Source organism: Anarhichas minor, unplaced genomic scaffold, assembly GCF_050575085.1.
Source record: "Anarhichas minor isolate MPS153535 unplaced genomic scaffold, ASM5057508v1 ptg000084l, whole genome shotgun sequence".
Classification (NCBI taxonomy): Eukaryota; Metazoa; Chordata; class Actinopteri; order Perciformes; family Anarhichadidae; genus Anarhichas; species Anarhichas minor.
The window spans coordinates 1-124,002 of NW_027466530.1; the positions used below are offsets into that span (position 1 = coordinate 1).

At 41.8% G+C, this 124,002-nt stretch overlaps 1 pseudogene; it reads left to right on the forward strand.

Annotated features, from left to right (window-relative positions):
- The first annotated feature begins 1,365 nt into the window (after window positions 1-1,365).
- On the forward strand, window positions 1,366-77,783 carry LOC142938351 (glutamate receptor ionotropic, delta-1-like; annotated as a pseudogene).
- Window positions 77,784-124,002: the final 46,219 nt, after the last annotated feature.

Here is a 124,002-nt window from a genome sequence, read left to right on the forward strand (position 1 = left end):
ATTTGGTGCTCTGGTGAGAGTTTGTGTGGTGATGAAGAAACAACAGTGAGGTGTGTTTGAATGATGTCAGGCTCCTTGTTTTAGTTCGAATGCTTCGTTGTATCGTGTTGATGCCTCCTTCTTCTTCTTGTTTTTCTACATCTGAGAACAGAAACTACTCAAGTTCACGTTGAGATGGTAAACATATTGCCTCTAGAAGCAGCTCATCACTGGACGTTGAGCGCTGACCCTGATCCGATCGATACCTCATCAGCACCCTGTGAGGTGGATGTGGTGCTGAGGAGAGAAAAGAAGAAGAAGTAGATATTCAAACATTATGGTGTTTCCTCTTCTTAAAGGCTGCAGTGGTTTCTGTTGTTGTTGTTGTTGTTCGACAGAATGTTGCCTCGAATGCAAAAGAGAGAAATCTGTCTTTATATATTTAATTCCACGTTGCATTTACAGCAAACATTATGTTTTAAGGTCTGAAGGTTCTTCGTGTGTGCAGAAAACTCTGCCTCAGAGGACGCTGATGTGACGCGTGACAACGTCCTGTAATTTGATGATACGATGTGTTTGGGGTTTGGAATAAATCGTGGAGTGAAAGAATGAAGAATATGTGAGCGAGGTTCTGAAGGAGGTTTGTGTGCAGCAGCGACTCTGCAGCTCTGACATGAGATGCTGTGAATATATTCAGCTGGAGAACTGCAGGATGTGTTGATTCACTCGTTTTCATCCGTCCTGTTTTTATCTGCTCATATTTTCCACTTTACTAGTTTTGACTGGATCTATTATGAATATGACAATATTCAGAATAGAATATGTTTTACGTAAACATCATATTCATCATCATATTAGTTCTGATTGTGAATGGATGATGTTGAGAGTAAAACCTGAGTGTTTGCTTCATGTAAACAGCTTATTATTAATACTAAAACCTGAGTGTTTGCTTCATGTAAACAGCTTATTATTAATACTAAAACCTGAGTGTTTGCTTCATGTAAACAGCTTATTATTAATACTAAAACCTGAGTGTTTGCTTCATGTAAAGATGCTCAGCTGACTGCAGCTCGGTCCTGATCTGACTAACTGACTGAGATGCGATGTGAAGCTCCTGCTGGTCCATCAAAGTGTTGAAGTGAGATCTAAGAGGAGCTCAGAGGAACTACAGATCTCCTGAACATGCATCAAACCTCTGGACGTCCACATCTCCACGTCAGTCCTTTAAAGCACTGAGCGATGTCTCCTGCAGCGACACGCGTCTCTCTCCTGCGGTCTGTCTCCATTCCTCAGACGGATGAAGCGATCATACGAGCCGTTCATGTTTCAGAGCGCGGAGGAAGGAAAGACTAACGCTGTGTTTACGGCCGTGTGTCTGCTCCTCAGGCCTGATGCGTTCTCTCTGTGTGTCGTCTGGATCTCTGCTCCCACTCCCGCCGAGCTGCTCGCGCATCTGTGTATCTGTCAGTCACGAGCGTCAGCCTTCATCATCGTCATCGTCATCCTCCCTGGCGGTCATGTGGCGACCCGGTCACAGGACGAGAGTGTGAGCAACCGGGCCGCGACTTCCTGCAACACCAGAAGGATGTTCGTGGTCCCCCAGAGGATCGGCCGATCCTTCAGCGGCTAAATATCGAGGATGATACACGTCATCGGATATCTGTTCTGATGTCGAGGATCGAGTCCTCGGTTCTTCAACGATGCGTGAATAGGTTCTCCTAAAACACCCACAATCCTTTGCACACGATGCATTTATATCTATATCTATATATATAGATATAGATATAGATATATAGATATATATATATATAAATACACATGTGTATTTATACACATATGGCCTGCAGGTTGATGCATTTCTATTCTCTTGTTGCGTTTGCTTCCTCTTCTTTCTGCCTCTTCTTCACACTGATCATTGTTAGCTTCACCACATGTTTGACACATAACTGTTCGATGTTAACGATTCAGTTCAGTTCACAGAAAATAAACCAGATTGAAACGTAACGTAGCTGTGAGACCGGCTGTGTTTTATTATGTTATTTAGAATAACAGGAAGTACAAGAGAAGTCTGTCTGCTGTGTGAGTCATCTTCAAGTCTGTGTGCGTGTGTGTGTGTGTGTGTGTGTGTGTGTGTGTGTGTGTGTGCGTGCGTGCGTGCGTGCGTGCGTGTCCGTGTGTGTGTGCGTGCGTGTGTGTGTGTGTCCGTGTGTGTGGTGCGTGTGTGAGAGAGAGATAATACCTACAGTCCATCTGGTCCAGTAAAGGTTATGTTGACAGGTGTAATATCTCCAAGTAGGAGATGTCATGTGAAGTGTGTTATGAGAGCAGGGCTGTGGCCTTAACTATAGGTTAACGTGATCGCTGACAACACACACACACACACACACACACACACACACTCAACCAACCAACCAAACTGCCTGATCATAGTTGTCCAGAGAGGTTTGGTGGTTGAGAGGTTTGTGTTGCCTCCAGGTTCTTACTGAGTCCTGTTTGAGTACTGTGTGAGTGTGTGTGAGTGTGTGTGTGTGTGTGTGTGTGTGTGTGTGTGTGTGCGTGTGTGAGTGTGTGTGTGTGTGTTCATGTTCAGTAATGACATGTTCTGATCTCAGCCACATCACGCTGCCTTTATCAAAGAGTAAAAGCTCATCGTATCAAGCAGCTAAATGGAATCAAGCCTTCGTAATAGAGTTCATTGTTCTCTTAACGTCGTCAGCTGTCAACATGTTTTCAGCTCACGCGTGTTGACTTTTCTGTCAGCGTGTTGTTCTTCATCACTTCCTGTTTTAAACACAACATCTGCATCCTGTACAAATAAAGTGTGAGAAGAAGAAGAAACATGAACATGAACAACCTTCCAGAAGAACATCAGGAGATCCAGTGTGTCAGTTAGCTAGTTAGTTAATAAGGTCATTAGTTCGTTGGTAAGTTAGTTAGGCAGGTAGCTAGTTAGTTAATTAGTAAGCAAGTTAGTTAGTTAGGCAGTTGGGTAGATAATGAGTTAGTTGTTTATTTCTTTAGGTAGTTAGATAGTTAGTTAGGTAATTGGGTAGGTAGTCAGTCAGTCAGTTAGTTGATCTGGTGATTGAGGATCTTCTGCACCTTGTTTTTAAACAGGAAGCTAAAGATATATAATCAATTAAGACAATAAAACAACATTTCTAGGGAAAAACAAAAGTCTAAATCATGATTCTAATTGTTGAACACAGACATATTAACACCATAGATTGTTCAGATACTTAAAGACAAACAATGGAACCCCCTCTGTGTCTACTCATAATGGTACGGTCCGAGTCCCCTCTGCTATAAAGCCCATTGGAAGCGCTCACTTCCTGTTTGGCAGTTTGGACTCATGAGCAGCAGGTAAAGTTGGAGATACACATCAACAACAAGTGTTGTGTCATAAACAACGTGAACAATGACAGTCAGCAGCTTAGCATTAGTGTTCATTTAGCTCTGAGCGAAGATACGTTTAGCTTCACAAGCTGAGGCTGAAATGTCCTAAAATGGCCACCGTACTGCTGAACCTCCTCCAGACAAACGCTCAGCTTCTTCTTCACGAGTGTGAAGGACGAAGAAGAGGAACGAAGTCTCCGCTTCTCTTCCATCACTCACTGAAGCACATTAGCTTGATTACAGTGGGATCAGTGTGTGTGTGTGTGTGTTAAATCATGCTTATCTTATCATATTCAATTGTTTTTACATTGTTAAGCTGCTGTTTATCTTCACCTGTCTCACACACACACACACACACCTATCATATGTTCACACACACACACACACACACACTCCTATCATATGTTCACACACACACACACACACACACTCCTATCATATGTTCACACACACACACACACACTCCTATCATATGTTCACACACACACACACACACACACACACACTCCTATCATATGTTCACACACACACACACTCCTATCATATGTTCACACACACACACACACACACACTCCTATCATATGTTCAAACACACACACACACACACACACACTCCTATCATATGTTCACACACACACACACACACACACTCCTATCATATGTTCACACACACACACACACACACACACCTATCATATGTTCACACACACACACACACACACTCCTATCATATGTTCACACACACACACACACACACCTATCATATGTTCACACACACACACACACACACTCCTATCATATGTTCACACACACACACACACACACACTCCTATCATATGTTCACACACACACACACACACACACTCCTATCATATGTTCACACACACACACACACACTCCTATCATATGTTCACACACACACACACACACACACTCCTATCATATGTTCACACACACACACACACACTCCTATCATATGTTCACACACACACACACACACACACTCCTATCATATGTTCACACACACACACACACACTCCTATCATATGTTCACACACACACACACACACTCCTATCATATGTTCACACACACACACACACACACACACACACTCCTATCATATGTTCACACACACACACACACACACACACACACTCCTATCATATGTTCACACACACACACACACACACACTCCTATCATATGTTCAAACACACACACACACACACACACACTCCTATCATATGTTCACACACACACACACACACACACACTCCTATCATATGTTCACACACACACACACACACACACACTCCTATCATATGTTCACACACACACACACACACACACCTATCATATGTTCACACACACACACACACACACTCCTATCATATGTTCACACACACACACACACACTCCTATCATATGTTCACACACACACACACACACACACACACACTCCTATCATATGTTCAAACACACACACACACACACACACACACTCCTATCATATGTTCACACACACACACACACACACACACTCCTATCATATGTTCAAACACACACACACACACACACACACTCCTATCATATGTTCACACACACACACACACACACACACACACACACACACACTCCTATCATATGTTCACACACACACGCACACACACACACTCCTATCATATGTTCACACACACACACACACACACACACACTCCTATCATATGTTCACACACACACACACACACACACACTCCTATCATATGTTCACACACACACACACACACACACACACTCCTATCATATGTTCACACACACACACACACACACACACACACACACACTCCTATCATATGTTCACACACACACACACACACACACACTCACACGTTTAATTGATGACATTAAACCTGATTCTTACTATAAATGAAGTGGGTTCAGTTATCAATAGATATTGAACACATAACTAACTCCGTCTCTCTCGTTTCATCTGAATTTAGAAACTCTGGACCAAATCTCAGTTTTTATAACTCGTGTGGTTTTAGAGTGTTCACATTATTGTGTCTCCTCCCTGAGACAATAGGAACCGGTCTCAGTGCACAGAACTGATCCAGGACCAATCAGGACCGCTATCAGCCCCATGCTGGGCCATCATCTGCCCGATGCTGCTTGTTATTATATTATATTATTGTATTATATTATATTATATTATGTTATATTATATTATATTATGTTATATTATATTATGTTATATTATATTATGTTATATTATATTATGTTATAGTATATTATATTATATTATATTATATTATGTTATATTATATTATGTTATATTATGTTATATTATATTATGTTATATTATGTTATACTATGCTATATCATATTATATTATGTTATATTATATTATATTATATTATGTTATATTATGTTATATTATATTATGTTATATTATATTATGCTATAGTATATTATATTATATCATATTATATTATGTTATATTATATTATATTATGTTATATTATGTTATATTATGTTATATTATATTATGCTATATTATGTTATACTATGCTATATCATATTATATTATGTTATATTATATTATATTATATTATGTTATATTATATTATGTTATATTATATTATGCTATAGTATATTATATTATATTATATTATATTATGTTATAGTATATTATATTATATTATATTATATTATGTTATATTATATTATGTTATATTATGTTATGTTATATTATATTATGCTATAGTATATTATATTATATTATATTATATTATGTTATATTATATTATGTTATATTATGTTATGTTATGTTATATTATATTATGTTATATAATATTATATAATATAATATTATGTTATGTTATCACAGAGGACCAGGAGAGCCCCTCCCCCATCAGGGCACTTTGATAAGCGTTCACTCCGCTCTCCCTGAAAAAAAGCTTTTTGTCGCTCTATGTTTTGGGACACGAGCCGTCATGGTGACATCAGAGGAGGTGAACTTTTCAAACAAACAAAGAAAAAGGACACAAGTGAGAAGAGAAGCAGAGCTGCTGCCTCGTCATCGAGGCCACAAACATACAAGGTGTGAATAAATTAGCTGCTGTCCTCGTTATTAACCTGTCTCTCTGTCTTCCTCTCTGTCTGTCCCTCTCTGTCTCTCTGTCTGTCTCTCTCTCTCTCTGTCTTCCTCTCTGTCTGTCCCTCTCTGTCTCTCTCTCTGTCTCGCTGTCTCCCTCTCTGTCTGTCCCTCTCTGTCTCTGTCTCTCTGTCTGTCTCTCTGTCTCCCTCTCTGTCTGTCCCTCTCTGTCTCTCTGTCTGTCTCTCTGTCTGTCCCTCTCTGTCTCTGTCTCTCTGTATGTCTCTCTGTCTGTCTCTCTGTCTCCCTCTCTGTCTGTCCCTCTCTGTCTCTCTCTCTCTCTGTTTCTCTGTCTGTCTCTCTGTCTGTCTCTCTGTCTGTCTCTCTCTCTCTCTGTTTCTCTGTCTCCCTCGCTCTCTCTGTTTCTCTGTCTGTCTCTCTGTCTGTCTCTCTCTCTCTGTTTCTCTGTCTGTCTCTCTGTCTGTCTCTCTGTCTGTCTCTCTGTCTCTCTCTCTCTCTCTGTTTCTCTGTCTCTCTCTCTCTGTCTGTTTCTCTGTCTCTCTCTCTCTGTCTGTCCCTCTCTGTCTCTCTGTCCCTCTCTCTCTCTCTCTCTCTCTGTTTCTCTGTCTCCCTCTCTCTCTGTCTCTCTGTCTGTCTCTCTGTCTGTCTCTCTGTCCCTCTCTGTGTCTCTCTCTGTTTCTCTGTCTCCCTCTCTCTCTCTCTGTCTCTCTGTCTGTCTCTCTGTCTGTCCCTCTCTCTCTCTCTCTGTCTCTCTGTCTGTCTCTCTGTCTGTCTCTCTGTCCCTCTCTGTGTCTCTCTCTGTTTCTCTGTCTCCCTCTCTCTCTCTCTGTCTCTCTGTCTGTCTCTCTGTCTGTCCCTCTCTCTCTCTCTCTGTCTCTCTGTCTGTCTCTCTGTCTCTCTGTCTGTCTCTCTGCAGGCGGTGGAAACCAACCTGGCGTCTAAAGACAGTCACTGGGTGTTTGTGAACGAGGTAAGAGCTTGACATCACGTGACACTGAACCGTCTAACACGCGTGTGATTGTGATGCTTACTACATGTGATGATTCAGCATAAAGACATAAGTAACATCAGCTGAGATGTCATGAAGTGTGAAGGACAGAAAGTTTGATCATATTTAATAACTGCTACTTCTGGAAACAAAAGGAAACAGATGATTTCAGCTTATTACAGCTGTGTGTCGAAAAGACTTCTGCAAAGGAAACACCGGTGTTTCCTCTCTCCTCCGACATGCCTCCTCTATCCTTATTCCTCAAAATGCATTCTAGGAATTTGGGAGATGGAGCGAGGAAACAAGGAAACAAGGAGGCAGGAGATGATGAAATGAGAGCGGTTGTAGCTCCTGAAGCTTCCTCACGTCCTGTTTTCAGCTGAGCACTTTGAATAAGAAGCATGAAAAGCATCTTCCTGCGTGTCCGTCGCTGCTGTCGGGAGATGACGACACAAGCTGAGTGTCTCTTTCTATTTCATGTCATGTTATTCCTCCCCCTCGGCCGTGGGCGACTCCCCCCTGCTGGGAGTAAAATAGAGATGAGTGAAGGGTGAGAGGAGACAATGACAGCGTTGAATATTAAAAACAACTGACATCTGTGACTTCAGCTGTTGTTCTTAACTCCTCTCTGATTCTCGTATCATCTCCAGCATCTCAGACAATTAACGGAGCCGTCGTTAACGGCATCATTCAGAGGGAGACGGGGGAGACGGGGGAGAAACTGTCATCTGCTGAACAGAAAGAGAAAAGAAATGTCTTTCTCTGCCAGATTTCTATTCTCCCAAACCTCCTAATCCACATTAAGTCTGTCTTTGTTTCAAAGTGAACCGTTAACTAATCACTCGTTCAGTCTCCAGAGTCACTGAAACGCTGCTGAGCTCAGCGTCACCGCGTGTTCCAACCATTCACAAGTATTCACAAGTATTCAACGGGATGATCTCCTCCTTCCTCCTAGTCTCCTCCTCCTTCCTTCCTTCCTTCCTTCCTCCTAGTCTCCTCCTCCTTCCTTCCTTCCTTCCTCCTAGTCTCCTCCTCCTTCCTTCCTTCCTTCCTTCCTTCCTCCTAGTCTCCTCCTCCTTCCTTCCTTCCTTCCTTCCTACCTTCCTCCTAGTCTCCTCCTCCTTCCTTCCTTCCTTCCTCCTAGTCTCCTCCTCCTTCCTTCCTTCCTTCCTTCCTTCCTTCCTCCTAGTTTCCTCCTCCTTCCTTCCTTCCTTCCTTCCTACCTTCCTCCTAGTCTCCTCCTCCTTCCTTCCTTCCTTCCTCCTAGTCTCCTCCTCCTTCCTTCCTTCCTTCCTCCTAGTCTCCTCCTCCTTCCTTCCTTCCTTCCTCCTAGTCTCCTCCTCCTTCCTTCCTTCCTTCCTTCCAACTCAATATTAATTTTCTCAACGAACACTGTGGGAAAATGTTTAATTACACAACAAACACCAGATAAAGACTTTATTAACAGCAGCTATCAGGAACAATAGAATAAGACCTTCAAGCTGAAGTAAATAAATATCGTATTTAACTTAAATCATAATCTTTGTATTTACATCACTGAACACCAAAAACAGCAGATTGTAAATTAAAGTTTATCTCACGATTGTCAAACAAAAGATATTAATTTTCTCTTCAACAAGTGAAAGCTGAATATTATTTAAATAAAACAGAGTTATGGACTAAACAACAATTAAAAAGAGATAAGAACCAACAAGACAGCTGAAAAACAACAACCGGTGTATAAGAAGGTGATGACGTCATTATTATCAGAGACCTTTGATGTTTCAGTAATAATCTTTAAATATATAAAACGTTTCAATCGTCATCGTCTCTCAGACGTTTCTTTAAAAGATCGTCGGCTGAAGAAACAAAACTATTTAAACAAATCATTAATATTAGTATTTCATTTGAGTAAATAATCAGTAAAAACTATCACATGTAAATATAATCATTGGTTACTGCTGCTTCCTCTCTGCTCCTCCTCCTCCTCCTCTTCTTCCTCCTCCTCCTCCTCTTCCTCATGAAAGGCATCATGTGACGTCCCGCTGGTAAAGCAGGCAGCTTGTCAACCTCCTCACATTCTACCTAAATACTCTCTCCCAGCCTCTCTCCCTCCTCCTCCTCCTCCTCCTCCCCCTCCCCCTCCTCCTCCTCCCCCTCCTCCTCCTCCTCCCCCTCCTCCTCCTCCTCCTCTGAGGGTTGAGCAGCAGTGTGTCATGTGTCACTGAGCTTGTTTCTTGTCCTCGATGGCGGAGTGTTTAGGTGTCTTGTCATCAGGTAGAGACAGCAGACAAAGCTTTCTTCTACTTCCTGTTTCTCCTCCCTCCATCTAGAGAGGACTAAATCACATTTCATTTCCTTCAAACTCTTCACAATAAAAGCACCCTGTTATTTTTGCTGCCTCTTTTCAGAATGAAGATTAGATTAGAAAACTTTATTAATCCCCAGTGGGGAAACTCATTTACCACCCAAAAACTCATACCGACGACACAACACAGTCCACAACACAGTACACAACACAGTACACAACACAGTCCACAGTCCACAACACAGTACACAACACAGTCCACAGTCCACAACACAGTCCACAACACAGTACACAACACAGTCCACAACACAGTACACAACACAGTACACAACACAGTACACAACACAGTCCACAGTCCACAACACAGTACACAACACAGTCCACAGTCCACAACACAGTCCACAACACAGTACACAACACAGTCCACAACACAGTCCACAACACAGTACACAACACAGTACACAACACAGTACACAACACAGTCCACAGTCCACAACACAGTCCACAACACAGTACACAACACAGTCCACAACACAGTACACAACACAGTCCACAACACAGTACACAACACAGTCCACAGTCCACAACACAGTCCACAACACAGTACACAACACAGTCCACAACACAGTACACAACACAGTACACAACACAGTCCACAACACAGTACACAACACAGTCCACAACACAGTCCACAACACAGTCCACAACACAGTACACAACACAGTACACAACACAGTCCACAACACAGTCCACAACACAGTCCACAACACAGTCCACAGTCCACAACACAGTACACAACACAGTCCACAGTCCACAACACAGTCCACAACACAGTCCACAACACAGTACACAACACAGTCCACAACACAGTACACAACACAGTCCACAACACAGTACACAACACAGTCCACAACACAGTCCACAACACAGTCCACAACACAGTCCACAACACAGTCCACAACACAGTACACAACACAGTCCACAACACAGTCCACAACACAGTACACAACACAGTACACAACACAGTCCACAACACAGTCCACAACACAGTCCACAACACAGTCCACAACACAGTCCACAGTCCACAACACAGTACACAACACAGTCCACAGTCCACAACACAGTCCACAACACAGTCCACAACACAGTACACAACACAGTACACAACACAGTCCACAACACAGTACACAACACAGTCCACAACACAGTACACAACACAGTACACAACACAGTACACAACACAGTCCACAACACAGTCCACAACACAGTCCACAACACAGTCCACAGTCCACAACACAGTACACAACACAGTCCACAGTCCACAACACAGTCCACAACACAGTCCACAACACAGTCCACAACACAGTCCACAGTCCACAACACAGTACACAACACAGTCCACAGTCCACAACACAGTCCACAACACAGTACACAACACAGTCCACAACACAGTACACAGCACAGTACACAACACAGTCCACAACACAGTCCACAACACAGTCCACAACACAGTCCACAACACAGTACACAGCACAGTACACAACACAGTCCACAACACAGTCCACAACACAGTACACAACACAGTCCACAACACAGTCCACAACACAGTCCACAACACAGTCCACAACACAGTCCACAACACAGTACACAACACAGTCCACAACACAGTCCACAACACAGTCCACAACACAGTCCACAACACAGTACACAGCACAGTCCACAACACAGTACACAACACAGTCCACAACACAGTACACAACACAGTCCACAACACAGTACACAACACAGTCCACAACACAGTACACAACACAGTCCACAACACAGTACACAGCACAGTACACAACACAGTCCACAACACAGTCCACAACACAGTCCACAACACAGTACACAACACAGTCCACAACACAGTCCACAACACAGTCCACAACACAGTCCACAGTCCACAACACAGTCCACAACACAGTCCACAACACAGTACACAACACAGTCCACAACACAGTACACAACACAGTACACAACACAGTCCACAACACAGTACACAACACAGTCCACAACACAGTACACAACACAGTACACAACACAGTACACAACACAGTACACAACACAGTCCACAACACAGTCCACAACACAGTCCACAACACAGTACACAACACAGTACACAACACAGTACACAACACAGTCCACAACACAGTCCACAACACAGTACACAACACAGTACACAACACAGTCCACAACACAGTACACAACACAGTCCACAACACAGTACACAACACAGTACACAACACAGTCCACAACACAGTCCACAACACAGTCCACAACACAGTCCACAACACAGTCCACAACACAGTACACAACACAGTCCACAACACAGTCCACAACACAGTCCACAACACAGTACACAACACAGTCCACAACACAGTCCACAACACAGTACACAACACAGTCCACAACACAGTCCACAACACAGTACACAACACAGTCCACAACACAGTACACAACACAGTACACAACACAGTACACAACACAGTACACAACACAGTCCACAACACAGTCCACAACACAGTCCACAACACAGTACACAACACAGTCCACAACACAGTCCACAACACAGTACACAACACAGTACACAACACAGTACACAACACAGTACACAACACAGTCCACAACACAGTCCACAACACAGTACACAACACAGTACACAACACAGTCCACAACACAGTACACAACACAGTCCACAACACAGTACACAACACAGTACACAACACAGTCCACAACACAGTACACAACACAGTCCACAACACAGTACACAACACAGTACACAACACAGTACACAACACAGTACACAACACAGTCCACAACACAGTCCACAACACAGTCCACAGTCCACAACACAGTCCACAACACAGTCCACAACACAGTCCACAGTCCACAACACAGTCCACAACACAGTCCACAGTCCACAACACAGTCCACAACACAGTCCACAACACAGTACACAACACAGTCCACAACACAGTCCACAACACAGTCCACAACACAGTACACAACACAGTCCACAGTCCACAACACAGTCCACAACACAGTACACAACACAGTCCACAGTCCACAACACAGTCCACAACACAGTACACAACACAGTCCACAGTCCACAACACAGTCCACAGTCCACAACACAGTCCACAACACAGTACACAAAAGGTGTTCTTAAAGAATCGGACTGCTGCTGGAACGAAAGACCTTCTGATTGGTTCAGTAGAACACTGAGGCGTCCTGAGTCTCTCACTAAATGAGCTTCGGAGTCCATTGAAGACACCGTGTAGTGGACGGCCTTCAAACAAGACAATTGTGTTTAACTTGGCCCTTGTTTGCTTTTCAACAGTGACTTCTAGTGAGTCTGGGGTTAGACCAATCACTGAGCCAGCCTTTCTGATCATCTTATTGATCCTGTTATTATCACCCACAGTGATGCCCCCCCCCCCCCCCCTCTTCAGTTGTCTGAAACAACTGAAGAGGAGGGGAGGAGAGGAGAGGAGGAGAGGAGGGGAGAGGAGAGGAGAAGATTAGGGGAGAGGAGGAGAGGAGAGGAGAGGAGGGGAGGAGAGGAGGGGAGGAGAGGAGGAGAGGAGAGGAGGAGAGGAGAGGAGGGGAGAGGAGGAGGGGAGGGGAGAGGAGGAGGGGAGGGGAGAGGAGGAGGGGAGGGGGGAGGAGAGGAGAGGAGGAGAGGAGGGGAGAGGAGAGGAGAGGAGAGGAGGAGGGGAGGGGAGAGGAGGAGGGGAGGGGAGAGGAGAGGCGGAGGGGAGGGGAGGGGGGAGGAGAGGAGAGGAGGAGAGGAGGGGGGAGGAGAGGAGAGGAGGAGAGGAGAGGAGGAGAGGAGAGGAGGGGAGAGGAGGAGGGGAGGGGAGAGGAGGAGGGGAGGGGAGAGGAGGAGGGGAGGGGGGAGGAGAGGAGAGGAGGAGAGGAGGGGAGAGGAGAGGAGAGGAGAGGAGGAGGGGAGGGGAGAGGAGGAGGGGAGGGGAGAGGAGAGGAGGAGGGGAGGGGAGGGGGGAGGAGAGGAGAGGAGGAGAGGAGGGGGGAGGAGAGGAGAGGAGGAGAGGAGGGGAGAGGAGAGGAGGAGGGGAGGGGAGAGGAGAGGAGAGGAGAGGAGGAGAGGAGGGGAGGGGAGAGGAGAGGAGGAGGGGAGGGGAGAGGAGAGGAGAGGAGGAGAGGAGGGGAGAGGAGAGGAGGAGGGGAGGGGAGAGGAGAGGAGAGGAGAGGAGGAGAGGAGGGGAGGGGAGAGGAGAGGAGGGGAGAGGAGGAGGGGAGGGGAGAGGAGGAGGGGAGGGGAGAGGAGAGGAGAGGAGAGGAGGAGAGGAGGGGAGAGGAGAGGAGGAGGGGAGGGGAGAGGAGAGGAGAGGAGAGGAGGGGAGGGGAGAGGAGAGGAGGGGAGAGGAGGAGGGGAGAGGAGAGGAGGAGAGGAGGGGAGAGGAGAGGATGAGGAGTCTGAAGTGGAGGATGTGAATAGTTTAATATTTAGAACATGTAGAGACTCATTCTTCTAACGTTGGCAACACTTGTGCACACTTGGAGAAATGTTGGATATTTAGATTCCATTGTTTTGCGACTTTTGTAAAACAACTTATCAAAACAATTTCAACTTGCGTTTCTTAATGATTAATAATAACTGTGTTATTCTGCACTAAAGACGTGTTCTAGTTCTCTGTACTTCTAGTCATGATGGTTCTGTTTCCATAGAGGAGCAGGACTTTTATTTTGAAAATCAATACCACAGAGAGAAAAATGTGACGTTAGCGAAAAACTGGTTCTGTGGGTTAAAGACACAAATGTTTTCAACAAAGAGTTGTTTTTAATCCTACGCCTGAGGCGAGTAAGTCAGAGTCCTACTCTGAATCACTTACATGTTTGTTGGAATCGAACACTAATAAAAGAATCATAAGGAGACGAGCAGCAGTCACAGGTGAGTGTAAATATCCAACAAGACTTCAGGCTGTAATCAGACACAAAGGAGCTTTGAGCCAGATACTAAAATGAGCTAATCAGCAGTAAACAGAGTACAGCTGAGGCTGATGGGAAAGTCACTGCAGGTATTCAGTCATAAATGAAAGTATTGGACAATGATGATGAAAAGTTAAGGTTCAACCAAAGTTGTTTGATTTCCTCCTGAGGGAGCGTGAATAAAGCTCTCCATCAGCAGTCTGAGAGACATTTCAGTGAGAGAAGAGTTGGAGAGCGTTTGTGTCACAAATCAACGGCTGGTAATCATCAACCTCTGACATTTTAAATGTGCTTTTTCTAATATTTACTGTATATATATATATTTACTCCCTCATTGCGTTTGTTTCTGACGAATCACAAATAATCGATGTTTCTAATTTAAAGTCTGTAGGTTTACGAGGTCGGGGGGGAAGATTGGATTCAAACACACAGGACTTAAACTCAGGAGGCCGCTGTACGCGTCCCGAGTGAAACCAGAAGTCAATGTTGACTTAGTTCAATTTACGTCTTTAAATAAAAATAATTTAAAAAAACAAACGTACGTATTTGAAGCCAAACCACATGTTTATTAAACCTAACAAGTAGTTTTATTGCCTTTTTTGTTTTGTTTGTATCAATTTACAACATTAACGTTTTTAAAAACTGTATGTTTCATTTAATTCCTCTTTTATTTTATTTATATATATATATATGCAGTATATATATATATGCATCGACACTTAGTTCTCTTCTATGTTCTTAATTCTTGACTACTAACTACGTTAAAACCTGGTGTTGCTGCTGTTTTGACCTGTAAATAATTTATGTGAGTGTATTTACATGCTAACTATTAGCATTAAGCTCAAACTCCGGTCTGACAGTGCTGAGCAGAGCCGGGTCTGAAGTGTCCTAAAATGGCGACATGGTCAGAGGATGAACCTTTTTGTTTTTAGGGAACCTCAGGACAACTTTCACATATTCTATCTCACTGCGGTGAAGATCTGAGAACAGCAGAGATGTTTCTGCGTCTTTAATCCGTCTCGTCCAACCGTGTTGTTTTCTGTAATGAGCCTCAAGCGAGTGGACGGACGTTTAGTGTCTAACAGCGTGTTTATGACAAACTCCTCCACATGCCATGTTTTCTATTATCTGAAGCCTCATTGCTTTCTGAATGAGCTGCAGTAAAATCCCCTCTCAGCGTCCTCGGGATCCCATCTTTCCCTACAACATTACTCCTTCCTGAAGGTTACATTGCACTCAGGAAATACCTGTTATCTGATTCCCATGAACCTCCGCTCACTTCTTCTTCCTGTGCCTGAGTGCAGGTCATTACCTGTAATATCACATCTATTTCAGCTCCTGCAGTTTGTGGTTGAGAGGTGGAAGCAGTTTGTATATTGATTGTCTCTCATTGAGTCCAGAAGCTGTGATGTAAAACACGGCGGAACAATGAAATGAAAAACTGTCTTCAGAGTTTTCGTCCAACCTGCATGTTGTCTCGTTTCCCTCAAATATCACATCGGAGATCAGAGGATGTTCAAACAAGTCCAACTGATATACCAACTTAATAAACAGCCTGTGGAGTTTATAACTTACAAAGCTCAATGTTTTTAGAAACTTGACGATTCCACATAGTTTCGTATTAAATCCAGCTCGATAAAGTTTGGTGTAAAGAACTAGTTCTGACCTCAACTTTGAGTTTTCTTCAGTCTACTTTGTGTCTCTTTACTCAAAAAAAACGGTTTCAACGAACTTCCTAAATCATGAAAATGATTTCCACACGATTAAACTGCTTTCTTCAAGCATTAAGCAATTATGTTGGTCCAACTTAATTTATTAGGGTTGGTTCAACTTATTTACTAGGGTTGAGTCCAACTTAACTTAATAGTGTTGGTTGAACTCATTTTACAGTAGTAAATCAAGTTGATCCAACCCTAGTACATGAAGTTCGACCAACAGAATCCGGCTCTTTAAAGGTTGGTGTGGAAGAACTTGACCGTCCTGACCTCGACTTTGAGTTTTCTTCAGTTTACTTCGTGTCTCTTGGAGCAGGAAGTGCATCGAATGTTGACAAAACAATCCCAGAACATGTTCCATTGAGTAGCTTTTCTGGAGTTTCTCAATAACACCACATGATGTTCCTCAGCAGAAAAGAAGGGAGGGTGCTTACGTTGGTGCCAAGCCGGTAGTCTTCTATAAGCATTTGATTGTAATAGAGACTATTTTTTCTCAATAACTAACACATTTTCAATCTGTTAGTGGTATTTAATAATATTCAGGAAGGCTAACGTTAACTAGTTTCCTTTTATTGTCAGGAGGTGGTGCTAATGTTCAAATGTTCTATAAATCTGGACCTTTATAGCCTCTCGTTACTTTGTTCTTCAATTAACTAAATTAGCATTTGCACTATGTTTTGCTAACGTTAGCTAGCAGAGCTCTGTTGAGACGTCCGACATTAACTGGAAGATAAAACCGTTAACGCTAGTAAGAAATAATCTTCGTAAAGGTTAAAAGAAACAAACAGGAAGCTGCAGTTTCTTTTAGTTAAACACTGTCATGACTTTTGTGTATGTGAGCTACTAATGAAGGCTGGATTTGTAGTATGAATGTAAAGCAGTGAGGCAAACTGCTACGCTCAAGTCTCTGACTGAGTGCAGTTATAATCAGAGCCATTCATATATTGATCTGGTCATAATCACAGTCTGGTCAGTGATAATAATCTGGTCATTTATCATGATAGGCAGCTTCTGACAGAGATTATCTATCTAGAGACCAATAGCAAGAAAAATATACACACTTAGATAAAAAACATCAGTCAACGTCACATAATGTGTTGTTTGTTTTTAAATTGTGTGGAAGCATTTTTCCATTAAAGGTGAAACAGCACAGATACGGTGGTTTAGTGGGACTTAACAGCCCCCATTAACTTCCATCCGTCGTCACTACTGCATTGCATTGTGGGATATTAAATGCCTGCGTTGTATCCAGTGTTTGCACACTGTAACGTTTCACCAGAAATAGGATGAAATTTATGTCCTATTGGTTTAATACTAAGGTTTTAGACGTACTATAATATCTCACATGTACTGTTTTATGCAAAGTAGCATGTTAGCATTAATCTTTGGTCTATTTCTTTCTGTTTTTTTTCATGGAATGAAAAGAAGACAAAGTAAAAACAGCTCCGCAAACACAGCCGACGGATTCTTAATGTCTTGACAGGCAATTACAGGACCTGGAACTTGCTTTTGACTTTAAACCCTTTAACCTGAGAGAATCCTCAGAACGTCTCCAGTGAATGAGCAGCAGATCCTTCTGACTGCTGTTTACGGGAACGGTGGTTTTTAATTGGACGGCAAAAAACTAAAATACAGAAAAATGCAACAAAGTGGACTTTCTTTCCTTCAAGCTGAAGAAAACAAACGGAGTCATTAGACGGGACTCTTGTTGCTTATGTTTGGTGTTATTAAGCTGAGCATAATAAAGCCAATATTATTCATAGATTATGTTTATACTTTAAATTAGATTGAGCTTATCTATAATTACACCTCACAGGAAGTAATTGGGTTTCTGAGCGTCAAATTAATTAAACATGTTCATCAATGAAGGAAGCTTCTATATGAATCGTCCAGCCTGCCGTTAGTGTGAAAACTGCCTGATCACTGCTCTTCAGTCACTTGCTGGAGGAAGTAAACATCATTTTAGTTCATCATTGTGTTGATGTTTCTCGCTGCTAAATACCGACTCATTTAAACACTTTAACGCACAGAACGAAACAAAGCTTCTGCCATTCAGGACGTTTGAATAAGTCGTCAGCAAGAACTTTACCGCAGTTAATTTGTACAAAAATACAACAACTGGCATGAGAAGGAGAGTAGAGAGTGCAAAGCTTATTTACGTTAAAACAGTGTTCAAAGTATTACCTGAGATATTTCTCTCGGTATCCTATTAAACACAAAATAGCTTAAACTTTGTACTTTCAGATCTTCAGAACTCACTTAAAGTGCACAAAACACGTTATACAGATAAAATAAATCAAATAGTACTACTAAATATTAATATCTGTGTACATGTGAATTCACAAAATGGCGGCAACCTCCGGTTCTGCCGAGTGAAGTCGATGCTTCATGTGTTAAAGCTGCATTCTCTCTAGTGACCAGCAGGGGGCGACTCCTCTGGTTGTATAGAAGTCTATGAGAAAATGACTCTACTTCTCTCTTGATTTATTACCTCAGTAAACATTGTAAACATGAGTTCATGGTCTCAATCTCTAGTTTCAAGTCTTCTTCAATACAGCATGATGTTCATTTAGTACATTATGGTCCATTTAGAGTCAAACAGACCATAAAGCAGGGGATGCTTTAGGGCGGGGCTACACGGTGATTGACAGGTCTCCACCAGAGACGTATACGGTAATCACAGTTTAACACTATTATATCTTAAATTATATAATAAAGAATGTAAGAAAAACACCATGTTGGTATTTTAATTACTTATTAACACTCTTTATGGTTTCAATAAATCCTCATTATGTTATTTATGGTTGATCTTTTTAACCACATCTCAGATTTTAAACATGAAGTTACCATTTTCTTTAACTTTTAAAGTGCATATTTTCTTGTCACACAGACGGCAGAAACATGACGTCTCCTTCACTTTGTCCCCCGCAGGAAATCAGCGACACGGAGATCCTGGAGCTTACCCACAGTGCACTGGGGCGCATGACGGTGATCCGGCAGATCTTCCCCATGTGGAGGGACAGCAGCTCGCGCTGTATGAGACACAACCACCGGATCTCGTCTCTGCTGTGTGACCCGCAGGAAGGATACCTGCAGAACCTGGAGGTAAGACAGACTGGTTCAGTGACTGGGGTCTAGTGGTTTACTGGGGGTCTACTGAGGGTCTACTAGTTTACTGAGAGTCTACTGGTTTACTGGGAGTCTACTGAGAGTCTATTGGTTTACTGAGAGTCTACTGAGAGTCTACTGGTTTACTGAGGGTCTACTGGTCTACTGAGAGTCTACTGGTCTACTGAGAGTCTACTGGTTTACTGAGAGTCTACTGAGAGTCTACTGGTTTACTGAGAGTCTACTGAGAGTCTACTGGTTTACTGAGAGTCTACTCGTCTACTGAGAGTCTACTGGTTTACTGAGGGTCTACTGGTTTACTGAGAGTCTACTGGTCTACTGAGAGTCTACTGGTTTACTGAGAGTCTACTGAGAGTCTACTGGTTTACTGAGGGTCTACTGAGAGTCTACTGGTCTACTGAGAGTCTACTGGTTTACTGAGAGTCTACTGAGGGTCTACTGGTCTACTGAGAGTCTAATGGTCTACTGAGAGTCTACTGGTTTACTGAGAGTCTACTGAGAGTCTACTGGTCTACTGAGAGTCTACTGGTTTACTGAGAGTCTACTGGTTTACTGGGAGTCTACTGAGAGTCTACTGGTTTACTGAGAGTCTACTGAGAGTCTACTGCTTTACTGAGAGTCTACTGAGGGTCTACTGGTTTACTGGGAGTCTACTGAGAGTCTACTGGTTTACTGAGAGTCTACTGAGAGTCTACTGCTTTACTGAGAGTCTACTGAGGGTCTACTGGTTTACTGGGAGTCTACTGAGAGTCTACTGGTTTACTGAGAGTCTAATGGTTTACTGGGAGTCTACTGGTTTACTGAGAGTCTACTGAGAGTCTACTGCTTTACTGAGAGTCTAATGGTTTACTGGAGTCTACTGGTTTACTGAGAGTCTACTGGTTCACTGGGAGTCTACTGAGAGTCTACTGGTTTACTGGGGTCTACTGGTTTACTGGGAGTCTACTGGTTTACTGGGGTCTACTGGTTTACTGGGAGTCTACTGGTTTACTGGGGTCTACTGGTTTACTGGGGGAACATGTCACACCAGTTCATGTTTCTGTAAGCGGAGCCGTTTTTATTTCTTTCACTGTGAAGTTCTCCAGGACTTAAAGCTGAAACATGGAAGTAAAGTATTATTATGAGCTGTAATGGGATGAGTTTCCGTCCCCATCGGCTACCTTTACTGAGTACACTCAAGGTGACGTCATCAACAAACCAGGCACTCTGATTGGTCGCCGTGTGGATTCCTGAGCTGATTTCAAACAGCAGTTAAAGTCTGGAATCAAACCGGTGATTTCTCTTCTAACATCACCGCTGACTCAGGCTCTGTTGAGTCCTGCACTGAGTCCTGCACTGAGTCCTGCACTGAGTCCTGCACTGAGTCCTGCACTGAGTCCTGCACTGAGTGTGTTAGGCTGCATTAGTTTGAAGAAGTTCTAGCAGAACCAGCTGAAGGTTGTGAAACTAGACGGTGATTTATTTAAATCTGCTCGTCAGGAGGAGAAGAGATGAGAACAGATGTTTAGTCATGTAGCTCTGGTGTCAAACACTCCTTCATTGAGCAGATTGTCTCCAACAACTATATCAGATGAATGTGACACATTTCAGGTCTTCTTTCCTTTATTTCCTGACGCGGTTTATTCAACATGTCAGTCTCTTTAGGACTCACAGCAGGTTCCACTTCTGCGTCTTCACATTTGAAACACAGCAGATTGCAGCTTTAAACACAAAGATGCAACAGATTCTCGTCTCTCTGTCCTATCAATTCGTTCTCTCTTCAGATTTCAGCCTTCTATGACAAAAGAGGATGAGGAAGGAATACATGCTTCATCTTTGTGTGTGTGTGTGTGTGTGTGTGTGTGTGTGTGTGTGTGTGTGTGTGTGTGTGTGTGTGTGTCTGTGTGCACGCGTGCGTGTGGGTGTGTGTACCTCAGGCAGCGTGCTGCATGGACTTCATGCCAGTCAGCTGGACTCATCTGGACAGAGTGATGCTCATTTGTCACCCTGCATTTGGTCTCTGCTCCCTGCTTTGACGTGTGTGTGTGTGTGTGTGTGTGTGTGTGTGTGTGTGTGTGTGAGAGAGAGAGTGACTGAGTGTGTGATTTGTCACAGTGTGTCCCCTCCACCCTCTGCAGCCCAGGGTGAGAGACGACATGATCACATGTGGGCAGGCTGGCTACGAGCTGACTGTCCTGTGTGTGTGTGTGTCTGTGTGTGTGGGTGTGTGTGTGTGGGTGTGTGTGTGTGTGTGGGTGTGTGTGTGTGGGTGTGGGTGTGTGTGTGTGTGTGTGTGTGTGTATGTGTGTGGGTGTGTGTGTGTGTGGGTGTGTGTGTGTATGTGTGTGTGGGTGTGGGTGTGTGTGTGTATGTGTGTGTGTGTGTGGGTGTGTGTGTGTGTGTGTGTATGTGTGTGTGGGTGGGTGTGTGTGTGTGTGTGTGGCTCTCTGAGCCAGCAGATGATGCAGCAGCCAGCTGTGTCACACATGTGGCCAGTTGAGAGTAAAAACACTTGATGGTTAGTGTTGGTAATGTTTTTCCCACAATGCAATGCAGGAACATCTTGGAAAACAAAACAAGTATTAAATCTCTGAGTTTAACCTTCATGACATCACTTCATGGATACAAACAGCAGAACGTTACGAGGATTCATATGAAGAACAAAGTTGATTAACAGTGTAAAAATGAAAGCAGAGATTAGTCACATGAGTTTATAAGGATCATATTTTAAGATTTAAGAATTAAGAGATTTTTGAACTCGTCTTCTTTCAGACGAGTGAAAAGAAAACATTTATTTTATTACTTTGTCTATTTGTCTTAAAAACCTTTGACTCTAATGTGTCAACAAAATGAAACAAGAGTTTTGAATCTGTCTTCATCCAATGTTCAGATTTATGTTCTGGAAATGAATGAAAATTAGCACATATTTGATACACTTGTGCATTTCATGGTGATATCTGTTACTTCATTATTTCACCCTGTTTATCTGTAGTGTCTTCTTTAAAGAGATGTTTGCTGGTGATCAGAGATCAGACCTACAGATGAAATATTAAAACCTGCTACAAACAGTATATTTGATACTCTGCACAGTCCTGTCCACAGTCCACAGGCCACGGTCCAATCCTTCAGCGTGTGTTTCACCTGACGCCGTGCTGCCGATATTCAACATTTGATGTAAACCTTCTCTCTCTCTGCAGGTGTCCAACCTCTACCTGTACGACAGCGTGCTGATGATGGCCAACGCCTTCTACAGGAAGCTGGAGGACAGGAAGTGGCACAGCATGGCCAGTCTCAACTGCATCAGGAAGTCCACCAAGCCGTGGAACGGAGGCTGGTCCATGCTGGAGACCATCCAGAAGGTACTGAGTCCTTCTGTTTATTAACACAGTGTCCCTGAAGTCTCACGATGCGTTCAGGGCCCTAAACAGTGCCCTCCAATGCTCTGCAGCTATTCCATTTGTCTGTTAACGTAAACACCTGATTTGTCTTTGGTGATACAAATATCACTTTTGCATTCAATAAATAAGTAGTTTTGTAACAAATGGGATTTTCCGCCAAAAATACGTTTGAAATTAAGCTGAAATACGTCAACATACTTCTTCTAACGAGCTCTTCAAGGCGGTCGAGCTGATTAACAGATTGTTAATTGCCTGTTGGCTTGTACATTGGCCTTGATGTCTTCTGTAACACTAGAGAATGCATTGCTTCTTTATTACAGATTTAATTGACAAAACCTTTTGAAAAGATCATTAAAGCGTGATTAGATTTACAACCTAAAATACAAGAATACACATCTTCTTTGTTAAGAGAAGTGAGATCAGACATGAAGACCTCATCCATCCTAAAACCCTGATGTGCATCAAACAACCTGGAGTCTCCGTTCTCACGGTCTAATTGGTGAAAGACTGAGCTGAAGAGTCCCTCAGAGCATGAAGAGCTCTGTTTTATTCTTTGTTTCTAACAACCAGCAGCTCGTTAGAGATCTTTCTCTACTTCCTGTCAGACCTCACACAGCTTTTAGAGAACACCTGAACATACCACTGTCTTATGTGTCCTCTGTGCTCATGTTACCAGAGGTGCTAGAAAGTTCCTACATTTACAGAAAATGGCAAAAATTGCTCAAAGTGAACCATTATAATTCATAATAACACCAAGATATGTAAAGCAATGGGTAATATCTAGATGTTCTCTGTTTACTAATATCAGCTTTTTATCGCTGTGATTTAATCTCTCACACATGTTGCTTTGTGTAACCTTCTTTTGTTGGAGACATAATTGCATCGTCGGCGTAGAGCGTGATACAACTATCTGTTACGCTGTCATCTAAATGAATCGGCTGACAGACGTTCTCGAGGTCGATGATAAATAATGCAATCAACAATAGTGACACATTTCCACTAACTCCACCCAGGCTTGCAGAAAGAACCTCATTTAATACCATTAACAAACACATGATTTGATGTCTCTGTCCTATTTAACTTTGAGCCTCTCTTGTTTTCTTCTTCTTGACTTTTCCCCACTTTGTCAGGGAGTCATTTTTACATTTCCCGTTACATCATCACGTCTCAGTGAGGGAGCAGCATGTCCTGTTGTTTCCCTGAACTTGAACAGCATTTGCACCAGCTGATGAGATGGAACATTACTTTGTGAGAGGATGGCAAACACAGAGTGGGCGGAGGACAGCTCTTTCACTGTCAACTTTGTTTTTCATTTTGCTTCCTGCAACTTTGATTCCTCTCCACCTGAGCGGTGTTACGACGTCTCCCACCAGCTACTAGTGAATGCAGGTCAACACGCTGTAGTTATGTGAACGTATCGGCCGTAGTTGGTTCCTTTCTCTTTACATCTACAGTAGAAGTCTGTAAAGGAGGTGGATGCTCTCCTACTTTTAACGACCACTTTTTAGGTCAATACGTGTTGATGTTGATGGTCAAGCTGTAGAATCACTTCAAGGCGAGACATATTTTTCATGCACTGGTCATATTTGAGATTTTGGGCTGTAAGTTATTTGACCATATTCAGCTGTAGGTCTCATGTCATTATCTCACTAGAACAGCTTAACAAGATAAAGTTGGAACATTGTATCGGTACAACTAGGCTCCATGAAGTCACACATTCACGTACTTTCATGAAATCTGACCTCTGCATTCCAACATGTGGTGAATGTCAATAAATACACACAAAACTATTTGGTTACTGTCAGTAAAACATCGTGGTTCGGCTTTAAATTCGTCCCTTTGTTACGTTATTTAATTAATTGACGTAAATTTAAATGAGTCAACGTTGACCTTTGGTTTCGCTCAGGACTCGTACCGCGTTCTCCTGAGTTCAAGTCCTGAGTTGGTTTGATCAACGTTTCCTCATGCGACGGTTTATATGAAATCTGACAAAAAAAGTTATTCCTCATTTTCAAGGCGTCCAGCAACACGTCAACTTCCTCCGTTAAATACTATATCATTGTTTTCCTGAGCTACAGCCTCTTTATTAATTGTTATTCAATGAGGAGAGCGCGTGGTTTTACTGAGTGTCCGCCTTTTTGCTTCAAGTTAAAAATGTGTGAACTCTTCAGAGAAGCACTGGTGATGTCACTGTGGAGACTGGAGGAGCTTGTTTTTCCGTGTCTGTCCTATCCTGAACGTTATATGTCAAACAAACACTTATCACAAAGAAAGGCCAAACACGTTGGATCAAATGTGCCGGGTGGAGACTGAATGTTGCTGGTGAGTGTTGGATAGTGCTCCGTTAACGAATCGGCTGTCAGATGGAGACGTGATATCCACACAAAGTATGAAGCAAGTCAAACACAGTCAAACAAATAGATTTCAGTCCAAATAGATGATACAAAGAAAAGGGGCAAGAACGCTGAGATGAAGCGCACCTCAGGGTGTCCACATAGTCCTGAGGGCCCTTTTTAAGTATTTCTATGACAACAATAATTTAATATCTCCGCTCGATCTACCGTTGCATGATAGAGTATCATCGCTCCTCTGCTTTTTGTCATCTATTTGAGCTTCCATCTATTTATTTTACATTGTTTTTTTCACCTTGAACACCAAACAGAGGATGCTCAATCTGACAGACTTTGGAGCAAGAACATGTCAAACTAAACAAGAACAGAAGCACATTCCTGCATTTTTTGAGTTTTCATCATCAGGAATGTAAACAGCAGCAACAGAAACAATTCTCTGGTCAGATAACATGGCCGACATCTTCACATTAATAATTAAACATGAGGAAAACATTGTCCATCATCTCTGACTGTGTTTGAGCACCAAGCATGATGATGTGAACACAGAGTCCTCGCTGGATGCAGCGACTTTTCTCTCTGCTAGTTGGGAACCATTGGATTTAAACCTCCTGGTTGATACTTACGTAGGTAACTGGAAGAGAGCCGCCTGGTTTACAGGACCTCTACCCACTGAGCCTCAGCTGCCTCAGTCCTGAATGGGTTTAGTCTTGATAATCTTTTCTAAAAACACTTTGAGTGAAGCTAACGGTTGAGCTCAGCAGCTCAGCAGCTCAGACCGTCTTCTTCAGGTTACTAAAGGTCACCAGCTCAATCTGTGGTTCTTTTGTTTTGAAGCCGTCACGTCCGTAACTCCATGTTTGATGGCGGCTCTCGTGACCTTGTCTCCTTCGCAACAAGCTTTTCCATCAGAGTTAAGACGCTCTGACAGACCTCAGATCAGAAGAACGCCGCCCTGCTGTACAAGGCAGCCACCCAGAAGGAGTCAGGTGATATTTCTTTATCGTGGGAGAGACAGATGGAGGACTGGAAGCATGGCTGACTTTGTAGCAAAACCAAAACAAACATTATCCGACGTCGACTCGCGACCTTTTGCAGCTGACAGACGAACGCTTAGCGGGCCGGCCTGCAGTGACGGCTGTCTTCAGTCTCGCTTTACATCCCACGTGAACCGATGGAATTCATGAAGCCACATTTCAAAACGTGGCCTTTTCAGTGCAAACAGCAGCCTCGGCGCCACCAGCTGCTCTCGGCTCTGACGATATCGTACGCGACAGGTCGTACGTCTCACGCTGTTCGTTCCACACGGAGGCAGGAAGCAGACGTCGCTGATCATGAATTCATGAAGCTGAGCATTAATTAATAAACTTCCTTCTTCTTGGTGGAGGTCTCCGTGGGGATTTCTGCGGTCGTCACTCTGACACCAATATTCTCGTTTGAGATGAGCTGCTTCTCGCCTGGAGAGTGGACGAGATCAGCAGGACAGTTACTTCCTGTTCGATCTGATCTGTAGGCTACTTGTAGTTTACAGACCTCGTTGGGATTTATTCATCTGTGTTTGTTAATATATATTTATGTTTAAATGTGCGTGGATCTGCATCGTATTCTATCCTTCATTACACAACATGCGACTAATATTCAACGGTCGAGCGTTAAATATTACAATTACACAGAAAAATAGGATTTTCTACAAAACGTGGTGTTTGTTGTCAAATCTAAGAGCCAATCAGCTCTTTGATCCGGCGACAGCCAGGCGTTTCCCATCATGCATTGGGTCTTGCAGACTCCTCGAAAAACTGCATCTCCGCCTCGCTCTCGTGAGGTCATTGATGACCACGTGTTCATGATGTCATCTTGCTCATCTCAAACGAGTCTACTATGACACATCTTAGCAGCTCACAAAGCATCATGGGATTGATCCTTAAAGGTACAGGAAGTAGAAGTTCATTCACCTAAATAACAAATAAAGAAATCTGCTGATTTACACCAAATGTAAGTCTGTGTAATTCCACCTTTTGGCCTCTACTCTTCCTGGAGGATTTTGTTCACCTCTCTCTTTTCCTCACCTCCCTCACTTCCCTCCTCCCTCCTTCCCCCCTCCTCTTAACCTATTTCCTCCTTCGTCGCTCCCTTTGACCTCTTTTTTAATATCGTCTCAGTGTCCTCTGTCTTTTCTGTCTCCGTCCCTCTCTCTCTGTCACTTCATTACATTTTATCTGCATGAACATTAAAGTTAACAATACTGACGAGGTCTCTTTTACAACGGGTACGAGATAAAACACGCTTTAATAAAAGTAGCCGGAGCAACGTCCTCCACACTGAACTAAATGAGTGGCCAAAAAACACACTGTAAAAGTAAGAGGTTAAGATAAATGAGACTCTGAAGTTTATTAGTTCATTAAAAAAGTAAATGTGTTCTCTTCTCTCTCTCTTCTCTCTTCAGGGAAACATCACAGGTCTGACGGGGACGATGGACTTCAAGGACGGCGGCTCAAACTCTCACGTCCAGTTCGAGATCCTGGGCTCCAGCTTCAGCGAGACCTTCGGCAAAGACATCAAGAGGGTGAGTTCACGCCGTCTTCACCGAGCCGGAAAGAGAGAGACGGTGGAGAGGAGGCGAGCGGCAGCCTCATACTCAAACCGAGGTGTTGCCGCTCCTACGCTTCTCTCTTCGTCGCCTTTTTTCTGTTTCATTTTTAGCAGAAACTCTCACAAGTGAAGAGGAGACACTGCAGGTGGATAGTCCCCACTGCACTACTCACATTAACACAGTGCTTGTTCGTTTTTCTAGTAAGAAATTCTTCCCTCTTTGTGGAGAAGCCAAGAGTGAATAGTGTAAAATAATTAGATATATAAGTTATCACCATGAAACTTCCCCAAGTTAATTGCTTACATTGAGACAATTAGTTCATTTTACAAGTTTTCTGAAAAATGAACGTTTAAATATGCATATGAGGCATTATCGTATCAAGTTCAGAACATAAATCTGAACATTGGATAAACCCAGGTTCAAAATTCCTGTTTCATGTTGTTGACATATTAGAGTCAAATGTTTTTTACATTCATGATGTCTCTTTGTTTCACTCCATAAATCAGAGAATACTGTCAACATTCTGGAAACAACACTATTCCCTCATGTTGTATAAATGAGTGTGTGAGTGGTGTGTGAACAAACCCCTCGGTGTGAACCTTCAGCACACAGAGAGGAATGAACGTGTGAAGTTTGGTGAATGTAAGAGCTGCTGAAGTGGAGATTTATCATCAGAGTCTGAGAACAAACTCATTTAGAGGAAACGTCCTTTAAAGAGACGTTTAGTTACATTACAGACATTTAGAGACTCTACAGGTGAACACATGAACTCACAGATATCACCATGAAACTTCACCACTTCATCACTCACATTAAGAGGAGTATTTATTTTATTACAAGTTTTCTGAAACGTTATGTTTAAATATTCAAATGAGGCATTATGTAATGATAACTTTTGGTGAATTTGAAAGACGACGTGTTATGGAGGAAAGAGAGACTTAAATATCTTAACTCTTAAATTGTATAATCCCGATAAACCCATAGATTTAAAACTTGTGTTTTGTTTTCCAAGATTTTCCTGCATTGCATTGTGGGACAATATGAAGATAAAAACAATTATTATATGTTAACACCAACACGTCTCATGTACAGCTGCCGATGCCTCATGGGAGTTGTAGTCATTGAGCAGGAACATGTACCGTCATCATTCAGACGACAACGAGCTGCAGCAGCTCTCACTTCAGTCGTTTCTCCAATTATTGAAAAAAGTTGTTTAACCGCGCTGCGTTTGTTCTTGATGGAACTACACGTTCCCTCATCACTAAACAATCAATATCTAACGGGATGACTGAGGTTTTAATTAACTCTCTCCAGAGTTTTAAGATGTGTGTGTGTGTGTGTGTGTGTGTGTGTGTGTGTGTGTGTGTGTGTGTGTGTGTGTGTGTGTGTGTGTGTGTTCTCAGTAGATGGATCAATACAGAAGAGGAACTTTATAACTTGAAAGTCAAAAGCATGTTATCTCTGCAGCTCATCACCTTTGAAGTGAAGTTGTGTTGCGGTTAAATCTAATAGTTCTATTTATATTCTCTTTTTTCACTGATTGAACTGCTTTTAATGTTACATTTTATATAATATTATAATATTTTGTAACATTGTGCTGCACTCTGAGGGAGTGTTATAGACTATAACAGTTAAATATATATATATATATTATGAGATCAATTTAAGACTTTAACAACTTCAAATAATTCTGACTGTAACTGAAATATAATCAAATAAAAGTCAAAGAAGGGAACCAAACAGAAATGATGATAGAGGACGAGGAAAGGAAAGGAAAGGGAGGATTGAAAAACAAACAACCTGATCCTCAAACTTAAAGAGAAGTGAAGGGAAAAGTAAGAATGATACAAAGAAGTAAGAGAAAAGAAGGAAGGAAGGAAAGAGAAAGAGACGAGGGATAAACGTAAAGAGATCAATGATGGAGAAATCGAATCAAATGTATTGAAATAATAAAACAATAACATCCACATTCATATACAATCAAAAGAAAACAAAAGCAAAGCGTTCCCAGATGGAGGGAGTGGATCTTGTCTGATCTCTTTAATCTCTGATCTGTTCTCACTGCTTCATCAGAAGGAAGATTATTTAAAGGATCTATTGTCAGACATATAATATGAATAAGTATAATTTCTTAGTGTGAGATCACCTGAAACTAAGAATCTTTAGCTCAGAGTGAGACGTTTGTATCCGTGTTCCTACCGTAGCCCAGAAAGGACAAACCAAGCTGCTTTGATAACACGGGGATGACATCATAGGAAACCTCTTTTTATTGTATTTATGCACAAACTGAAACTTCCTCTTTACGTCCTCTCTGATGAACCGACTCTCTTCTGTCCGGCTGCAACTCCCTTAATCACGCAAAATCGCCGCCATTCGAGTTTTCACGTTGCCGTGTCGGTTCTTTGTCCACTCTTAACTCGCCGTAGAAGTTACTGTTGATGTTCTCCATCCTCCTCTGATGAAGACGAGCTGGGCCTTTAAACAGAATACCAGCCGAACATACAGGTTTTTAATAACACATGCATGTGAATTATTTTTATTTATGCTCCGTTTAAAAGCATACATAACAATTCTGATGATTTCGCAGCTTCTAGGTGCGCGCACACACACACACACACACACACACACACACACACAGTGATGAAGATTTAATCATATGGCTTCTCATTCTGAGTTATGAGTCCACACGTGTTACATAATAGCTATTAGGAGAACACACACACTTAATGAACACCTCCCAGTTATTAACCCTCTCTCACACACACACACACACACACACGCAGTAGCGTGAAGGCGAGCTATTATAAACATACATCATTAAGCATGTTAGATCCTCCCGTGTGCTCTAAAGTGCCGACACACACAGTTTTCACCAACATCTATCTAAATGAAGACGATCCGATGTGAGCGGTCCGCTCCAGAGAGACAAGATGAAGAAGCTGTGAACACACAACAACGAGCAGCTGATTGTATCAGTGAGGACTAAACCACTGCCCTTAAAACAGGCTTTGTTCTACCAATGAAATGAAGTTCTGGGCTCCTCGTTCTTTCTACTAAAGTCCAGCAACACGTGAACATTTCTGCTCATTACATGAACACAGTCTTTTCAAAATAAAGTTCCGTCTTCACAGGAAATAACTTAGTTAGGTTTCAGATGTTGGTTTGGGTTAAAATAACTGAAGTACAGAAGTTTCGTGACAAAAACATCTCCGTTGACAAACATCGACCTCGTGGAGGACTCATCCCCCTCTCCTCCTGCTCTGTGTGGGCCTTTTCTGTCTTTATACTTCCTGTTTCATGATTACATGATAACGTGATTGGACTTCATGGAGTGTCTCTGGATTACAGTGCATTCCTTTTTGTAGGTGTAGCTACAACAGCATGAGAACAGTGTTTGACAAAGGACTCAAATCTCAGTGAAGTCATTGGTGTTAAAGTCTTAAAGTAAAGTCTTTTTTTGTCATTTTGTCAAGTTAAGTTTAAAGTCATCCAGTTGGTGATTTAAGTTCACACCAGGAGACAACTTCCAGTTCTTTAAAGTTCTTCAAAGCTTCATGTGTTAAAGCTGCATTCTATTACGTGTCCACCAGGGGGCGACTCCTCTGGTTGTATAGAAGTCTATGAGAAAAGGACTCTACTTCTCTCTTGATTTATTACCTCAGTAAACATTGTAAACATGAGTTTATGGTCTCAATCTCTAGTTTCAAGTCTTCTTCAATACAGCATGATGTTCATTTAGTACATTATGGTCCATTTAGAGTCAAACAGACCATAAAGCAGGGGATGCTTTAGGGCGGGGCTACACGGTGATTGACAGGTCGACACCAGAGACGTATATGGCGTCTCTACGTCACTCCTCCTCAGTCCAGATATGGTCACTTCCTGTTCTCTGGTTGTAAAAAAAACAAGATGGCGACCCCCGTGTGTCTGATTCTGGAGGAGTAACTGAGGCAGAAGACTTATTTCTTTAGGCAGTTTTTTAAATCTACGACTGCTGTAAAGGAAAGGTTTCACAGAGTTTTCTGATGATACAGGTAGATGTTGTCTGCCCGGCGGTGAGATATCAGACACACACACACACACAGTGTTGGTGTTATCAGAATCAAGATGAAACACTCCCCCCCCCCCCCCCTCCGCCTCCAGATCACACCTGATGGAGATTGAAATGTTATTTCCCTTCGTTCCCCCCCGGAAACTCGTGGCGCGAGTCTCTCTGGTCCTTCAGGCCCCCCCCCGTGTGTTGCTCCATCTATCCGTCGTCACTTTTTCTCATCTTATTGACTTTTGATGTCTCTTCGCAGCAATCTGTTGTCGGTGAATCGCCCTCCCACGATATAAAACTCCACTTTGTGTCAGAAGACATTACGCTCTCGCCAACAATCCTCAGAGGCAGAGAGTCGGAGAATCTCTTGTTTTTAATCAGACGGAGGACGGCAGACCGATTTAGCTCCTAGTGCTTTATCGAAACTGTGGTCTGAGGACTCTCGGGGGTCTGCAGGGACTCCTTAACGGGTCACTCAAACAAATGAGGAAAGTTAAGAACTGTGATAACGAACAAATGAGAGCTTTTCTGTTTCTATCGGTATTTAAACCTGCAATCAGCTCAGCAGTGGAGAGGAGATCTTAGACTGCTGGTATCTTCTTACTAGAACACACACCTTCTCTCTGTAGGAGGTACATCTGGATTATAACTGGATGTCGTCTGATCTGCTTCATTCCTGCATTAAGTTGTTCTTCGTCATTTAAACTCCTCATGCACACATCTGTATGTTTAGCTGCCAGTAAGATGATATGAGATCCGTTTATAAAACGATGAACTGAGTGTGAATGAAGCTCAGTGAAGGTTCAACGCTGTCGTTCCCAAACAACTCAACTCAACTCTTTTACGTTTACTAGAAAGCGTATTTTCTCCTGGATTAAAGTCGCACATGTTGAAAGTGTTTAGGTTCAGTTAGAAACGTCTTGGTTGTTTATATGAGAACATAAGTCATAACCTCCATCTATGTTGGTTTCTGAAGCTGGATGACGAGACATCGTCCCTCAGCCAATCTCCAGCTTAGCTCGTTAAACAACAAGTTAATAGAAACGTCAGTGGAGCAGAACAAGTTATCATCTCGTGTGTTTTTGCATAATGAAAATATGAAATATGGAATCTGTTTTTTAAATGTAGATCTATGAATAATATGACATTTCTTCACACATGCTTTGCATCGGATGCTCCTGATTGAACCTCTAATGTCTCCTGATGGACACACGTTTGCATCCTTCGTCTCTCATCAGCCGCTCATGTTCTCGTTCTCCTCTTGTCTCTCACAGAAGAAGCTAAAGAGGTTTGCAATTATTTCTTTGTTGAGGATAGAAATTAGCCGCCCTTTAGTCCGTGATGAGGACGCCGTTGTTACCGGCCCTTCTGAGATGAATCCATTAGAAATATCAGAGAACGAAAATGAGCCTCAGACGGCACTAATTTCAAATCCCCGATGTAATTTGGACTTGTTAACGGCAATTTGTGCCTTTTCTAAAAACTCGAAGCTTTTGCTAATTTGTGTGAATAATACACAGAACAAAACAGATATTGTTCTCTGCTTTACAAAGTCTTTTCTGGGTGTTTTGTTTCTATCAGACGTGGGCGGTAATGAATGACCGCGGAGCTCTTGGACGTCCCATAAAGAGACTCCAAATCAGGCTTTGTGACCATGACGGGACTGAGAATGCAGACGGTGATCAGAAGTAGTGTTTTCTTAGTGACACCCCCCCCCCCCCCCCCCCCCCTCCTGCCCGCCCAGTGCGTCAGTCGGTCTTCATGCGTCCTCGTTCAGGATAACTTTGGTAGCATAGAAAACATCGAGGGATATCTATGAATTACGCCGCAGTATTTTTTCGTAGGTTTAATTACTCTCTCTGGTAGAGACCTGTCAATCACCGTGTAGCCCCGCCCTAAAGCATCCCCTGCTTTATGGTCTGTGTGACTCTAAATGGACCATAATGTACTAAATGAACATCATGCTGTATTGAAGAAGACTTGAAACTAGAGATTGAGGCCATAAACTCATGTTTACAATGTTTACTGAGGTAATAAATCAAGAGAGAAGTCGAGTCATTTTCTCATAGACTTCTATACAACCAGAGGAGTCGCCCCCTGGTGGACACTAGAGAGAATGTAGCTTTAACACATGAAGCTTTGACTTCAGTCTCCTGGTAAATTCAGCAGGTCGTCTCATCTGATCTGAGGTCAGCTCAGTAAAATCTAATCCATCTTTTTAGATTCTGCTATTTTTTATTACATGTGGAAATGATGGTAATTGATTTGATTCATCCTCTGGGGATCAAGAAAATCCACAGAACATTTAAAGGGAATCCAGTCAGTAGCTGTTTAATATATTTACACCAATGAACTAAGTTCTGGAGGGAAAAACAACAAGAAATCATTTTAAAAAGCTTGTTTTTGTTTTCTGAAGCATTTGAAACTAATTCTTTCTCCTCTTTTGCTCCAAGCCACGATGTGTTCCCGTCCGCTCAGAGATTGTCTGAGTAAGAACTCGTGTGGTGACGCTGTTCGTGAGAGTTAACGCTGAATTAAAATAATGGAGAAAATGAGTTTTTGTAATCCAGTGAAGGTTGAATTTAAAGCCCCTGCAGCGCTGCTGCTTCTCCAACACCCACAGAGCGTCTTTGAGATGAACAGAGAAGGTAGAAATCAGAAGCTGGTGAACACACACACACACACACACACACACACACACACACACACACACACACACACACACACACGTACACTAATTGCTATTCATATTGCTGTGTTTTTCTTTGAAAAGGCCCCGGAGAGCGGAGCTTTGTGTAGATTAGAAACATCAAAGAGGTTCATAACAGAAAAATGCATCAGAGAATATGCTGAAGAAGAGCGTTAAACAGACGTGTGTGTGTGTGTGTGTGGTTTCACATGTGTGTTTATAAGACTTGACCTTACATTGTGTGTGTGTGTGTGTCCTTGGTATATATGTTTACCTCAGCAGAATCACTTCACATGGACTTGGCTTTTACATCACACTACATGTGCCGTGTGTGTGTGTGTGTGTGTGTGTGCGCGCTTGCATATCATTCATTTAATAATCATAGCAATAGAGGGTTAATATTTACTGCAGTATGTTAGAGTCATGTTACTCTGCAGACGCTAACAGCTCGTTCTACCGGTCCACACTGGGAGCGCTTGTTTTATGTCAGCGGGCCGTCCTGCTGTGAAAACTAAACAGAGAAAAGGTGGGAACGCTTTTATTGTGAAGGCAGGAAGGGAACAAAAAATCAACGTGTCCAACAACAACGTCCAGGAAGAGGAGAAACAATTTATAGTTCACACTTTGGATTCTTTTTATAAAACACAGTTGTGATGTTTGGATCATCGGACTCTTACAGACTGAAGGAATATGAATAACGGATAAATCAACACATTCACGCACTTTATTTATTAGTTCGGGGGTCGCTTCTCTTGTTTATCGATTGAATCATGTAGAAGCTCACCGACCTAACTGTCTAATGATTCCATCAACATTTATATCTTCCTGCACAGAACGAGTTTATTCACTCAGCTGCTGCGCTGTAGTACAGCTTTAAGGTACTTTTATTCCTATTAAATATCGCTTCATACTTCTATTACTGCAGTTTGTTTACTACCTCGTGTGTGCATGTGAATGAGAAGAGCTCGTAGAGAACATGAACTCTTCATCAGTTAATCCGTGTTTAGTTCCTCTCTGGACGCCGGTGAGTTCTCGACCTTTAGTCTTCTGCATCAGAACCCACAGAGACTCCATCACACACAGACCAGCTCATTACCGCCGCCGCCAACACGCTGCGACAGGCGACAGGTGATCTCTGAACACACGGCCTGCATTCTGAGCCACCAATCACAGGAAACGAGAAGGAAGAGGAGGTGAAGGAGGAGGTGAAGGAGTGCATAATAAAAGAAGAGAAGTGGGGGGGGGGGGGGGGGGAGAAACGGTGGCAAATGCTGGCATTTGGCTCTGCTGTCCACGGGAGAGTGAGTTACAGAAATACTGCCAGCAGAGCCTTTGGATGACAGGAAGGGGCGTGACATGACATTTGAGGAAAAAGGGGAAAGAAGCACGGAGGACAGGAATAATGCATGAGCAGAGCGATGTGAGTGAAGGAGGGATTCATCCGCCGTGTTTGAGGTCAGAGAGACTCGAGCTGGATGTGAAAGATGACTTCAGCATCAGACTTTATCACAATAACTTAATTTAAGCTCACAGTCAGGTGTGTCTCTTTCACAGTGAGACTGAAAACCGAACAAGTCATTTAGTGCAAACATCACAGAGATGCTGAACTGCAGCCTTGAACAGGATGAACCAGTTCCTCACATATCACCTTTAAATGCTGCCGATGGCGTTGAGAGTAAAGTCGTGCTGTTCAGATTGTCTGCAGGGATGCAGAATGTTCACGCTGGGCTCATCTGTTAGCAGCGTTAGCAGCATGGAGCCTAGAGATGGTGGAGTTGGTCCATTTAGAGTCAGACAGACCATAAAGTAGGGTATGCTTTAGGGGCGGGGCTACACGGTGATTGACAGGTCTCTAATAGACCATAAAGCAGGGTATGCTTTAGGGGCGGGGCTACACGGTGATTGACAGGTCGACACCAGAGACGTACACGGTGTTTCTCGGCAAAACTCACCTCAGAAGAACCCGAAAATGAAACAGCATTCTCATGAAACGTATGACATGTTAGCAGATTACCGACGTGTCAACAAAATCACATACCTGAAAACATGCGGAACAAAGTCCTGCTTTCCGTACACTCGTCCTGCACAACCTCCGCTATCAGCAGCAAACTAACACAAAGCAATTCACAACATGTTTCACCTCCTACAGAGAGCTCTACTCCCATTCAGCCTTCTGTGAGCTCCCGGCTGGAGGAACAGGACATCGTGAACCCTGAAGAGAGCGGGAGAAAGAGAAGAAACAGGCTTTCACATCCAGAGCACTCAGGAAAACCACTGCCTCTCAATGCAGCGCTGAGGAATTAGGTGAAGTGTGTTCACAGCCCTGTCGTCACACGTCCAGAGAGGAGGTTCAGAGGCTCCAGGTGAATGAAGAGCAGCCCATTCATCCCCTGAATGGAGCGACTGTACATTTCATCCCCGTGTCTGATGAGTTCCTGCAGAACTCTGACTCACATCCTATTCTCCTCTAAACCACCCGGAAGGTTCAGTGATCGCCGGTAACCTCTAAGTCAAGATGCACCGGTGCTACAAAATGCTAATTTAATTCTGTGATCATCACCGCCAGCGCTTCATTTAACTGCGTGATCGTATCTTCGTGCACTTTAATAAGAACGTGGAACATGGACACAGATTAATGGTGACGTGCAGATTGTGTCACATGTTGATCCTGTAATGAAAAACACCAAAAACGTCCCTCAGCATATTCTCGGAGCATCATATTTCATATATTTTTGTTGCCTCATTACCGGCTCAGAGCAACACGCCGGCCGTAAGTCAGCAGAACGAGCTGCAGTTAGAAAGAAGGGAAACTCCCCCGGGACCGTCTGGCATTCTGGAACATCTCTTCTTTCCTGCTATTAATAATCTGATAATTGTCAGGAGTCATAGGCCGGTCTGTTCACGCAGACGTGGAGCTCGGCCTCCTCCGGGGCAGAGCAACATCCTCTCTGTTTTATTTCTGTAAGTTCAGTTGTTGAAGTGAAGTTTTGATCCAAAACTCTTCACATCTGCCAACATCAGGACCTCACGTTCATGATTTCATCATCAATAAATTATCAGCACAAGAGTTCTGCAACATTAGTCCGAGTTCAGTTTGGGAATGAAATCTAATCCCACTGAGGACGCGTTGAGGTCTGATGGCTCGGACCACATCCTGGAGGCGGTCCGGGCCACATCCTGGAGACGGTCCGGGCCACATCCTGGAGGCGGTCCGGGCCACATCCTGGAGACGGTCCGGGCCACATCCTGGAGGCGGTCCGGGCCACATCCTGGAGGCGGTCCGGACCACATCCTGGAGGCGGTCCGGACCACATCCTGGAGGCGGTCCGGACCACATCCTGGAGGCGGTCCGGACCACATCCTGGAGGCGGTCCGGACCACATCCTGGAGGCGGTCCGGACCACATCCTGGAGGCGGTCTGGACCACATTGAGGCCACGTTCTTTCAGCCCGTAGATATCTATTGGAGTCTTTTTCATCCCAGCGCTTGCTTTAATGTTTGCATGACGACATATCTCCAGCTCTCACCACGGTTGTGTGTCGACCATCATCGCTCCTCTGACTTGTATTTTCTATCTGTCGTGCTTGAAGGCTCCACATGTGGTCGTGGTGCTGGATCGTGCACATTTTGAGTTTCTAACCAGGCGCTTGGAGCTCTTCAGATGTGAATGTCTAATAGTTCACTGTTCACGTGTCTGAGGATTTCACAGAGAAGGAGTGTTAAAAATCTCCATCTGAGTAAATATTTATCAGCCAAATCAAACAGTTTAATAGAAGATATTCAACCTTTGTTTCTTTATAATTCATTTAGTACTTGACTTCTTTCTTTACAGGGTTTATATAAAGGTAATAAATGAGTCCATGAATATGAGATATGAGTTTAATTTAGGTCTGTTTGACTCTTCATGGTTCATTTTGTTTGTACGTCTTCCGGTGTTTTGGAGATTAATGCAACAATCAGCGTGTTGATGGTGAACACATCTTTGCATGCTTTAGTCGGTCAAGGTAACGTCAAACACCCTCGTTTCCTCAACTAACTAAGTGGTTTTGTTGACGAGACGTAACTGCCTGGGAAGTCGGAGGTTTATTTTGAAAGGACACTTTGCGTGTAACGAGTAAAAGACATCGTCCACCAGTGACGCCAGAGGAACGTAGAGCAGCCCGATATTAATCAGTCGAGGCCAGACGATGGAAGGAACGCTGATGGAAAGATGACTTCCTTTCATATAGAAGGGCGGGTGTCAGAAAGCAACGAGGCTCATGGGAAATGTGTTCTCCAAATTTGGAGAAACATAAACCGTAACAATACCACTGGGAAAACATCTCCCTTTGGTTTCGTAACTCATGTTGCGTTCCCGTCTCCCTCCTGCAACAACTTGATTTAACTTCTTTAGTGTCGTTACGCCAGTTTAAAAGAAATGTAAAAAGTATGAAAGGTTTAAAGACGTGTTTGACAAGTGTTTCAGTGTTTAACATGACAGACAAACCCAAACATGCACCAGCCCTCCAGACACACTCAATGACCCAACAACAGGAAATACATCACTTGAAGATGTTGTTTTATTAAAATGCAGCCAAGCTACACTACACTCTAAAAAAAATACATTACAGTTTTTATTGTGCCGTTAAAAATGTAAAAACCTCCAAAGCCCCAAATATTCCACTCATAGGATATTAAAGGAACCACGAGTCGGACTGTAACGTCGTTACTGCATTTTATCTCTTCAACACCGGTGTAATCCGTGGGAGCCGTAAACAGACGCCGTTAACGCTTCGGTCGGGGACGTCGAAGGCGTCCAGAAGACGTAAACTCTCCAGGCAGCCTCACCGACACGTCACTCTGAATCCTCATTACAGATCCACAGGGAACCAAGGAGAGCAAAGGTCGCTCATCACCGGTGAGCAGGAACAGCTCGTTTTACACGATATTCTCCTTCGTCTCCTCCTGCTCCTGGTCAGTTCCGGCGGTCGTTCTTATGGTTCAACAGTTCAATGAGCCGGCGGTTAATTCATCTGCGTTAAGTGTTACTGAAGAACTCCCCCACCATCTCACACACGGACAGAAAGACGAGGGATTGAGATCACGTAGAGGACAGCGGGGCTGAGAATAGCTACCTGGTAGTTAAAAACAAGCGCTCCCTCTTTCCTGTTCCTGTCCTCCGCCTCCTTTCTCTCAGCTCCTTCTCTCGCTCTACGCCTCCTCCTTTACTCCTCTCGTCTTCATCCTCATGTTTGTTTGTTTGGAGGGCCTGAAGATGGAGGTCTATGTTGAACAGATCGTATCGGCCTCTGAGACACGTTTGTGTCTTTGTGCTTCATAAATGACTTCACTTGAATCCTTCCGAATATCTTCCAGTTCTGGCTTTAAAGGAGAACATACACACCAGCAACGTCTGGACGCAAAGTCGCCATGTCGAGATATCGCACCTTTCAGAAGTGAAAACAATTATTAGTTATTATATTCCCACTGTACATGACTCCATGTCTGGATCTCAGTTGTCAGATGGAGCTCTGTGACTCCAGTCTGAAGTCAAAGCTCTCAGCAACCACTGGAGGAATTACAACAGCGATGAGTTCAGATGTTCATGTTCCCCAGAGGATGAACCCGGATCACTTTGGTGACCCAGCTGACTTTTCTTCTAGCGCCATTAATGGTTTAAAGTATGTTGCCAACCTTTTGTTTTCGACTGGATACCTCTGAAAGTAGAGACGTGAGTTCAATGCTAACAAAGCTAAGATGCTACATGCTAAAGAATCAAATACAGCAGTAAGTCATCTGATGTGCAGCAAACTCATAAGATGAAAGAAAAGATCCTTAAAATTTGGTTTTCAGAGAATTGGAACCAAGATACAGTCCTCAGTTTAGTGGACTTCTCTAAATACTACAATACCCACATTTATGAGTTTTATTTTGTTTAGTTTTTTGTAAACGTACCACTTTAATCTCAAGACTTTTTGTCTCACAAATTTGTTTATTTGGAACATTACTCATTTTTTTTAAATGTTATATATTTTTTTAAACACAATTTAACAATCTATATAAAATGTGTTTTCTATGATGTGAAAGGAGAACCAGTAAATCGCTAGTATATTTAGTTTTGTGTGTATTAGTATTTATTCATTGGTATGTTTATTTGTATTTATTCATTGGTATGTTTATTTGTATTTATTCATTGGTATGTTTATTTGTATTTATTCATTGGTATGTGTATTAGTATTTATTCATTGGTATGTTTATTTGTATTTATTCATTGGTATGTGTATTAGTATTTATTCATTGGTATGTTTATTTGTATTTATTCATTGGTATGTTTATTTGTATTTATTCATTGGTATGTTTGTTTGTATTTATTCATTGGTATGTGTATTAGTATTTATTCATTGGTATGTTTGTTTGTATTTATTCATTGGTATGTGTATTAGTATTTATTCATTGGTATGTTTGTTTGTATTTATTCATTGGTATGTGTATTAGTATTTATTCATTGGTATGTTTATTTGTATTTATTCATTGGTATGTTTGTTTGTATTTATTCATTGGTATGTGTATTAGTATTTATTCATTGGTATGTTTGTTTGTATTTATTCATTGGTATGTGTATTAGTATTTATTCATTGGTATGTTTATTTGTATTTATTCATTGGTATGTGTATTAGTATTTATTCATTGGTATGTTTATTTGTATTTATTCATTGGTATGTTTATTTTAGTGCTGGGCAAGTTAACGCATTCATTAATTAACGCCGACAATTATTTTATAGCGCGTTAACGCATTTTTTTATTTTTATTTATTCTGAAAGTCCGTTGCTCACTGGCAGCGGTGGAGGAATGGAGACTACTGGACATCGCTGCGGTAAAGTCAGCAGACACTCAGATCTCCGTGGTCAACTCAGCAGACACTTACATGTTAGTGCACCTATATGCTGACATTCACCGTAAACACATTTAAACGGTACAGATCGGGAGCGAGCAAAGGATTTTGAAAGTTAGCGGAAAGATTACCGTGAGACAACATCCGGTTTCTTCAGACGAACATCCGGTTTTCAGAATAAGATGCCAACAAAGTATGAATTATATTCACATTAAGTATAAAACATGCTGCATCTCATGAGTTAAAGGGAAAATACACCTGAATTGTGGGTAAAGTGTCTTTATTCTTTGATCGCTGGGTCACCATCATCACCTCTGAGTTACAGCATTATATTGATGAACAGTAGAGCTGCATTCACATGCTCTGACTGTCATGAAGACACATTTTTGCTGAAACGTGCTGAAACATGTTATTCCTGTTGCACAGCAGTGGAACGTTTCACATACAGTCACACACTGAGCACAGATAGTGAAGAAATAGAACTGCTGCTGTGTAAAGGGAATACTGCTGCTAACAACAACCTGATGTGTTTAAAGTGTTTGCAAACCAAATGTTATTGACCTTTAGTTCATATAGCAGTACTTTAAAATAAAAGTGCACAATACACTACTTTTGAATTCATTATTGAACTTTGCCATAACAATGTGATTAATCGCGATTAAATATTTTAATCGTTGCCCAGCACTAGTTTATTTGTATTTATTCATTGGTATGTGTATTTGTATTTATTCATTGGTATGTTTATTTGTATTTATTCATTGGTATGTTTATTCGTATTTATTCATTGGTATGTGTATTTGTATTTATTCATTGGTATGTTTATTTGTATTTATTCATTGGTATGTTTATTTGTATTTGTTCATTGGTATGTTTATTTGTATTTATTCATTGATATGTTTATTCGTATTTATTCATTGGTATGTTTATTTGTATTTATTCATTGGTATGTTTATTTGTATTTATTCATTGATATGTTTATTCGTATTTATTCATTGGTATGTTTATTTGTATTTATTCATTGGTATGTTTATTCGTATTTATTCATTGGTATGTGTATTTGTATTTATTCATTGGTATGTTTATTTGTATTTATTCATTGGTATGTTTATTCGTATTTATTCATTGGTATGTTTATTTGTATTTGTTCATTGGTATGTTTATTTGCATTTATTCATTGGTATGTGTATTTGTATTTATTCATTGGTATGTGTATTTGTATTTATTCATTGGTATGTTTATTTGAATATTTATTCATTGGTATGTTTATTTGTGTTTATTTGTATTTATTCATTGGTATGTGTATTTGTATTCATTCATTGGTATGTTTATTTGTATTTATTCATTGGTATGTTTATTTGTATTTATTCATTGGTATGTTTATTTGTATTTATTCATTGGTATGTTTATTTGTATTTATTCATTGGTATGTTTATTTGTATTTGTTCATTGGTATGTTTATTTGAATATTTATTTATAGAGCTCCTGTATGTGGAGCTTAATGAGCTCACTGTGTTGTGTATCTAACAGTTGCATCATCATTAGCGGAGCAATTTGTTAGCCGTGTTAGCGATGTGTTACTGCATGACCTCGTCTGTTTACCGCTCTGAACGCTCACGACCAGAAACAAGCAGCGCGTTGAGCCGAACGGCGCTAATGAAGACGTTCCGTCAGAGATTACAGAGCGCGTTCACGCTAACTGTCAGACGACATGTTTCTCAGTGTTTTATTAGCCTCCTAATGTCAACGTGACCCACTTTTTATTGTATTGATATTTGTTCTCTTCTTTTTGCATTGATGCATGAAGCTGTTCATAAAGCGATCAGTTTAATTATTCAATAGGCGGCAGACACAAGAGACCTGGTGTGTGATTAAGCTCCGTTTCTCTCAGAAGGAATGAAGCGCTCGATGTGAAACAAACAATAAACCGACGCCCAACGGATTCATGGGGAAGTTGAGTCACGCACGAGTGTGAATCCTACTCCGCCATCAACATCCCGCCTGATCAATAACCCCAATGTGTTGGCTCTCCACGGTGACGGAAACAAAGCACACACACACACACACACAGCAAGCCGGGCAAGGACGCATTCACGGTGCTATTACGCGGACACACAAGCTCTTAATGGGGAGCAGCTGGTGACAAAAACAAGCAGCTGAGACTCAAAGTGTGACTGCAGCCTGTCATGACACCGGTTGGCTGATGAGCTGTTTCTGCAGCGCCACCGAGTGTCTCACACATAGAACGAGACCAAGGCCTTGAAGTAAAGGTAGAGCTCGGTATTGGTTCTCTGCTTGTGTATCATATCGACACACAAACTAAACTCAAAGTAAGAGAAATAAAACAAATGTATATTAGACGCATGGTTTTTATTGATTGACACTACGTCACAATGTGAAAACAGTTATGTAATAAAATCCAAAGCAGAGAATAACGAATAAATCAAGAACAAAAGACGAAGTACCTTGAAGGTGTTATCAGCTGTAACCGCTGTATGAGAGCAGTGCAGAGAGCTCACGTGCACTAAAAGGCACGCTCACGTGCACTTACAAGCACTGAGGTACACGGCCTGATAACACACAGACATTACTCCTCTCTATCTTCACATCGATGATAGTTATGTGATGAGGTGCTAATGATCTGTTTAATACGGCTCCTTTAAAGTTATGCACACTATATGACAGCAGATGGTTCGGGACATTCGGGATTAACAAGAAGTGCTTTGATTTTGCAGACTTCCTGCAACGATTTAAAAACACCCTTGAAGACTTGTTTTGGTATAATCACGCTCTAATCTTAATCACCCTGCAAGAATGATATGACTTGTAACAAGTTTCAACATGTTAATATTAACTGGATTTAATGTTTTATCAAAACGCCAAAACAGCCATGCTAGCAGCTGTGCTAGGCTATATGCTAACGGAAATGCTAACTTCTGATGTTCAGCAGGTATAACATTTAGCATCTTACGTTAGTATTTCAGCTAACATTGTAAATTACACAAAGCTGATGAGAATATCAGAACTTCTGCAGGTCTTTCGTGATAAACTGAAGTATGACGGCGCTAAATGAAAAGGATTAAAAGTTAAGAATGATTCAATTATAATATTTTTATGAGAACTTCTACAATAAGTGAAAAGCATGACTCAAAACTTCTACTTACTGAGTCAAAATGTAAAGTCAGACTTTTGACTCACCATGAGTCATATTATTTTTTTTATCAATTTATAGTTTCTTTTGTGTTCTTGGCTTCAGTATAGATTGAACAGGAAACATGTTCATGGATGTTTTCAGTACACGTTCTCTGCTTCCTGATGTCACTAATCGGTCATTACGTCTCTAACATGCGTACGATCCTTTCATATATGAAACGGGACATTATATATAGAATACATTCAGTGATGTCAGTGTGTGTATGAAGAGCTCATGTTTCCTGAGAGGCTTGTTTGTTGCTTTGAGAGGTTTGTTGGAGAACACAGTAGTTCTTTGTTTTTTTTGTTGTCCTAGTTAAGTCCGTTTCTCTTTGTGTGTGAATGAACATGCATTGAATGAAAACATGCTGGAGTGGGTTGTTAGCATGCTGCACAGATGTCTCTCAATTAAGTCCTGCCATACCCGCCGCGTCTTTGTCCAAGCAGAACCACATGAAGTCCAATTAGACCGGTGAAGAAATTGTTAGATTGCAGCCTGTGAGTCATTCTGCTAAAATTACAGCTGCTCTGCCTGTTGCATTCGCCTCTGAAGCCTCTGTACATCGCCCTGTACATCGCCCTGTACACCGCCCTGTACATCGCCCTGTACACCGCCCTGTACATCGCCCTGTACACCGCTCTGTACATCGCCCTGTACACCGCCCTGTACATCGCCCTGTACACCGCCCTGTACATCGCCCTGTACACCGCCCTGTACATCGCCCTGTACACCGCTCTGTACACCGCCCTGTACACCGCCCTGTACACCGCCCTGTACACCGCCCTGTACATCGCCCTGTACATCTCTCTGTACACCGCTCTGTCTCTTGTTTTTCTGCAGCTCGCTACGTGGGACTCAGTTCACGGTCTGAACGGCAGTCTGAAGGAGAGTCGCATAGAGAACGGCATGCAGGGAGTGACGGTCAAAGTGGTCACTTTACTGGTAGGTGACACGAGATATTCAACAGTTTATTTAATCACATTTCACTGCCATAACCATTCAGACCGCAACAGTAAAATTACTTACAGTACAAGTAATTAAAAGATACTTGTGTTTATGTGCATGTGTGGGAGATTAAAAATATCTTTCAGCCAATTAAAGAGTTTCACAAGTTACGCAATTTGAGCTGCAGTGTCAGTGAAGCTACAGAGGATGAGATAAGAGATAAAGTGAGATTAGACACAATACATCCCAAAGAATGACTTTGTGCTCAAGATAATCACTAAACATAGCAGAAATATACTACTACAATACTATGCATGTACTAGATGTACAAGGATGCATCTATGTATTTGTAATGAAATAAAACATGAACAAAAATATGGAGAAAATAATACATAAAGGGAAGTGCAGCGTACAAATGAGCAAAACATTAATGAAAGTGTGATGAGAGAGGTTACAGTGTTCAAAACTACAAGCGATGATTAAAGTGCACACAGAGTAACGACATGCACAATATAAATAAATATAAATAAACTAGGAACTGAAGGACAATATATATATTTACAGGCTAACATCCAGTAATTTACATTTTGTGTTGACTAACTGTAGGTTAACATTCAGTGTTACATACATTCTCCACTGATATTTAAAAAAACAATCACCAAAAACTACACAATGTTGAAGCTACATGTGAATAAAAAGTCTTTAAAATGGTCAGTCAGCCTCAGTGGAAGTCTTGAAACTCCATGAGAGAAAATAAAAAAACTCCGATGTTTGCTCCACTCTGTCAATTCAGTTCTTTAAATACAAGTTCAATTCTTGATATAACAAAAATAATCCCACACTCCAGAGCACAAAACACACTTCAATAACTCCAGAGGAAAGTCCTTCAGTCAATAAAGGAGAGAACGACTTTATAGCTCGTGTGCTTCTTTTTATTGTGGCTGGTGATTCGTCTCACTCTCTCATGTTCCTCCACCCAAAAGTTTCCCCGCAACACTTTTTTTGTTTGTTGAGAGGGCATCGATCCAGAACCAGCACCGGCCGGACTAACTAGTTCAAGAGATAGAGCAGCAGCCAGTGTGCTGTCGCAGCAGCACGGAGACGCTGCTTTAATCAAGCGAGACTAATACCTTCAGCCTGCAGCCGGGTCCTCTGCAGCTGCAACACTTCCAGCTCTGAGTGCTGCAGCACAGACACACACTACCAGCTACAGACACACTACCAGCTACAGACACACACTACCAGCTACAGACACACTACCAGCTACCGACACACACTACCAGCACAGACACACACTACCAGCACATACACACACTACCAGCTACCGAAACACACTACCAGCTACAGACACATAGTACCAGCTACCGACACAAACTACCAGCACAGACACACACTACCAGCTACAGACACACACTACCAGCACAGACACACACAGCATATACACACACTACCAGCTACAGACACACACTACCAGCACAGACACACCCTACCAGCTACCGACACACACTACCAGCTACAGACACACACTACCAGCCCAGACACACACTACCAGCTACCGACACACACTACCAGCTACAGACACACCCTACCAGCTACAGACACACACTACCAGCCCAGACACACACTACCAGCACAGACACACCCTACCAGCTACCGACACACACTACCAGCTACAGACACACACTACCAGCACAGACACACCCTACCAGCTACCGACACACACTACCAGCTACAGACACACACTACCAGCCCAGACACACCCTACCAGCTACAGACACACACTACCAGCCCAGACACACACTACCAGCTACCGACACACACTACCAGCCCAGACACACACTACCAGCTACAGACACACACTACCAGCCCAGACACACACTACCAGCTACAGACACACACTACCAGCCCAGACACACACTACCAGCTACCGACACACACTACCAGCCCAGACACACACTACCAGCTACCGACACACACTACCAGCTACCGACACACACTACCAGCACAGACACACACTACCAGCTACCGACACACCCTACCAGCTACAGACACACACTACCAGCTACAGACACACCCTACCAGCTACAGACACACCCTACCAGCTACAGACACACCCTACCAGCACAGACACACCCTACCAGCACAGACACACACTACCAGCTACAGACACACACTACCAGCACAGACACACACTACCAGCTACAGACACACACTACCAGCACAGACACTACCAGCTACAGACACACACTACCAGCTACATACACACCCTACCAGCTACAGACACACCCTACCAGCTACAGACACACACTACCAGCACAGACACACACTACCAGCTACAGACACACACTACCAGCACATACACACACTACCAGCTACAGACACACCCTACCAGCTACAGACACACCTTACCAGCTACAGACACACACTACCAGCACAGACACACACTACCAGCTACAGACACACACTACCAGCACAGACACACACTACCAGCTACAGACACACCCTACCAGCTACAGACACACACTACCAGAACAGACACACACTACCAGCTACAGACACACACTACCAGCACATACACACACTACCAGCACAGACACACACTACCAGCTACAGACACACCCTACCAGCTACAGACACACCTTACCAGCTACAGACACACACTACCAGCACAGACACACACTACCAGCTACAGACACACACTACCAGCACATACACACACTACCAGCTACAGACACACCCTACCAGCTACAGACACACCTTACCAGCTACAGACACACACTACCAGCACAGACACACACTACCAGCTACAGACACACACTACCAGCACAGACACACACTACCAGCTACAGACACACCCTACCAGCTACAGACACACACTACCTGTGCATGACAAACATAAAAAGTAACTCAACTCTGCACACTGTTGACACAAATTCATTGCATGTTACAACCGACAAAACCAATATTAAGCAAGTAGATAACTGTCAACGTTTTACAAACTTATATGATTGAACTAGAAACAGAACAACCAGGAGCGCTGAGGGGAGACAACAGAAGAAGCAGGGCCATCGGGCAGAGGAGATGGAGCCTCCATCATCTCATTGTCTCGTATTAATCAGCTACCTCACTGGAAAACTACAGTTGAAATATCTATAAACACCAAATCCTCAAAGTGTTTTGACTTGGTCCACTGAAGAATTTTAAAACACAGACCTCAGATATAATGATAATATTATCGAAATTTAAATTTGAAAGCACAAAGAGCATATGGTTTATGAAGACTATGCATTGAGCTGCGTTCTTGACACCGTAATAATTATACAATAGCTCTTCTAATTGTAAATGTAATCTCAGCTTATGATGCGTAATTGCTTCAGGGATTCATTTATATATTATCTGAATTACTGCCAATTTGCATTCAAGTCTCAGTATGAATAACACTCATTATGAATTTGTCTATTATACACATAATTCAATGCGATGGCCTATAAGTACACTGTTAAGAAGATACTTTATGAAATCTCAGCCATTCACTGGCTCTCCGTTTGACTCCATTCAAAATGTATTGCCGCACATAACCTCGATTCATTCTCAGACACAAGTTCACTTTGCGCTCTGTGAAGCTGCAGTAGTTGAACACAGTAAAGTAACTCTGTTTTTGTTCTTCAGTGCTGAGGCTTTAATGTTTGCACCTCCCACCTCTCTCTCTGTCTCTGCAGGAGGATCCTTTCGTCATGGTGGCAGAGAACATCCTCGGGCAGCCCAAGAGATATAAAGGCTTCTCCATCGACGTCCTGGACGCCCTCGCCAAGATTCTGGGCTTCAAATATGAGATCTACCAGGTGGGACTGAGTTTAGTTCAGGTGTCAACATCTAATGCACACAGTCCAGATGAATAAAGGAACTCCGTCCTGATTTAGGTTTAACAGGCTTTTGTGGATGATGATGAGATTGGTTTGTCACTTTTGAAGCATCAGACTGCGCGTGTGAACACACGTGTGAGGCTACATTATAAATGTTTAAAGAAGTGCAGAGACATCTCATCAAATCACATCATCCTTCTGCACCGCTCTCATGTGCTCATAACCTTGTGATCATAGTGTTAAAACATGTTGTTTTTTACTTTATTCAAACCATGGATGGATGACTGTATGAGCCTTACGGGCCCAGGGCTCCAGAGTGTCGGTGCCCTCCTGGCCTTCACCTACAAAATGCCAACTCAAAGAGACACTTACCAACCAGGAAGCGCCTCAAAATGACCAGGAAGAGTTAAAATGACTATGAAAGGCGACCGAAGAACTACAATGAGACACAAAGCAACTGTGAAGAGAAACAAAAAATCAACATTTAGACCAAAACAGCTGCAAAGAGACACAAAGAGACTCACAATGACCATGAAACGGAGAAAAAAAAACTACAATGAGACACAAAACGACTACAAAGAGACACAAAACAAATACAAAGACACACAAAACAACAGCAACTATGAAAAAGTGGAAGATAGAGACTCCAAATCTACCAGGAGACAGTATTTGGTGGGTCGTAGCAGTCACATTGTGAGAATTTGCTTTCTGACACCGTCTTTGGTGTCCAAAGCTTATAAGTGGCTGTTGATGGATGAGTGTCACATTGATACTAAACCACATGTTGTATCGATGACTCCAGCCGTGTTGAAGCCTGAGTATTGGATGAATAACTACAGCTTTCATTGTATTTGCTCATGAGGTTGAACCTTGTTTTAGGTGGTAGCTTTCTGAGCTGGTGACTTGAACTCAATAAACTTACGAATCTCTCCTCCAGGTGGCAGACAGTAAATATGGATCTCAGCTTCCCAACGGCTCGTGGAACGGCATGATCGGTGATCTCATCAACAAGGTAAAGCTGGAATGCAACTGGCGGAGGAGATAAAGGGTCATATGATTCACTAGAAACTGACTGTTTGAGCTTTAAGCTAACACAGGGTCATATTTTGTCCCTGCTGGCCACCGAAACATGAATACTTGTTACTGATTGGCTAAACACCACCTCCTCCTCCAGAGAGCCGACCTGGCGGTGTCGGCCATCACCATCACACCAGAGAGGGAGAACGTGGTCGACTTCAGCAAGCGTTACCTGGACTACAGCGTCGGCATCCTGCTGCGAAAACCTGAAGAAAAGATCAACATCTTCTCTCTGTTTGCACCCTTTGACCTCGCCGTCTGGGCCTGCATCGCTGCCGCCATCCCCGTGGTGGGAGTGCTCATCTTCCTGCTCAACAGGCTGCAGGCGCTGCGCTCCTCCTCTACCCAGAATGCACCGCCAGGCCAGCCCCACAACGGCGGCGTGGGGTCGGGCTCCCTGCACAGTGCCATCTGGATTGTCTACGGAGCGTTCGTTCATCAAGGTGAGAGGAAAGACGCTAGTGAACTCAGACAATTACAATCATTTATTTCCATTTCTGATTCAACGTCAGTATGTCGAACAATCTCAACACAGTGTTCCATGAAAACTTTGTGTCTTTGCATCAACTTGGTATATTATTGCTTCACGTTTGGTGTAACCGCCCCATCACAGGTTTAAAGATACTGAACCTTTCCCTGCTTACTACTTTACACTACTTTACACTACTTTACACTACTTTACATCACTTTTAAAGCTGGGCTGCATTAGCATTTAAATTTTAAAAAATCTATAAATTTGAATTGTATTTGAAAGAAAAAATCTTTGGAAATTTTTTGCATCGACTTTAACTTTGATGAACTTTGACCAACAAGTTTGCACAGTTGACCAAACAAAAATGTTATGAATGCTAATGTTGCTCTGCGCCTAATAGAAATGAACATCGGCGACTGCTTGCTTACATGTTAGTAGTTGTTGCTGAATAGGTTAAAAAGTCAGACAATCTTTAACGTTTCCTGATGAACACAGTTCAGATCAGCTACGTGTCTCATTGTGCTGATTTTTTAAAATGTTCTCACGGTGTAGCAGCTCAGTGTTTGGCTGAAACCAATCAGGGCTGATCACAGCAAAAGGAAGATTATCTGCCTTGTAAAGACGGATTTCAATTTGATTTCGGGGGAGGGGAGGGTTTAATTTGGAGCGGTTACACGGATTACACAGCAACAGAAGAGGGGAAACAATAATCACGGGAGGATTTGTATAGCGTCTGAAATATTTAGCAGAGAAGCAGAAACAAGGACATCAAACTTGAGAGTGCTTAAATGAATCAGAGAGAGGCTTATATTACACAGAGCTCCAGGAAATGTAACAGTGATGTAATAAACGTAGGTTTTCTGTGTGTGGGAAGGTTTGTGGATCCACTTTGTTCAACCCCGTCTCTTGTAAAACACTACCTTCCAATGCAACTAAACTGCATCCTTAACTACGTTTCGAGGGAAACATATTTTCTCCAGGATTGCAGTCGAAGTTTTAAACATGTGGTTGACGTAAATTCATAATTCACAATGCAGTTTCGTTGTATGAGGATGTTGTTTTTAGGAGACAGAGCTGCTTTGTTGCAGTTGAAACTCTTGATAAATGCAACACAAACAGTAAAACGTTTCAGGATTAAACTTTGAGGAGTGATGTTATGAAGCTGACTCTCATATTGTGCCTCTGTACTTGTGAGGACCTTCACTGACTTAATAAATATTCTCTAACAACTAACCTCGTCCTAAAACATTATTCTAGTCCAAACACTGAAATAAGGCCAAACCAATTTCCAAACAATAACCTTTCTCTCCTCTAAAGTTCTCCTCATCTTTAAAATGTCTTTAAAATGTCAACAATTTGCCTGAAAAATCTTTTCCATAAAATGTTATTTATTCTTTTCCAAAATAATCTCAGTTACCAAAAAATGTCCTAACCTTCCAGAAGGGTCTCGCTTTCCAAAAAAAAAAAAGTCTCACCCTACAAAAGGTCTCACTTACCAAAAAACGTAAATATCTGTACGTCCTCACCAGGACTTCCAAAATGTCCTCCTGCAGGTCCTTCCATCGTCATCAGCAGATTGCTGGAGAAATCTCTCAGTTGACGAAGAACAAGTTGACTATGATTGATACTGTCCTCACTTCCTAACATGTCCTCACTAAATAAAACTAGCCTAATTTTTCAAAAGAAATGTCATTAGTTTCCCAAAATGTCCTCCCTTTTTAAAAGTGTCCTTAATCTCAAGGTCTACAATTCGACTCTGTCCTCTAAAAGGTAGAAGAAGAAGAACACACATACACACTTTCCCAGCAGAGGCACCCAGCTGCATCTATTATGGTCTGGCTGGTTGCCTGGGAAACCTTTTAGGCCTAACGGGGTTGTGATTAGATGCAGCAGCTCCGCTCGCTGTGATAAAGCAGCGCTCTCTCTCTCCTGCTGTTTGAATCCTGGTCACCTGGTCACAGGTTTGAATCCCCACTGCGTGAGTCCTCTTAAACACCTAAGTGTTCTGAAGCTGGACTCTCAACACGCAGCAGCTCTCAGATCAGTTAAAAAATCTGTGATTAATGACCTGGATGTAGTAGTCGTCTGTGTGTGTGTGTGTGTTTGTGTGTGTGTGTGTGTGTGTGTGTGTGTGTGTGTGTGTGTGTGTACATGTTGAGGAAACATTGAACAATCTGTTATTTATACCAAACAAGATCAAAATAGTTGTTTTCTGAAGATTATGTCCACTTTATTTGACCGGACAAGAGGGAGCATATTGGTAGAGCAGATTGTTCTTGATAACAAAGAATGAATCAATATCTTTATTCTGACCTCACTGTATTCATGAATTAGTTTAAATACACAAAGTCTAGTCGTTGCACGATTCAAACCCGGCCTACGATTGAGATTTTCTTTCCTTAAACACAAAATAAATTATATTCTACAGGATGAAGGGAGCTCTCTTTAAAATGCCTACTTCAATATTCCATACGGTTCATAAAAATTACCAACAATAACAGAGAAGAATATGAATTCCCCTAAAAGGAAATTAAAACAAACACACTGTTGTGATCAATCTTTAAAATGTTACTTCAAGAATATATTTTATATAATGAAAGATAAAGTTCATTTTCTTGCTAATACTGCAGCTCTTGACATTCCTGCATGCAGCCAAGACCAGAAACATCATTTTCTTTTCTATTTTTTATGTTTTTTGAAACGACCAGAAACAGACGTCCTCTCTTGGTTGAAAGTCCACTCTCGGTAATGTAGGACTGTATGTGTGTAGGTGGGGAAGGCGTGGTCGGCTCGGCGGCCCTGAGGATCGTCATGGGCAGCTGGTGGCTCTTCACGCTCATCGTGTGTTCGTCCTACACCGCCAACCTGGCAGCGTACCTCACCGTGTCACGCATGGACCACGCCATACGGTGAGACACACACACACACACACACACAAAGATCTCTGATGGGCATCTAAGAAAGCGTCAATGAATCAGTTTAGAAATGATGTAAAATTGTGTTTCTGATAAAGTCTGATCACGCTGATGCTTTCTTGTTGACATGAAACAAAAGGTTCCCGGCTGGAATCGAACCGGTGACGTTGTGGTTACGTGGCAGCATGAATGTTTGCAGATACGTTCATAACAACTGTTTCTTTATTCATTTCTTTGGTGTTTTATAAAAAGCATAATCACATTCCTTCAAAGCTGAGGTCGCCAAACTACAACTGTTTTAACTAGAATATAATGTGAAACGCTGTATCTAAGTTCCACATCTTAGTTCAAACGTTAAAATTTAGTGAAATTGTCTCCGTCTTAACTTCTTGGTACAAAAAACTATATTTTTACCATTTCTTCCCTTTTCTGTTTGTTACATCTTTAATCATTTCTTTATATCTTCATCTTTTTAATGAGTCCATGAACAGAATCCAATCTGTGCCTGTTTTAATTAACTTATTTACAGATTTACACATAACATTATAATATTACGAGTTAATACTGAGGCCATGCACTCTATTAGAGTTTAAGAGGATTGAATTAATTTATATTAAATTAAAGATAAACATAAATACTTTGTATTGATTTAAGTGGACTGCAGCTGTGTGTGCAGCACTATGGCCCAAACAAAAGATCCTCCTTGGGAGACGATAAAGTAAATCTTATCTCATCTTGTACTACGTGGGCGCACTATTACACTTCTGTAATGTTAAATGTTAAACAGTTTAGTAGCGTTGTGTATTTATTGTGATAGAACATTCATTTTCTGTGGCACATGGGCCGTTCTGGTCTAGAAACACAGATGTTCTTGCAGTATAACTGGTTGAAATCAACATATTTTAATAATTTGTGCTGCGTATGGCCCACAATCATAAAGGTGTAAAGCGTATTTGTGGTTGCAGATTAGTAACATAGATTATAAAGTCATATAGGATTAGATTACGATCCAGTTAAGCGACTCAACTCAACATGGCGTTCATTCAACTCATTCAACCTTTAACAGTTTTTCACACATTTGGCTGATTATTAATCTGAAAGAGGCCCCTCCCCCTAAAAAGATGGATGCCCTCAAATCACCTCAAGAGTAAAGCTGCACATCGTCTGTAATTCAACACAAAGAAACCCTCGAGTGGCGTCTGTGAAGTGGAAGAAGTTGAGCTGATGCAGTTATACATTTAGAGGGTGGACAGATTAGCTTAAAAAATAATACAAAAAAAAAGCCCTCAGCATGAATATTTCTCCATAAAGAATTGACACCGAAAACTTCTGAGTTCAAGTGTTTAATGCAAACTGAGTCTTTCTCACATTTAACCTCCTGCTGTTAGCGGAGAACACACTGACCTTAACTCTCAGAACAACAAGGGAAGTTTAGCTATGGTCCAAAGTTTAAACATGATTTGATATCTACAACCTCATATATTTTGATGTACTCGTGAATAAAAGTATATAAACGTAGTAGGATTTTTGTGTCTCTGGAGGATAAAACTTTTGTTTCCAAAGAACCAAATGTGCGTTAATCCGCCGCTGAAGACAGTCATTATGACAAGAACGAACAACAATCAGCAGCTTTCATCACAGTGAACCTCTTGACCCTGACTCTGTTCAGATGGACAGTCATTTGATGTTCCAGCTCACGGTGATGAACACAGACCTCCAGCTGTCAGTCCTGTTTGACTGGATGTAAAGATGTAGTTTAAAGATAACAACCTGGAAAACAAGAACACTTTGTCAAAGTTTTTTTGATAAAAGCTTGTAGAAATATTTATGATCTGCCTGCAGACACGTCGTCTGTCTGTCTGTCTGTCTGTCTCTCTGTGTCTGTCTGTCTCTCTGTCTCTCTGTCCGTCTGTCTCTCTGTCCATCCGTCTGTCACAGGTTGCATTAGGTGAATCCTTGTTCACACAGTCAGATTGATCTTTGCATCATTTCCTTATTAATCTGATCATAGATCAGATTAATGTTGATGTTGGGAAACATTTACTCCAGAGTGTCCTCACTGTGAACAGATCAACGTATTGACCACAGATGTTTTATTAAACTGTGTGTTGGAGTTTGATCCTAACGAGCACAACACCATCAACTCCGATCGACGTTCGGCAACATTTCGTTTCTCACCTTTTTACTTTAGTCTCAACCCCAGCTGTTGAAAATACCTTTTTTTAAATAATTTGTAATGAAACAAACACATGACTTTCACCCAGGAGACCAACGTTTGTGTTGTTGAGTTACTGTGACGTTACATTAGTCACGTTTATGACGTCTTTTCTGTACTCACGTTAAGTTCTTTACGTGCTTATTTGAAGCCCAACTATGATGTTCTTCTTAAAGCTAACTAAGTGGTTTTGCTGCCTAAACATAAATGTGTTTTTTTTTTTCACAACGACCGTAGTGGAGCATCATAGGATGATAGGGATCCTCCAAATCCCACAATGCAACTAACCAGCATCTTCTGTTAAAATATGTTCAGACAGAGCAGTGTGTGTGTTATTTTCCTCACATCTCTGTATGTTACAGATAAACAACATTTGTATCTGTGTTCACATTCACGTCTTTCCATTGACTTCCTGTCTGCCGTCAGAGGAATGAGTTCCTCTCTCCGTCTGAACCCTCGAGGCTCCGGAGCTGCTGAGCCGAGCTTGAAACTAAAAGTTTAAAAATCTTCCACAGAAACAGAACAAAAAGAAGCCCAGCTTGTGTCCACTTTGACTGATGAGGAGCTTCTTCTGTTCTTTACGTTTGAAGCTCTTTATTACTCATAAATATTACACTGTGACAGTGAAGTGCATTCAGCAAACACCTCTGGCTGTTGAGGTGTACGTGGTGTCAACAGTCCCGGTCGGCGTTACAGACAACAAAAAAAGCATTTTCTCCTTTTTTTGTTTCATCCCTAAACCCAAAAGAGTGGCAGGACATCGTCGTCTGAACCCAGTTTCTATCCTGTGATTCAACCATCATCACCCCGCTGTGAGAGTGTGTGAGTGTGTGTGTGTGGCCAGCTGGATTACCTGAAGCTCTGCTTAGATTTCATGTTCAAAGGACCCAACGTCTCTATTTTCAGTCCAAACAAGCGTCTGATGGTCTTTCTTTAGGTTCATAGTTCAGCTCCGACCATGTCCGTGTTGTTGTTCTGTCATCTCTTTAAATGCGTCTTCTAAAGACACACTCGATGGAAGATTGCGCGGCTGAGGAACATCGTCGTGTATTTTTTGTCTTGTGTATGAATAAATAATGTTATCTCTCATTTTCAATCTAAATGTAAAAAACAGTAAGTTCACCTCCATCCTCCATTTCTTTTTTTATTCTCTGAGAATCCAATCCAAGCTGACATTTCCATCAGCACATCCCGCCACGTTGACTAAGTGAAGGGCGAGTAAATGCTGAGCACTAAGACTCGGCTTTTATAGACATTCAATGAATGCTGAAGTGGAGATTTGCATTTGATGGAGATTTGATTCCCCGCCTCAGACGGCGGGGAATCATCTTCCTCCTGACTGGAAAACCATCTTTGCCGGATGATGTTTCCTCCTCCCTGTGTGAAGCCTGTCATTACTGCAATATAACACTCCATCACACAGAGCGGCTGTTCACAGCAACACTGTGAACGTCTTCACCGCACTAATGGAAAGTTTCATTGAATCCTGACATCCAGCTGAGAATCAGGATGATTGACACGTTATAAAAGGTTTCATAGGACGCAGGATATTAATGTATATCATGGTTTACTGTTTGTAAAATCCCTGTTAGTGTCGTTTAATCCAGGGTCTGGATGAATGATGTCATTATGCATCACAGGGATGCACAACACAATTCAGTTGTAGCCCATTTTCAACACAACAAACACATGACAAACAAAACAAGAAGGTTTATTCCTGTAGTGCTTTCTTTTTGAATTTGCATCATAATGAATGTAAACAGCAGCAATACAAACAATCCTCTGAGCAGATAAGATGGTCGACATCTTCACACTAAACATGAGGAACTCTGACTGTTTGAGCATCGTGACGTGAACACAGACTCCTCCTCCTCTCCTCACTTTTCTTAATTCATGCGCTGACTACAAATACATCAGAATATTTTATTTCTGAGTGTTTTACTTTCAGCTCTTCATCCTCTGACTATTTTGGACGATGACATAACCAGATATCCAGCTAGTCCTGTTGTTAAAAACACGCTACTGCTTGTCCACAGTATATACAATGTTGGGAACGTAGAGGAGCGTGTTTGGTTATCAGCATCTAAGAAACTAAATTCTTGACATCAATAGAATTATTAATGTCAGTAACAATTATTAATGATTATTAATAATAACGGGGCACCACCCTGCGAACAGGGACCAATAACCAAACAATAAAACTAAGTCTCATAATTAGCGTTCACTCATAATGTCAATAGTCTGAGTACTATTACACATTCAGAGTGAAAGTGAAGGTTTAAGTTCGAGCACAGGCCACTACATCCAGTTATTATTACACACATATGCACAAGTAATCACAGACAACTGCTCTTTAAAATATAACAGAGTTTATTAAATAAAATAATAAATGATCAAATCAAGTAATATCACAATCAACAAACACTATCATACAATTATATGTCTAATACCTAAAGTCAAATGAATAAAGTGGGGTAAGGATATGTATATAGATATATGTACATGTGTGAGTGTGAGTGTGTGGAAACAAAGGGGGGGGGCCTACTCAAACAGTGATGGTACGTAACCTAAAAAGGGGCGTGTGAGCCTACAAGCAAAGATGGCGGAGTCTATTGACCAGATAGCTGAGAGGCGGCTACGTGTAACCACGTGGGACGGCGCACAATGTGGGTTGGGACAATAGATTACGCGACCACGTGTCTGAGAGGTTCACCCAAAATCAGTGAATCTAACTATGTGTGTGCGGGTTAGTAGGAAGAGAGAGAGAGAGAGAGAGAGAGAGAGAGAGAGAGAGAGAGAGAGAGAGGAGCTCTGAGCGCGGTGCTCGGTGCTGCAGTGAGAATGTGAGGAACAGCTGATCACTCGTAAACTCTGCGGTCGGATTCTGAACCGACCGGTCACGCTTGTACGGTGATAGTTGCGGTTCTAGATCTCACTCACAGAGCCGATTTAAAGAAGAGAGAATAAAACCAAAAACAAAATAAAAGAATCCCCAAAACAAACAGATCTTTATCACTGCGGTGAGATGCGAGTATTGCCCTCTTATCACCCCGAAACTCGGTCGGCGAGACGAGGCTTCGCCACCGTGGTTTTGGTCTTTGAAATGATAAAATCACAACCTCCACATCCACTAGCAGCGACGGATCTAATGCAAACAGTTATAGCAGGAAATACACAATATAACGGGACTCCGTGGTCCTCAATGCTTGCGCAATAACACGTTATAACACGACCGTAACTTAACGTAACAAGATACAGGAATAACAACGACATAACGAATAGGCTAAATTAAGCTAATGCTATGCTAAGCTAAGCTAGGCCCAGATACCAGTAACTCTTACTTGTAGAAGCTTTGTTCGGTAGGGTACGTTTCCCGTGGTGGGGATCAGTCAGTCCTCGAGTAGCCGCTGGCTCTCGGTGGCGCGGCCTCGGGGCTGGCTGGCGCAGACTCGGCCTCCTCGCTGCAGAGAGGGGCTTTTTAACTTCGGCTGAGGGACGAGGTTTGGGTCGTCCTTCCCGGAAATCTTCGGCGAGGAAAGATTGTTACCTTCTGCCGGCGGTGTGTACACAAAAAGGGTGGGAGAACGGGGCATAGGAGTTATCCGTTCTCGCACTACAGGATCCAAAACTCAAAATAAAACACAGTCTGTTCGACCAGCGAATGTTACATGTGACCTGATAGGATTTTATGAGGCCGCGGTTCCTCGTGGATCTTCTTGTCCCCTGGACGAGTCCGGAGTGAAGAGGCCTTGTGGACCTCCTGACACCAGCGTGTGTCCGGGGTGAAGAGAGCCTTGTGGATCTCCTTACACCAGCGGTGTCTGGACGGAAGAGAAAGAATTCTAGCTGTGCTCAGGCTTATAAACCAGGTGGCACAACCAGTGGGGGGCCCTTTCTTGGCCAATGAGGGACCAGCATCAGGTTTCTGCTGTGCTGGGAGGTGTAGTCATTCATCTTGGAGTTTTCCATCAGACGTTGTATGACAGGAAGGAGCATGGGTGCTTCTAGACTAGGGCCAGATCCCAACACAATGTTACTGACTTTGAATCTAACTTAACGTTAGCTTTATGCTAGCATAACGTTAGCTCTCTGGCTCGTAGCTGAGTTAAAGGGTTCAACTAGAACTAGAGCGGACTAGAAATATCTCCCGTCGCCGTTTGTCATATCTAAGGTCCGTCCTATTTACTGGAGCAGTGAACAACGTTTACATTGCACCAGAATGTTATGGGATGATTGATCCAGGTATTAGCGAACCCTCAGAGTTACCACGGACCAGTGACCATTATAATCGATCTACTATGCTCCTTAAAGACTTAGAGAGAGCTTTAAGATGTGTTCAGTGTCTGAACGTGTTTTAAATGATGATGTATCATCTTGTTTTTAATGCCTGTACCATTATACTGTAAATTTATCATTTTTAGATCCTAACCAGCGTCCGTACCGAGCAGACACTTAAGCAGCGCAGGGAAATAAACACGACTTAGCAGCAGGAGGATCTGTAGAGTTATAAACATATAAACCCGCCAGCAACATCCAAACAATTTGAGTTTTTCCTGAGATTAAAAGTGAGAGAAAACTAGTTCAAGTGAGCAGAAGTACATTTTAAAATCACACAAACATAAAAGTCCAACTAAGATGAAACTTTATAGAAAAAGATTCAAGTCAAGCTCATTAGTTATAAACACTTAAAATATTGTCTTAGTGCAAATAGTCATTCATTCAACAACAATAAATATATTATATCTGTTAGCTCAGTGTGTGTGTGTGTGTGTGTGCGAAGCCACTTTCCGTCACCATTTTTTTGTGACTTTATGCTTTTCAGACTGTAGTGTTTCGTCTTTTTGCTCAGTTCGTTTGAAACGTTATTTCCTCTCAAGTGGTTCCAAATAAATATAGAATAGCTCGTCCGCCGCCTGCAGAGAGAAGAGACAGAACCAGACTCAGAACACGAGATGTATTTAAAAACACATCTGAAATCTGTGTCTGAAACAAAAAACACAGTTACGTTTATTTAGTTGTACTCCGTCTTTATTCCAGAAGAGAAGCTGCCGTTTAGTTAACTTTATTTCACTGAATCAACTACAAGCAACGACCCTAAAACACAAGGCATTGTGGGTATTTTTAGGCTTCTCCCTCGTTTTGTTCAGAATAGCAGCAACATTTAGATATTGATCTGTAACGAGTCGTTTGAATCTGATTCAGGTGCAGCTTTCACCAGTCCGTTTGAGAGGAATAATAATTCATAGACAATATAATTATAAACAAATATGTATTTTAAAGAATACATTTTATTTTCTATAGCGCTGTAAAAACTGAAAATTAACTGTGGCTTGATTTTGAACACAACCTGTTAATGTTAATTAATTTAAGTTGAGTTGAAAGAAGAGAACCTCGATTGTCACTTTACAGGTTGATCTTCTTCAGAATAGTTTGTTTCAAACTCGTCCGTCTGTAGCAGATAAATGTAAAAGTACATTGTTTTAAATTGGAGCTTTTATTCATTCGCAGAGAAACAAACAGCAGAACCGATGCCCAGAAATAAAGAAATAATGAATAAAGAAGAATATTAATCAAAAAGGTAGAAAACACACCTGTGCGTCTGCAGAGGGATCCTGTATGAAGCCAATTCCAGATAAATTACTCGACTGTTAATGATGTTTATTGGATGAAGGTGTCGAGTCGCCCCGAGGGAGACACACTGACTGGATTACATTCCATACATAAAATCCAATTAGACTTCATCTCTAACCTCCAGCAGCGCTGCAATTATCCAATTAAAACTCTGCCGTTATTAACGTTTCAGTCGACGGCGTCCTGACAGCAGCACGTCTGTGTTCATCCGGTAACAATGTGCACAATTAATATGAAATGAATGTGAACATCAAGAGGAAATCCAATTCCAACATATTAAACATCACGTGAGCGATTCATCCCGCCCCACTGAGAGAACGGGATGTTCTTATGTGTCAGTTTGAGCTGCACGATGAGGTCTTCAGTGAACCTGAACCTCCGGGTAGACCCAGACCTCTCTCTAAATCCCTGACGGGTCCCATCAGTGTGTCCAAACAGCTGCTGCACTAATGCGTCGTGTGTCACCTGTCATTATAATAAACAGCTTGTTAGTAGAACCACATGTTCAGTCAGAGCTCATCAACACTTAGTGACACTCTCACTTTATTCAAACTGTTGTTGCTTCTCAGTCAGAGAGATTTGTCCTGATTCTGTTTCCACGACATTATTTCTGTCAGATTGGAAGTTTTTTTTAACACATGTAAGCCTTAAAAATGTCTTTCAATATATATATATATATATATATAATAATAAATAATTGATATATGTAAAATATATATTTATACATTATACATTATATAATATATATATATATATAATATATACTGTATATATATTTAAACAATCTATGAATTATTAAATATTAGAACATTTTAATATTCGTTGAGTGAATTGTTTAATTGATCTAAAATCATGTAGTCACATTTTTATATACATCCAAGTAACACAAAAAGTCCTGAAAACATAAACCATCAAAGACATTTCCATAAATATCCATTGATTTCTGTTAATAAAGAACACGACTCATATTGTACATGATGGGCTTTTAAAATTCAATCATAATTTTTCAGAGCGAGCTTCAAATGAATCTTGTTTTCTTTTCACCTCTACTTTTGTTTATTAGAAAAATCTATATTCTTGCCGGTGTTTGTTTTGATGAAATGCTGCTGCTGTTGTTTCTTATTAAAATAAGAAAAAAACAACTGTGTGTTGTTCAAACATCTCGAGGCAGCTGGAGAAAATAATTATTTGGTCTCGTGGGTGTCGTTGATTAAAAAACGGTCTCCCAACTCTTCAGAGTTCTCAGGCTTTAACAAAATACCTGAGAACAGTTTATTGCCACATATGTTCTCATATGAAGAAATGAGAGATTATAGTTACAGCTTTCAAACCATCATGAGCAGAACAGGTTACCTCACAGTTTGGTTGTGTTCGGTTAAACTGGAGCGGATTCTTGGCCAAATCTAGTGTGTGCCAACACTAAACAACTCAACAATCAGCAGCTCAACTTATCAAACTCATGACCGAAATGTCCAGAAACAAAGACAACAAGCTCCTCACTCGTGGTCTTCGTTGTCCTCCAGGTCGTTCCAGGACTTGGCACGGCAGATGGACGTGGACTACGGCACCGTGAGGGACTCGGCGGTCTACGACTACTTCAGGAACAAAGGCACCAACCCTCTGGAGCAGGACAGCACCTACGCAGAGCTGTGGAGGACCGTCAGCAAGAGCAACGGCATGGACTTCTCCGTGTCCAGCCCGTCTGAGGGCATACGCAAGGTGAGTGTGTGTGTGTGTGTGAATTCCCCATGGAGAAAATGACATTTAATGTACTCTTGTGATCAATCTTTAAAATGTGACTTCAAAATGTTTATATATGATTAAAGATTAGATAAAGTAAACTTGTTTCTAATACTGCAGTCCGTGATATAAGTGCATGCAGCCAATTTACTTTTGTTTTGTAGTTGAAACATAATTATCATTCAAAGTTTCCATAATGATTTTTATGATATTGGTATCACAGAGAAATGTCCAAATACTGATAACACTAAAGTTTAATTATCCATATTGTGGTTAAAGAAAGACTGAAAGAATAGATGCATGTAGTTCCACTACGTATTGAAGTCCCCTCTTTGATAGGTAGACGTCACTCAGAGATGCTAGTCCCCTCTTGGCAGTTTCTTTAAAAAAATCAAAAAGCACATTTGCAGTAATATACTGTTTAAAGACCTTAAAAGTACATTTTCTATTCCATTTGACTTTTTTTCAAAATGACCAGAAACACAAGTCCAGACTTGGTTAGAATAGCATGACGGTCCACTGTTGGTAAGGTAGGATAGTGTGTGTGCGTGTGTGTGTGTGAAGTGAGGTAGTGTTACCTAAGTTATATAGCGTCAGTTCAAATGTGCCTAAAAATCACCTCATTCATAAGTAAAATCAAAAAAATCAAACTCTGACATCAATCAACAAACAAACATGGACGTCATGAAGAATAAACGACTCTCCTCGTCTCCTGCATCAACGACACACACACACACACACACACATGTATATATGAATTATATTTGCATTTGTAATCTTCTTGTTTGAGACTCTGAATCTTGTTTGAATTGTGAGTTAATGAGCCGGTCTGTCAGTCACAAAGTGTGAGATGTGAAGTGTGTTTTCACTGATTCATGATGATTTTCACCGGCTGTTTAGTGTGTGTGTGTGTGTGTGTGTAGATAGAGCTGTATTGTCAGCACACACACACACACACTTGTTTTATTCACAGCGGGCAAACACACAAAGACACTCCTCTGTTTACCCATTACTTAATTGTAACAGCGGTGTCACAATACACCGATTAGTGAGGCTGAGTGTGTGTGTGAGAGAGTGTGTGTGTGTGTGTGTATATGTGTGTGTGTGTGTGTTTCTCTGCTGTACATTATTATGCTCATAGTTCTCCCAAAGAGCCGATGATAAACTAGCGTTGTAGAAGAATGGGCTCTGAGGCGTCCATTAGTGAACTCTCTCTCTGTGACGTCGTCTCTGCTCTAAACGCACTCACACGTTCTAATCAGTTTTATCGATATTGTCGAGCACTTTCTTTTCCAACAGTCGCTCGGCTTTTGTTTTGGATCAGAGTCACAGATCAGATCAGCACAGACGAGAAAAGGAGCAAATATAACTTGATATTAGTAACCGATCATTGATGATCCATACAGATCTGTGTGTTGTTCCACAGCTGCTCTACAAGGATCCAGATTATTTATTATTGATATTTCATCTACTCTGAAGTCAGTAAACCATCAAAAGTACTAAATGTTATACTTTTACTTTGTTAAAGTAATTTATAGTTTTTTCTTTAAAAAAAAAAAACAATTTAAATGATAATGAAATGAAAGATTGTATTTTTATAAGAATTATTATCTTTAATGCTGTATAATAATGTGTTTATAGCTCGTGTTATGAAGTTAAACAGCTCATAATTCATCTCTAATATCTATTTTATATTCATGTGAAAACATCTCCTTCAAACTACTGGATTTATTCAACTTTATCACCAAAATTACATTTTACAGATGACATGTGAACACATCATGATAATGTTATAATGCACCTTCAGCCAGTACTCAAGTTCACTGAGCAGAGCCTGAAGGCATCATAGTGTAACTGAAGTGAACCTCCGTTGGTTAGCCGTTAGCGGTGCTGCTAACGTTACTAGCTCTCCTCTGATTTGTTGTTTACAATGAAACATCAGAGATCAGAGACTAGAAACAGAAAGAGGACGTGACGAAGAAGCTTCTGTGTTAGACTCATTCATTTTATATTTTCAGTTACAGTTTATTTTACACTTTTATTCATCGTTCCTATCGTTAATAATAACAAATATTATGTCTGAGATCTGTGTTCAAACAACAAATTTTATCCAACAGTGAAATGATCCTCCTGTCTGATTTGACCCTTCTTGCTTGCTGTAGTTGTGCTCAGTTTTCCTGATGAATGAGACACCCCGTTGGTTTTTGACTCGTCAAAGCGTTCGTTTCGTGACGACATCGTGTTCTCAGCCCTCAGATATTAACGCGTCGATGTTTTCACTAACTGATAAACACTTAATGGACAAAATACTCCCAGAATTTACCCGTAAGAGTATTTTCTGCCACTTTGAGTGACTTTCTTACTAAAAAAAAGATATTTTTATTTTTGCCTCATAAATCTGTTGTGCGGGCAAAAAGTTATTCTTGTTTGGAATGACTCATTTCACACAATTCATAAATGTCTCTGTTAGGGTTAGAACAAAGGATGAAGGAGCCTGCAGGCCGCAGGAACTCTTCTGCTGCGAGCTTCTTACTGCGCACGTGCATCAGAAGAATGAGCTGGACCCGGTCCAAAATTAAAACAATATTTAATGTACTACACAAAGTTCACTTACAAACTGAATTAACTATCAATAGTAATGTTCTCGAGAGCAGAGACCACATACACGCATCTCCTCACAGTCCGGCGCGGCCAGTTAGCTGAAAATGAGAGCTGCAGTGACCTGAGGTAAACTCCCTAAAACATTGTCTTTTGTATCCCCTGAGAGTCGGAAAGTGTCCGACACTTTCATAAAACATGTGAATGACCCTCCGTGGCGATTAGTGATTGGCTTCATTTGAATTCTGTCCCCTCCCATTATCGATCCCTTAGCAAAACATCTTGGCTCTTCGCAAAACATCTTGAACTCCTCCTCTCTGTCCTGCTGGTCAGCTTGGCATTTGACCGTCCCACTGGCCCCATCCTCCATCGATGAGGTCGCCTCCATTTGCTGCTGCATGTCTGACACCTCACTCAGAATCCCTATCTGACCCTCAAGACTATTCTTAGTGTTTTAATACCTACAGTGACTATACTTCTATGATGTAATACATTCAATGAGTTAATATACTGTAACATATAATATCCTCTATAAGTAAGAATATTGTAAACCTATAATACATTCCATATGGAAACATATTGTGACTAACTTATTTATTATTGTAACACTTCTACTCACCACTAGGGGTGTTATTAAATCCTACTAATAATGCGTTTAATACTGAAATTCTCCACATCTCCGATTGTCACACCTATGTTGTGTTCTTTAAGAACCAGCTGAACATGCAGGTTTCTGTTCGTTGAGCCGTACTGACTCTAGATCTTTCTGTTTGTCTCTTTTCATTCATAAAAGTCTCGTCGTGTCGTCACGTAGCTTAGCATCTATGTTACCTGGAGCAAGAATAGAAACACTCACTTCTTCCATGATGAGAGGTGAAACACAAAGAGCCTGCAGAGGCTAACAGCAGAACGCTACGAGCTAATTAGGGCTGTAACAGCAGGAACAGATCAAGTCTCCCTGTTTCTATACGAGGAGGGTGTGTGTGTGTGTGTGTGTGTGTGTGGAAACAATTACCAGAGACAGCGAGCAGGTTGATGTGTAAACTGCTGACACAGTGAAAAACCCTCATCCACTTACTTTCCCCCCCGCTGATGCTTTTATACCAGCGTTATTGTCACCTCCTCCTCCTCCTCCTCACAGAGGGGAGGATGCACCTCCTTTGATAAAATGAAACACGAAGGACAAATACAGCATGTATACAGCAATTCATCGAGAAACAACAATGACGGGAAACTGAAGTGACAGTCGGTGTTAGACGGTAGAGAATATCTGGAGCAGTGCTTTTATTTTGAAGCTCTGTTTTCCAGCTTCTACGTGGACGTAATTATGGTGCGAGAAGAGCAGGAAGTCATTATGCAACAACACAGGAAGGAACCAATGACATTCAGCTGTAGCAACAAACAACAACAAACACATGAGAAAGTAAACAACAACAGAAGAACATTCCTTTAGTTTTAAATCGGCATCATCAGATAAAATGGCTGACATCTTCACATGAAGAACTCAACATGAGGAACTTTACTATGTTTGAGTCCTCCTCCTCTGGTCCACCAGAGGCCTGCTTGATCCTAGACCACCATGGATCCAGGTCCCTGTGAAGACGTGGGCTCAACAGTCACCGACCTCCCCCTGCTGTCAGACAGCCAGGATGCATGCTGGGTAGTAGAGTAACCTCAGGTCATAGCTGGGTTAGCTTAGCATCTCTCCTCCGTGGACGTTAGTTTGGTGTCGTTTGGTCCGGCAGGTCTCGCTCGTTGGTCGGCTGCTTTTAATCTTCACACTTCCTGTTGTGACGAACACGAAAAGAACAACATGTAGAGAAAGTCACGGGAGCTACCGGCCGCTCATGAGCATGCACCACCTGTAGTATAATGTAGTATACAGTAGTATAGTGTAGTATAATGTAGTATAATTCTTCTTCTTCTTCTTCTCTCAGGCGAAGAAGAGTCCGTACGCCTTCCTGTGGGACATGGCGGTGCTGGAGTACGCCGCCCTGACCGACGACGACTGCACCATCACCGTGTCGGGGAACGGCATGAGCAGCAAAGGCTACGGCATCGCCATGCAGCACGGCAGCCCCTACAGAGACCTCTTCTCTCAGAAGTAAGTGTGTGTGGGGGGAGGGGCACCAAACCTCACCTGGAAAGAAAGGACGCTCTGAACTCTTTTTACCTCCGGTCTGACATGTTTACACGGAGCTCCATGGTGACTCGTGATATTTTTAGAACATGCCTTGTGGGCGACTCGCGTGGCCCCGTGTTGGCTCCCTCTGCTCTGGTTGTTTGTTTGCTTCTCGGACGCTCAGGAGTTTTAACGTTGACACCACTTTAATAAGTAATGTTTCATCGTTTGGGTCGCTCACCTTTAGAAACAGGAACATGTTAGAATGGTCGTTCCGTGTCACTTTACTGACTCATGCTCATGATGATGGTAAACTACACGTTAACGTTTACGTTCCTTCCTGAGTTTGTCCCTTTGCTGCACGACGTCCTCTCGTCCCCGTCCTGTCCAGTTTGTCTCTTTGAGTATCGAATGAAGCAGAAATCATCTTAAAACTACAGAATAAATATCCCATCATATAAGTTTCACTACAGCAGCATCGTGACACTGATAACTGTGCAGATTTACAGCAGTCACGTGTTCGTCTACTGAACCAAAATAACAGAAGGAAGTGACGTCATTGAACACTTCTCAGACGTTATCGTCGCCTCGATGTGTTCGAGTGTTGAAGATTAAAACGTTTCAGCCTCTTCGTCGCTGAAACGGCGTAAATGCGATTTTGTAGTTTTATTTATAGATCAGTAAACGTTTGAATCTGTTCATGCGTGACGTTTATTAATAAGTTAAGTTGCATAAAACACACGAGTGATGCTTTAAATACGTGTGAACATTTTATGATTGAAGAAATGCAGAAAGTTATTTGTAATGGAACAGATTTGATGAGACAGCACATCTTATGTTGTTAGCTCTCTTCCTGCTCCATGCTCGTACTAAACCTGATGGCTGCTGTGTTTGCAGAAGATGTTGGAAACACAGACAGAAGCTTTTCTTCTCTTGTCAGCTAACAAGTTAACGATGAAGCTTTGGGGTCTTTTGATCCTCTTTGTTGGCGTTAAGTCTTCATTATCAGCCCGTAAATTCCTGCGGTGTGAGCTAGGAGTCCGTCTGAGGCTGTTACCGCTGGCTTCATGTCAACGAGGGGCCACTCGTCGGATGAGAAGTGTCACGCTGACTTATTTCAGACGTGATGGGGTGGGGGTGGGGGGGGGGGGGGGTTAAGCGTGAGCAGAGGAAACGCCTCTCCTAAATAAAAAAAAAACGCTCCTCGCTAGAAGTCAAATTAAGCTCACATGAAACGAGCTCCAAGCAGAACGGATTATTCACGGTGCGATGCGTCGACAGAGGGACGAGATGCTAATCATTCCATCTCAAAGGCTTCAATCTTTTATTCTTTATTTTAATTACGTCCTTCGGTCTGAGTTTTGGAGTGAAACATCGTCTCAAAACACAAATTGATCCCGGTGCGAGTTTTTAAAAAGGAATGGTGTCGATCTTTTAGTGAGTCTCCACATGATTACATCATGAGGTAACTCATAAGCTCCTCGAGATCACAAGACCTTCTCATCCATCTCGCATCGATCGGCTCCCAGAAAGCAGACAGGAAGTTAGACAGAAACACCCGTCGACCTGCTGAACGTGGAGACGTTAACGTCTAACAAACGTAGTTATTCATGATGAGTCTCGGCTGATCAACAGCAGTCCCATCATCGCAGGTCTACTCATGTTAAGTAGATCTCAACTGACATCAGGTGAGTGAAGATGGCTGCTGTCTAAATCTCCACAATATTGTGATTCACTCAAGCATGCAGATTTTAAAATACTGAACTTGTCCTTTAAAGCTGAACAGACTTTAGAAGTTGAGGAGTTCAATGTTAGCAAACTATTTGACCTTAATACTCAGATATTCTGTTCAGCCGTCACAGGAAACGGCTTCATCCGGCTTCCTAGTAAGGAGTTTCATTTGCGGTTTGCTGAGTTTCAATGAAGGAGAACTTCTCTGTGTGTGGCGTCCGGCTCAGCAGGAAGTGAGAGCAGCTTTCCTCACAGCAGTGAGCAGCTCCGTGATTCGCCGTGAATCAGCCGGGGCTCCGAGTCCCGAGGAGCCACTCTGAATGAAAAGCCTCTGAACCGGCCGTGTGAAGTCGTGAGGAGGGCAGCGATTACTCAGCAGCAGGCCGGGGGGGAACCCGTTTGATGTCACGCCAACACAGAAACCCGCCGTGTCACTTCCTGTGAAATCTCTTGGTTGTGAGATTTGAGCAGCAGCAGCAGCGTTAATAGAGATGTTAACACGGAGCACCGCTGTGCTGCTAGCTGGTGTTAGCAGAGCAGCCGGGCTGAGGGGGAACCGGGCTCTCTGAGGCTGCGTGGGACGGGGACGCCTGGGGGCCCCTATAGAGCAACCGCACACCAAATAAAATGTAATTTACACCTCCTCCAGCCGAGCGTTCTCTTCCTCCTCATCCTCCTCCTTCCTCTCTCTGCGTGTGATCCTCTCTCATCCTCTCGGCCATGCTCAGGAGAGGGACATCCTGTTTCTCGGAGCTGCTCTTTAAAGCTTTGAGAGCGTCCTCTTTGTAACGGACGAGAGTCCACGTCAGATCACCTGAGGGGGGGGGGGGGGGGGGGGCTGTGTCAGGACAGTTCTGCTTTCACACACCGGATTACACATGAAACAATGACTTCCTGTCAGCTGTACGCGGCTGTTAATGTCCACACAAGGTGGACAGTGATGCCCTTTTTATAACAAGGGCATCGATAGTGATTGTTATACAGGAGACAACCTCCAGTTCTTTAAGAAAAGCCAAAGCTTCATGTGTTAAAGCTGCATTCTCTCTAGTGTCCACCAGGGGGCGACTCCTCTGGTTGTATAGAAGTCTATGAGAAAATTACTCTACTTCTCTCTTGATTTATTACCTCAGTAAACATTGTAAACATGAGTTTATGGTCTCACTGCGTGTCCTCTCTGGCGTCTGATGCTCGGGGTTCATTGTTTGCTCGTGGGACCGTCTCTCAGTCCCGGCCTCCCCCCCCCCCTTCTCCTCCCTCTGAACCTTCCTCTTTAATTAAGCAATCCTGTTTATTTAGGGATTAATTCACAGCACTGAATGGAGACAAAACCGCCAGTTTATTAATGTTTTTTTTTTGCAACCGGCCCGGTTCAGCAGGCGTCCAACTGCCCGAAGCGTTCAGGGACGACCAAGAATAATGTGTGAGAGAGTTAAACTGAGGGCAGAGCTATTGTTCACAGAGGAAACCATTATCTCCACGTTTCCAAAGCATCATTTTAATACCTCGTCCCATAACTGCTGTATTAATTCTGTCCTGGGTTTCCATCCCATAATCCTGCCATTAATAACCTTTGCAGACTTTGTTGCTTCTGCTGCTCATTTGTGCTGTAAAACTATTTAGTCCTCGGGGTGTTTCGGGGGAGGGGGGGGACTGCAGAGCAGTGACCTTCAACATTTTGGTGCTGAGTTGAGCAGATTAAATGAACGATTCTTCACTGCAGCTAACAGCAGATTGTACTTTAGTGGTCGTGACAGTTTGCTTAATTAACAGTCGTCCTGCTGGATGAAACTTAATGCGTGTCGCTGACGAACGTCACGTCGCGTCTGTGACGCATGAAGGAAACGTTGCTGCCTGTGTCTTCACGTCACTGATCATTTTCATATCTTCTCACTTTGTTTGTAGTTTTTATTCAGACCTCTGAATCGCCACGACGTCTTTAAATGTTTCAGAAAGATAGCGACAGAAAAGATGGTGACCAGCGTAGATTCAACAACGCTGACATCGGCACAATCCTTCGGTCGACTTGTCAAACGTTGAGAAACATGTTGGACTATTCGTCCATTGTGGATTGAAAACCATTTATTTTTTACAATCAACACTTGCAAATGACACGGAAGTACAAAATGTAAAATATACTTTGGTGTTTCATTTTACTTCTTTATTCGGGATTTAGTAAAACACCTTCTTTTCTCTTTTTACCAGATGTAGCCTAACACTGGCAATGAGGAAGACCTTGAGTAGATAATGAATTTAAATCATATCCTCTGAATTTAAGAGGCAATCTGCTTTAAACTGACGTCTAACACTATTACTAAATAACACATTCTTCATGAATGTACCACGTTAATGAGCTAGCTTCTCCTTCCTCTTGCTCAGGATCTTGGAGCTGCAGGAGAAAGGCGACCTGGACGTCATGAAGCAGAAGTGGTGGCCTCGCACCGGCCGCTGCGACCTCAACAGCCACGCCAGCGCCCATCCCGACGGCCGCTCCCTCAAGCTCCACAGCTTCGCCGGCGTCTTCTGCATCCTGGCCGCCGGCCTGCTGCTGGCCTGCCTGGTGGCCGGGCTGGAGGCTTGGTGGAACGGCAACCGCTGTCGCCAGGAGCAGCCCAAAGAGGTGACCGAGCACAGGGCCCGGCGGACGGGCCAGCGGGGGGAAGACACTGCCACACTCTACTTTAAGGATCCAGCTGCAGACGCGAGCCCCGACTTAGTGGAGCTCCAGTACACCCAGCTGTAGAGGAGAGAGGGTTTAGGGCCGAGGGCGGCCAGATAGCACAGAGTAGATGTGCTTTGAGCCACATCGGCCCAGGACACTGATTGAAATCAAATTTGGTCTCTTATTATTACCCCTCCTCCATTCTATTATTTTATCCGTCCATCGCCCCCCCACCCACCTCGTCCTAAACCTGCAGACACCAGAGCTCATCTGTGTAAAGCACACAGCACGCTGACCATCACCTTCACTAACACACTCATGAACCACAGCGTCTCGTCCTCTCGGGAACGTCTGTTCTTTGTCTTGATGCAAACACAGTCCAGAGGCCTTCAGCAGCACACAGCCTCTCAGTCCACATGTGTCTGTTAGCATGTGCTGCGTGTTCCTCTGATAAACAGCAGAGGAACACGCAGCACACGTTAGTGATTCATCCACAGTGCCGGCTTCGTAACCATTCAAGAGCTCGCTGTTGAGTTATAGTTATGAACTCACTTTGAACAGAGAGGCTTCGGTAGTTTCCTGCACCGAGCGCTCTGAAGAGAGATTATAATTAGCAGCAGAGCGATGACGCCGTTGAACACAGACGCACTCGTCTTTACACTTTGTGGACGTTTTCCATGTCGGCGTGAAATCTGGACGAGACGTCAGGAGACAAACAGTCATTTATCAGTGAGGAGAAGCTCAATGTGCAGCTCACAGTGACGTCATCACAGTGATGTCACATCACAGTGATGTTGCTGGTAGATGCTGGAGCCGTACTAAGTGCCCACTGAGCACATCGCTCTCTCTCTTTAATGAAAGGAACCAGCGGAGCTGATAGTTACACCTTCTGTTTAAAGAGGAACACATTCATCTCATCGATATTAATGAACACGCACAACAACGGCTGGAAGGAGGCGTCTGATAACTGATACGAGTTTAGTGCAAATATCAAGTAACGGTATTAAACTGTTCTGTCATCACAAAGGTCTTTATTATATGTTGTTAAATGATATTTCTTAAACCGAGCGCTGCACTACTCCTCTGAGATGAGCTGCAGTAGACTCATCACTTCTTCTTCACGTGTAATCTGCAGTTAAAGTTGTTTATTTCAGGCGGTGAAATGTGAGAATCCTGAAACTTTCTGCGTTATTGTTTGCAAAGATAAAATGAATAGAACAGCAGAGTGGAAGCTTCCATCAGACCCAGTTAGTGTCACCGTACATTACGTCCTGTATATCTGGACCTGAGGCTCAATATTTGCTCGTCGAGGCTTCACGTGAAACACAAACGGACCTCAGATCTGCATTTCTACCTCCACACGACAACATTCACCTCTCGTGCCGAACACACGGCTCAGCAGGAGGTCTGTGAGAGCGGATGGATCCGTAAACTACAGTGTGAGCAGACGGTGCACGTCTCAGCAATACGATTTGTCTCCCAACATCCCGTCCATATAACCTGTGGTGCTGTCACTGTGTCACGTCTTACTGCTTATTATATGTCAATGTGGACGCCGTGTTCTCTACCTCCATCTATCCCTTTGTTATTCACACTCTGTCTATGATCTCGTGCAGGTTACTAAGGATTACAGACTGGCAAGGGTTTCTGGTCCATTGACATATAATGACATTACAACTGCTTCATCGGAGGGGAGGAGGGACATTTGGACAGACAGAGAGAGAGGCTGGGATGAAGCAGAAGCTATTGATACAGGTCAGAATAGACCTCCTATACAACTATCACACATAAAACCTACAGAATCAAGACATAACTCTGTGCCGTCGCTGCGCTCCTCCTGTGTGTGCAGCGAGGACTCTTCTCCTGCCGACTCGCTGAGTCATGCAGGACTTTGATTTAAGTAGAAATACATTTATTAACTCCTACAAAGCTCCATTTCAACCATAAACAAAGTGATACGATTCACGTCAAAGATCAAACATCTAATAATCTTTATATTTAGTCACCTCTCAACAGAGGTAGCAGGTGATGTCACACAAAGCTTCTCCTGAAGTGAAGCGGAGACGTTTTGCTGTTAAACTCTCCGGTCGCTCATTAAAACTCTCACCGATAGAAACAAACGAGTTGCTGATCACAAGCGTTTGACAAGCGGTTCTAGTAGAACCCAGAGGGTTCTACTAGAACCGTTCTGTTTCTCTGTGTTTCATCTTTTAACTGTGAACACATCTCATCAGGACCTCACTGTTACATGTTCACACGGCGACACACGAGAACACGCTTTAGTGCCTCTAATGCATCACATGATGAAACACGGCGCTGTACAGGATAAGATACAGTTACTGGTGGTTAATAACAATAATTATAATATTGTAATTATAGGTGCTGATCACTGATCACACAGCTACTCATATTGACAGAAGAGAAGAAGAAGAGCTTCTATCTCTGATCAACTTCCTGTTGCTGCTTCACAATAAAAGCCTCCCTGTTGTTTGTCGGTTTAAAGCAGCAGCAGGAAGTGTTCTGGTTTCTATTACCGGTAATAAATGATGACTCAGTAATAACTACAGAGAGGTAATTACACTATACAGAAACATAAATGACAATTTAATTTGAAATAAAAATGTGTTTGAAAGGATGAACAATCTCAAAGATTATGACTTTAAAAAGAGAGATTACATCTAAAAGAAGAGATGACTTCCTGCACTGTGACATCAGTGTGTGTTACTACACGGTGTAAATGTGTCATGTGCATTGTTCTGAATATCACTTGTGTCCCTGTGAGGAGTTACTGTGACTAATATCATCGTACCTCTTGAGTTGTGAAGGGAATCCAATGCTGGAGCCAAGACGCGTTCAGGGACGCCACGCTTTGTTGTAAAGCGGACGGTTCAAAGTATCTGCTAAGAGACGCCGAGTCAGCAAATCTGCTTCTGATTCAATTGTTCTGGTAGAGAAACGATTCTCTCAAACGCACCACGAAGAACATGAAAGGAATCTGCAGAACAACAACTTCTCCCAAAATATAAGAAGTCACGTTTAGACCAAGAGACCGACGTCGTTCATCTCACATGAACGACTTTAACCTCTGAACCCCAAAACACTCAGAGCGATTATTATCATCACTGTCACACGCTCCCGTCAGACACAAGAGAGGAGGAGAGGAGAGGAGGAGGAGAGGAGGGAGAGAGGAGAGAGGAGGGGAGAGGAGAGAGGTGGAGAGGAGGGGAGAGGTGGAGAGGAGAGGAGAGAGGAGGAGAGAGGGGAGAGGAGGAGAGGAGAGAGGAGGGGAGAGGAGAGGTGGAGAGGAGAGAGAGGAGGGGAGAGGAGAGGTGGAGAGGAGAGGAGGGAGGAGAGGGGAGAGGAGGAGAGAGGAGGGGAGAGGAGAGGAGAGGAGAGAGGAGGGGAGAGGAGAGGAGGGGAGAGAGGAGAGAGGAGGGGAGAGGAGGGGAGAGGAGGAGAGGAGGGGAGAGGAGAGGAGGGGGAGAGGAGAGAGGAGGGGAGAGGAGAGGAGAGGAGAGAGGAGGGGAGAGGAGAGGTGGAGAGGAGAGGAGGGAGGAGAGGAGAGAGGAGGGGAGAGGAGGAGAGAGGAGGGGAGAGGAGAGGAGGGGAGAGGAGAGGAGGGGGAGAGGAGGGGAGAGAGGAGAGAGGAGGGGAGAGGAGAGGAGGGGAGAGGAGGAGAGGAGGGGAGGAGAGGAGGGGAGAGGAGAGGAGGGGGAGAGGAGGGGAGAGAGGAGAGAGGAGGGGAGAGGAGAGGAGGGGAGAGGAGGAGAGGAGGGGAGAGGAGGAGAGGAGGGGAGAGGAGAGGAGAGGAGAGAGGAGGGGAGAGGAGGGGGAGAGGAGAGGAGAGGGGAGAGGCTGAAACATGTCAATAGTTTAATATATAAAACACGTAGAGACTCAGTTTCTTTCCAACATTTGTCACACTTGGACAAATGTTGGAAATGCAGATTCTATTGTTTGGCAACTTTTGTAAAATAAATTATCAATGAAATTCAACTTGCTTTTTTTATGCTTTATTTGATGATAACTGTTGTTCTGCACTAAAGACGGGTTCTAGTTCTAGTCATGAAGGTTCTGTTTCATAGAGGAGCAGAACTTCACGTTACAGAGAACATCAAAACGCCCAAACCTGCTCTGGGGTTCAGAGGGTTAAACTCAATGTAGAAGAGTTTGAATACCTCACTGAGGTAAGATAAAGTCCTCCAGCAGGAACACTAGATGCAGGCTCAGCAGCAGCCTCTCAGAGCAGCACATGTTCATCTTCTCCAAACACTCCAACACAAACGTCTTCACAACAAACCGCCGTCGGTCCGTTTGGCTCCAGCATTGTTTTCTCCAGACATCAAACCTTTAGGATTCACTGGCCAAGTTTGATTTCAAGGTGCACATACAGATTTGGTTTCTTGGGCCTCAGTTACCCCCCCCCAAATAAACCAGGAGTCTGTCCGATAGGGGTCCAGGGCCACGTCCTGAAACCATGAGAATGCATGAGGAGCACCAGCAGACCTGAAATCAGTCTGAGAAACCGGCCCATCGCCAATCTCAGCCTCTGTGTCCTCTCCTCCCTCCCTCCCTTTCTCTCCTCTGTCCTTCCCCCCCACTCCTCCTCTTATAGGACAAGGAGGTGAACCTGGAACAGGTGCATCGTCGTATGAACAGTCTTTTGGACGAGGACTTGGCCCACAAGCAGATCCCAGGCCCCTCTATCGAGATCTCTGCGCTGGACATCGGCAGCATGCAGCCCAGCCAGGCGTCTCTGATGCAGGGCCCGGAGTACCGCCACCCGGCCTCGGGGGGGGGGGGGCCTCCTCGCTGTGACCACCTTCCTCCCCGGGGAGGGGAGGGGGCCGCCTCCTCCTCATCCCCACCCTCACCGTGGGGGGACCCTCGGCAGGACGCTGGCTCTGTCCCAGGACCCTGGCACCACCCTGCACCACCCGCTCAGCAGCACCAGCCTCAGCGGCACCATGCAGTGCAAACACAGGGCCCCCAACGGGGGGCTCTTCCGGCAGAGCCCTGGCAAGACCCCCATGCCAATGTCCTACCAGGCAGTCTCCGCAGGACCCATACCCGAAGCCATTGAGGCCACCCACAGTACCTCCATATAGAGATAGAGGGGGGGAGGGTGGGGGGGGGGGGGGGGGGGTAGAGAGGAATTATTGAAGAAGAAGAAAAACAAACGTGTGTAAAAAGTAAAAAAAAATAAAAAAAAAGATTTTGTATCTCACTTCCTGTTCTGAAAAAGCCGATGTTACAAAAAAATAACAGAAAAAATGATGGCGGGTGTAATTTTTCTCTTGTACATATCTGTAAATACCAAGAGAACGAAGTGAGGTTAAAGTGTATTTTGAATATTCTCAATTTTTGAAGTTGAGTTATAAAAAACAAACAAAACAAAAAAATTATATATATATATATATATATATACAGTATATATAAATATATATATTTGTATATATATATTTAAATATATGTATATTTTATATATATATATATACAAATATATATAAATATATATATACACATTGATGAAAAAGTTATGACTGTTTGAATGGCTTTGTAAATTTTGTTCAATATGAAACAATGACGATTCATTGTGATTGTTTTCTAAGTGCCGAAATTAAAACGATGTCTCCACAACTCACCGATGTGTAAACGACTACCCATGATGCACCGCTGTAGGGACATTCTAGTGTTGGGACATTCTACTGTTATGCGCCTCTGTACCAACCCTATAGATACATATATACATATATATATATGTATATGTATGTTTATATAAATCTTCAGCATCGGACGAAAATGATCACAATCCCTTTTTTTCATTTGTATTAAATATATAATATACATTGTTTTTTTTTTAAAATCAAAAGTCTACATTCTCTTTGTAAATGCTGTATTGTTCAATAACGGGGGGGATTTATATCTGGTTCATACTTTACACACAACTGAGTGGCTTTATGTTTCATGTTTCATCACCTGGATCGGTCTGTCTGGTGAGGAGGTTCTTAAAGGACCAGAGACTGTTGGAAACGTTCACTTCATTTGTTTTTGACTGATTTATATATTTATGGTTCCACGTAAATAAAAATGAATCAAACAAAATATTGTTTTTATGGTGTTTTAGGTTCAAACATTGAGGTTTAATCCTCCCTCCACGAGTAGAGGCAGAGACGAACCCCCTCTATTGGACGGATGAAGTTCTGTGATCGTCCTCACAGAACCTCGTGCAGATTCATATTCTACAAATCTCACAATTGATTCCTGAACGTCTCGTCACTTTACGGTCTACCATCATTTTCTATGAGAGGAGGGAAATCTTTGGCAATAAAAAAGTATCTACGTGAGATGTTTTGATATTATGGTTCTGACTGTTTATAACGAGTGGACGTAGTCGTCGTTGACGGTTTAAAGCCTTTAGTTCTGTGATTTTAGCCGTCGCCATCTTGTTATTTTGCAACCAGTGAACAGGAAGTGACCATATCAGGACTGAGGAGGAGTGACCATAATGTACTAAATGAACATCATGCTGTGTTGAAGAAGACTTGAAACTAGAGATTGAGACCATAAACTCATGTTTACAATGTTTACTGAGGTAATAAATCAAGAGAGAAGTAGAGTCATTTTCTCATAGACTTCTATACAACTAGAGGAGTCGCCCCCTGGTGGACACTAGAGAGAATGCAGGTTTAATCACCGTCGCGAACGGTTGTCAACGCATCCCAACAGTCTCTGCCCTTTCTGTTTGATCTATTTAACCTGAAGAGAAAAAGACATCTTGTAGAAAGAAACTATCAGCAGAGCAGGTATTTTAGTCCTCATATATTTCTAATGAGATCCATTATCACCTGCAGGGAACAACTGAGGGCATCGTTAACCCAAAAGTGCAATCAGAGGATGATGAAGGCGGAGCTTCTGCGTAAAGATCTGATTATGTCTGATGATTGTTTCTCTTTATGGAATACAGTCTGACGAAAACAGGAAACAAACAGGCTCCTTGTTCTTCATAAGTGCAATTAATGTGCATTTATGAAGACGTGATGACACTCAGTAGAGTTTAGAGAACAGGAAGCAAGAGTTTCTATTCCAAAACTAAAAGTTTTATGTTTTTATGTCTGCAGAGGAAACAGAGTACGATGCTGTGACGTAAAGATGGGACACGAATGATCAGATGTGTAACTGAGTTAAAAACTCGTTAAATCTACTAGTGGTGCAACGGATCAGCACCAAATGAAACAGTTTTAGATCCCTGATCACGTTTTTATGATGCTGATATTAATAACTGATCATTTGATGTTTGATTACAGCAGCTGGTCTACAAGCATCCACAATAGTTTAAGGTTTAAACACTGATTGGTTGTTTACAATGAAACATGATCAGAGATCAGAGACTAGAAACACATGTTCTACTGAGTCAGTACAACTTTATTTACACTGTGATGGTTAACTTAAAACTTTATTTACACTCTGATGGTTAACGTAAAACTTTATTTACACTCTGATGGTTAACGTAAAACTGTATTTACACTCTGATGGTTAACGTAAAACTTTATTTACACTCTGATGGTTAACGTAAAACTTTATTTACACTCTGATGGTTAACGTTAAACTTTATTTACACTCTGATGGTTAACGTTAAAACTTTATTTACACTGTGATGTTAACGTTAAACTTTATTTACACTCTGATGGTTAACGTTCAAACTTTATTTACACTGTGATGGTTAACGTAAAACTTTATTTACACTCTGATGGTTAACGTTCAAACTTTATTTACACTCTGATGGTTAACGTTCAAACTTTATTTACACTCTGATGGTTAACGTTCAAACTTTATTTACACTGTGAGGGTTAACGTTCAAACTTTATTTACACTCTGATGGTTAACGTTCAAACTTTATTTACACTCTGATGGTTAACGTTCAAACTTTATTTACACTGTGAGGGTTAACGTTCAACTTTATTTCATGCTATGATGGTTAACGTTCAACTTTATTTACACTCTGATGGTTAACGTTAAAACTTTATTTACACTGTGATGGTTAACGTTCAACTTTATTTACACTGTGATGGTTAACGTTCAACTTTATTTACACTCTGATGGTTAACGTTAAAACTTTATTTACACTGTGATGGTTAACGTTCAACTTTATTTACACTCTGATGGTTAACGTTAAACTTTATTTACACTCTGATGGTTAACGTTAAAACTTTATTTACACTGTGATGGTTAACGTTCAAACTTTATTTACACTCTGATGGTTAACGTTAAACTTTATTTACACTCTGATGGTTAACGTTAAAACTTTATTTACACTCTGATGGTTAACGTTCAAACTTTATTTACACTCTGATGGTTAACGTTAAACTTTATTTACACTGTGATGGTTAACGTTCAAACTTTATTTACACTCTGATGGTTAACGTTCAAACTTTATTTACACTCTGATGGTTAACGTTAAACTTTATTTACACTCTGATGGTTAACGTTAAAACTTTATTTACACTGTGAGGGTTAACGTTCAACTTTATTTACACTCTGATGGTTAACGTTCAACTTTATTTCATGCTATGATGGTTAACGTTAAACTGTGAGGGATTGATAACGATCTGTTACATCACTAGTTTTTATTAATTCTATTCTCAAAACAAAAACAATATATAAATATAAACTGTATCGCCACACAAGAACATCAAACTCACTGATGGTTGTACGTCTAAAATCGTCACTTTCGTCATGTCTGTTCACGTAAACTACTGTAAAGTTTAAGGTTTAGAGGAAGATGCTTAAAGATGGAGGTTAAAGAATGTTTAAAGTTACTTTGTGATTTGATCTTTTATCTTTTTCTACACAAGAAGAGTTTCATGGACTTAATTCTTTCGAATCACTGTTCCCTAAAAAAGATAAAAACCAGTTCAGCCTGTTCGTTAAAGGACTGACTTTCTTCTTCTGGTGCTTTAACTCAAAGAAAAATCGTGATCGTTTCTCTGTTCAAAAACACGTCAATATATTTAAAATCGGTTCCAAGAGTTTAAAAAGACGTTTTTCACACCGAGCTCCACCGCATGACGGACCGGCTGATTGGTCGGCAGACAGGAAGTGTGTGTGTGTGTGTGGTGTGTGTTGGGTCGCCCCGTCCAGAAGATGAACACATGAACTGTCATCATCATAAAGTCCGTCACAGTCCATCAAAAGGGAGACCCTGTGTTTTATTTATGAATATGCTGCTTGGAGTTTCTTAATCTTTAATAAAGAAATATGGTTTACACATTTTTCAGTGTTTCATTGTTTCTGACAGTTTTTAACAATTCAATTATTGTCTAATGCCGGATTGTTTGGTTCACACAGAAAAGACATATTTTCTATCGTCTGTAAATAACATTTAGAAGTGTTCGTCTATAAAATGTCAGAAAATAATGGAAAATGTGGATGAATGTCTATTTTCTGACTGTTGGTCGGAGAAAACAAAGACATAAAACTTTTAGGAAAGTTTCAAGCAAAAAGGCCTAAAAACTAATTATGATTCCAGGTTTTTAACGGATTCACGGCTTTTCTTGATCTCACATAATTGTGAATAGAACATTTGGACCCTTGACGTCTTGTGTTTTAGAATAATGTGACTTCTTTTTCTGTTTTTTTATATTTTGTAGAACACATTGAGAAAATAATCAGCAGATGAATCAATAACCACGATAAATAGATTTTAACTTGTTATTTATATTAATATTTTCCTTAAACATTTTCTTTTTAGTGTTTTAATGAAAAAAAAAAGAAAAACTCAAAATTGCCACAAACTGAAAAACGTGTTTCGTACTTTTGACAAACGAACTTCATTTGGAGAAAAATAGACGTTTAAACATTTACTTAAAGATAATTTCAGGGTTTAACTTTTCAATTCGATGCAGTTTTAAGTTATTATTCTAATAACATGACTCCAGATGGTCCTCTAGTGGACGTTAGAGGAACCTGAGCTCATTAACAGAGAGTGAATGAATATTTTAAACAGCTGATATATTCTCATTATCACAACACTGGGACAGGAAACATCCTCCACTCTGTCAATTAGGGGGACGATTTAGTCCGACGCACCGGGGAGCAGGATTTAAAGCGACACATCGGGACGTGCAGGATGTCACCTGTCCTCCGCCTTTAAACTCATGAGCTCCGATGTTTTCCCCGGAGACAGCTGACTCAGCTAAGCGGTTACATGGCAGAAAAGCGATCTGATTGGTTATTAATATCAGGTAGCTAATTGTTTAGCTGAGAATTTATTTTAAAGATTTTAGACCTTCTTGTGTTGCTGCTCAAGAAAGACTTTTTGTTTACAGACAAGAATAATAAAGAAATGTGGATTATTTTATAATTAATTCTCACAAAATAATCAAAAAGAACCAATAAGAGTATCGATAAAATCCTAACGTTTAGAAGACATTTAGAAGACTTTTAGAAGACATTTAGAAGACTTTTAGAAGACATTTAGAAGACTTTTAGAAGACATTTAGAAGACATTTGTAAGACATTTAGAAGACTTTTAGAAGACATTTAGAAGACTTTTAGAAGACATTTAGAATACATTTAGAAGACCGTTAGAAGACTTTTAGAAGACTTTGAGAAGACATTTAGAAGACATTTAGAAGACTTTGAGAAGACATTTAGAAGACATTTAGAAGACTTTGAGAAGACTTTTAGAAGACATTTAGTAGACATCTAGAAGACTTTTAGAAGACATTTAGAAGACATTTAGAAGGTGTTTCCTCGTGTTTTAAGAACTTGTGATGAGCATTTGATATTTCAGAGACCCTCCGGTGAAGGTATTAATCAGTTAGAAATAAACACGCTGCTCTTATTTAAATGTAAACTGATATTTAAACTCTCACCTCTGAAATCGCTCTGCTAGCTGCCGTCCAGTCGTCCACATTAATGTTTTACATGAAGACCAGAGAGTAAAGGTCACCTGTGATCAGTGTTGCCAACTCCTCAGTAAGGAAAGTAGCTATTGGCTGTCCTAAAAATCGCTAGAAGTCGCTAAATGACGTCATCGCCTAATTTGCATAATTGTAATGAGCACTGTAGGAGAGAGGCGGGAACAGTGGCGGCTTTGCGCATGCGCGATTCATTTGCAGTCTGGACACAGGAGAGTGTGGGTCTCCTCTTTCTGCAGCTGGGACTACACTAACCACCTTTGAGTGCTTTGAGGCGGCGGAGGGGCTCACGTCAGAGTCAAAACACCAGAAAAAGTAGCTAGGTTTGTCGCTAGTAGCTTTTGACAAAAAAAGTCGCCATGAGGGTTTGGAAAGTCGCCAGATTTAGCGAGAAAGTCGGCAAGTTGGCAACACTGCCTGTGATCATCGATGCTGCAGGTCGACACCTGTCTGTCACCTGTTTAGTGCTGCAGGTGTTTTATGGGGGCGGAGCCTCGGGGCTCAATGTTCTATCAGCTCTGCAGACTTCATCTTTCTCAGACGTGACATAAAGGTGATAATAGAAGTCCTGACTTTTATGTCACAGTGACATTTACATCAGCAGATTCACATGAACGTCCTCGGTCCGCTTTTTAACTCTTAACATCTAAAAATTGCCTCAAATGAAACTCAGTTGTACTCAGCTGGTCGATCGTCTGAGGGAGTCGAACGTTTAAATCACACATTTATGAGAAACCTTTAACTGATCTACACTATCACACTGTGAGGGATGACGTGGGGCCTTCAGGGACCCTGACGGATCATTCAGGTAAAGACCTATGAAACAAAGAGCTGTTTTAATATGTGATATTCCATCAAACACTCCTTCACTCAGTCTCTGTTCTCAACATACAAACAAACCAACACTCCGGTCCGGTTCTATTCTTAGCTGCCAAAAACCAACCGGAGTCACAGTGTGAGCTGAAAGCCACCTGGATGTTCTCCTAAAGCCCTTTCTTCAGACGGATTACAGCTTCCAATCGCAGGAAAACCTCCTCCAACCAAACTAAATCCTCAAAGGAGACACGCTGATGTAACCGAGCCGGAGAATATCACACGCTGTTCAACACGCCAACGGGAACAAAACACGCTTTGAGGAAACGCCGTCCAACACATATTTAGTTATTTATTTCATTTTGCTGAATACAGGGATTTTGACAAATCTGTCTCCTCAGTATTCATCTTTTAGCTCTGATACAGTTTTATTTTTTATTTTTCTTAAAGAAGAACAGATTATTGCTGACAGGCAATTTAATTTGTTTTTCGCCGAAGAAGCTGTGAGATATAGATTTTCTCCACTCGGGGAAAACAAACAAACTTGCAGCAGGATTCACACGTTTTTCCATTGTCATGCAGTTGTACCCCAGCTTTCAATCACAGGCCGCTTCCTGTGATTCTGGTTATCTCAGTCATCACTTTTCTATTTTTTTATATATGCAGTCTGGATGTTGAGGACTTGATCATTAATTTAAACTCCACAAAAGCTGTTTTTCGTATCCCGGTTATCACTCCGAGGATCTCCAGTTGTCCCTGAACGCCACGGTCCGATAGCGGTTAACTGTGATTCGTGTAACTGGTAAACAAACAAAAAGATCTCCACATTGTTGGACAAGCTCCTGACAGGACAAACGGACTTTTAATACTTTTAATTAAAACTAGTTAATCTAACTCCTCCTCTTCCTGTGAGCTCAAGCTGCCTATGAAACAAAATGTCAGACGAGTTCTTCCTCTGCAAAACTAAAGAAGAAATGCAGAACCAGTAGAGCAGCATTGAGGCGTTTTTGCACCAAATTGTTCCCCAATAACTTCTCACCATCAATAGGAGTCATTCCCTGGCTGAGGTTCATTTAGAACACTCTGAATGAACCTCTATTGATCTCCACGGCTGCAGATACGCTCAGTAAAGAAGCTGTTGTCTTGGTTTTCTAGACGGCTGATGCTTTTCTAAAAAATGGCGGTTGCCGGTGCTGCATTGGTTCACTTACGTCACACATGGTTCCTCTTGTACTGAGATAATGTATATTTATACAACGATAATTATGATCCTACAAAAGTCCTTGTTCAAAATAGACAACTAAGTTAAGTTTAGACAACGATGGTATTTTGGGTTTAAATAACTACAGAAGTGTCGTTACTGAAGCACAGAAGTTACGTGAGAAATAAATCAACATTGACTTCTGGTTTCACACGAGGAACAAACAGCAGTCTGTGTTTTATTGCTCTTACTTCCTCGATTTCTCAGATATATGAAACAATTTCATAAGATATCTACGAGTTACGGTGCATTTTGTTTTGTATTTTTTTTAAATTTCATTTAAAAAATTGTATTTATTCTTTGAATTTTTTATTTATTTGTTTTATCTTATTTTTGTTTTTTTCCTTTCATTAATTCTTATTTTTTTATGTATTTATTTGTTTTATTTCATCTTGTTTTATTATATTAATTTATTTTATTTTATTTATTTCATCTTTTTTACTTGACTTGGTCTGTTGTCTGTCAAAGCACTTTATAAACTACTGTTTTTAAAGGTGCTATGTAAATAAAGTTATTATTATAAAACTATATATGTGGAATCTTAAACTTGAACTTGTCCTCATTAAAAAAACTATTTTAGTTCTCAGTTGAAGTCAAAAGGAACAAAAAGCAGCTCATTCTACAGAGCGAATATGATAAAGCATATAATTATAAAGTCGTCTATACGACTCACGATGAACACAGTCAGGAGTCTCATTACGAAGATAACAAGCCGACTATTGTCCTCGACCGCTCTGACACTCATTACGTTCTCTATTCTGGGAGACTTGTGTGTGTGTGAGCGCCGATTTCACCGGAGTCAGTCAGGGAGAGAAAAGATGAGATATCAAGGAGGGTAATGGCTGGGCTTAAAGGGGAGGAAGAGGAGGAAGAGGAGCGATGAGTCAGCAGGATGAACCTCATAATTACCCTCTTGCCCCTGTATGTGTGTGTGTCCGTGTGTTCATTTGTGTTACATTATTAGTACATAAAAAGAATATCAGAACAGCCTTTTGTTAAAAATGTTATATGAATCCATAAAGTTATGCAGTAGTAGAGAAATGAATTAATGACGCAATTTACCGTTAACCATCAGAGTGTAAATAAAGTTTTATTGACTCAGTAGAACATGTGTTTCTCTGATCATGTTTCATTGTAAACAACCAACAGGAGGAGAGCTAGTAACGTTAGCAGCACCGCTAACGGCTAACCAACAGGAGGAGAGCTAGTAACGTTAGCAGCACCGCTAACGGCTAACCAACAGGAGGAGAGCTAGTAACGTTAGCAGCACCGCTAACGGCTAACCAACGGAGGTTCACTTCAGTTACATTATGATGCCTTCAGGCTCTGCTCAGTGAACATGAGTACTGGCTGAAGGTACATTATAACGTTAGCATGATGTGTTCACATGTCATCTGTAAAATGTAGTTTTGGTGATAAACTTGAATAAATCGTTTGAAGGAGATGTTTTCACATGAATATAAAATATAGACTCATGGAAAACTAAACTCCAGCTGTGGAGACGTCAGACCTACTAAACGTTGTCCTGAAGAAGACTAAAGGTCGATGTCGTACCCCCCCCCCCCCCCACACACACACCTGTAGAGCTTCCTCCTCCATGTGACACCTGACATTTGTGTCGACGGTGGAAAGCTTTAGTGTTTACCTCCAGGGAGCCGAGGGTGGGGGGGGGGGGGGGCAACCTTGAGAGGTAATTTGGTGGATCAATATTTGCTGGGAGAAGAAGAACGAGGTAGGAGAAGGTGGAAGGAGAGGAAGTAAGGAAGCGTGTTTGTGTGAAAGTGGTGCATTCGTTAGAACTACTTCTTCATCAAAGAGTGAAAACCTTGAGTGTAGAAACAGAGAACTCAGCGACTACTAATGAGATCATTTAATGAAACAACGGTGGAGACCTTCACCAAACATCTGAACGACTAAAACACAGTAAATACGTGAGACGTGTGCAGCTTCTGAATCACTTCACAAACACCAGAAGTAGATTTCTGTACTAATAAAGTTATGACGATGAGGAGAACACAGTCGTCCTGTAGTTCATCTTCAGTCGTACTTTTAATTTAATAACTTACTTACAAATAGCTTCGTAACATGAAGGCAAAGTATTTAAAAACACACCGCAACGTTTTATTCACCCGAGATAACAACTCCGTCCTCAGTTTCACATTCACATATTTTAATGCACATTTAGAAGAATCACTTCTTAAAGCTTCTTAAACGACAACATTTGATAGAACTTTACGCTCCCTTGAGGTGGTTTTTGTTACTAAACAAATGACTACGGAGTGAATATTTAAGTCACATGACTGATCAGTTGTTTCTGCTACGATATTATCACGATACTTTAGTCACGATACGATATTATTACGATATTATATTATCACGATACTTTAGTCACGATACGATATTATTACGATATTATATTATCACGATACTTTAGTCACGATACGATATTATTACGATATTATATTATCGCGATACTTTAATCACTCTACCATATTATCACATACATTTAAAACTGTTTAACTTGTTGTGTTCAGAGTTCATCTCACTTTCGGAGAGAAAGCTAAATAAATATTTCTATTCAGAAACAAGTGAACCTTTAGTAAACAAACCACATTCAGGACTGAGGACACGTTGTGACTAAACGTCTGGCTAAACTGGTGATGAGTCGATGTGAATCAAGTTAATTGTGTCTCTATCGTGGCCTGTACTGTTGTGTTCATGTGCTGAAGAAATGAAGATAAAACTCGTTTACAGTGAGAATCATTTCTTCATTTTTCACTCACTGAACTCGTTCTGTAGATTTTAAACTCTTCTAACAACGTCGTGTGGAACAAAGACCGGCTTCTTGGTAACCTGCCAAACGAGCTGGTAACGTAATTAACAAACCGCGTGACGTATGATGGCGTCCAGGTAGCAGAGAGTTTAATGTAATGCCCCCCGTCCCCCCCGTGACCTACCAAGATGGCTGCTGGAGAGTCTTTACTCTCTGCTGCACCTTTGGGACTAATTGGTTAACGAGACAACGAGGAAGACGAATCGCCAAACAATGATTAACGGGGTTTCAACTACTGGTGAGCTGAAACACGAGCCTCCTCCTCCTCATTCACCTCCTTGATCCTTCCTCTTATTTCATCACTACTGTGTGCCTTCTCTTCCTTCTCCTGTCTCCCCTCCTCCCTTGCTGATGTCACCTTTGCCCCCCTTATTACTTTTGTCCACCCGGGTGGACAAAAGTTCATCGATTACGCGTAAATACACATTTCTACTAGATTACTGTGTAACGTGATCAGGGTACTTCTACTTTAAAACCATGACGCTCTTTTGAAGTCTTAAAAATCATCTTCTTACGATTCAATGTGGTCACACTGATGTGGAATCATCTGCTAAAGTTAGAAAAGTTTAAAAAGAGATTTCTGTGTTTCATTGTACTTTCTCCGAAAGTGGTCTTAAATGAATTATACATGATGTTCTCTTCCAAACTCTAACGTGGATCGCAGCTTATTTACCCATGAATATTAAAGAGCAATCCTCTCATGGACGTTTTAACTCAAACTGGACTTCCTGGATTTAATTCTGTGTTCTCAGGCCACACGCCCACACAGAAAGTAGTGCCTCTTTCCGTCTGCAGGCCTTTAAAGAAAAGAGAAGAAGAAGAAGCTGCTCTCCTCCGGAGGTTAACTGGACATATATACATATACATGTATATATGTCCAGTTAACCTATATATATACTGTATATATATATATATGTATTCTGCTACCTGCATGAGGATCATTCATATTCTCAGAGGGAACCTCTTCTCTGGTTTGATCCACTTCAAAGAGATTTAATTGAAGTTTGGAGGATGAGACGACGGATCACATTCAAAGTTTTTGGCTCTTCTTCTTCTTCTTCTGCTGCTTCCAGCATTTTCTACTGTTTCAAGCTGCACTTTTCTGGTAAAAAAGAAAACTATGTTTTATCTGCCAGCTCCACTGTTACATCTTTCATTTTCCTCTGGACTTTGCTTCCTGTCCTCCTCCTCCTCTTCCTCCTCTCCGTCACATCTCCTCACCTCAGAGCTAACCTGATCACCTCTCCACTCCCTCAAAATCTCACTTCCTTTTTCTCATTTTACTTTGAGCGGCGAATCGACCCGACAGCGTCGCCTCCTCCTCCTCTCCACCTCCATCCATCATTCTCCTCTCTCGTCTGATAGCGATGACCTTCTAGCAGTGAGTCATCTCCATCCTGACGGCTCCTCCGTGTTTCTCCTCCTTTCTGTTCACTTCACTGTCACTCCTCATCCGGCCTCGGCGGACTAACCCAATACTGTCACCTCCTCGCTCTGCTCCTTTTGTGTCTCCTCTTCCTGCTGCTCAGTGGTGATGACCTCCTCGCCGGTGTTGTCTTCACTGTTGTTAACACTCAGACCTCAGTGTGCTGAGAGACACGAGAGGACATCATGTCCTTTTTCATTTTTGCTTCGGTTTGTGTCTTTTTAACAATTTTTACTGCCACTTTAAAAAACGTTAAATATTGATACACAAGTAATGTCATTAGATGTGGGAATCACCAGAGGCTCCACGATACAATATTCTCACGATATTTAAGTCACAATACGATATTCTCACAATGCTTAAGTCACGATACGATGTTATCGCGATACTTAAGTCACGATACAATATTATCACGATACTTAAGTCATGATATGATATTATCATGATACTTAAGTCACGATACAATATTATCACGATACTTAAGTCATGATATGATATTATCATGATACTTAAGTCACAATACGATATTATCACGATACTTAAGTCACAATACGATGTTATCGCAATACTTAAGTCATGATATGATATTATGATGTCACACTATAATATCACAATATTTAAGTTATATGATACTTTCATATAATAATTTCTTTGAAAAAAAACAATATATATTCACATTTTAGAAGCTGTAACCAATAGATTTTTGTTACCATAAAACAATCAAATAATTCTTTCAGCTCTAATTAAATTTCCAATTTAATACTTCGTGTCATTTTAGAAGCTGAAACAGGAGAGTATGGATTTACTTTATCAAAAATACTTCAAAAATGTAATGCACACACCGATGACTGACGTCACGACGACTACGTTTACTTTCATATACATGCTCACAGAAATAACTTACGTCTCACAAACGTCTTCACAAACACATGTTCTCTTGGATGCCGTCAGTCTCTAGAACCTTCTGTATCAAAGAGAAAACGTCTCGTTTTCAGACTCGTTAACAGCTTCAGCTCGTTTCATTCAATGAACAAAGAGATTCTTCCACTGGCAGCAAATTCTGTACGATCCGTCTAGTAACAGACGACCCAATGAATAATTTCTTTGACTGTTAGAGCCTTTAATTCAACAAACAGATGGTTTGTTTGTTGATTATTTTGCACAGAAATAAAGAATTGTCGAACGTGAATATTGACAACATCATTATCGGAATGTCTAAATAACGTCCGACCCTTCGTCCCCTTCATGAGCTTTTTTCCTTCTTTACAGTATTTTTCTGTTATTTATTTCCCCTCTCATGTTCACTCGTCTCCTCCCTCCTGACAGCGGCCCACTTTCACCTCTTAGCTTCAGGCTAACGAGATAACGTCACCTCCTCACCCGTCCTCGCCCCTGCTCCACTCATCTACCCCTCCCCCCATTCATCTCCTCACAGCAGGCTAATTAGAGGGCACCTCTGTTCTTCTCCCATCTCCCATTTTCTTTCACTTATCCTCCATTTTTACCCCCGATGACATGAACTCCTCACTGCCGGCTAAAGTGGATGTCGTCACCCCGTGTCCTCTTTCCTTGTCTCAGTCTGAGGAGTCACCGGGGTGTGATGTGTTTGAGGACAAACACTGTAAAGCTTTTACGGCGCAGCAGCGCTGGAAACAAACAAAGTGCTCACTAATGCGTCACAATAAGTGCAGCAGAACTTAAAGACCCGATCTTCTCTTTAACGGTACACCATCAAGTACTTTAGGAGGAAATAATTCATCTGTGATAATAAGAATCCTTCTGACACCAGTTTGTATGTGTATGGCTGAAGCTATTTGTACTTAATCTGATTATTTGTTCAATTAATCATCCATCCATCCATCTTCCTCCTCTTATCCGGGGTCGGGTCGCGGTGGCAGCAGGTCAAGCAGGCCGACCCAGACCTCCCTCTCACCGGCAACATGTTCCAGCTCATTCTGGGGGATCCCGAGGCGTTCTCAGGCCAGCTGGGAGATGTAATCTCTCCAGCGTGTTCTGGGTCTTCCCCGGGGTCTCTTCCCAGTTGGACGTGCCTGGAAAACCTCCAGTGGGAGGCGTCCAGGAGGCATCCTAATTAGATGCCCGAACCACCTCAGCTGACTCCTTTCGACGCGAAGGAGTAGCGGCTCGACTCCAAGCTCCCTCCTGATGACCGAGCTCCTTACCCTATCTCTAAGGCTGAGCCCGGCCACCCTACGGACGAATTAATCAATTCATCATTAATAGTCTATACAAATATAGAAGTGTTCATGTTAGTTATCCAGAACACAAGGTGACATTTTCAGTTAGTTGGACAAAAAGTATATATTTACTGATTGGTGCAGCCGATGATTACTTTTATAATTAATTAATCTGCTAAATATGCTTTCAATTAATCATTAAGTCCCAAAAAATGTTTCCCAGCGCTCAAGGTGAGGACTTGAATTTACTTTTTTCTTTCTGACAAATTGTGCAAAAACCAAAGATGTTCAATTTACTGTGATGAAAAACAATATATATTTATATTTTATAAACTGTAAACAATAGATTTTTGTTACCATAAAATAATCAAATAATTCTTTCAGCTCTAATTAAATTTCCAATTTAATACTTCGTGTCATTTTAGAAGCTGAAACAGGAGAATATGGATTTACTTTATCAAAAATACTTCAAAAATGTAATGCACACACCGATGACTGACGTCACGACGACTACCTTCACTTCTAACAGATAGTGATACATGCTCACAAAGATAACTTACGTCACACAGACGTCATCACAAACACATGTTCTATCGTCTCTTGGATGCCGTCAGTCTCTAGAACCTTCTGTACCTGAGAGAAAACGTCTCGTTTTCAGACTCGTTAACAGCTTCAGCTCGTTTCATTCCACTGGCAGCAACAGACGACCCAAAGAACAATATCACCGAAGAATATAATGACAACAATAGAGAGCAACACTGATAAAGGCTGAGAGATCTCATGAAAGGAAGAACTGTTTGTGAATCTCTTGAACTGACAATATTTAGTCTGGAGGGCTTTTCAACTTGTTCACCTTTCAGCTGTGTTTGTGCTCCGAGGAAACCGCTCTGAGGTTTCCATTTCTGAGGGGAACAAAACCAGAGGTCAGAGGTGTCCCAGTGGACGTCCTGGCCTCCTCCTGGCCTCCTCCTCCTCGCCTCTCTAAACTCTCCCCTCTCCTGATGTCGACCTTCTGAGACCTCTCACATCTCTTCCAGACCTCCTGAGTCCACCACTGTGGTGAAATAAACTTTTGGGAGCAGAATAAACAGAACAAAGTGGGGTGCACTGCTTTGAACCTGAGGTCCTTCATACCCACCTCCAACTCCCTCTTCTTCTTCTTCATCATCATCATCTTCCTCTCACACCTTCCTTCTTCAGCTCTTTTCTACTTCAGTATATCCTAACGATCAATTCATCCTCTGATTATTGTCTCCCACAAAAAAGCTTATTTTGTGCAACAAACAACCAAAAAATCAAAGTTTTAATTTGATCAGATAATTGTAATGTAAGAAGAAGAAGAAAAGTCACATTTGAGAAGCTGCAACAATCAAATATTTGTCATTTTTGATGATTTAAATAGTTTCAGATTCTTAATTCTTTTGATCGACTAATTGATTAACCATCCCAGCTCTACTGTCATGTGAAGTGACTTTCTCTCTAACGAGCAAATACATGAGACAGATGTCCTTCCTGCTCTGTATTTAATAGAGAAGCTAATGCTCCACAGCAAATGCAAAGACAGTTTTTCGCGCGACACAATTACATACAAAGTCAATGCAAAGACCCGAATGGACACAAATGGACGCGAATTTAGCTGCGCAAATGAGGTGACCGGAGGGGACACGGGAAGGGAGCGGGACTGAGACTCTCTATACCATGTCCTTAAATGGAGGTAATGAGCTCAATGCACCAACGAAGAAGACTGAGAACAGCCCATCTCACTGGCACAAAGCGGGAGACTCGTGATTCATTTTAACCCTGAAACAACAAGGTGCAAAAGTCAGACCTCGAATCCTCAAGAAGAAATAAATCTACAGGAAGCAGGTCAGAACCCAGACCTCTAGGTAGACCAGCTGGGAGTTCATCTGACCCACATGAAGTGTGTTATAGTCCATCAAACAAACCTTCCAATCCCTCCAGGTTTTTGACTGCTGGTTTACTGGCTCCTGTTGTGATGTGCCTCATCCTCTAGGTCAGTGGTTCTCAACTGGTCTGGCTGCGGGACCCACCATCACCCCTTAATGACAAGCCACGACCCACGACCCAAGTTATATATAATTTATATATATAAATTATATATAACTTGGGTATATCTATATTCAAGAAGTCTAGTAACGTCTCTGTGTAGTAAACTGTCAAATCAAATAAAGAAAGTACACATCAATTATATTTCAACAAATATTATTCTCAGTTTTCAAATGTAACTGGATGGATTATAAATAATACATAGAAATACATTAATAAATGTTCTTCTCATTTCAACAAAATCAATTTTAGCAAAATTATTTTCACTGAATTGTCCTGCAGCTTTAAATTCAGTTCATTCAGGGTGAAGTGATGAAGACATAATATTATATTTTTCTCATCTTCTAAAAAGATAAATGAGTGTTGGAAGAATTCACCTCTGAGTCTGTCCAGTCAGAGTCTAATGACTCTGGTCTCTCTGGACATTTCTCTCTTTTGGAAATCGTCCTATGATGTGACTTTCACATCTCACACCTCAACAGTCCTGCTCTGCTCTCTGTATCCTCGTGTCTCCCCGTGTGTCACGGTGTGTGAACATCTCACTCAAATCAGGAAACTTGTCAGAATGCCCATCTTTGATTGGCTGAGCTGCATCACGTGATGTGATTCACAACGCATTGGTCGGTGTGTTTCCTGCACCGCTGAACAAGTGCCTTAAATGCTGGAATAACTCCGCTACATAAAAAATGCCCTTCAAAATAAAATCACTTTTTTTTTTTTGTCAGGCAAAGCCCCGCGACCCACTGAAAACGGGTCCGCGACCAACTTTTGGGTCCACGACCCACCAGTTGAGAATCACTGCTTTAGTGAATTAAAAACCTCGATCAGTCTCTCTGTTTGATCGACAGAAAGGTGAACTGTGCTTTCAATGCAACCTGGACGCCTGAATGTTATTCACTTAACGTGGGAAAGTCACTTATTTATTGCAACCAGAAGCTGTAAAAACTGTCATTATCGTCAGATTATCATCTTTCAGACGATACTTGAACACATCACGTGTGTCGAATGCTTCCATCAGAAAAAATAAGCCAAAATTAAGCTTAAAATTGATATTTCATCAAAAACACTATTGTCTAATTTCCTGACAAAAGTCTTGTTTTGTTCGAGCAAAAGTTTAAAAGTCAAAGATGTTCAGTTTACATGAATAATAAAACAGAGAGAAGCGTCACATTAGAGAATTTGGAACCAGAGAAATGATTAATGAGCCGTCAACACCGAATCAATCAACAACAATTAAAATGTGAGATTCCGTAAATGCTCAGAAATGTGGACAGAGTCTGGTGGGAGGCAACTCGAATGTCTTCTGTCCCGCTGAGGACCTCAGTGTCTCCAAAATCACTGCTTTTGGATTCATTTTCCGCCGATGGACTAATTGATTAACGTCTCAGAAGAACTCTGCTTGCTCATCAGTCCCCCCCCCCCCTTTTCCTCCTCCTTCATCATCTTCGCCCTTCTTCCTCGCTGACCTCCTCATCAGCGAGCTGACTGGAGGGAGCCTCACGCGGCGCTAACCAGATAAATGCCGATGTCAGCGGTGATGGATGGGGAGGGGAGCCTTGCCGCCTACCCAGCATGCAATGCTGGAACGCAGCTCCATTAATTATTATTCACAGCGGAGGCCTGAAGGGGAAAGATCCGTCTCTGTCTGTCGCACTCCGACGCCATTTCTAAAGGGCCGATCTCTGTTTCTCTGGAGTTTTATAAGCCGAGGTTTTAACGGCTGAATGACGTCTCGCTGCTATTTCCTGTCCTGCAAAAACAACCAAAATCTAATTGTAGAATTAGATAAAGTACATTTCTTTACATTACATAACATACATAAGTATCTATCTATCTATCTAATCATCTTTCTCAGACGATGAAGTTTCATCAGAAGGATACAGGGATGTTCGTTTTGTAAACCATTGATTCAACAGAGTCGGTGTGACTAAATGAAGTCTGACGGGAAAATCTTCATCAATTAATCACAAAGCAAGAGGACGACCACGTCTCCAAGAAATGACAATAATAAATTAAACGATCGATTTGCTGCAGGAAATACGTTTTGAGAGACACGTGTCACTTAAATTATGGTTCTATTACGTTCATAACTTTATCGACAAAAACGTTAACCACAAAATCAATTCCTACATAACTGACCTCAGAAACACACACAGGGCATGTGGGAGGTGAAGGGTCAAACAAAAAAAAAGTTTTTTTTTCGCCATCTTGTTTTTCTAGCAACCGATGAACAGGAAGTGACCATATTTGGACTGTAAGCATCCCCTGCTTTATGGTCTGTTTGACTCTAAATGGACCATAATGTACTAAATGAACATCATGCTGTATTGAAGAAGACTTGAAACTAGAGATTGAGACCATAAACTCATGTTTACAATGTTTACTGAGGTAATAAATCAAGAGAGAAGTAGAGTCATTTTCTCATAGACTTCTATACAACCAGAGGAGTCGCCCCCTGGTGGACACTAGTAGACCAGCAGTTCTCTCTAATGCTGCGTTCACACCAAACGCGTCGCGAATATATTCGCGCGAGTAGATTACATACAAAGTCTATGCACAGATGCGATGAGACTGTTGCGGCGCGAATCTGCGATGGCGCGTCGCGATGGACGCGAATCCGCGTCAAACGCCAAAGCGCCCCGATGCGCGAGTTGAAATTTTTCAACTTCTGAGAAATATTCGCGTTACGCCCCGGCGCGATAGCCTATCAGCGTTGAGTTGCTCCCCCTGTCATCAGCGACGTCCTGCCGTTGCTGAATCAGAAACCATGGAGGAGAAATTAATAGTGGCGCGTCCAGTGCGAATGAACACTTGGTCCCCGGCGTTTTGACCGGTGGCGCGATGGACGTGAATATGCGGTGCGATGAATTCGTGACGCGTTTGGTGTGAACGCAGCATTATAACTGATATGTTACAGGAAGATGTTTGATAGTTCTAAAACCATGTGGGAGGAGCCACACAGACAGATACAAATAACTTTATATGTCTTTGTTGTTCTTTTTCTTTGTCTCACCATAAAGACCATAAATGTGACAGAAGCAGTGAAACGGCTGAGAGAAAGACATCCATCACAGAGAACTAACTAAACAAGCTCGGGGGGGGGGGGGGGGGAACAGATGTTGTTTGGTCGACTTTGATACAAACAGCAATAAATGATCATCAGGCCGTTCGTCACTCCGGTGTTTACAAAGTCGCCAAACTCCCATTGGCTCTCGTTAATTAGTCCACGCCCCCTTTAAAGTCCGTAGAGGGGGTTCCTCTCAGATCCACGAGGAAGACGCCTCAACAGACGCCTCAGAAGAAGAAGCATCATCCTGGAGGAGTTCACATAAATCACAGCGATAGTCTCTTAACAAACAACACCAGCTGCTTCTCACACAACAAATCAGTGGAATCAGCTGCTGCAGCGGAGAAGAAGACGCTTTATTTCTACCTTTTATGAGGGAGAAGATTCAATTTTTCTGCAGCGACGCTTTTGTGCTTTCATGCACATTCTGGACAAATGTCTGTCGATGTTGATTTATAGATTCATCCTTTAAATCAAACAAATGTTCATCGTGAGTTTCCAGTCTTCAGATGTTTTGTGTTATGCAAACAACATTCCAAAAACCTAAATATATTTATTTTATATGTGATGAAATAATATATAACAGATATAGAAGATGCAAACAAACAGTTTGTATTTTACAATAAACTTTAACAATCAATTCCCTGAATTGTTTTTTATTATTTTTGTTGTTGATTCACAATTCAATATCGACTTTACTGTTGTGGCGTCTTTTTAAATCAAATGTTTTCTCGGTGGATATCTGTCTTAATTGGTTAATTATCAATCAATCAAGTTTTAATTACAAGGCACCTTTCAAACTAATCAAATGCAATTCAAAGTGCTTAACAAATTATTGATGAGAAGAAAATGGGCGAGAAGATGAAGAGTACAACTAATTAAATTAGGTAACATAACTTTTAACAATTAACACTTGAAATGATGAAGACAAGACAAGAAAGAACAAAATGTGAACCGTACTTTGGTGTTTAATTTGAACCTCTTTTACTTAAGATTTCATTAAACCTTTTTTCTTTGATGAGGAAGATCTTGGGTAGATAATAATTTGAATAAATATAGAACAAAAATGTAATCATACCCTCTTAACTAAAACGAAATCTGTTAACACTATTAATAAGCTTGTTTACAAGATAGTGAGCCAAGGCTGATCTAACTCTCTAGAACAAAGATAAATAATATAAATGAATAAATAAATAAAATGCTAGAAACACTGGATAAATTGATCTTGGTAAACAGTAAAAAAAAAACTAAAATTAGAGTAATAAAAGATAAGACCATTAATAACCATTAATAATAATAATTAGGTTGTGTAATGTGCATAATGGAACAATAAAGCTTTGTTGAAATTTGAATAAAGAGATTTTCTTCATCCTCTTTCATTGAGTCATGTGACCATCGATGTCTCTGCATGAGTCCTTGAAGTGGGCACTCGTGAAAAGAGGTTTTACTCATAAAGAGAAAATATAGCTTTTACACGTCTGAAATGATGTCTGTGCACTTCACTCATAACCGTTTCCTCTGATTGATCTCATGGGATGAAGGTTGTTAGAGGAAACACTTTAAACACCAAGAACCCTTCAAGTTTCTCTGAGAGCCTCCAGCTTTAAGAGCCGACTCCACCGTCACCTCGTCAATCACTGGATGATACGTTTTAATGACACCATGAGACGCTGACAGGTTTTCTATCCAGGTGTGTGTGTGTGTGGTTTAGACAACAAGACTACTTATTTAGGTTAAGACAACTAAACTACTTATTTAGGTTAAGACAACTAAACTACTTATTTAGGTTAAGACAACTAAACTACTTATTTAGGTTGAGACAACTAAACTACTTATTTAGGTTGAGACAACTAAACTACTTATTTAGGTTGAGATAACTAAACTACTTAGTTCGGTTGAGACAACTAAACTACTTATTTAGGTTAAGACAACTAAACTACTTATTTAGGTTAAGACAACTAAACTACTTAGTTCGGTTGAGACAACTAAACTACTTATTTAGGTTAAGACAACTAAACTACTTATTTAGGTTAAGACAACTAAACTACTTATTTAGGTTAAGACAACTAAACTACTTATTTAGGTTGAGACAACTAAACTACTTATTTAGGTTGAGATAACTAAACTACTTAGTTCGGTTGAGACAACTAAAGTACTTAGGACTAGGGTTAGTAGGGTAGTTTGGGTTGAAATAACTACGTAAGTGGCATTAATTAAGTAACGTGACAAATAAACCAACGCTAACACTTCTCGTTTAACTCGGGGATCAAACAGCCGTCTCCTGGAGGAAAGACCATATTTTGTTTGGTTCATGATTACGTAGTTTACAAGTTGATTTAATGATTTTTTTAGCAGGTATAGCTACGTACGCTGTATGAGAACAGCCTGAATTTAATAGTTTACAACTAATTGATAAATTATTGCAGTGAAGTTTAATTTGGAAACCTAAAAGTCATGTCTGTATATTTTACAGAGCCTCCATTTAAAAAAAGCTCACAAAGAGAGATGTTATCTGTACGAGCAGCTGATCTCCTGATCAGGACGTCGGCCCGTCTGGACTCTGGCGTGATAAAAGGTCTCGTTTCAACACTCCGGCCGTCACGAGAGAGCAGAGGAGACGAGCGACAAACAAAGAGAAAGAGAGCCGGTGATCAATAATCTACAGCGAGAGGAGGTTCAGACGGACACATTCAACTTTAAAGTGAGAGTCTCTGTGAAACACATCAGCACCATTCACTGCTCTCTGGTGGTCTGTCTATACTTGTGAGGACTTAAAGCTCAGTGTGTGTTACTGCACTGACGTCTATAACTCGATGGAAAAAGACATTCATTTACTATTAACTTGACATTTTATAGACCATGTGATTAAAATGATCGATGGGTTAATCAATAAGGAGAATAACTGACAGTGTGCAGAGGAGCATCACAACATGAACTATACCTCCTCTGTTAACAGGAGAGTAGATTTGAGCAGATTGTAGCTTAAATTATGAAATATATTGAATTTCATGCTGATACTAGTCATCTATTGTAGTTTCTATTAGGCACTAGTGTTAGTATCACTTCTCATACACTTTGTTTTTACATGTTTTCTTTGTTGTAAATTACTATATTTTAGATTAATTCTTTACTTTATATATTTACCTTAGTCGTATTACTATTTTATTCTATTTTGCACTGGTGTCAGTATTCTTTTGCATTTACTAATTATTACTTTATTGTTCACATATGTTTATATTTTTATTGTATTATTTTTTTGTTGAAATTTTAAATCAAACTTTGGCACAAGAATGTATCGATATATAAAATGCATATTTTATTTTATCTACTGTTATCATATCATACAATATACAGTTAAATGAACAACCAAGCTGGTAACCTGAAATAAACCAAATGTATGTAACTAAAAAATATATATAAGCAGAAAGTGAAGCTGCAGAAGTAATAGAAATATTGTAGAAATCACAATGTGGTGTTTTTAAACAGTGTTTAAAGGCATAAAAGGGTCGAATGAATAATAATAATAATAAGAATGTGTTTGTTTTATCTTTAACATGTGGTGTAAAGGTGAGAAACTGAGGCGTTAAAACATGTGCTAGAAGACATTTTAACTTTTAAATTGGCCAAAAATGATTGTTAATTTGAACCGAAGTCATCAGCTACATGAACAAACCCTGAATACAACTCTAATTCTAACCTTCAATCTAAAGAACTGTCCTCACTTTACAAAAACAGTTTATATTAAAATATCAACATTTATTATAAGTCACGGGTATGTCCAACACGTTTTATTATCAACACGTAAAGTACGTTAACGATACCTTAGCTCACTTGTGTGTCTCAGATCACATTTAATTCCCTCTTTGTCATCAATCTGCTGCCGTTTTCTCTCCTTTTGAAATACAAACTGACTTCACGTCTTCTTCCTCCTCAACGTTTCTTTCCTGTCGTCTTTTTTGCAGTTTTACTGGAAACGAGAGAGCGTGTGTTTTTTTCCTCTCACTCGACAAAAACAAGCTTTTGTCTCATATATTTAGTGACAGCGCTGTCCTCAGTGAGACGTCTTAACGCCCTCTCCGCCTCTCCCAGACTTCAGGACAAATAGAGTCAGATCTTTAGAGCCGACGGGCCACGAGGACGCTCCCATAGACGTCCGCTCGGTGTGAAATGTTGTGACGGCTTCAAACTTTTAAGCGGACGAAACCAACAAGGACAAAAAAAAAGAGGCTGTGACATGAAAACAGCTGCTGTCCTGAAAAGAGAGGGACGTGAGGAGACACAGCCTCAAATAACGCTGACAAACACTTCAAAACATGTCCGAGAAAAGAAGGAACTTTAACCAGAGTTAGAAACATCGAGCATCAATCTGAGACTGCAGAGACTTTTATTTATGGTCTTCATCGTCTTATTACAGACATTTGTCCTAAAGAACCCACTCACACACCAGGAGTAGTGCTGACGAATCAATTAGTCCATGAAGAGAAACACAATCCACCTTTTTAGGCGTTTTATTTGATTGTAAAGTCAAAATCTTTAGGTTTTGGACTGCAAGCTATCTGAAGCTTTTAGGAACTGTGACGGACATTTTTCACAATTTTAAGACTAAAATATTCTTCATAATTCTAAAGAACAAATAGCAGATTAGTCGCTAAGGAAAATTATTATTAGTTGCAGCCGTAATTGAAAGACATTTGGGGATTTTGTGCCTTGCTCAAGGACACTTTCACACCTGGAATTGAAAAAGTTGACATACTACATGTTTTATTTAGTTTACTCCATTACATTGTTCTTGATTGAACAGAGGCTAAAAACACATCAGGTTATAAAATGTGATGAAATGTTATGAACGTATCCTCAAACAACGGTTCGTATGATATCGTGAAGTTAAAGATTTTGCCTCATTTTTCGTGCGTTTTCCCACTAAAGTCCAGCAGCACGAGTCACTTTCCTCTCGTTACATGAATACAGTCTTTTCGAAATAACAGGAAACATCTCAAAGGAAAAGTATTTTGGGTTAAATTAACTACAGAAGTGACGTTACTGAAGTACAGAAGTACTACTAGTAAGTATTCTTTTCTACTAGTAAGCATAAATTAATAAAAGTACATTTATTTCCGTAGGCATAGCTACGAATGCTGGATGAGACCAACCCGATTCAACATCTAAACAGGTTGTAAAGCTGTTTAAAGTTACAATAATCCAATAATTGATATGATCATAAACACTGACAGGAGTCATTCTGGTGAATACTGAGTACAAGATTAAAACTTGCCCTTTGATTAATAATGGAGTATTTCTATTTTGCTATTTTTATTCAAGTAAAGTATCTGAACTCTTGATTTAACACAGCAGCACCTCCTCACCACCCCTCCAGTGGTTCAGAGTCCTCCATCCTTCACATTTAACCTGCTGCAGAAATCCGCTCGGACTCAACGGAGACGAGGAGTTGCGGGGGGGAATCTTAGGATCGATGTAAGAAACCCTCACCTCCCCGTGAACTGCCCCAGAAAACTGAAATATAGATATCTGTATTCCAATTTAATCAAAAGCCCGGAGGCATCCGCGTATTCAGGTAGCCACATATGAAATGACTTGTACAGCCTCTGTGCTAGGAGATACCTTGCAGCTAATAAAGGAAGTGCCAGAAAATTGATTTACAAATTTGAGAGCCAGAGGAGGTGAGAATAATACAACAACACTAGAAAGTACAGGTACTCCGGAGGTACTGTGGCTGTTTCACCTTCTCTGCTGTAAAACTCCGGGGATGAGCTGCACCGCCGTGGGCCGTGTTGATATTCATATTAGCCACGTTAGCTAATGTCCATTCATTTTTCATAGCGCCAACCTGCAGGCTGTTTTTCCCCCCACCGACTTCCTAAAATGAGACACAGCTCTTTAAGTGCAGAATAATGTTCTCGGTGTCTGCGTAGTCAATATTTCAGTTTGGAGAGCCTCTCGCCAACACACACTGGTGCTTCAGACTGTTATCCAGATCAGAGAGGAGCTGTAGCTCGCATACATAAATAACTAAATAAGTCAATTTGTCAGTTTCTTCCCCAACAAATCGTATAACTGGTCCAACATGGAATCGTGTGACCTCTATGGTTAAGGCTGTGGTTAAATTCATCCATCTGTCACACATTGTTTGGTCGATGAAGCGGTTGATGTACGTTGAGGTTTATAGTTTATCATCAGACTTCAGCACTCAACAGGTGTTCTTCATACATGATCAGGTTGTGAACATACTTTAACTCGAAAGGTTGTTCAGGAGAGAGCAGATCTCCACCAGGTGTGTCTGCAAAACACACGTAAAAACAAGCGGTGACGTACGCATGTAATCGGCTCAGAGTCGTCGTATAAAACACAATATACAATCTTAACAAAAACTAAATTAAACTCATCAAACTTTCCGCACACGAAGCAGTGGCTGAGTGGTGGAGAGGTGCTCAGCAGGGTGTGTACTGGTAGTTCTGTTAGCGGTTAGCTGAAAGAACAAAAGAGATTCTGAAGACAGTACATGTGTTGCTTTGTATCACAGTGACTCTTCATGTGACTCCATCGGATGTGTAACAGAGCTTCTGTTGTTAAAAGGTTTAATGTTAATCAGCCTTTAATCATCTCTAAAAAAGAACTCTAATTAAATTCAAGCCTCAAACTGACACATTTCCTCTTTTCTGAACAAAATTGAAGAGACGACCCAAAACTCCACGCTAACGTCTCTTTCATCTGCAAATTGATTTGTTCCAGATCAGGAAGCCGCACTGTGTGTGTGTGTGTGTGTGTGTGTGTGTGTGTGTGTGTGTGTGAGTGAGAGTGAGTGTGTGATTCACCACGGTGAGGAGTGCTGACGGGGCATTAGGATCAGGCTTCGGGGGGGGGTTCCCCCTCCTGCAAGCTGCAGCTGATGGAGCACATTCTTCACGTGAGGACGGTCCGAATGTCAGACTAACGGCAGCGGGATTATCACAGCCGGAGGACCACAGAGGAGAACATGATGCAGTCTGAGGAACTATGATATCTGTGTTGGTCTCAACTAAAGAGGTCTAGTGCCGGGAGACGTTTGAGGTCCACAGGAATTCAGAACATCCTAAAGATCAGCTGCTGCAGGTGAAGCTCCGTGTCATTACATTACATTACAGTCATTTAGCAGACGCTTCTTTCCAAAGCGACTTACAATAAGTGTATTCAACATCGGTTTTCACATCAACGTCTTGAAATATACAACTAATCATTTCACCAAAGAACAAAGTAGAGATGATGGTTCAAGCAACACAACAAACTGAATGTTTCAGCTGTAATGTAACGTCGTGGTAAATAGATAAAGCTGGTTTCCAGGTATGGTTGGTGAAAAACTACCATTAAAGTATCAAAGTCTGGTATCATGTGCCGATACGATGTCTAACAAGAGAATATTTTATTTTGTTAATGGATGAAATCTATAAAACATCTGGAATGTTCACCCAACAACCCGCCAGCGAATTAGAAAAAGCATTTATCAAAGCCAGGAACTGTAAAAGCAGAAATCATTTGGGGATTATCAAATTCCCCGACGGTCCTTGAACTGATCATCTGTGACGAACGCCTTCATCAGAAAAAAATAACAAAATGTAAATTTAGAATATTTAATCAAAACCACGTCTCACTTACATCTCACTAGAATAAACCAGATCCTCTAAAAACATTAAAATCTGAGTTCATCAACAGTCACATGACAAAGAGAGACGAGAGGATGTAAGAAGACGTTTAAATATGTAAATACTTCAATATTCATAACATGTGGAGCCTCAATCTCTGAAGTACGGAGGTCACGTCACAAATAAATCATCATTGACTTCTCGTTCTCGTTTATTTTGAAAGTGCGTTGCTCACTGGCAGCAGTGGAGGAAGTCTTCAGACTACGTGGATGCAGCGTGAGGGAGAAGTAGAGATAAACTAAAGCAAGACAAGCTAACAGATGCTACAGAGGAGTGGAGACAAACTGCAGGTTGGTGTTGTGGAAGATGTCGGTCTGAGGAACGTTCTCAAGGTGCGTTCACGTCAAGAATGAGCTAAGAAAGTTAGCGGAAAGATTAACGTGAGACAACATCCGGCTTCTTCAGACGAACATCCGGTTTTCAGAATAAGATGTAAGTATAGATTTTAAGTATAAAACATGCTGCATCTCGTGAGTTAAAGGGAAAATACGCCTAAATTGTGCGTAAAGTGTATTTATTAAAGTCACACACTGAGCACAGATAGTGAAGAGATAGAACTGCTGCTGTGTAAAGGGAATACTGCTGCTAACAACAACCTGATGTGTTTAAAGTGTTTACACCAAATGTTATTGACCTTTAGTTCATATAGCAGTACTTTAAAATAAAAGTGCGCAATACACTACTTTTGAATTAATTATTGAACTTTGCCATAACAATGAGATTAATCGCAAAAAATCCATGCGATTAATCGCGATTAAAAATTTGAATCGTTGCCCAGCACTAATATATATATATATTATATGCATATTACCAGTCCAGTCCTCTAAGAGTAAAGGGATCACCAAAGAACCATCACCTGATTTATATCTCCAGTTTAAAGCACCGTGTCAGGTCTGGGGACAGGGAGGAGATCAGGACAGTCCAGCGTGACCTGAAGATAAAGCTCAGGGAGTGCAAGGACACCTACAGGAGGAAGCTGGAGGCCAAACTCTAGCAGAACAACGTGAAGGAGGTGTGGACAGGGATGAAGCAGATCACCGGCTTCAAGGTTGGAGGCAGACAACCAGGGGGCTCCCTGGAGAGGGCCAACGAGCTAAACTCTTTCTTCAATAGGTTTAGCTCAGAGCCCTCATCTGTCTCCTCCACACACCACACCTCCCAAACACCTCCCCCTCTGTCCCCCCTGGTGAGCTGCATGGACTCAGAGCCCTCCACTTCAAAGGGCTCTGCCACCACCGACATAATGACCCCCCTCCCCCCCCTCTCTGTGACGACTGGCCAGGTGAGAAGACAGCTGGAGAGACTCCACCAAGGCAAGGCTGCGGGACCTGATGGCATCAGCCCCAGGGTCCTGAAGACCTGCGCCATCCAGCTGTCTGATGTTCTGCAACACCTCTTCAACCTGAGCCTGAAGCAGGAGGAAGTCCCGGTGCTGTGGAAGACGTCGTGCCTGGTTCCTGTACCTAAGAAGACGACACCATCTGGCCTCAATGACTTCCGACCAGTTGCCCTCACATCTCATGTGATGGAGGTGCTGGAGAGGCTGGTCTTGGCCCACCTCCAGCCGCAGGTGAAATCCTCACTGGACCCTCTGCAATTTGCATACCAGCCTCATGTGGGGGTGGACGATGCCATCATCTACCTGCTGCAACGAGCTCAGTCGCACCTGGACGGAGCCGGTTGCTCTGTGAGAATCACTTTCTTTGATTTCTCCAGTGCATTCAACACCATCCAACCACTGCTGCTGAGTGAGAAGCTGCGGGTGGTGGGGGTTAACGCGTCCACTGTCTCCTGGATCACTGACTACCTCACGGGCAGACCACAGTTTGTCCGACTGGGCCGTGTGCTGTCTGATGGGGTGGTCAGTGATACTGGAGCTCCACAGGGAACTGTTCTGTCTCCCTTCCTGTTCACCTTGTACACCACTGACTTCCAGTACAACTCTGTGTCATGCCATCTGCAGAAGTTCTCTGATGACTCTGCAGTGGTCGGGTGTATAAGGGACGGACGGGATCAGGAGTACAGGGCAGTAGTGGATGACTTTGTGGAGTGGGCCGGTAGAAATCACCTGCGTCTGAACGTGGCCAAGACCAGAGAGATGGTGGTCGACTTCAGGAGGAAGACGACGGCTCCACAACCGCTGAGAGTTCTGGGAGAGGATGTGGACATGGTGGAGGAGTACAAGTACCTGGGGGTCTCCATCGACAGCAGACTGAACTGGAAGACCAACATCAACGCTGTGTACAAGAAGGGGATGAGTCGACTCTATTTCTTGAGGAAACTTCGATCCTTCAACGTGTGCAGCAAGATGTTGGAGATGTTCTACCAGTCTGTTGTGGCCAGTGCACTGTACTTCTGTAGTCTGCTGGGGGAGCAGCATTGGAGCCGGAGACACCAACAGACTGAACAAACTAGTTAAGAAGGCCGGCTCCATCATTGGCTGCAAACAAGACTATCTGGAAGAGGTGGTGGAGAGGAGGACACTGAAGAAACTATTATCCATATTGGATAACCCGGACCACCCTCTCCACCACCTACTGCAGGGACAGAGGAGCACTTTCTCCAACAGACTGATCCAGCTCCGCTGTCACAAGGACAGATTCAGAAAAACATTCCTGCCCTCTGCAATAAGACTTTATAATAAAACACCTCGGGCCAAATCATCGTCCTTCACATGACTATAACAGCGCTACACGGTTGTTGCTTGTTGTTGGTGATCCTTGCTCTACTGTCCAGGTTGTTTAGTTACTAGTTAATACCACTCTATTCATGGTACATACTGTGCATTTCTATTTTTTATTCTATTCATCTTATTTTTCATTAATCTATTCCTTCAAATTCAATATCTGCTTTGTTATTTTATTGTATTGTATATATTGTGCATTCCATAAGTTATATTTTACTCTGTAAATTGCTGCTGCTACAAACTAATTTCCCCCTGGGGATAAATAAAGTTTATATCTATCTATATCTATCTATCTATCTATGTATCTATCTATGTTGTTTTCATTAATATTAATATTGTATTTATCATTATTAATCCTGAAGCCAGAAACGGAAAAGAGAAATCTGGAACAACTTTCTCTTTTGAAGCATGAGATGATTTTTAGTGAAAGTTGGTGAAGGAGTGAACCTGAATACAGGTTTTAAATGATGATAAAAAGTCCTTTTTAAATATGGTACGATGTGAGAGAGAGCAGCCTCTCATGGAGAGTTCAGTCAAACTGTGTTTCACGCTCAACACAGAAACATGAAACCAGAGATTAAATGGAATGAAAACAGACGTTCACGAATGTGTGTTATGTGGTATGAAGTCAGGAACATAATTCACTGAAAGGTATGAATTAATAAATAAGAGTGGTGTGATTATTGTGAATCATTAGTCCTCACGTTTAAAGGCCTCCAGAAGCTTTTTAAAAAGGTTATCGCTGAATATTTCAACAGTTATGTTAAAAAATCAAAGGCAATGAATTAGAAATGAGAGTTTTTAAAGTATTTTGTTTGTAATATGTATAATAAGCATCATTTAGTCATCGCTACTGAGAATGTAACAAACATAAAATGAATATCTATGATCAGAATCATTATAACTGTGTTATAACTGCTGCTGTGTAAAGGGAATACTGCTGCTAACAAGAACCTGATGTGTTTCAAGTGTTTACAAAACAAATGTTATTGCCCTTTTGTTCATATAGCAGTACTTTCAAAATAAAAGTGCACAATACACTACATTTGAATTCATTATTGAACTTTGCTCATAACAATGAGATTAATCTCGATTATAAATTGTACTCGTTGCCCAGCACTAGTTAATACACACGTGTGTTGTAGCTCAGTCATGTGACTGAGCTGTGAGGTTGTGAATAGAGACAGAAGGAAACCAGTATGAGCAGCAGAGGCTTTGAAGGGTTAACTCCACCGGGATCATGAATCATACTTCACACAATCAACGACCGCTGGACGAACACGTTGATCACCAGTGAAACCCAACGGAGGAGCTGCAGCTCCATCAGCATGAGACCAGACAACCTGAGGCCCCGGAGGGGGAACAAGTCCGTCTGTGTAGCAGAGGTAGGAACGGGATTCATCGGCTGGAAGCACAAATACAACACGGGGCTCGCAGATAGAGTGTTAGAGAGAAAGAAACGCAAAGAGAGAGGAGAGGAAGTGCATTTAAAAACAATCTGGCGTCTGGAAAAAAAACAGAAAATGTGCTGCAGGGGAAGAAGAAGAAGAAGAAATAAGCTGCTGCTAATGTTTTCTTTACAGAGATATGGAGGGACGACTTTAAAGGCGCTGTGTGGCGTAACCGGGTCAAGCAGGGCTAAAAGGTGAAAACACTTAAAATAAAAATATGAAACGTCTTAGTTTCTGTTTTTTTCTGTTTCTGTCGAGTTTTTAAGTTGACATCAGATTCAAACAGGAAGAAAAAAGTACTGGATGTCACAACAGGAAGCTACTATACCTACCTGTCAATCACCGTGTAGCCCCGCCCTAAAGCATCCCCTGCTTTATGGTCTGTTTGACTCTAAATGGACCATAATGTACTAAATGAACATCATGCTGTATTGAAGAAGACTTGAAACTAGAGATTGAGACCATAAACTCATGTTTACAATGTTTACTGAGGTAATAAATCAAGAGAGAAGTAGAGTCATTTTCTCATAGACTTCTATACAACCAGAGGAGTCGCCCCCTGGTGGACACTAGAGAGAATGCAGCTTTAACACATGAAGCTTTGACTTCACTCTTGTCCCAGCTGCTTCTGCACATGTGGGGGCGCCTACCCAGCATGCCTTGCTACTCTGCCTCTGATTGGCAGCAGGCTGCTAAACGCTAACGTTAGCCTAGCTATGATGCTAACCGGTGCTTCGAATCAGGAGGAGCAACTCAGCACTGTTTTATCCGCACAGTCCAAAACGACGTTATTTTCTTTTGATTTTCATGTTTTTCATCAATACTTCTGATCATTTTGAAGGCAAGAAATCAACCGTGTATATTTAGAATATATATAACTTTAACATTGACGAGTTGAATTGTTTTCAGGAAGCTAGTGGAGGACTGAAGCTTTAAGTTAATGCAAAGCCAAAGAGTCACTAAAGCACATTTACGATCGCCAGAAGAAAACATTAATAATTGGATATTTCTGCAGACCTCTAATTTAATTCAATATCAAAATGCCGACTTTAACTTCTTCTTTCACATATTAAAACTAACGTCCTCCTCTGATTCCCTCAGGTCTCTCTCCTGAAGTTCATTAACAACACAAACACATGAACTCATCTTTACGAGGTCGTAGAACTCATCACTGCTCTGAACACTGCAGGTGAAACAATACGATCTTCAGTGAAGTCATCACCAGACGACGTCCCGGACTCATAGTTGGACTTCAACATTAACTCCTTAACTCTTGGCTGTGTGATGATTAATCGTGGGCCCGCTGTGTGTTTGATGGAGTCCAGTAATGAGGGATCAGCACAAACCGGACCGGACGGCATTAATAAAGCTCACAGGATAAACAACGGATTAGCTTCGTTTGCTCTGCAGAAGCCTTAATTATGCCGCTGCTGATTGAAGGGAAACAAAGGAGGAGAGATCGTTAAAGGAGAACGACTTCCATCCATCTGTTGCTCTTTGACTTTCTTCACGAGTCTCACGCAGCGTTTGAAGAATAAATATAGAAGTCTTCTATCTCTATGGAAACAGAACCATCATGAGTAGAAGGAGAGAGAACTAGAACATGACTTCAGTGCAGAATAACATGTTTCAGCCTCTCCTCTCCTCCCCCCTCCCCTCTCCCCTCCCCTCTCCCCTCCCCCCCTCCTCTCCTCTCCCCTCTCCTCCCCCCTCCCCCCTCCCCTCCTCTCCTCTCCTCTCCTCTCCTCCCGTTCATAAATTAGAAGCTGGAGAAGAGAAAGGAAGACTGGGCAGGTAATGAAGTGAGGAGGAGGATGAGGAGGAGGAGACGTGTGCTCCGTTGTTTCTTGTTAACCTCCACCAGCCCATAATTCAGGCCTCTGGTGAGGAGGAGACAGCACTGTTGTACATTAACTGGCTGACTGATCAGCTCTCCTCCTGCAGGCCGGCTGGAGGAGAGCTGTGGAGCGACTGGCTTGTTGTTGGTATACTTGCTAATTAGCAAGCCTCAGCGGGGGGAGGGGGGGGGGCGGTACAGCTGGCAGCTTCAGGGCTGCAGTGATTAGACGGTTTGCTTGGCAGTGCTGGAGGAGAGGAGTGACTGATGAGCTCAATGACCCTCTGGATGACTGGACCTCTTCACATGTGATGGAGCTGGTTTAGTGAGGCTTCCTGCTAAACCATCGTGGGCTCAGTTTATCATCGTGGGCTCAGTTTATCATCACTGGGTGAGTTTATCATCACGGGGTCAGTTTATCAACACGGGCTCAGTTTATCATCACGGGGTCAGTTTATCATCACGGGCTCAGTTTATCATCACTGGGTGAGTTTATCATCACGGGGTCAGTTTATCAACACGGGCTCAGTTTATCATCACGGGGTCAGTTTATCATCACGGGCTCAGTTTATCATCACGGGGTCAGTTTATCATCACGGGCTCAGTTTATCATCACGGGGTCAGTTTATCATCACAGGCTCAGTTTATCATCATGGGGTCAGTTTATCATCACGGGCTCAGTTCATCATCACGGGGTGAGTTTATCATCACGGGCTCAGTTTATCATCACGGGGTCAGTTTATCATCACGGGCTCAGTTTATCATCATGGGGTCAGTTTATCATCACGGGCTCAGTTTATCATCATGGGGTGAGTTTATCATCACGGGCTCAGTTTATCATCATGGGGTCAGTTTATCATCACGGGCTCAGTTTATCATCACGGGGTGAGTTCATCATCACGGGGTGAGTTTATCATCACGGGGTCAGTTTATCATCACGGGCTCAGTTTATCATCACGGGGTCAGTTTATCATCACGGGCTCAGTTTATCATCATGGGGTCAGTTTATCATCACGGGCTCAGTTCATCATCACGGGGTGAGTTTATCATCACGGGCTCAGTTTATCATCACGGGGTCAGTTTATCATCACGGGCTCAGTTTATCATCATGGGGTCAGTTTATCATCACGGGCTCAGTTTATCATCATGGGGTCAGTTTATCATCACAAGCTCAGTTTATCATCACGGGCTCAGTTTATCATCACGGGGTGAGTTCATCATCACGGGGTCAGTTTATCATCACGGGCTCAGTTTATCATCACGGGCTCAGTTTATCATCACGGGGTCAGTTTATCATCACGGGGTCAGTTTATCATCACGGGCTCAGTTTATCATCACGGGCTCAGTTTATCATCACGGGGTGAGTTTATCATCACGGGCTCAGTTTATCATCACGGGGTCAGTTTATCATCACGGGCTCAGTTCATCATCACGGGGTCAGTTTATCATCACGGTGTGAGTTTATCATCACGGGCTCAGTTCATCATCACGGGGTGAGTTTATCATCACGGTGTGAGTTTATCATCACGGGCTCAGTTCATCATCACGGTGTGAGTTTATCATCACGGGCTCAGTTCATCATCACGGGGTGAGTTTATCATCACGGGCTCAGTTTATCATCACGGGCTCAGTTTATCATCACGGGGTGAGTTTATCATCACGGGCTCAGTTTATCATCACGGGGTCAGTTTATCATCACGGGCTCAGTTCATCATCACGGGGTCAGTTTATCATCACGGTGTGAGTTTATCATCACGGGCTCAGTTCATCATCACGGGGTCAGTTTATCATCATGGGGTCAGTTTATCATCACGGGGGCAGTTTATCATCACGGTGTGAGTTCATCATCACGGGGTCAGTTTATCATCACGGTGTGAGTTTATCATCACGGGCTCAGTTCATCATCACGGGGTCAGTTTATCATCACGGGGTCAGTTTATCATCACGGGGTGAGTTTATCATCACGGGCTCAGTTTATCATCACGGGGTCAGTTTATCATCACGGGCTCAGTTTATCATCACGGTGTGAGTTTATCATCACGGGCTCAGTTCATCATCACGGTGTGAGTTTATCATCACGGGCTCAGTTCATCATCACGGTGTGAGTTTATCATCACGGGCTCAGTTCATCATCACGGGGTCAGTTTATCATCACGGGCTCAGTTTATCATCACGGTGTGAGTTTATCATCACGGGCTCAGTTCATCATCACGGGGTCAGTTTATCATCACGGGCTCAGTTTATCATCACGGGCTCAGTTTATCTCTGTGGTGGTGATGACTCCAGCGGAGGGTGTCTTTGCCATTTTAAATATATATATTTTTTGCAAATAACCTAATTTATTGTGATTTTAGTGCTTTATTAATCAGCGTTATTGTTACGTGTATTATTTATAGTACTATACGGTTAACTTTCTAATTATGTGTGGCTGTGATCTTTTGTCACCAGATTGATGAATATGACTTTAAAATGTAGATTAAAAATTCATATTCCTGCATTTTTTTAATATGTAAATAAATATATTGCTGAACAAATATTGCGATATCAATGTGTTTCCAACATCGTGCAGCACTGTGTTCATTAGCACATGGAGGTGAAAACAGTGCTGTTTATTTAAATATGAAAGTCAAAAGAATAATCTATAAATTAGTCGATAGATGAATCGACAAATACAATAATTGTGTTCGACTCTAACAAGAGAATTAGATGTAAGAACATAATAACCTGTAAACACAAGGCATTGTCGGTAGAGAGAGCAGGATGCTTCTCCTCTATTACAACAACAACTGTGACCTGATAGGTCAGGACGACATGTCACCAAACCTCTGACCAATAAACAAGCTGCTGCGGAGTCACATGACTTCTGTCTTCAAAGCTCCTGTTTTTGAAGCTAAATGAACCTGAGACCAGAAAAAAGTCCATATTTTCACTGTGTTTCAGGTGTGATCGCACGTCACTAAACACACACACACACATCACTAAACACACAACCATCACTAAACGCACACACACCTCATAATGTGTGATTCTCAGGACTAACAGGTAGTTTAGTGTTTATTCTCTCTCTTAGTTTCCCTTTGAGGGGAATAAAAAACCAACCAGTGAACAGGAAGTGACCATATCTGGACTGAGGAGGAGTGACGTAGAGACGTCGTATACGTCTCTGGTAGAGACCTGTCAATCACCGTGTAGCCCCGCCCTAAAGCATCCCCTGCTTTATGGTCTGTGTGACTCTAAATGGACCATAATGTACTAAATGAACATCATGCTGTATTGAAGAAGACTTGAAACTAGAGATTGAGACCATAAACTCATGTTTACAATGTTTACTGAGGTAATAAATCAAGAGAGAAGAAGAGTAATTTTCTCATAGACTTCTATACAACCAGAGGAGTCGCCCCCTGGTGGACACTAGAGATAATGCAACTTTAACACATGAAGCATTGAAGAACTTTAAAGAACCGGAGGTTGTCTCCCGGTTTCATCAGAAGTTGATTTCCTTCACATATTAACATTTGATGTCTCCTCTCACAGTGTCCACCTCCATCCAGGAGGATCTCATTGTCTTCTTGTCGACATCACATCAACCTGTTACCACCCTGACGGCCCGCGGGCTGGCCGTCAAAGTGTTTAGTGTACATTTGTGTCATGTACACAACTGCTCTGTAAAGATAGGTACTAATGCCATATCTCATTAGAAAGCTACGGTTCTTGTAATTCGATTTATGCAAACCATTTCAAGATACAATCACAACAGCAGGTACAGTCAACGCTTCTGTCAGATCAACAATCCAAAAAAAACAGTTAAAATATCGACGCAACTCACCAATTATGAATCATAGCGTGTTTCCCATCCATGATAGTCCGGCAAAAACGGTCTTGTTAGATTGCTAAGGGTCCACACGATCCAATCCAGTAAAAGATTTAGTCCAAAACACATTAGTACGTCCATAAACACCCACGGAGGGCTGTTGCATCATTTCAAATTAGCCGGCAGATATGATAACTAGCAATCTATTTTCGATCATAATTTCAGTTTCCATGTAAACAAAGTGTTTTTTTTCCTCTCAAAATGGCGGCTGCATTCTGCCGGTTAGATTGACACCTCATTTGACCCAATGGGAGCTTCTATAGCCCGATCACATTCTGGAACAACCAACGAGAGTCCGCTTTGAAAGACAATGCCCGCCTCTCTTGCTTTGGGTAACGCACGAGCCAATTGCAACAGATCGTTCTGAGCCAATGAAATTACGAAAACAACGATATGCAGATTCATGCAAAGCAAGCAGGGAAAAGGTTTGGGAACTCAAATCTAGCACCGTCAGTGAGGTACTTATGACCGATCTTCAAGAGCAAAGTCTGGTTACTGAGAATTTTCAAGAATCTGTGAATGTCGACAATGGTTAAATATGTTGTAGATAACCATATATCGACATAAATAAGCTGCCGTTCGAACAAGGAACACGTAGTTTATCGTAGCCTAGGCATTTTGCCGTGGTTACTACGAAAAAGCGCTTTTACGCAGATGTACTCTTAGTAAACCATGTGTAAAATATTAATTTTCTGTCGTATTGTTATCAAATTTGAACTTGTGCTATGACTTCATGCTATGGTCCCAATGTGTTTTCCAGCTAATAAGTCCCAGCCATAGTTATCTGCAGGCATCTGTTTGCCAAAAAACATCCAGGCAGAAATAAAAACCTTCTGTTTCAGTGTGTTGTAGCTTCATTAGCTCAATGCTAGTAGCACTTACAGTGATTCAGAGTGTTACCTTTCAATGGAGACTAAAACCATACATGTACTCCCAATGGTTCAATAAGAGCTGTCAGTTTACTTTGGGTATGCCTTGGATAGGCGTTTTAGGCAAATTTTACAGGAGTGATAAGAGATTTTAAAAGTCGTCCTTTAAACTCCCCTCGGGTCTCATCTCATCCCGACCCGGCGGTTCGATTTCAGCGGTTCTTAACGCTCGGAGGAAGACTGAGGACAAGCTCGGCTCTCGAGAAGCTGAAATGAGGCCGATTTGTAAAAGCATTGAATGCATGTGTTGTGTTTTTTGCAAAGAGCTAAAATCACAGAGCTATCGACGGAGAGAAGCTGCTCGCTGCTTTTGTCACATTGTTCTCCGGTGAATCGATCTCGGCACTATTGACGGGGAGGTTTGAATGGAAGGAGGCGAAAGAAAAGGAGAACGAGTGGATGAAAAGAGGAGAAACAAAAGGACAGAAAGAGGTTTGACGTAAAGACGAGAGAGAAAACATTTAATGTTCCTCTGCAGTGGAAACTGAGGCTGGACGTTCAGTCAGTCTGGGCTGTTTGGTGTAAAAAAAACATGGCTTTGCAGCTCGTTATCGTCACGTCTTTTATTAATTAAACATTTAATAATGTGTCACTAGAAGCGTCATCGGTCTGTTATCAATGATCACTTCACAGTCAGCTGCTCTTGTGTTTTTAACCATGCGAGCGTCAAGGATTGAGGGATGGTAAATATATTGAAATATCTCAACAAGTACTGGATGGATTGTCATGTCATTTGGTTTGGATATGCATGATCCCCAGAGGATGAACCCTAATGAATTACGTTATCCTCTGACGGAACCAGTCGGTTGAACATTTGTCGTTTGGAATGAAATATCTCAACAAATACTGGATGGATTGCAATGAACTTTGGTTCACACATTCATGTTCCTCTCAAGATGAATTAGTGGACTTTAGAGGAGCTGTTTGCAGTCTTAATGCTAAGCTAAGCTAATCGCCGGCTGCCTCCAGCTCCATATTTAGAGAGTGGTATCAATATTCTCATCGAACTCTCGGTAAGAAAGTGAATTAGTGTAACAACGCTGCCTCGGGCATTAAAATATTAAACTGTCTCTTATTTTATAAAAAACAACACATATAAAAAATCTGCAGATTAATCAGTGATGAAAATAATAATTTGTAATATACTGAAAACAACGTGAAACCAGAATTCTACAATAACGTCTTTTATTTAAGTCTCTGAAATTCATTCTCTACTGGTGAGGTTTGAGATTTAAAGGAGAGGTTTAAGGTTAAAGAGAGCGACAATGTGTCTGCAGCTCGCAGGTTACATTCCCTGCAGACAGAGTGAAGCAACGTTAGTATTCCAGCTCGGTTCCTCTGTTCCTCGGGGGTCGTAGAGCCTCAACAACAACATCAGGACTGCAGCTAAACCTGCTTTATTCCACACAGACCTTCACAGCTATTCATGTTCAGATCACTGCGAGGAGAAGAAAAACACAGCTGCTCTCCTCTTCTTTTTCCTCCTCTCCCTCCTCCTCCTCCTCTTCTTCCTCTTCTCCCTCCTGCTCAATTTCTGTCCCTCCTGTCAGGCTTTAATGACATGAATAGCATGAGCTCTCCTCCTCGTGTGCGATCGGCTGTGTTCTGAATTTAGATGAGTTTCTTTCTCATTTCTTAGGGAGCTTCCTCTGTTAGTCTCCGTCCTTTGAGACACGATCAGTTCCTCCTGAGGGTCCTCGTTACAGTCAGAGAGCCAGAACCACTTCATCTAGTCCTCACAGACCCAGTAGATGTTTACCTGTCTGAGGTAAGACACGGCTCTACAGTATCCACAGGTGCATTAACAACCGCCCAGGTGCATTAACGACCGTCCAGGTATATTAACGACCGTCCAGGTATATTAACAACCGTCCAGGTGCATTAATGACCGTCCAGGTGCATTAACGACCATCCAGGTATATTAATGACCGTCCAGGTATATTACCGACCGTCCAGGTGCGTTAACGACCGTCCAGGTATATTAACGACCGTCCAGGTATATTACCGACCGTCCAGGTGCATTAACGGCCGTCCAGGTCCAGGACTATCCACGTACATTTAGTATTGCATTTTAATGTAGCCCTCCTCTGGAGAACAAGTCACAGCCTGTTGCTCTTATAGAAAGATAAATATGATAAGAATATATCATTAGATATTTAATATTTAAACAATTCCCTCCCTCATAGAGAGTAAAGATTTGGTCCTCTGGGTCCATTCAGAACTCTACAGCATGATGAAGGTACAAACCTAATAAACACAAACAACAAACAGGAGTTTGTCTGACTTGAAGGTTTGAAGAAGAAATCTTTCTGTTTAATGTCGTGCGTGAGGAGTGAGATGCTCCTTTAAATGGTCTTTTAATGGTCTGCTGCCAATTAGAGAGAACCAGAGAGGAACTATGGGTCTCCTGGGGAGGGAGGAGAGAGAGGGAGGGAGGGAGGAGACAGGTGAGGAGGGGAACTATGGGTCTCGGAGGGAGGAGACAGTTAAAAACAACGCTCAGCTGATATAAGTTTATACGTGTCAGCTGAAAACACCTCACCCTTTAGGAAGAAGAAGAAACTAAACTTTAAATAATAATAATAAAGAACCATCGTTGTAATGAGGCCGGCTGTTGTTTTGGTGGATGTCAACGGTCCATCATTTGTGAGGCCGGCGCCCTAAAACAACATCTGGGCTCAGTGATTACACACCTGTCTGTAAAGGTGCTGCTATTGTTCAATCGTGTTCAAGTTCATCAGCGTGTGGGACACCTGTCTCAAGGACACTTTCATTTGTTACTGCTCGTTTTTCTCTCGTGTTGTTATTCAAATGTTTTCTCAGAGAACTTTTAACACAAACGACAATAAAGGACAAAAAAACGTCTGAACCATTGTGCTCACAACAAACACCAAGCTAACTTCTTATGTAATTGCATGAAAAGTCAACATAAAGACATGAAGTATTAGCATAGCAGTGTTAGCATAGCACCGGAGAGATCCATACTCCATTCAGAAAACAAGCATTTTAACAGTTGTCGTTGATAATGACAGTTTTTACAGCTTCTGGCTGATAAACGGTGTCAAAAACATTCCATTTGTTTTGATTTACTGCAGCACACTGACAGACGGGTGCAGGTGGTTTTAGTTCACAGCTGTGGGACTGACTGACTTAATGGACACGTTACAGATCTATGTGGTGATGATGGATCGATCAGCTTTAAAGCCCCGCCCCCTCCACCTATTAGAGAGAGTCAGACCCAACAAATTATCCTCTTTAGTCGCACAGATCAACTCTGACTGTGTGTGTCTGTGTCTGTCTATGTATGTGTGTGTGTCTGTCTGTGTGTGTGTCTTTGTGTCCGTGTATGTATGTGTCTGTGTATGTATGTGTGTGTGTGTCTGTCTGTGTGTGTGTGTCTGTGTGTGTATCAAAGCTTGTCAGATATAACTACCCATACGAGGACCGTTGGCTGGATCACTCAGCCCAAAAGTTACATGATTATGAATCACACTAGTAATATGAGTCTATTTTAATAAGTTATCTTTGTGAAAGATATAATATATATATATATATATATATATATATATATATATATATATAATAACTCCTTCTCTTTCATGTCTGACTTTCCTTTATATGTTTTATCCTCTCGACCTCTACGATTGGCTCACACACAATAGAAAGGTGGGAGCTGAAATGAAGCCGTTGTTCCTCTCAGGTCCTTCTTAAAGGTTGCACATCATCCCTGAAAGAGCTGCGAGCTGTTTAACCACCAACTGCAGCACAAATTAAAGTAAATCCAAAGCTCTATTTTCGCTCTGAGATCCAAGATGTCGTTGAGCTCTCTTGTACTTTCTGAAACCCTCCATCTTGGGATAAAATGACCCGTCACCCTGACATCTGTGGTCGTGATCTCCTTTCAGAAAATCTGGTGTTGGAATAGGCTTTCATTGTATTCTGAGAGCTATTAGAATAGAGTTACTAGGATATTAATCTCTTGTGCTCAGCTTAGCTTAGTTTAGCATAAAGACTGGAAGCAGGTGGGGACAGCTAGCCTGACTCTGTCTGAAGTAAAATAAATAATAATAAAGAAAACACCCGTCAACACCTCTAAAGCTAACTAATTAGCATGATGTAGCTCGTTTGTTTTAACTGTTTACACAACCAGATATGAAAAATTAACTCTGGGCTGCAACTATCTCTGGACAAACCTTGATATGAACTCAAACTGTTGTGGAGAGATAAACAAAATGAACAAAAACAGACACAAAGCAAAGTAGAAAAACTATTTTTTGACATACGGTAGATATAAATATGTAGGGAATTTATCATCTTTTAATGAAAAGATGATAAATAAACAGAGAGGATAAACATTTCCTTAAACCCTGAAACAGGGATGGGATAAAGGTTGCTGTGGTGATGCCATAACCATGGCAACAAAGGATGAAGGTGCGGTATGCAAAAAGCCAAAAATGTGATTTTTTTTTTTTTGCCTGAACATTATGGAGGATGAAAAATAAACAGCGAGCAGCATGGAGATGAGACGCTGCACTGAATCAAACCTCAGTGCTAGTTAGCTCCATGCTAACACTTCAATGCACACTGTGCTAGTTAGCTCCATGCTAACACTTCAACGCACACTGTGCTAGTTAGCGCCATGCTAACACTTCAACACACACTGTGCTAGTTAGCTCCATGCTAACACTTCAACGCACACTGTGCTGAGAGTGAGAGCATGCTGTGACTGTTGAAGTGAGAAAGTGAATCTTTCAAGTTTGGAGTTTAGTTTTAGTCCAGCTTTGCTTTTTATTTTTTACCTTTTTATCCAATAGATATCAACCTCAGTGACCTCACCAATTTGGGGCTTTTATTTTGAACGAAACAGAATATTAAGTTTGAAACGATCAACTGTATATAAGAAGTGGACGTAGACACCGTGACGTCTCTCATTAGTTTGACATTTTGAAGCCTGGAGTTTGTCATTTTGGTCGTCGCCATCTTGTTTTTTTTAAACCAATAAACAGGAAGTGACGATATCTGGACTGAGGAGGAGTGACGTAGAGACGCCGTATACGTCTCTGGTAGAGACCTGTCAATCACTGTGTAGCCCCGCCCTAAAGCATCCCCTGCTTTATGGTCTGTTTGACTCTAAATGGACCATAATGTACTAAATGAACATCATGTTGTATTGAAGAAGACTTGAAACTAGAGATTGAGACCATAAACTCATGTTTACAATGTTTACTGAGGTAATAAATCAAGAGAGAAGTAGAGTCATTTTCTTATAGACTTCTATACAACCAGAGGAGTCGCCCCCTGGTGGACACTAGAGAGAATGCAGGTTACGCACATGAAGCACTGACTTCAGAATCAATATTCACTCTGATAATTACCTTCTTTAAATATGTGACAAGTTGAATTTTCATAGACTATTGAATTAAATAAAACCTGGGAGGAAGAATATCAACAAGTTGTCTCAGAGTTGAATCACATTAAAATACAAAAGAAACTTTCAGATTCATACGTCACACACACACAATGCTGAGTCAGTGTATGTGCAGTGAATACAGGAAGTAAACTCACTTTTAAAGTCTAGATATAGGCATCTGTGTATCATATCAGATAATTGAATCATTAAACCTGAATATCCTGCGGCCTTCCTCCACACCACCATCCTGGTCCGATGGTATCAGACTAGGAGACGATATCAAAATACCTTTATTATTGTTATTTCAAAGAGATCGTAGGTGGAGCGACAGAGAGTCAGGAGCTGGATTCAGAGGGAGGTTTTAAGGAAATGACTAAGTTTATCAAACATATAATAAGCCCTGAATGGGATTAACATTAGACACTGATGTAAATGATCTACAAGACGATACGTCGGGCTCGTATAGCTTTTTTTACATCTGATAAAATAAGCTCTGACAGACGGAGAGGATGCACAGTGAGAGGAAATAGGATATAGGAGGCAGTTAAACAAAAATGACAGTGCAGAGTGCTCCATCGATCCAGACTCGACAGGAAGTGCGAGAGCCGGCTGAAATGACAGTCTCTTCTTTACTACACACTCCCACGAGGATGGAGAGCCCCGTAATTATGATCACAAATAATATTGTTTTGCGACGGACAGAATTCAATGAAGTGCAGCAGTGAAAAGTGTCATCAGCTGACCTCTGTACAGTAGAGATGATTACTGTACAGACGGGTTCGTTTTACAAAGCAGGGAGCCGGCTGGTTTGTCTGTTTAGGAAAGCGGTCGAGAAAAAACATGAAAAAAATACAGTTAAAAACTAATAAAAGTAGATATAAAAATTCTCCCATGAAACAAAATGTAGCCCTAATGTTGGAGAAAACTTCTGTTTATAATCGTGAATAAAAGCATTATAAAAGCATTAAACATACGATGCACTACAAGTACCTGTATAAATACCAACCGAGTACTTCGTTCAAAACCTGTCATGTGAATGGAAGCTGTGTGTTTGGTTAGCTCTGCCAGCGCTGTTGCCTTTGCTAGCGCTGTTAGCGTCTAGCCGCCGGATAAGACATCTGCAGTGGTGGACCAATCACACGTCACGTTAGATCAAAGAATGCTTGCAGTGATTGGCTGCGAGTAAAAAACAACTTGGGTGCTTTAAATCTTAATGATTAATTTTTTCGTCTCACACAATCGTACTTTTACTGTCAGCATACTTAACAATAATAATAATCACATTATATATATTATTATATTATATATACACCTTTAAAAACAGAGTTTACAAAGTGCTTTGACAGACAAAGCAGCAAAAGTGAGGTAATAATAACAATAACAGAAAGCTCAGTGAGACAGTCGATACGATAAAAATAAACTAAGAAATAAATTAACTTAAGTGAATAAAAATGTAAAAATAAAAATGTATTAAAATATTTGAGTAAAATAAACAAATAAAAATAAAATAAAACAGAAAAGCAACAACATCACATAAAAGCCAGTCTGTAGAAATGTGTTTTAAGAAGTGATTAAAAAGAGATTACATTACATTACATTACATTTATAACGGTGGAAAGTGATGGAAAACAATCCACATGATTATTTCCGTTGTTTTTCTCTGTGGTGTGAAATCGGGGTGGAAGACATTTGGTTTGGAAAAAATAATAATAATAATAATTCCCGGTCCAGTTTCAGAGAGCAAGCAGAAAAAAAGAAATAATTGCCTTAAAGTTAGAGTGAGAGGGAAGAAGTCCTGCAGTTCAATGGAGGGAACAGAATCCACGCTCGGCTTTTCTGCTCTGAATTCTTTTCAGCACTTTTCAAAAGGTTGCAGACACGTCGTCATGCACTATTCATGCTGGCTATGACTATTGTGTGCCGGAGAAAAGGTTGGAACAAGTGATAAACGTATTATTTTGTGGGCTGTGACCAAGAGTGTGGCCACTGTAAAAAAAAGAAGAAGAAATATGTTTTTGGCAGCTTGTGTTTGATGTTCACACCTCAGCCAACAACCATTAATATTTCAAAAAGCAGCTACGACTGCAACAATCATTTTTTTCAGCTCCTCTTTTCTGTTTTCTCTTCCGACATTACACCCAATTCCAAAGTTGTTCTTGTTATTCTTTTCATCTTCTCTGGTCCTTTTCTCAGACAACAGCATGTCTCTTCACATTCTCTGAGCCTCCATTTTCTCTCCCATCATCCCTCTCTTGAGTCATCCAGACTGGAAACAGCACCAGTCTGAACTGGTGAAGTGTTATCAGAGACACAAGCTGAGCTAAAGTTAGCATCAGACGTCTGGATCTTAAGTTATCGGAGACACAAGCTGAGCTAAAGTTAGCATCAGATGTCTGGATCTCAAGTTATCAGAGACACAAGCTGAGCTAACGTTAGCATCAGATGTCTGGATCTCAAGTTATCAGAGACACAAGCTGAGCTAACGTTAGCATCAGATGTCTGGATCTCAAGTTATCGGAGACACAAGTTGAGCTAAAGTTAGCATCAGACGTCTGGATCTTAAGTTATCGGAGACACAAGCTGAGCTAAAGTTAGCATCAGACGTCTGGATCTTAAGTTATCGGAGACACAAGCTGAGCTAATGTTAGCATCAGATGTCTGGATCTCAAGTTATCGGAGACACAAGCTGAGCTAAAGTTAGCATCAGACGTCTGGATCTTAAGTTATCGGGGACACAAGCTGAGCTAAAGTTAGCATCAGACGTCTGGATCTTAAGTTATCGGAGACACAAGCTGAGCTAACGTTAGCATCAGACGTCTGGATCTTAAGTTATGAAGTTATTTGTTGGATAATAAAACTATT